Below are 144,179 nucleotides of genomic sequence, written 5' to 3'. Positions count from 1 at the left end.
AATGATAATAAACATGATAGTAGTTCTGTGGATATCAGTTTTAATGGTAGATACTGAGAATAGGATATTGTTGATTTTGGAAACCAAGGATGGTTTGCTTTCCTAAGAGTAACCAATAAACTTTTAAGTAAATGAAAATCTGAATCACATATATAGTATTCACCTATCAGATGAAAGAACACTTTATTATTTTAGGTATTCTACAGATGCAGTCCAAATCTTATGAGAAGCATCTCATTTTTGCAAACCACAACCTGAATTTTAAAATATGAATGCCACAAAGATAGAGTGACTAGAGAAGTTGTTTTAGTTTTGTAAGTTTCTGTTAGATTTGATAAGTAGTTTCCTATGTTTATGGGATTTTTTTAAAAAAAATTACATTTTTAGCTTCAGGGCAGATGACAATAACTTAACTGGCTTGCCTACTGAGTGACTTCTACTTTCATCTCTTTGGCCAGGACAGTGTCAGATATTTCTTTCTAGCTCCAAGGGTAGCATGGAGGTTAATGTTTTTAATTGTAATACTTTGCCATACAGAATAAAACTGAAGTTGTGAATTAATAAGGAGGGAGAAGATGGTTATTGGGCAAACAATCATGTATGTTTGCTGTGATATCTTTTAATAATCAATTATAATTTTTAATAACAGTAATAGCAAGCAATGATAACACTTATCAGAAATGCTTTATTGTTTATTAAACCATTCAGGCTGCACAGCAGATTACTGAAGAAGGAATTATTATTGACCCCTTTTATGGATGAGGAAACTAGACTGACAGAATGATTAAGTAACTTGCTTTATGTCACAGTGTTATATATGCTATGGTCATGCCAGGTTTTGAATCTAGCAGCCTGGTTCCAGATTGTGATCTTAGTTATTCTACTAAAAATATTTAAAGGTATGTGAATATATGTCTTAAAGCCCATGCAGGTATATTTGTATGTTTTAAGGCTAAATATTAAGCCTTAGCTAGTATTGAGAGTACAAAGCTCATTGGAAAGAGCCATTATATGTTTTTGTTTAATTTTAAGGCCTTTTAAAAATAATTAATTAATTAACTACTAACTAATTAACTTAGAGTTAGTGGAGGGAAGGGGAGAGGGAAAGAAAATCTTAAGCAGATGCTGTGCTCATATAGAGTGATTGAGCCAACACAGTGATTGAGTCATGACTTTGAGGTCATGACGTGAGCCAAAATCAAGAGTTGGATACTTAACTGACTGAGCCATCCAGGCACCCCTAATCTTAACTCTTATAAAATCCCTTTTATAAACTATTTTAAAGAACAAAATTTTCAGTGAAATGATTAATAGAATTAAAGCTCACATGGACTGGAATAGAATTGGTGCTACACAAGATGCAGTATGGAAATACAAGATGGATAGCATGAAAGCACGTCCTTCTCTTACCCCATTATGAGTCTCTAGTCTCCCTTCCCAGAGGCAGTTATTCTCTTGTCAGAGACTCTTATTATCCACCAGTTCCCAAAGTTGCTTTTTTCCTTTCAGTAACTGACCATCTAAATTTTACCAGGCCACATGGAAGCTTGATTCTGCACTGCTCTTTCTAGCCTTACTAGCTTGTAGCTGCGCATGGACATTTGACTAAACCCCTGCCAAAGGGAAATTAGTAATGTGATGTGATATGTGTAAGTTCCAAATTATGTTTTTCTTTTTTTTTAAAGGAACATGATTTACTTTCTGTTTTTATTTCCCTCCATGGACTATGATGTGACTGAAGTGGTGGCGATCTACCTCAGTTATGCAGAATAAATGGAATTGTCCCTGGTTTAAAGCAGAATTTACCAATCTGCTATCTACAGCCAACTCTGGACTATTATTGAAGAGAGACATGAATTTTCCTGCTGTTAAAGTTAATGCACAGACTAAATTGCTGTAACAAAAGTCACCAAACTAAAAATAACTTTTCTTTGTCTTAATACCTAAAGTTATTTCTCAGTTCATTTGACAAAGACTAATGATGTTACATAAATACATGTTTTAGCTTCATAAATATCTTTAAATTTTGCCTTAAATTTCCAGCAGGAAACTCCATTGATCAAATTTCTCACATGTCAACACTCTTCATCAAGAAGTTTATTTTAACATGTTCTTTTCTTAAAGATAACATATGAAGAAGAAAAATTAATAAATTTGATTTTGCCTTTCTGGATGAAAGTTTACCTTCAGTATTTTAGAGTTGGGTGTTATAATGTGGACTATTCATATGGATTGAGCCCTGCTTTTTAAATCTTTGTACATGGTACGATCTAAGGTTCTTGTATTTTCTAAGAGAGTAAACCCGCTTTGTGGTGTGAGTGCGTTTGTGTGTGTGTGTGTGTGTGTGTGTGTGTGTGTGACTTTTTGTAGATGCTTAAGTGACCAAGACCAGACAAATGCTTCCTGCACTGAAAACCCTTTTTTATCTTTTAATCAGTTTTATGAATATAGTTCTGGAGATTTTTTTTTGTTTTTTAGTTCAAATGAGTCTCAAACCAGCAAATTGACAAAGTTTGAAGTGGTTAGACCCACATTTGTTACAGAGCTCATGTCCAAGTCTGTTGCTCCCATTTTCTATTATTTCCCACCTTTTCTGCTGAGAGAATTCAGGCATTTCCTCTCTCATCTCTGAGATCCTGCTTAAATTCCATGGGAAAGCAGGAGGAATTAAAAGACATGGATCAAAATATGTTCAATGTCTTTTTATGCACCATTTTATTTTTTTCATCTCTATTTCCTTAAACTTTTCATTACATGAGTTAGTGTTTGTTTTTGTAGTGGTTGCAATTGCTATTCATATATAGCCAAACACCTTGTAGAAAAGAAAAATGTGGTTCAAGGTCAATGTAGGATTATAAAAACTCATTAGAGAAACCACAATGAAAATAAGAATCTAAAGGCACATGGCTGTTCCATCCTAGTACAGAAGATGAACATCTCTTTTTGTTTCTTACTAAGTACAGTGAGTTTGTTGCTTATAATTTGCTAAAATCAGTTGGCAAGGATGGTAGAGAAAGTAAAATTCAACTCTTTTATTTTTTTAATCGTTTCTATGAGTTCTTATTTAGGAGGGGGTAAAGTATGTATATTTGATGGGCATAACAGTGAATATTATAAAGCTCCAGAATGTGATATATAGAACTGCATCCTTTTTCACATCCACTGTTGGTAATAGAATATATAAAGTTGAGGGAGGGAAGTCAGTCACATTAAAGCTTCTATAGCAGATGTCAGTCCCAGATTTTGAAGAGTTACTGTAAACATGTTTAAGAAAGGACATTTTTAAAATTAACATATAATGTATTATTTGTTTCAGAGGTACAGGTCTGTGGTTGGTCAGTCTTACACAATTCACAGCACTCCCCATAGCACATAACATCCCCAATGTCCATCACCTAACCACTCTATCCCTATCACCCCCCTCCCCTCCAGGAACCCTCAGTTTGTTTCCTGAGATTGAGAGTCTCTTATGGTTTCTCTCCCTCTCTGGTTTCATCTTGTTTCATTTTTAAAAAGATCTCAACAGTTTCTCTTCATATATTTTGACTTCAAGTATGGAAATTTCTGGGTGAGCTTTGTTTAATGACCTTTTTCCCTCTTATTACCATGGCGGGGCCATGAACCCATTATTCATGAATTTAGCCACTATCTGGTTGCACGAAAGTCAGGAGGCCGACATCTTTACCCAGAGGTTTAATTTTATAGAGTAGGGAGTTGCTGACCTGACACTTTCTCTGCCATCTATACTGCTCTGCCTCTCTACCCTGTGGTGACTGTCACCACTGTCCACTGTGCCTCCCAGCACCTCTTAGAGATTTTAAGTGAGTTTTAACAGAGCCATTTGCTTATAACTCAAAAGTTAGCAATAGTGTTCTTTAGGAGTGAACATTTTAAAGTAGCGCTCTATAGTTTTGGTGTTTTAAAATAATTTTCTATAGATTTGTCAGTATTTATCTCTTAGCAATATTGATATACATTCATCTCTCTCCCCCCATCTCCCCTCCATACCCTCAGCTCTTGCATACCATTCCCTTCGCTTCTGTAATTTATCTGTCCTTCATCTGTAGCTATAGTGCCTTCCTTTCTCAGTATGTCTCAAGAGGGGTTGTATTGGCAGTTTGGGTGAACGATGCTTTATTTAAGTGAAGAATATTGGTTCTTGAATTTTGACATTTAGGAACCCTGTCTCCCACTCACTAAATGCTATAGCATGCCAGTAGCCATTGGGAAAAGCAAAAACACCTCCTCACATTTTTAATACCTTCAGGGAGGAGTACCATCCTTTGTTGAGAATCACTGGTAGACTGTAGCTCCACAAGGACACTGGTGGGGTATGTGTATTTCTGGTAATCAATTACTATTGTCTACTCTGTGGCTAGCATGTGTTGGATTTGGAAATGTATTCAAGTCATGACATGCATGCGAGCCAATTAGTGAATAAGCTGAGGCTCCAAATTTATTCATACCATAATTCTCACATGCAATAAATATATAGGTTCTTCATATTACCTGCAATTGTTCTGATTGTTTTTTTAAGAGAGATAATCCACTGGGTAACAGAGAAAGAATTTTATTCTCATTGTCTGATTTCACTGTAATTCAGCAATGTGTAACCCAAACTCTTCTTCAGACTTTCAAATTTGCTCCATTGCTAGGAAGTGCTTGAATATATAGTGAGAGGGAGAGAGGCTGATGGCATCCTCGCTGGCAGCAAAGAAAATAGAACCCTCCTATCATCCTCTTGTTTTCTAGATACTCATGCGATTTGCTCCTGGGTCTGATGCCTGTTGCACTGAAATTGATTGTTTCTAGTTGTATGGATAAACATATGGTTTTTCTCATAGAGACTAGGGCTCTGGTACTTTTGGTCTTTGGTCTTGAAGTCCCCATCAGACATAGCTTCTGTTCTCTGGGTGCAGGGTGTTTTCTTAAAACTTCCTGTCTTGGGGCCACTGATTAGTACAGTTGGTTAAGCATTCGACTCTTGATTTCAGCTCAGGTTGGGATCTCAGTGTCCTGAAATCAAGTCCCGTGTAGGGTTCTACGTTTAGCTCAGAGTCTACTTGTGATTTTCTCTCCCTCTGACCCTCCCTCCCCCTGGTGCTCTCTCTCTCAAATAAATAAATAAACTTTAAAAAATTGCTTTCTTTTCCCCATATATGCAAAGACTTGTTTTTTTACACATAAGCTATTGAAAACCAGGACTGCTTCAGCTTTACCTTTCTACCTGACTTGTAATACTATCTCAGCTCTGATGCCTGGGTGCTGAATTGGAAATGTCAGCATGGTCCCTCCTTGCTCTGGTGCCATCACCTGAATATGCTTGACCACCACTGTACTTGTCTTGGAGTTTCTAAATTATATCCCTCTCCCACATCTTACTCCCAAATTCTCTGGGCCTGCAAAAGGTTAGAATTTTCTTCCTTCTTATCCTTCTCTGGACTACCCTTATGTAAACTGAGAATTGTGCCAAACATCTGTTTTAGTCATACCAGGATTTCAAACATATTTCTTGTTGCAAAATCCTATTTTAAGCAAAACAGCTGAATATTAACTATTTCTTTCTATTTTTGTTCCTCTTATTAATTTTAATAAACACGTCCCTGAACAGATGGGCTACCTTTGGCTTTTCAGGGAAGAAACTTATATTAGGGAAATGCATATATATGCAAATGTACATATGGAAACATATATAAAGAAAAACACATTGATTTATTTTTTTACTATTAACACTATGTGTGTACATAATTGTGTATACAGTGAACAAGATCAGGTGAGATCTGTGAGTGTTATCTGTGAGTGCTATGGAACATGTGGAAATTAAATTAAATCTGACACATAGTATAGTGTGAATGTAAATAAGGAGAGAGGTGGCACAATGAGGGAGATGCATGTATACTAAATTTTTCTAACAACATGATATGATTTTAAACCGTATGAGGAGTGACTATTTATATAAAAGTATATAATGGCACAACACTATTATAGGGTCTCATTTTATTCTCTTTCCAAAATGTCACAGAAGATCTCCACAAACATGTAAAAATAAGAAAGACAAGATGTAAGGAAGACCTGTACTGCTGGTAATAGTAATTTTACTATTGTTTAAAACGTATTCTATTTTCTAAGGAACAGGGACTTTGTTGTCTGCTAGTGCTTACCACGGGAAGTGTGGAAGTAGTTGCCGAAAGGTTTGCAAGCTTTTTTTAAAAGGGAGAAAAAGTTAAAATCGGGGAAAAAAAATCCCTCCATATAACTTGTTTTCCCCTTCTACAAACTGGAAAAAGACCATCCTTATTCAGTTTTAAGAGCAGAAAGCCTCTCTAGAGCTTGTGAAGGACTGTGGTTTCTGGAGACTAGATGGAGAGTCATCACATATTGCAAAGTGTCTTCTCAGTCATTGCTTATTTTAAATTTAACAACTTTTTTTTTCCTTTTACTTGATTTGTACTAATCCTGTTGAATAATGTTTATTTTTAGCTTTTGATTTAGATGTGAAATTGTGATTCAGGAAATAGGATTTTTCTCAAGAATTTTCTACACATATGTTTTTTATGTATCTGCTTGTAATGTAAAGTAATATATATTTTCAGAACTGTTTCCACATCCCAAATTTTCCCTCATTAACTCATAAAGTTTAGGTGGACCATTTTAAGAAGATGTGATAGGCAGAATAATTAAAGGTAATTTGGTTCATTAAGTACCAATAGAGTTGAAACATATTTTTAAAAAGAAATAACATTTAATAATAAATCTATAGCTTCATTAGTCTTGACCATTATTTCTTAATCTTGGGCACAGTCATGCCAGAGGGCTAACACTAAGCACAATAAAGGTCTTTTTTTCATTTATAATACTATCAAAATTAGAATGCAATATGTCAATTATTAATTGTAGACAAAATGAATTCTCTTTTGAGTAATAGTGGTGTTTCTGTTGTTGGTACTTTATTATTGCTTCTAGGATTTCATTTCCATTTTTTTTTCTTTTAGATTTTAGATCTTGATTTCCTTTACCTATGCATTTTGTTTAACTTTTATCCATGTCTACTAAACTGATTTAACTAAATCCACATGGCTTTTAAGAGTCTGCTTTCTCTTTTCAGATGGTTATTTCCTTAGTGCTATTTCTTGCTTTTTCAATCCTTTGATTCTCACTGGAATCATGCTTAATCCATCCTCCTCACCCCTAGCTTTCCTGGCAAACTATGCCCTGTTTCTTAGGGATAAAATAAACCATAGGATCATATTAATTGCCAACATTTACCTCTGGATGAATGACAAAATGCTACTTTTAAAACTCAGATTTGCCAAATGTTCAATATAAAATCACAAACAGTTGGAAAGGAAATCGTCTTTAGAGAGTTCTGTACATGTCTGTCCATTATTTATAGAGTCCGATAATGTTTTACTTAAATGTCTGCATTGTATTAATGCATTAGTAAAAACTAAGCTATAAACTTTAATTCTCATGAGATAGAAATATAGAATGGCACGGTAATAAAACAGAAAGGAAATACAATGACCTGGATGTCTAAATGCTTCTCTCCCATCAGAATCAATGATCGTTTCCAAGAATTAATTTCTTTCTAATTGTTTTTTCTCACATATTAGATTGGCATTGTCTTGGTCTTCCACGCACAGACTGGAAATGGCCAACCGTCACAATTCCAATAAACTTCAATTCCAGTGTTCTATACTGAGCAGTAAGATCCTAATATGATCTACCATGACTCACCAATCAGTGGAGGACAAATGAAGGTGTTTTAGTATGGTTCTGACTTGGATTTTCTTTAATGAAAAAATAATATCAAATACTGAAAACACATTCATGCACGCACACACACACAACTTGTCTTTCCCAGGTTCACAACTTAATTTTTGGACTTAGGGAAATATTGAGAGTTAAACCATTACCTAACATACCTAGTTTTAAGTACTAACAGACTAACAGATAAATTGATTAGCCCAACCAAAAACAAGAAAAAAACAACAGCTAAGGAGGAATGTAGGAACCAAGTCAGGTTCTGATTCCTATTCTGTTATCAATTGCTCCAGCATGTAATTTAGCCAGGTATGTTACATCATCTCCCTTCATCTCTTTTTACATATTTGAAATGAGTTTGCATTAGATAATTTCTGTTATTAATATCTCTAATTTTGTAAAACATGTTATCAAATGTTTGAAGGAGTTTTTATGAAATATCTTCTCTTTTGGAGAAAGGTGCATGTTTCAGTTTGTATTTCATACTCCAGTTTAATTTAGTATTCATATTAATGAAATAATTTTATACTTAGAAAAATATGTCTACTAGCTGGTAGCAGGGATGCAGCAATCCTGGGTGTAAGCCCAGTGAAGTCATGGCTACATTTAATATCATTTTATAAAATGAATTGGAAGTATAGACAAAATAGAAATGTATTTCAGGTAAAAGTAACAGAAGGCACAGACTAGGTAGTAACTATTGACACAAGGAGGAAGGGAGGGATGGGAAAATATGTGAAGAAGATTCACTAATTTCTTTTTTAACACACAAGTGTGTACTTTAGTAGGAATTGATATTTAAAGAGAAGTACATTTCTGGTTTAAAGTTATCAACGTATCTGATGGTACCTTGAACAAAACCAGTGTGCTGATATTTAAGTTCTCTTTGAGTATTGATTTAAGTTTATGTAGAAATCCTTATCGGATTTTTTGTAGTTCTTATAATTATTGCTGTTACTCTCTTCTTCTATGAGGTGTTTCCTTTCCCTAGGGATTTTTTTTTTTTTTTGCCTTATAGAATCACTTATTTATTTTTTAAAGATTTTATTTATTTATTTATTTATAAATTTCTTCTCAGCGTAATAGCATTCATTGTTTTTGCACCACACCCAGTGCTCTATGCAATCCACGCCCTCTCTAATACCCATTACCTGGTTCCCCCAACCTCCTACCCCCCGTCCCTTCAAAACTCTCAGATTGTTTTTCAGAGTCCATAGTCTCTTATGGTTCACCTCCCCTTCCAATTTCCCTCAACTCCCTTCTCCTCTCCATAAACCCTAGGGATTATTTTGAAAATATGTTGGGAGGCTATTCATTGTTCTCAAAGTTGGAGGTGGCACTACTGGCATTTAATGGGTGATACTAGGGATGCCGATGCCTTGAATGCTCAAGAGATGTAAACAATAAATTTGTTCTTTCCTTCACAACTTTTGAACGTTTTGCACGACGTTAATGTACATGAAACAACCGTTTATAATTTTGAACTGAGAAACAAACTCCATTTTATATATAAATGTAGAACAATTTTGTATAGTGTAAAATAATTTTCCAGGAATTATGGTATTGTGAAAATTGGAAAAGGCTGTACTATGTTTGTTCCTTACCTAGAGTTACTCATCATTTTAGAAAAGCATGTGACTCTCTACAGTGCTGCTCATGATATTATGACACACCTGAGTCAGTCTGCATCTGTAACTGTCACATTCCCAGTAGTTCTATACATTCTACACATATGTGCAGGCATTCTAGTAGTGTAGCCCAAACGTTTATTTTGGAATACAGAATATTTTTAAATATGTTACTTCATATCACAATTATATTGCTTTTAAAAAAATTATGTGTGTAGATAGATTGCATTATCTATGAATTCCATTTTAAGGGAGCAAAAGTTAAATTAAATGCTTCTTATGTAAAGGGACATTGAGTTTGATAGAGTTGAAAACCACAGCCTTAAGGTATAGAAGAAGTTTGTAGCATTTTAATGGTAAAAGAAAAATTAGAATTCAGCCTACCTAGTAGATAGAGCACCATTTAGCTAGTGGATAGACCACATCAGGGTTTGAACACTTGAGTTCTAATGCCGGTTTTGACATGAGCCAGATTACTTCTGCTTATATATAAATTTTAAAAGTTGGGGTGACTTAGAGTGGAAGGAAATAAACTTTTTCTGTGTTGCTATTTTTTTTTTAAAGACTTTATGTATTTATTTGAGAGAGAGATAGAGAGTGCATCCATGAGCTGGAGGAAGGGGCAGGCAGAGAGAGAGAAGCAGACTCCTTGCTGAACAGGCAGTCCAATGGGGGGCTCAATCCCAGGACCCCGGAATCATGACTTGATGCTTAAATAACTGAGCCACCCAGGGTGCCCCTATCTTGCTCTTAAACCAAGATAAGTAACTAGAAAATATAGGGAAATGGAATTTCCCTAAATTAGCAAGTGGATGAATCCTCAAATAATTAGAGATGTGCAAAAATGGAATTGAAATACATTTAAGATATATCAAGCTATGTCTGGTTAACCATTTGCTGTGGCTGGTATGTTGGGAGGGAAAGACATTCAATAAAAGCTTCTCAATCAGAGACACACATCAAAGTCATTAATGGAGCTTTTACAAATCAGAGACCATGAATGCAGTGGCATGTAGATATTTCTAGCACTTCATGTATAATTCTGGTATTCACTCCAGATGAGAAACAAAGGAGTTAGTTTACCTCTGGTATTTTCTCCAGCAATAGGTTTTTTTTTTTTTCTTTTCTTACTACTGTGTAGAGAGTTATCTCCAAACTTAGTGATCTTATTTTAGAGACAGATTAATCAATCTGTTTAATTAACCAAATAACTCACCAACTGGTATTTAATTCATATGTCTCATGCAATTGCCAGATGTAGTAGAATCTTAGAAGATTGAGAATGATTTTAGAAGACTAGAAGATTTAGAATATTTTTCTACTCTGGGTTAAAAGTCAGAATTCACTGATTTAGCCAAGACTCCAAAAGAAATATTGAAGTTTATGGAGTTTCTTTATTCCACCTTGCTCTTCAGTTTCACCATTTATTCTATAAACTGGTCTTTCAGATAATTGTAGCCATTCCTGATCAGCTCAACTCACAATGAAGTCATTCTCTGTATTTCCGTGGTACAAAGTCTCTTGAAGCTGTTGCTTACTCTTTATTAACAGCTCCTAGTCTTATTTTAGATTTTTTTTTTTTAAGTGAACTGAAGCTACTCATGTATTACTAGCTTGTGGGCACCATCATGGTCACATTAACAATATTACCTGAATCTTATTAGCCCTTGTTTGTGTAATAATAGCTCCATCCCCATTTCAGATAAGCTCATTGACAGCAGAAAAGTAATACTATTTTTCTCACTTTCTTGTCCCTTGGTAGCTCAGTGTTTTGTGTATCTCAGGACCTTGCATGATAGGGCGATCTAAGTTCTGAATGCTGAATCCAGAGACCAGTTTGAGTTTCAGGCCTGTTCTCAAGGAGTTCTGTACTACAGACAAATTATTCACGTAATTGTTTTACATGTAAGAAACTGTACTTGAAGGCACTTTATAACTGTGAGGGGGAAATTGTTAAGCTATTGCCTATATTATTTATATGACAGTATGAGAAGCTATCTCTGGAATTTTTTTGTTTGTTTCTGTTTAGCTTCTTACATTGTCAAAGGATATCTCCAGAGGAGATTTGCTCAGGTATCAAATCTCCACTATTTATCATCAGCATGAAATCTTCTTTCACTGAGTGCGAGAAGGGCAATTTTAAATTCTGTGTGAATTATGTTTACTTAGCAAGGCTTTACCTTTTTTTTTTCCCCCTGGTTGTTTGCCCCATGTCTCTCTATGATGCACTTAGGGGGCTTGCATTAAGCTTATGATGCCCGGCATGATTGATTGTGTTTCCAGTGGTTGGACACTTTGCTGGGAGCCGTGGTTATGTCTTGGAAAATCACACTAATTGAATTTGAAGACACTGATGTGCATTCTCAAGTAAGAGCCTGGCTCTTGGGGGTTTCATCTAGGTCAGGCCTTATAAATTAAGTGATGATTTTTTTTCCTTAAGTCAGTAAATAAAATTCATCAGTAGCCTCACATTGCCTTCACACTTCTGCAGCTCAGCCAACTTATGAGTCAAGCAGCATTTTTATCCCCTTTAAAGCTAATGTTTTGTGGTAGTTGGCAATCCATTTATTAAAGGCAGAAGATGGGAACACAGAGTAATTTGAGAACAATTTCTGAGATCACTGAAAAACTAGAGAAAAATAATCTTTAAATGTATACCTTAGAAATTGTTGGGGAACATATGTTTGCTATAATTTCTCTAGTACAGAAAATAATGTCAAATTTCTAAAAGCCTCAGGTCAAAAGCAGTTATAAAATGGCAAAGTGATATTGTCTTTTAAATTTTATTTATTTATTCATCCGTATATTTGAAAATATTTATCAAACATCTACTCTGTGCCAGACACAGGAACTATATGGTATACTAGGAAACTCTTAAGACACTGAAACCAGCAAACCCGCATCTGAATTCTGTTTGCCACTTATTAGGTAAGCGATAATACATAAGGAAAATAGCCTTTAAAGCCTCAGAGTTCTTGTTTGTTTGGGTTGAGTTTTGTTTTTTTGTTTTTTCTCTTCAGTAGGGGTTGAGGAAAAGAAAGCACATACTGAGAATCAGTCCACAGGAAGGGTAACAAAAGTAGGGTAAGAAGTTCATATTTACATGTATGCCTCCTTCATGGTATTATTGGGACAGTTTTTGAGAGCGATGACAATTAAACATATGGTGCCTGGGTTACTATAGGTGTTTGACATGTTAGTCATTTTCACTAGTGAGAGATAAAGCTGAAAAATGTGGATTGTTCTCAGACCACAGAAGATATTGAATGCTGTGGGACTGCTGTATTATTAATTGCTGTTTACTAGTACAGGGTCTAACTCAGCACTTGTGGGTACTTAATCATTTCTTTGTAACAAATGACAATGAATAAATAGGCAATAAAAAGTTAAAGTTATTGAAGATAAAAGAAATACGTTGAGGATGCTTTAGACAGCGATTTTGCATTAGCTAGAATGTTGGTCCAGGTCATCTTTATAGGAAGGAAAAAATATTTGCAGCCAGAGAATAAGGACAGATACCACTTGAGTGTAAAGTGTGGTTTATTGGGGAAGAAGACATAAGCAAAGAGTCAGCAAGACTCCCAAGCTCTCATCCCATAGAGAGGAATGCTTGGCTGGAGTATACCTACATACCCAGTGGATCCTGCTGCAGGAGAGGACCCCTATAATCCTGATTTATACTTCTGTCGAGAAGCCAAGGGAGGGGGCAGAGAACATCTGACCCACTCTGAGGTAAAGGGAGGTTTCTAGTCAGGAAAAGTTGAGCTTTGAGCTTTGGGGACTCATACAACAATTGTCTAGGTTAATGTGCATACTATCACCAGTATTCATGAGAGACCCCAAAGAAATAGAAGGCTTCTCGACACCTAAGGGAGAGAGGAAGTCACAGGGATTGTCTAGTGAATAGAGAATTGTTTCTCTTTGATGTCATCCTTTGTGCTTTGAATCTACTACAGTGTCCTTGTTGCTGCTGGACCCAGCAGCAAACCTAAGACTTTCTAAGAAGAAGTCTTAGGTTTGGTTTTTCTTAATTGTTTTATTCATAATTTTGTGAAAAGCCTTAATTACTGTAAAGAACTGCTGTTTATGGGAGAATTTCTTAATGCATTCTGAGTTTAGATTCAGTTTAGGAAGGAGTTCTTAGGAAGTCACAAAGTAAGAATGGACAGAGTCAAACGGATGTTGAGAAAACATCTGCAAGAAGGCTGCTAATGTTGGTAATCCATATTTTGAAAAACGATGTCTGTGCTAAGATAGAAAGAACAGACTGATGGATTTGCCTAGGGCTGGGGTACCTGCCAATATTAGGAGTGTATAGTAGTGTCATGGAGGACAGAGGGTTAGGATTATACATAAACTTATTGGGTTTGTTTTAGGTTTATCTTTCTTGAATTAGGCTAATTTTCTCATTAGTTGCTGCACTGAACTGGAGGGGTAGGGGAGGGAAGAAGATACAAAACATGGATTGGATGCTAATGAGTTTCCCCTGCAGGTTGGATTTGTCCTGGGAGCTACATTGTCAGTGAAAGCCCAAGGAAATCAGTGATATTTCTACATTTCCACATAATAGATTCAGTATAATCTTGGACATAATTTGTTTCTCTTGGCTAACTAAAGCTAAGCAAAACCCAAATTTCTACTGTCAGACACTTTTTCTCTTAATTATAAGTACTTGTATGGAAAGATAATTTGTGTGGGTTTAATTTATTTACATATATTTACATTTGGCTCATTAAAATGTTCCTTCTAAGAGTTGTTTGCAACTGTTTGAGCATTTTAAGTCCTTTTGGAAAATGAAAACACTCTTTTTGCCAAATAAGAATAAATTTAGAAACCCCAAAGTTTGGGTTGTAGTTTGACTAGCTTCTAAATATGGGAAAATATTTTATGCTGTCCACCAGTACATAGCCAACAAATAAAAACAGAGCACCAAATTGAGCAGTGAATCTCTTTTCTCTGCATGTACCCCCACCACACCTTAATGAAATCGGTAGACTCAAGATAATTGTGCCACCACAACACAAAAACTTGCCAGAAAAATGCAAGATGGAAATAAATTTCAGTTTCATAATTGTGAAAATCTAGTCACCTGTCAAACATTTGTTAAATACCTACTTTGTACAAGTCATGGTATTTGGTCTAAGCACCCAGAACTTGTGTGAAACATGATCCTTGCTCTCAGAAAACTTACTATCAACTAAAACGTTAAGGAGTTAGTTACTATGTCTCTGATACAAATCTATCATTCCTAAACCTTCCTGTGTTTTTTTGTTTGTTTGTTTTTTCCTATCATGACCTATTAGAAGTTGTTATTTATTGAACCCTTACTTATCCTTAGGCTGTATACCTAGTGTTTATATGCACCAAAATCATATGGCCACCATTTATGGTAGATGTTATTATACCCATTTAAGATGTAGAAGAAAGAGATTTTGAGAACTTGATTAACTTTTCAAAGCCTGTCTGAATTGAAGTCTTAACTACTATCATTGCCCTCTTTCAAGTAGTTGAATAAATCAATATATCCTTGGGCGTGAAGCCTCGGTGATTGAGGATTATACAGGATAATTATTCATATCTTATCTAGAAAATAGTGGTATTTTATTTTTAAAAAACTACAACAGATTGCCCCAGCAAATCATATAGAAAATGGGTCATTAGTTAATAGAATGGAAACACTGGGCTCTTGAAACCAAGTATTTGGAGGAAAGAATAAAGTTGAACTGCTTTGTTTGCAGTATCTTAATAAAAATACCCAGTCTGATGTCACTGAATGATTTCATACTACATCCAAAGAGGTTTCAGCTGATTGAGTTAAATTAATGTGTTTTTAAAAAATTTTGGCCATTTGATAATGGCCAGCTAAGAAATCCAAATAATTAAAATAATTTTGCTTTTATCTGAACTCTCATATAACTAAAATACTGCCTTGGCTCACTGAAGGGTGAACATTATGATCTGGAAAAATAAAACTCAATTCTGTTAAACTCATTATTTGCCTTTTGCCTGAAACAGGATTGGGCAGAGAAGCTGATTGCTTTCACCCACATTGTTGGATTCTGGATCAAGGATGATTTAGGCTTTAGAAGTTAGATCTCCAGACACAGTATTTGAAATGGGCTCTAGGGAATGAGAAGAAGCTGTCACTTTCCACTAGGATGAAAGAAATAGTGTTTGGAGACATTGTTCTTTAAGAGACTCAAAGAATTTTGGCTGCCCCAGAGGGTTTTAGTCTTTGCTGTTTCATCCATTTGTCTTCCTAGTAATGATATTTATTGACATAAATGCATACTCCTATCCAAGGAATATCTATAATCTGCAGTTGTGTTGATATTTCTTTGATTTCACTGGAGTTTCCCATTATGTTTTAAACTTTGGTGCATACTGTTGTAGAAGAAAAACAGATTACATATCAGTCTTATTAGCTGTGACTATTCCAGAAGAAATTAACTCTAACATTGTTGAGTTACTCAAAAGAAAGTTTCTTTAATAATAAAGCAAACAGATACCTGCCTGGTTAACATGCATCAGTGGTGTGGAGTCATTCTATCACTTAATCGTTGTGGTTTTTTTCAAGAGAGGAATGATCAAAATTTCAAATGAAACTTCACAAATTTCAGTAAAAGCTAAAAAAGTGGAATCTCTGCAGAAATTAAGACTTTCCATTAACCTCAACTTAACAACGCATCCTGTCTACCAGCAGTAATAAGAAATATGTATCATTTTACCATAAATACAACAAAATGAATTATTTATTACAACACATACTACATGGAAATGTCCCTTTCTTTATCAATCAGAATCTTACTAGTTAAATAACAAAATAACAAAGTGCTCACATTACTTTTCCATTATGGATATGTAGGATATTCTGTCTTTGTGATCATTCAGGGATCCAGACAAATGGAGTAGTTACCTTCTTAAAATTGCTGATCCCTATGCCAGAATGAAAAAAGAGAACTCTAACAGGTCTTGCAGTAGTGAATAAATTCTTGAGAGTTAAGAGTAAATTCTAGAGTAGATTTTAAGCAGGTCTAGTCTTTTTCTCTCTCTCACTAGCAGACTCCCCGCTGAGCAGGGAGCCAGATGCAGGGCTGGATCCCAGGACCATTGGATCATGACCTGAGCCTAAGGCAGACGCTTAACTGAATGAGCCACCCAGATGCACAATTTTAGTCTCTTTTAAGACCAAGTCTCTTTAAGACGGAGCTGATGGTCTTCCCCCCCCTTTTTTCCCTCCCTTCCTTCCCTTCTTCTTTCCTCCCCCTCCTCCAAACTGTCCACTCAGAAATGTGTTTAGCTTTTTTCTGTTTGATTCTAGTAAGAAACATGTGCCAATAACCAATGCATGGTTCTCTTTGTAATATCTGTTTACTTTTCTTTCCCAACTAAACTGTAGGATGCTTGAGCCTATGAGATTTTGGTGGAGAAGCACATTTTTATCATTTTTTCCAGAGGGCATTTTGTAGAACTGCCAGAATTTTTAAAATACAACCTTAATTCATTCAAACTGTTAATTCATTTAGGCCTTTAAAAAAGGTCTGCAATGACCAGTCTCTTGGTTTGATCCTTACCACTGGCTGAGATTTGACTGGTCTTGTCATTCAACATGTTTTATAAATTTTCATTTACTTTTACAGTTGCTTTTCCCAATGCCACAAACCTATGATTGTGGACCTGGCCTAATCTTTTTCAATCCTGGTTCAGACTGGTCATTTTTCTTATTATTTTTGTAACACTCTTCAAATGCTGCCAGTGGTAGCTACCACAGCCTATTAATGTTCAGCTTTTCCTATAAAGCTACAAGTTCATTGGGTACACTATCTTCATTTCAAGTCACTATAAGTGATGATGTACTTTATGCTATAATTTTGGATAACATGAACTACCATCTTTCTACCCTTTGATATCACTCTTTCCACACCACCTAGTCATAACCAATGCCATTTTTAGAGTTTATTAAAGTAGCGCTGTACTTCTAGGAGAAATTTTTTTTTTATCAGTACCAAAGACTAAGGTATTGTGCTTTAAGAATCAACTTCCAAATCTTAGTGCTTTAAACAGCAGAGAGTTCTCTCTCTCATAGTACATGTTCATCGTAAGTCAACTGGGGGAATTTTCCCATTTAGTGAAGAGGGTCACCAACTCAAACACTGCTGATCTCTGTACAAACTGAAGGAACAACCAAAGACAAAACAAAACAAAACAACCAAACTGCTCTTGAGGGCCACCAACAGTTATTTGCTGAGCCCAGGAAAGACATTCATTCACTGATCAGAAAAAAAAAGCATTTGATCCCAGAGAAAATTTTACATGTCCAAAGAATGGAGAAAACAAATCTTTGTAGAACATTCTAACGACATTCACACCCTCTTCTCTCATATCTTATATCCAGTTCCTCAACAAATACTGTTGCATTTTAATTTTAAAAATATCCAAAATTTGAGTATTTTTCATCTCTTCTGTCACTACTATCTTGGTCCTATATTATTTCAATAGCTTCCTGATCTTCTCTCTGAAGCATGTTATATAATTTCCCTGGCTAATGAAAATGGCTTCAATTTAATTGTATGAATTTTGAGTGTTTCTTAGATGCAAGGCATTATTTCAGCTACTGGCAGGAAGATTATTATTAGATAAAGGAGAGAAGAAGGCAAAGGTATAAAAGATGAAGAAAAAAAGTCCCTAACCACTAAGATTTTATAATTATATATAGAAAGTATATGGATGAAGAGAAAATATAGAATCTAAAAGAACACTGGGGAGTTACTTATTAGGTATGTAATGCAAAGTTGTGAATGAATTTCAGAGTTTAAAGAGTTTAAAGTTTTTCATTATTTTGCCCACCTTTCTTATTAAATAGGTGAAGAACTCAAGGTTCAAAGCATAAAGTTGTCATAAAGTAGATGGGTTCTACTATGAGGTATGCTGGGATGATGGTAATGGGCCAGTGGAAAGGGAAAAAAATAAGGTCAAGGAGTGACCTGGGTGGGAAGAAATGAAACAATTCCTAGTTTTTGTGTGGGAAATACCAGCAGGGAAATAGGGAATTGAGACAGGCTTACTTCAGGTTAGAGACAATATACAAGGAAGTCAAATGTGGTAGAAAGGGTGTGCCATCAGGAGGTGCAGTTGCCCATGAATCCTTACAGGGAACTGTGTGCTATTATTATGTCAGTATTGGTCAGTCCATAAGAGCGCCAACTTAGAGAATTAGGGGTACAGGCATGTATTTTAAAAAGGTCTGTTTTGTGGAGTAAAGACAGGGCAGGGGAGGAGCAAGGCAGGGATTTAATGCTTGAGCTAAGCTCACTAAGATTCCATAGTTATTAAGGCCTTTGAGCCTAGAACTCTCAATCACACTGGAAACCAAGCTTAGGATGGAAAGGCCTCCAGTCCTCTCTGTTTCCGACAGTCCTTAAGTACTAGCTGCCTGGGTCATAATTGGACCAAGTCTATAAGTTGAAGAAAAGAGTTGAAGTTTTGGAAAGGCAGTGACCGACTCAGTGATTTGTCCCAGATTCTATGAAGAGATGGTAGGATCAGAGCTTAATTGCCTGGCTATATTTCATGTTGGCATTTTCTATTATGTAGCATACTTTTAAAAGACATTAAAAAAGAGAGAGACAACCAAAGAAGAGGAGAAGGCAAACTAGGAATGATTAATTTGCTTAACTCTTTCGTGACACTTTCAAATAGCCTAAATAGGAGGGAATGGTGTTCCCATGGGTTTCCGCGTTTTGCTCCAGGCAGGTCACATCACACAGATGCTGATTTGCTCAGGCACGGCCAGAGCCCGACTCTCTTGTCTGCCAAGACAGCACACCCACCTACTGTGCTGCCTCTCCCAATTTTAATTAAATGTACATATGTTCTTGTTTTGTTTTTGTCCTTTTTCTGTCTGAACTCATCATTTCCCTGTTTGGGCTCTATTTATTATTCTGAAATGTCCTTAGAGTAGGATAGCTTTAGAACACTCCATTATGAGCTTTGGACTCAAATACATAGGTTTGATTTCAAACCCACTTGAGCAAAGTGTTTAGGATTTTGGATCCGTTTTTCTCAGGAGAGAGAATAATACTGTGAGGTACTGAGGAGTACCGCAGAGAGGAAGGGACTCTCATGTTTAGGTGGCAGGGGCACCTGGGCAACATTTTCCTTTTCCTTTTCCACATCTTTATTCATGGTGAGGAAAGAGTGGGTGCATTTTCTCATTTTTGGTTGGAAAAAGAGAACTTAATCTGCAAAATCCTCTCCTGCCTTTTGCTAGATTTGATTTGGTCTGTTCTTAGTGTGCAGGTTTTCATCTGTTTACCGGGTCAAAAAAAGCTCCACAGTCTGTACCCCTGCAGTGAAGAAATGGGGAAGGGGGTGTCAGGGCATGTCAAGGAGAAAACCACTGATCAGTTACTGTGGACCTGGTGAGGAACATGGATCCAGGGGGAAAGAGTAGAAAGACTATCTTGTCCTTGGGCCCAAGCTGGACTATATGACATCTCCACCAATCATTTTGTATTTGAATGTGTCTATTTGACTCCTGTATCTGTGCTGTCGAACCCCAGCACACACCAACCCAATGATTGGCTCTTAAAGATAAAGTTTATGCAAAGTACTTAGATTATGGAATATGTGCTTTCCTTGTGGTTGTGTATTACTTCCTAATTAATGTTAGTGCTTTTGACGTTGGTTAGAAATTGCAAAGAGAAAGCAGAAATAGTGCATTAAAACCTTGGTTAGATACCACCTGCTATGCCAATTACTATTTAGATATTATCTCTGAATCATTTGCTTTTTCTTCTTTTGGGTAAATAGGGCTGGTCATGACTGTCCCAGAGTGTAAGCTAACTAGTAAGCAAAAACCAGCTGGTGAATGGGAGCAATACTGATTCAGTTATCCTCTAAGTAGACCTATGATTCTTAAATCTGGAATTGTACTAATTAAGGACTTGGGTTACAAATTAAAGAAAATAACACAAGCTAACTTTACAAAAGTGGCATTTTTTAGGAAGTTCTTGGAATATCTCAAGGAATTCAAGGAAAAGTTAGAGAACCAGAATTCAGGAAGGAAGGAGCCCTGGGAACAACAGCAAAAGGAATAGGTGAATGTTGGTTCTAAACTCTGTCACCATGTACTTCCTCTCCCCTCCAAGTCGGCTCACCAGTGCGCATTTGTCATAACTTGAATATCATGTTTCTGGCATGAGTCAGTAGAGATGGAGTTACTGGCAGCTGGACCCTGTGGTTTACCTGTTATGCAGACACCTCAAAAGTCGTTGCACAAACATCTTTAAAAAGACAGAGAGACAGAGATGATATGAAAATAACCTGTTAAAATTGTTATGAAGGAAATTATTAGTGCATTCTTTATGTGGCTCAATTTGTCTTGTATGAAGATGCCAGTGGCAAATTCCTCTTAATGCTTAGATTGAAAAAAAAAAAATTTCTTATCATTAAATAGATTGCTTTTCTGGTGGACAGCGTTATGTATCATATCTTGTATCTTTCTTTGCCTTTGTTTCTACAAAGCTTAGAAAGTGCTAGCTTTGGCAGCGCATACTCTACAAAGTTCAGAAAGAAATCTTATTCTCTCCTTTTTTTTTTTTTAGGTCTCCTGTATCAGAATTTTTGATGTTTGCCTACCGTTACTGTTTTCTGACGCTTGTTTTGTTTTTCTGGTGCTAAATGATTCTGCTGTTATTATCATCCTTGTTTAAAGTGTTTCAAATGTGTTTTGGAGCAGATGTTATTTAAACAAGTAGAAATCATTCAAAAAGCTTTGAGAAATTAATATACTGCAGATCTATGGGTATGCTAAATAAATCAGTTGTATTTATTTAACTTGATCTCTTTGTAACCTATATAAAGCCAACTAAATTTGAACCAATCCTACCCAAGCGGCAAATTAGTAATAGAGAGCTCGTGTGCTTAGAGGCCCAAATATCATTGCATTTCTCTATTCTCTAGTCTTCCCTCCAGTCCCTTATGTATTTTTTGGTTCTGTTAATGGAGATGGCAATTGAATCTTAAATGTTATTCTCCATTTTGTTCTGGGGATTGAAATGTAGTATGCTGGTCAACAGAATGAAGTATATACTTAGTCTGATACAAATTCAACTCCTGGTTTTGATATTTGCTGGCTGTTCTTGGGTCATTTACCCACATTACAGTTTACATCCCTATAAATAGGAGATGTTAATATTCACCTGATCAAGCAGTCATGTAGATTCAAATAAAATCTTTCATATAACACTTAGCATGACATAAATCAGATGCTAAGTAAATGGTAACCATCATATTACCATGGTAGTGTTTTATGTACTTGTATTTAGAATTCCTTGCTGTATGTTCCCATGGCACCCTGTACTTTACTTATCTTAGAAAATATTTTTCATATGTGTTTATAATAGTTACCACGTGTTCATCTTCTCAGATAAGTGTAAACTCCAAGAGGGAAGGGGTCATGAAGGCTGTGTATTATCTCTGTTTTATCACCACTACATAGCATGATGCCTGTAGCACAGTAGGACTCAACAACAACTCAACAACTCAACAGGTGTTTATTGATTTGAGTTACATTTCTCTGTTACTTTCTCTACTCTGTACCCGATAAATCCATGGTCTCATCTTACCTGAGGGTAGTTCTTAGAGCTTTTTCTCCCTTCAGGCTTCTGCTTCTCTTCCTCTCTTTGTGTGCTGTAACTGCAATCCTTTGTTTTGAAATTCTTGGTTATTGTTATAAATTTTAGAATAAGGAGGCCCACAGGAAGTCCTGTCATTTCAGTGAGAAAGAACCGACCTTCTGCAGTGCCACTAGAAAGGGAGTCCTCCCAAAGAAATCAACAAACAGAAACATTTATCTTGAGTGCTCACTTCCTGTCACTTTAAAATTTTTTTCCAACTGCAGCCCAAGAGGAAAAACATTCTGTCTATAGGCTGAGTCAGGGCTGCTGTCTCAGCATTTTCACTTATAACCCTTTGCTGCCCACTGTCTGGGTTCCAGGAGCACATTATCATCTTAACTGCCTTTTAATGGTAATGACAGTGTCCTGCAAATTGAGAAAAGAAGAGTTTGGCTGTTAATTCCAGGGAGATCATGGGTCCGATAACTGTTAATAGTTTCAGGATGATTGCCAATAATGCAGCACCACTTGGGCTGCATTATATGCAATCTTTAGAGCTCTAAGAATCATTGAAATCCCTAAACCATTATGTTTAACTTAGACCAAGGCAACCATGATGACGAGCACAACTGGGGCTCAGTCACCAAATATCTAAATTGGGAAATAATTGTCTTTCTAGCAAAAGACTCCTCTAGAAAATAAGTCATGGTTTCTGAAGATTAGGAAATGATGGAAAAATAAATGCTACTCTTTTTTTGTTTTGTTTTTGTTGTTTTGTTTTGTTTTTAATGCTAGTTTTTAGCCATTCGTACAGAAGCAAGATGCAGAAGGGGCCTCAGCATGCTGTCTAATTAGGGGCCTTCCCATTAAGCCTCAGAAACCCCATAGTCTCTCCTACATGCAGAATGTAGAAGTTTTGGTCTCTTCCATGGATGCTATCAAGCTCAGTGCATACAAAGCATCAGTGTGAACTCCAGTGATGTTCAGATGTTCATGATGCCAACTGGCATCTTTTGATTACTTTGATACTCTTTCCTTCAGTTTAGACTAAAAGACGTTATCCCATACATGTATGAGATGAACTGTTCAAAAGGGAAATCATCTAAAAATCAAAAATTCAGATTTTCTATAGTAGTTTCTAGGATTTCTTTATCTCTACAACTGGTAGTGTGGTATAATGGAAAGGATATAGTTTTACAATTAGATACATCTGCTTAACCATTTTCTAGATGTGAGGCCTTGGTCAAGTCAGCATCTCTGAGACTAATATTTATTTTGCCATATTGTTATTTGGACTAAATAATTTATGCAAAGATCATTGGAACTTGGAAATTCAGAACAAGAAGGAAAGACGAAGAAGAAAGAATGGTGTGTGTCTTAGGACTGGAGCTTTGTTTTACAGAGACATTGGAAGTTTTGATGCACAGGAGAAGTAATAATATTTAAAAAAAAGTTCATCAGAGATGAAAAAGAAATTCCAAAGAAGCATTGTTATGGCCTTCAAGTCTCTTCATTATACTAGTAAAATGGAAGTAAAAATTTTAAATTGTTTGGAATTTTTAAAAAACTTTCTAAAATGTGTTCCTTTGACTAAGATATTGCCTTGAGGCTGGATGGTTGAGATTAGTATAAACTCTTACACAACTGTAAATGCTTTCTCCATGTTCCCAAATATTGATTGGTATATAGGACTCCAAAGCAAAGAAAAATCCATGGTACAGATATTGGTTTGATTTCATAAGATCCCAGGTTCAAGTTCTTACCTTATTCTTTCACTTTCTCACTTAAAAATCTTAAAAAAAATTATTTAACCTCTCTGATACTTTTTTTTTTTTTTTAAGAGAGAAGTGGGGGAAGGTCAGAAGAATGGGAGAAGGAGATCTTAAGCAAGCTTCATGCCCAGTGAGGAGCCCTATGGGAGGTTCGAATCTCACAACCCTGAAATCATGACCTGAGCTGAAATCAAGAATCAGCTGCTTAGCTGAGCCTCCCAGGTACCCCTGGGGAGTGTGTGTGTGTGTGTGTGTGTGTGTGTGTGTGTATTTAAATTTCTATTCCCTGTGCCCTTCCTCATTAGGGTCATGAGATATAAAGAATGTACTAGAAATGAAAGAACACAACTACATTTTGATAATTTTGTTCATATCTAGAACTGTATTTTCTTCGTTTATCCCAGAGGATTTTTCTTCATCTCTTTTATATGTATCTATAATTATGTGATACACTCTATAAAGTAATATGCACAACGATAGAATCAGGACTATTTTCTTAATTAGTTCTGTTTATAACTGCACAAGCCTATTATTAATAGTACCGAGAACAAAAAGACATTTGTTGAAAATGACCAGTAATTTTAAGATAGTTTTCCATATTAATACAAAATAAAATATGACCGAAGATTGCTAAAGATAGATGCTTTTCCAAAGGAAACAATTCAGTTGTAAAAATTTGCCAATATCACAACTTGACTCTGAACTAGGAATTGTAAACCGAGCTCTATCATCTGTCATTGGGCCTGTCTTCAGGTAGATTTCTTATATCTCCTGAGACTCAATATCCTCATCCAACAACTGAATTGTATCATAATTTACTCTAGATGTCACAATTAAGAGGCAGCCCATAATTAACATGTTAGAGCAAAAAGCAGAGGAGAACCAGAGTTGTTGGCCCAAAGCAGAAGAAACAGGTCAACAGGTAAATGACAATCTACTGTAGAAGGAGGCCCAGAGATGAATGTGCTATTTCCTCTAATTTTCGAAGTACTGTGATTCTAGAAAAGGGGAACAAAATAGTAAATATAAATTAATTGATTTTCCTGATCTGGAAGCTCATTTGATGACAACATACAATAGATATGAATGAAATATATCAGTAAGAGCTAAATGGCTGCCAAAAAAAAAAAAAATCATGAAGATCAAAGAGTAGTTTAGTTACAGTTATTCTTTGTCTCTGATGGAAAAACTTCATTAGAGATGGCTTCCCAGAGTGAATAATTCCCAACTTTGGGTCCACCTATTTAAATGTAATTCTCATCCTAAAATACCCTCACAGAAACATTCAGAATGGTCATAGCCAAGTTGACACCTAAAATGACTGTTATAGGTTGGGTGGGAGATATGTCAACCAACTTCATGGTTGTTGTTGTTTGTTCATTATATATTGCACATGCAACATGTAATTTAATATAATCCATAATGTATAGCATATAACATCCAATGCACTGATCTCATTTTTATCTACCTACATCTATTTATCTGTATCATTTTTTATTCCTTTTCACTAATAATTGGTTAAACTCTAGCCAAATATTCTGGTCTATTTGGATCCTATTCGGACAAAAAGGGTTGTCTTGGGAATGTGTCCTTAATCTTTTTTAGAAAATATGTATCTGCTATGTATTAAAATGATTTTTTTCTTTATGTGGAGACTCTATCTATCTATCTATCTGAAGGTTTTCTGTCATTTCTTTATCGGGACAGGGAGTGTGTCATCCATTCATACAGACCCCTGTGCTGGCCCTTATGTCTAGATGGTACACACACCCTTTATATGAAAATTTAAATACAGGTATTATGACATAGTAGGCTGTAGACTTCAGTTGTCTGTTTTCAAATCTTAACCTTAACCAGTGCTGTCCTGAAGGCTGGCTTGCATTGTCTTGTGGGTGTCTCTCCCTAACACTGCACTCAGAGACCCATGTTTGATGGTAGCTTGAAATCAGCCTTGGTGGGAGTATTTACAGCACAGAAATTGGCAAATACTACAAAGCAGGGATTTTCCTCCCTCTAGGAAGCCAGTTGTTAAACATTCACTGTACTTTTCTGGCCTTAACATGTGTACATGATGTGATCTGAGGCAAGTAACTGTTCTTTTTTTTTTTTAAAGCATTTTTTAAATTTAAATTCAATTAATTAACATATAATATATTACTGGTTTCAGAGATACAGACGTCTGATTCATCAGTCTAATATAATACCCAATGCTCATTACATCATAAGCCCTCCTTAATGTCCATCGCCTGGTTACCCCATTCCTCCACCCCCTTCCCCTCCAGCAACCCTCAATTTGTTTCTTATGATTAAGATAATTTTTTTTAATGCTGGAAATAAAGAAGGTATAATTCTTTTTTAGCTGCTGCTTTTTTAAATTAAGAAAATGTATAATAAATGTACTATGGTGCCTTGACAAAAAGGGCTCAATAAATGTTTTCTTTTATAATTGTAAAGAATTTTAATATCTGTATTTAGTTATTTAAACTTAACACTTTAAATACAAATGCTCGATCACTATATGCATTTTGTTTCTATTGCCTGTCTCTGATTTCCTGCTTTCTGGACCCGAACAATGCTGGAGTTTTAAGATATTCATGTTTTTCAATAGATTCTTTTCTATATAACCAAAATACAATGCTGAAAATCAGGAAAATACCATTTATTAATTACTGCAATCAGATCTCCTGCTCGAGTTTTACCTATTGTCCCAATAGGGTTCTTTATAACAAAACAAAAACCCTTATTGTGTTTAGTTGTCCTGATATTTAGTGTCATCAAATGTGGAACACTTTCTTAGAATTTCCTTAATTTTTGTGATCTGGTTAATTTTAAGGATTATAGGTTGGTGGTATTGTAGAATATGTCACAATTTGGGTTTATGATGCATCCTCATGAAAGAGATTCAGAATGTGTGTCTTTGGCAAGAATATCATAGAAATAATGCCATATTCTTCTCATCCCATCATGTAGGACACAATTTTTTTATTTGTCCCATTATATGTGGTGTTCATTTGATTACTAGATTAAGGTGGGATATGAAAGACTTTTCCACTGTAATATACTCATTTGCCCTTTGCAATTAGGTGTTTGTGAAGAATTACTTTGAGGCTATATAAAATTCTGGTCCTCACCAGAATTTTAATATATGCATTTATGGTTTATAGCAGTATGGGTTTATGAAATACTATTTCATTTAATGGCTCATAATTTATAATTGTTACTTTTATCAATGCTCAAATTGTCCCAGATTTGTTTAGTAGGAGCCTCTTCCTTCTAGGTTCTGTATCCTTTTGACTTTTCCTCATCATTCTTTGAATACTTCCTTATTTTCTAACATGAAAATGGTATTTCAGAGTCATCTTATATTTGTCTGTCCCCATCCTGAAACCAACTGTTTTTCTAGGGTTCCATGGCTTCTTATTTTGTAGAATGACTTTTAGAAACTAAGATATGGAGAATAGGTATGTTTCTTTTGGGGAGGGGAGTAATTCCTGTTTAGCCCTCTCAGTAGACAGAACTAGAGAGTATTACATCTACACTTAAAAATTTTATATATCTAGCTATAAAAATACTTACTTATGTGTTCTTCTATATATCTCTATCTCTGTGTATTTTAATCCATACAGTAACTCTAATATCTGCAACTTAAATCCAACAGCGCAAGGTTTATACTAGTTTCTCTCTTCTTTGACAGTGAGAAGATTGGTTCCTATTATCCTCATAGAGTTACTTGATGCATTCTTCATTTTGGTTACATATTCATTTACCCAAACTGCCATTGTCACTGCTTTGTCCACTTCACTGTGCATCTATCTAGATGTCCTCCTTACCCTGCTTGGGCTTTGATACTCTGCACCAGCTCCCCACAGCACCTCTCCACTCAAATGTGCACTCTCTTCACTTCAGATGGGACCTGAATACCAGGTCATTTTCACCATGGTCCCTTGAGTGGATAATCATCCTGACTGGTCTCTGACACCCCACCTTAGGATGCCCTCCTGCATCCATGCCCTAGTTCCTCTTCTTGGTTCTGGGCCATTTTCTTGCCCAGATGCCATAGCCATCCCTCTTGAGTTCCAGCACACCATCGCAGGCTACTATGACCTCCCTCCTACCACACGGATACCTGCCTTGCTCGTTCCACCAAATGGCTTTTAGACTAAATTGTTCAGGATGGGGAGAGAAGGGGAGGGAGCGAAGGGAGAGAACAGAATGAAAGGGAAAGGAGAAAAGAAGGGGGAACAGATACAATAAATCTTAAGAAAATGTGTAAAAGAATTGATAATGTGAAGATGGTAATAGTCCTTGATTTCAAATTATCTGGAGTTTTGTTTTTAATTGTGTTGCTTTTCTTGGAGTTGAGGGAATTGGCATCATGGATAAAGTAAGACCTGTGACAGAAATTAAGGTCTGTATTCTAAATATTTACTGATGTAGGTAGTATACCAATCCCGTCCCAAAAGATGTGAAAGTCAGTAATTTGTTGGATAAGGTATTTTCAGAAAACAGTTTTCCTTGGTCACAGTAAGTAGTAGTACTTGAATCAGTCAGTATTCTGGGAACAAAGCTAGATCTAATATCTCAATCTCACAGATAGAGTTGGGTAAGATTCTGTTCCCCTTGGAGCTGAGTTTACGGATGCCCTGGCTGAGGCAAAGTCTGTAGTGCTCTTATACTTACAGTTTGTAGTTGAAACTAGGTCAGATTTAGCCCAGCTCAAATTTTTGATAGCTCTAGGAGGGACAGTACTGGTACTAAATGACTTATAGCCCCTGACCACAGCTAATCCAGCAGGAGATTAGCCTTTGGCTTTCAACAAGTCAATTAGATTATCTTTTCCAGGAATTTGAATCTCAGGCACAGTTACTTTGCTTATTCTTTTCAGGGCATTCAGTGAGCTGGGGCTGACACAGTAGTGGTGGCTCAAGAAGGACATCAGAAAAAGCTGGTCTACAGGGAAAAAGAATAAAGCAGAGAAAAGCAGGAAAAAGAAAGGGAGGGAGGGAGGGAGGGAGAGATGGGAAGAGGGAGGGGAGAAGAAGGGGAAGAGAAGAGAAGAGAGGAGAAGAGAGCATACAGCCCCAGAGAGTTGTTACTTTGATTCTGGCTAACTTTGCTTTCCTAGTTTTCGCCCTCTTCCTAAGGTTTATTGAGATGCAATATCCTGACATCTCTTTCTTCTCCATTGCACTTAGCTGATGTGATCAATGTGTCTCACTTCATGCAACTGGATGATTCTTAACCAAGAAAACCAACTTCCCAGCTAGCTCAGTCGGTAGAGCATGAGACTCTTAACCAAGAAACTCCTCTTAGGTATGGGTGAGACTTGATCCATGCTTGAATGGAGAACACATACACGGGGCTCAAACAGCACCCTGACTTGTAGAACTTCCATTTTTTTCTCTTTTAAGCATGGAGAATTATTCCAAGAGAAGTGGGAGAAGGTTCGAGGGCTGCTGGAGTGAGCAGGGATGACCAATCCTTCTTCCTCTACCATGCCTGAAGCTCTGTTTCCTATTTTATTTTTGCCTCCGAAGACAAGTGTTCTACCAATGAAGACTTTTAAAATCTTACTGTGTTTGGTATTTTTGTAAATATTATTTAGTCTCTTATGTTTACCTTACTGCATTTCAAAAGCTTTAACAAAAAAATTCTATAAAAATTGTTATGAAACAATGATTTAATAATATTAAGCTTATATACTTCTTTTAAGCTGCTCTTGACTGTCCATATAACAAATGCATATTAATAGAAAAAACATAGGAGGATAAAAGCAAAGGTGAAATAGTGTATGTTCATCTTCATGTACTTTCTGTGCCTAACATCCAGGATTACCACAACATCCTAAGCTTGATTGGTCCTTGTTTATTAAATATTTTCTCAATTCCACAAACTTGTTTTCTCAGAAACAAATGAAACTGTATTTCCTTGTCAGATCTAACATTTTACCGGTTTCCCAGATATTCACTAATTAATTATATGTATTTCAGTAATATTGGGAGCATGATCCTCATTTGGTTACATACATTATCCCAGCTATTTAACTAATTATGGTAAAGTACCAGACTGTGAGTGAAATAAGACAAGAGTAATACCAACAGCATTGCAAAAATTTTCTATGCTGTAGTGCATAAGATATCTCATTTTCACTTTAATAAATCACAATTTCAGCAACATGGTGAATTTAATGTTCAGGGAAAGACTAGACCAGGTTTTAAAAATCATCTCCTGATATCATTTAATGGGAAGAGGAAAATGATTATTCTGTAAAAGTGTTTATGTGAATCGGACATATTAGTTGAGGGAGGATATTCCTTCATATGATGTGTAAAGCAGTTTTCAATATAATAACCTGAAAAACAAATAAGCAAAAAATCTTAAATGTGATTACATTTCAGGAAAATATTAGGCATTTATTCATTCTCATCAAGAAATTTTTACTGAATGCATGCTGTTTACAGAGCTGTGTGCTCCCCTCCAGGGTCATAGACTTGATAGAAATAATGTTATTGGTTGCTAACTTCATCTCATTTCTGGAGGACACAGAAAAATAAGACAGTGAGCTCGGAAAACTTATGCTATATTAGGATAAGAAATGAGTCATGTTTCCAGCTGGAATGAGTAGTTAAACTACACATATACTTAAAACCAGAGTAACAGCATAAGACTCTCTATGCTAAGTGCCTGCCTATCACAATAGAAGAGGAGCATTCAGGGACTTCAAAGAGGGGGATGTTCACTTAACTATTACATAGTTGGGAAAGACTTTATGAGGGAGAAGAATCTCCAGCTAGGCCTTATAAGAATTGTACATTGAGTGGAAGGAAGTAGTGTGCATATTCCTAAGAATATTTGTCCCATGAGAATCCATGGTTAGAAGAGTCTTAATTGGATACCTTGATATGATTAGTCATGTGATACATAATAGGCAATATGAGCCACATGAGACAGCCTCTGAAAAGGGAATACAAATTTCCCCAGGAACAGCATTTTGGAGTGCATGGATGTGCACAACCAAGGCCACAGTTGGGAGACAGCATGCTGCCTGGACTGCCCTTACACATCTCCTGAACATAGATGGCATCACTTTTGGAAAGCGCCTCTCACCCTCACAGCTGATTTAGAAATCTGTGTTTTCAAACTCTATCTTCACACTTTTATCAATCAATCTATCTATCCGTTTGTTTATTTTTACTGAAATATAGTTGACATTCAGTATTATATTAGTTTCAGGTGTACAGCATAGTGATTCAACAATTCTATACATTACTCAGTGCTCACTGTGGTAAGTGGAGTCATCATCTGTGACCACACAAAGTTATGACGGTATTATTGACTATATCCCTATTCTGTGATTTTCATTCTTTTGTCTTATTTTTTACCTGGAAGTTTGTACCTCTTAAGCTCCTTCACCCATTTCACCTACCCCCTCCCGGTTCCCCTCTATATGTTATGGTATATAAAATAATGATTTGGTACATGTATAAACTGAAACTGCCACGTTCTCTGTAGTTATAGGTCTGATTTCTGCTTTTTGCTTATTTGTTCATTTGTTTTTTGGATTCCACATGTAATTGAAATCACATGGTATTTGTCTTCTTCTCGCTGACTTATTTCACCCAACGTAATACCCTCTAGGTCCATCCATATTGTTGTGAGTGGCAAGATCTCATTCTTTTTTTGTGACTGAGTAATAGTCTATTGTATATTCACACTTCTGATAAGTACATGCTGCCATGTCCACTTCTAAGCCTCTGCTCAGTGTCAGGTATTTTATGCTTTATACTGGGAATACAAAGATGTGTAAGACAGATCAGCCTCCATGGACATTTTATCTTATTAGATTGTATGCTCCTTGAGAACAAGTCATATATAATTTTGCTTTGTATCTCATCATCTAGCACAGTGATTGGCACATAACAGATGTTTAATAAATATGTAAATAAATACAAATATTAATAAATAAAAACTATAGGAAATCTATGAGTGCCAGAGTTTGAATTAAACTCCAGTATTGGGGCACCTGGGTGGCTCAGTTGTTAAGTGTCTGCCTTTGGCTTAGGTCATCTTCCCAGGGTCCTGGGATTGAGCCTTGCATTAGGCTCCCTGCTCAGCGGGAAGTCTGCTTCTCCCTCTCCCACTCCCCCTGACTGTGTTTTTTCTCTTGATGTGTCTCTTTCTGACAAATAAATAAAAAAAAATTGAAAAAAAAAAAAACAACTTGGTACTTCGAAGGTACACAACTTGGCAAATCAGTTAACTCTTCTTTTTCATCCAGCTCTATTAAGATATAATTAACATATAACATTGTGTATGTTTATGATATATAAAATAATGATTTGGTACATGTATAAATTGCAAAATATTATTGTAATAAGGTTGGTGTCATCTCAAAGAATTACAATTCAGTTAACCTTTTTGAACTTTGGTTTCTTTGTAAAGATCTTACAGAATTGATTAGATAGTATATATATAAATATACTATTAATATTAATTAATATTATGGATTAATATATTAATACGATAGTACACTAATTCAATAAAAATAATACTTAGTACAGCACTAGAAAGTAACCACTCAGTAAATGTTCCTTCTTATCCTAGATATTAAATAAGACACAATCTGATTTTATTTGTTCCATGATCTTCTAAATTTCCTCAATGGATTTTTAAAAACCTCATTCTCGATGCCATAATCAACATCTATTATATGCTCCACTTAATTTTTTTAATCAGAAGGACAACTGAAATGATAAGTCTTTATGAGTTGTACCAAGTGAATTATTCATGAAAAACTATATTTAACCCTTTTCATCATTTCCCAACAGAGGTCAAGTGAAGCCTATTGCTTGTCTATGAATTCACATCTCTGAGAAAGACCATCTTATTCTCTAGAGTAGACTCTTCGATAGCAGAATCAAGGAACGCAAAGTAATTTATAGTAACTAAGGTTATGGAAAATGGGGAAGTTTGTTTTCTAATCATTTCTATCCTGACACTGTGTTGGCACAGTGAATTGTAATAGGCATTTGGTGGTACTATGTGCTGATCATCTTTTGTTGGGTACAGATACATCTCAAAGAACCAATACTTTTTCATCAAGCTGTCTAAAAAATTGGTGTTACATACTAGAAAAAATAAAATCTATGTATGTTTATCATGGCTGAATTGATACTTTGAATTTTAACTGTGACATTGGGTTTGGGTCGAAAATGCCAAGATAAAGTGTTCTTTGTTAGCCTAGGCCAAAGCAAACTTCTTAGGATGAAAGCCTAAAAGGTTTTCACTCACTGACTCAGCCCAAATCCAGACTTCACCATTGGCCAGGCATCACTGAAGACAGGAAGCAGCAGAGAGGAGATTGCCCATGTGAAGAAGGAAGATCGATTTGCTACTATTTGCTAGGTTTTTCATTCACTAGGAAACATGCATCTGTTTCTTTGTCTTTTTCTTTGTTTGTTTAAGATTTTATTTGAGAGAGAGAGAGATCAAGCAGGAGAGCAGGAGAAGGGGCAGAGGAAGAGGGAGAAGCAGACTCCCCATTGAGCAGAAATCCTGATGCAGGGCTTGATCCCAACACCCTGAGATCATGACCTGAGCTGAAGGCAGATGCTAACCACCTTAAGGCACCCAGGCACCCTGAATCTGTTTCTTTGGATCTGACTTTTCTTCTTCTTAAAGGAGAATTAAAGTATAATTCAGGGAAGGGTATATTTCCCTTCCTTATAGGTCTAAAAATGAGAGATTATGCAAACCATAACTGAAATATCAGATTATGAATTATTTTTGTTTTCTTTCAAAAAGCTAGATAATAAATATTTTAGGCTTTGCTGGCCATCTTGTCCCTATCACAGCTAGACAATCCTCTGGTTGTGGCATGAAAACAGACATAGAGAATAGGTAACCAAAGGGGCATGATTGTATTCCAGTCAAATGTTACTTCTAAAAATAAGACAATGGCTGGATTTGTCCCACAGGCTATAATTTTCTAATCCCTATTTTAAATAATTGTCCATATTTTCCCAAGTTTCTATAATAAGCACGTATTAGTTCTATAAATACACATACATATACATACACACACAACAACAAATCATAAAATAAAAATTTTCTAAATTAAATTGCTCTAAATTTTTTTTTTTTTAATCTTTAGTACCATTGAGTGTTTTTTTCCTACCCGTTCCATAGGAGATCATTGGTTATTTGAGTCATCCTTAGCAGAATTCTTGGTAAATTGTTTGCCTTGGTAATTTGTTGTGGTTCTTTGGATAAAGAGGAGAAACCTCCCTTTTCAGGATTACTTCTGATGGGTTTTATTCTCTTCTCTGTATTACTCAAAAGGAATATGTGAGCAGCGGTTGAAAGAATATCCCAATTATAATGTGTTTAGAGCATCTGCAGAGTTGGTCCTGGAGGCTTGAGCAAGGGAAACCACAGCTGTGAAGCTTTGCTCCTACTCCTAGCACAGATGCCAAAGCAGATGGAAGGGCAGGGATCGTCTGCAGAAAGGCTCCAAATCTACCACGCGAGTAGAGAGTGAAAGGCATTGCGGACGTTGCTGAAATGGCTAGATTGATAGGCTCCGCACTCCCAGGAGCAGCAGAGGGGACAAACTCTCCCCACTCCGTGCCTCACACAGAAACATGATGGATGGTTTGCATGTAGTTGTCTTCAATCCCTTTATAGCTTGAGATCCCTTGTTCCGACAGGCACTCATTTGTTGCCCTGCCTGGAAATTGTTCTGATGCTGTGTGTGTTTCAAGTGCTTAGGAAAACATTTCTATTAAGGTCACATGCTAAAATACAAGGCTATACTGAATAGCATGAAGGAAAGAGTACATTTAGTGCTGCTAATCTGCAAAGGAAAATATTACATATGCTGTCCCTGGAGAATAATAACACTTTGCATGTTGCTGTGCTGAATTTACTGCAGGACTATGAGTGTTAAAACAGCAGCCGTGTAAATGGGCCATGAGGTGGTAAAAGGTTGACAGGATGATTATGCTTGAGGGTCCACTGTTATGTATGTCCATTGGACACTAGCTTGGAAGAGTTTCAGAGACGCTAATTAATTCTGCCCCACAGTGAGGGGGTGGTAACCGGCTAGCTCAGTGGGAGGCTGTGCTGGAGAGCTCTGTCTTAGGTCAGAGGACCAGGAAAACACTTCAGGGTATGTCTAAGTTGATCCTCTAGAGAAAAGCTCTTTAATCTTACTTAAGGTTACAAAGTCTTTGGCCTCATGCAAAACATTTCATCTTGTGCAATTTGCAGCTGTTCTTATTTTTTGAATAAAGTAACGGGATGAATCAAGCAACTCAAAAAGACCAGTAGAATCTTATTCTTCTAAAATGCTGATTATAGCTTAGGAATATTAATTTCCAGGCTCTTCTAATCACCGAATCTCTTTCTTGTACATATTTCAATTCCCCTATTGTATTTCTTAACAGCTTCAGTCATAGACCTCATTGGAATGTTTTTCCCCCTGAAATTTCTAAACAGGGATAGCCCTGATTCCTGAGGAAAGTAGTAGAAAAACTAATTTTTTATGAGAAATAGTGCCATCCACAAACTAAAGAACACTTAAGAATAGGAAGCAGTGTAGCTTTTCACTAAGTGAGTTTTTCTATTGAAATTTTTATTCTAGATTTAAAAAATATATGTAATTTTCTTATATCACTTAATAAAGATAGCTAATATTTATTGGGTATTTACTTTGTCCTGGCATTGTGCTGAGCACTCTGTATAAACTGATTCCTTTTTGACTCTTAGGAATAAATATGAGGATTAGGGGATAAAACTTATGTAAGACATATTTATATAATTGAAGTAGAGTATTATGGTATGTTTTGCAGTGTTGTGACAAAAAACAGTGAATATAGTTGGGATAAAATGATAGTAATATGCTTTTATTTGAGCACCTACAGTGGTAGGGTTTTATGAATTGTTGGTGCTTATGTCTTTCCATTTTATCTATTTATGTCTTTGAGACATAATTAATAGGTGTGGGTGGGGAGGAAGGTGAGAATGGAAAGACAAAGTAAAGAGGACAGGGAGGGAAGAAGGACTGGGTACCAAATTATTGACACAAAAAGAATTTCTGAGAAATGAGTGATGCATATCCGATAGAACATAATAATTTATAGATAATGACTAACAGCACAGTAGGACAAAGGATTTTATAGCTTTAAAATGTCTTACTAAATTAACCTTCACAAACAAATTTCCATTATGTACCCTTTGACTGATTAATATCTTGTCTTCAGCTATTTGAAAAAAGTTGAAATTCTTTATTTAAAACTTAACTAAATTGACTGAAATTATGATATTATCTTTCCTATAACATGGATGTTTAAATTTGGTATAGTCTGAAGAGTGAAATTTTGGTTTAATAACTGGCATTGGACTGATTTAGTCTATAAATTTGGCCTAGTCACATAAGCATATTGTGACATAATTATTTTATTTGTAAATTGTGGGGTAGGTTAATAATATCTTCCTTAACAGCTTTCATAGTAACATCATTAGAATTTAAAAATAAAAACTCTCTCAAACAAGCTATTCCCAGGAATTATTTTAAGTTTCTTCGGAAAATATTCTTACCCACTGAGACTTCAAGAAAACAATTCTGTTTTCAAAACATTACAGGAATTTGTGAAGTATAGTTTATTGTATCAGATGATCGCAACAAAAAAATTTTAGACTAAAAAATTGCTTGTGATACAACATCAAACAAATAAAATCAGACTACAACTGTAATAAGCACTATGATTCCCTCCCAAACATTCAGCGGCTGTTTCCTTTTCCAGAGCACTCAGCCTCCTCTGGGAACTTATCTAGGTTAATGATGGAGCATGCAAACTAGATTAAACCAATCATTGGGTTCCATATCAAGACTTTTCATGGAAATTCTGTTACACAAACGATCTTTCTCCTTCCAGTATGGTGTGATGTGTAGATGTAAAGCTTAGAAATGCTGTGGTCATGTTGCCATTATAAAGGAAGTTAACAAGGCAATCAAACTGACACACAGCAGAAGAATGAAACCAAGTAAGTCACAGAGCCAGGACTCGAATCTAACATAATTTGAGATTATGCTTCCTTTAGGTCTTTACAGTTACATAAAATAAGCTTGCTTTGAAATGAGATCTATCTGAAAGTGAAAAGAGAAGACAATTCAGTATTTCTAAAAGCAGTCTCTTCCATCTACAGCTTGAAATTCACATTGACTGAAAGACTGTTGATTTAGAGCTTGGAGATTTGGAAAAGCCAAATACTCCAAATGAAGTTAACCCAGCACTAGCAGTTGTAGAGAGATTGAAGATAAAGTAGAATGTAAGACAGGGGCTCTTATAAAATCCTCTTTGAAGTAGTTTCTTTTAAATCTTCTTTGCTTGATAAAAGTAACAATCACTCCTATTGTGGAGATTAAGCTGCAATTCAATTTAGGGATGAGAAGAAAATAAGCCATTTATCCTATGATTTAAAATTGTTTTAAGGTGAACTTCTGTTCTGCCATGCGGAAATAATGTGTATTGGTCTAGCTCTTCTCATATAAACAGCTATATAAAGCTGGACAAACTATGTGGAGCTTGTTTCAGGCAATTTACTGTATACAGTGGAGATCTATGAATTCTCAGAAAAGGGTAATCTTCATGATTTCCCAGGATTTTATCCTGGATGCATTTTTAGGCCACAGTGCAGGAAAGTCGAGCCCATGTGCATTTTGGTGGTCTTGCTTAACTGAGAAGTTAGGAGATCTGAGTTTGGGGCTGTAGAAAGAGCTCAATTTGGTGTGGGCAGAGTCTCATAGAGGTGAGAAGAACACAGAGAAAGAGCTCCAAAATTGTTGTAGCAGTAGCATTAATTCTTTGGATGAATACTAAGATCATAAATACAGGTAAAAATTTTTATAAAGCATGGCAGAGGAGAACTAGTGGAAATATTAGCTGAACAGAAATTCCAGAGGTCTCTAGTACTGAAAAATGTAAGAGGTCTAATTAGCCAGGTTGGGGAAACCTTTGAGACTCCTGAAAAGGTATGTATTATGAGTAGAACTACTCTAGTTCTAGAGTGTGGTGACACTAACCCCTTCTCAACCAATTTTAAAACACAAGTACATCTACTAGTAAATTAACTGTCCTCATGTACAAAACTCAACACTTTAAAAAAAGAAGACAATAAATATCCATCAATGTACCATTCACAAAGTTCAGAATACAATAAAAATCACTAGACCTGCTTAAAATGAGACTCAAGAAATATGATCTAAATCAAGAAAAGCAAATAAAATAGAATAACAGAAATGTTAATGTTGGCAAAAATGAACTTTAAAACAGTCATCTTAAATATTTTAAGTATTAAAGGAAAAATGGACATAATGAACAGATGGGTAATTTCAGAGAAATTACACTGGATAATTATGGAAAATTAAATTAAAATTCTAGAACTGAAAAGTACAGTATCTGAATTGAATTCTTCATGGATGAGCTTAATAGCAGATTGGATACTGCAGGGAAAAAAAAGATCAATAAACATAAAGAAAGGGGAACAGAAACTCATGCAGACCAAAAAAGAAGTTTGTAAAAATGAACTAAGCCTCAGTGATTTGCAAAACAAAAACTAAAAACAACACAAAGTTAATTTAATATATATGCAGTTGAAATTTAAGAAATAGAGAAGAAATTAGAGAAGGAAAATTTTGAAGAAAGGGCTAAAATTTTTTCAGGTTTTATGATAAATGTTAACCCTCCAAACCAAGTAATATAAGGAATATCAAGCAGATAAACAAAAAGAAACCCACATCTAGATCATTAAATTGTTGAAAATCAAATATTGCAAGAAAAATTTAAAACCATCATAGAAAAAAAATAAATTATATATAGGAGAACACTGATAAGTAATTACATTGATTTATTAGAAAATCAATGCAAGGTTCAAGACAATGGGAAGGCCATCTCTAACTTGACAAAACAAAAACCAAATTTGTCAACCTAGATAACGTCTTCAACAAGGAAGACAAATTAAAGACTTTTTCAAATGTATAAAAGTTATATGAACTTTTCACTAACAAAGTTATACCCTAAGAAGTGTAAAGTTAATTTCTGGGGGCTGAAGGGAAATGATAGCATATGGAGACTTAGATCCATACATAGGAATGAAGTGTCAGAAATAGTAATGTGCAGGTAAATATATTTTATTGCTGCTTAACTTAAAAAAGACAATTGGCTGTCTGAAATAAAAACAAAGAATTCTGGGATTTCTAGCATATGTAGAAATATACAACAATATTACCAAATGTGGGAATGTAAGAGAAAACAAAACATATAATGTTTTGAAAATGTGGCTTCCGTCTTGAGTTTCTCAGGTCTGCATCCTTTTAATTTTCATTTGGCAAATTTTCTACATTATTTCTTCAAATACTTTCTTTTGTCATCATTTACTATTCTTTTATGCCTCCAATTATACATCGGTTAGGTAGCTTGAGACTTCCCGCATGTTATTGATGCTCTGTTCATTGTTTTTTTTCAATATTTCATTTTTTTCCTTTGTAGATTAAATTTGGATTATTTCTTTCACTAGGTCCTCAAATTAACTAATCTCTTTCTTTACCAGTCTCTGATCTGTAAATCACATCTAATGTATTTTTCTCATTAGTTATGTTTTTCATCTGTGGAAGGTCTATTTGGGACTCTTAGATTTTCTGTTTCTCTCCTCATGTTCATATTTATATTTAGTTTATTTATAATAGATTTTTAAATAACTGGGTGTTAATTTTACCATGTGTGGCATTTCTAGGAGTGTTTAAGTTGTTTGATTTATCTCCTGATTTTGATTCATATTTTTCCATTTCTTCACATACCTAGTGATTTTTACTGAGTACTAGATGTTATGAACCATCCATTATTGGGTGTTGGATGTTGAGCTATGCCTTTAAGTGCTGTTGAGTTTGTTTGGGATTGTAGTTAATTATATGGAATTAGTTTGACCTTTTTTTTTTTTTAGTTTGACCTTTTTGAAACCTGGTTTTAAGTTTGTTCGGACAAGTGCATGGGAGATTTTATTTTAAGGTTAATTTGGGCTCACTTTTAATACCATTATACTCTGAGGGCTCTACCCAATGTCCTCTGTATTAGGAAGTCTTTTCACTTTGGTCGATATAAACACAAAGTATTTTCAGACCTTGGTGAGCTCAAGGAATCATTCTGCTTATTCATCCTTGTTGGTTCTTCCCCTGTTTTAGTGTAATGCCACAGGACTTATAACTGGCAACCTGTAACTTGTGTATCATATTGGATGAATATCTTTATATATTAACTCATTATATTTTAAAAGTCCTTATGGGACATTGTGGAGAGACTATGATGTAACTTAAAGAGACTCCAGTTCTTATAACTTTGGGGTCATAAAATTCATAACACAGAATTATTACAAATTTAAGCTATTAATTGATTTATGTTTGTTTTAAATGTGCAATGTAACAATTTACTCCTAACTATATTATGTTTTTATAATTTAAAACCAATGTCCACTTGGGTGACCATAACATTTATCAGTCAAAATGAATACTCTCATGAGTTCATGACACACTGTTTGAAATTATGTCAAACAGTGGCATAAAATTGATAAGGCTGTATATAAACTAAATCCTATGGTCACTATAGTGACCATGGTCATGAAAGTTACAATAGCTAGTTATCAATATTTACTACTATCAATATTTTCTATATCAACATAGAATATGTATGAATATATATATATGCTAAATATATGTACACATACAAATAAATGTATTCTAAGATGACTATATACACACACTCTTTATATATATATGTATATATATATATATATATATATACACACACAAGTATACAAACCATATAGGCTATATATATACACACATAAATACATTAATACAGTGGGTTCTCATTACTGTGTGCGTAGTCTTAGAAATAGACTTTCCCTCTTACAGTGAAATAGTGCAACTTAAGGTATCTATTGAGAAGATTTGAAAAAGAATCATTTTTCTTACATTCCTTTCTGTTAAACTGTCCTTCAGTATTGGACTCCTAATCTCTTTCTTAATATTATGGTTGACTTTATAGTTTGGATGCAATGGCCAGGGATTTGGGTATGGCTGAATCTTTCTCCATAGAGTTATTACTTTTCTGATATTACCATTTGATCTGAAGTTCAAGGGCTGTGAATAATTTGTCCTTCTATCCCCTCTGTCTTAAAATATAGTTAAAAAAATTCAAAATGGCTTAAGCCAAAAAAAGAAAAAATCCTTGAAATCTTATAGAATCTAAGAACAACTAATCCATTAGGAATCTGGGAGGTTCTTCTCTGTTCCCATTCCCTGTCTCTGATTCTCACTGCATATCAGCTTCATTCTGCCTAAATTTGCTTTCTTTAATGTTTTGTGTGTACAGCCACCCCCCATTTAGTAAGTTTTGCCCCTATTCATGAGTCCAGCCAAGACTGGCATATTTTGTTTTTCTTAATAGCAATTCCAAATTTTTAAGAGAAGAATAGGTTTAGCTAAATTTGATTCCAATTTGATGTACTGGTTTTATAAATGATAAACACAAGGACACTCAGAAAAAGGGGTCACTGTGAGCTGGACAGCCACCCCCAAAGGAACTTTTCAACTGCAGGCCAAACTAAGAAACAAAGCTATATTCTCATAAATACAGATTTTTAAAATTTAGCAAGGGGTGATAATACTGTACATGATATTTTTAAAATTATTTTATTTAGAGCTTAATATATGCTATTATAATTTTTGTATACTTAACCTTTTAAAAATAAACAATAAAATATAGTCACACATATTAGAGTCAATGACAAAAGGAGCACTAAAATCAAATAGTACCTCACTGAAGGATCCTTGGGGATAAGAATAGCAATCACTGTGCATGAAGAAGAAATTCAGGACCTTGAAAATTGCATTACTATAGCAAAAAAAAAAAAAAAAAAGAATAGATAGAAGGTAAATCTAGTAGACAGAGGAATGTGAAAGAATAAAAAGAGCAGAGAGAAATGTGTCACTACCAACAGCAGCCAACTGCGTTTTTTAAAGTTTAAATCATGATGCGCAACTGACAGAGATACTTTGATTACATTTGATACAAATGCCATTTATATTGCCTGGTTACTAAGAAAATTCTTTGGGGAATGTGGCTGAATAAATGTTTTGGCGTGGTAGGATTTTCAAATAAATTAGCACAGGATTCTTATTTCAAAATGGAATAATAATAATAACCTTGGTGGTGTGAATGTTTCTACATTTATGTGGATATAGTTTGCAAGTGACCCCTGGGAAAAAAGCCCGTGTGCCTAAGAAATAGCAGTTAGACACTAGTGTAAGCATATAGATTGACTACTGAGCATTTATATTGCATTGTCCAATGAAGAAAGTAGAGTTAAGAAATTTCATCAGTAAGCCTATGAATTTGAGATTCATAGGTACGAATTGGAAAAAAAAATGACTACAGGATGCGGTAGGGAGCTTTGTATCAGGCAACCACTGAATTTCTTTTATTCCATGAGGCACAAACATATTTCAGAATTTTCTATAGAAAACTCCCTCTGAGATGAATTGAGAAAGTAGTTTAAATAAGAGAACCAACAACATAAAAATGAAGGTTAAGGGAAAAGGATAAGGTCCCAGAAATGGCCTATAGAGCGGGAGTCATAGGCCAATAAGTTGCTCCGTGCCACTGGATACATAATCACGCTATTAAGTATAAATTAATTTACATGATCATATTAGCCTTACAAAGTCATGTGGTATTCATTGGAATATAAACCTCTTTAACTTACTATTTAAGACAAAATAATGATATTGTGTGTGTGTGTGTGTATATATATATATATGTAGGAGACATGGCATGTATACCTTTTTTCCTTTAACCAGTAGTTCTATTTAAAAAAACAAAAACAAAAACAAAAAACCTTTAATTTTGAAAGCATCACAAGCTTAAAGAAAATTTTAAGTGTAGCACAAAGCACTTTTTTCTTCCAAACCATTGGAAAGTAACTTGCCAACTGAATGCTCTAATCACTCCTGTTTCCTACAAATAAGAAATTCTCCTGCATAAACGCAACACAGGCATAGAAATCAGATAATCAAAACTGATATAATACCACCATCTAATCCTCATACGCCACTCAAGTTTTGGCAGTTGTCCCAATAGTGTTTTTTTGTTTGTTTGTTTTTGTTTTTAATAGCAAAATGACCCACTCTGGGGTCTTCTGTTGCAGAAGTTGTTGTGTCATTTTAGTGTTCTTTATTTTGGAAGAGTTCCTCAGTCTTTCCTTGATTTCATAGACTTAAAACTTTTTGGCTTGACTGTTGTTTCCTCATGATTAGACCCAGAATATGCAACTTTTGTAGGACTATCTCAGAAGAGATGCCACATTCTAATGCACCCTACCAGGTGGTGCATACTTTCAGTTAATAAATATCTGGTAGGAAACAATTCTGAGACTATGAAAATATCCTCTTTTTCATCAGATTTCCATATAATTAATTAATTATATTTTCATGGATTTCCTGGGTTCCTGTTTTATTCAATAGGTTACAATCTGTTGCTTTGTTATTTACTGTCGATTCTCAATCTTTGTGATTAGTTCTGTGTTCCATATAGTTGCCATGAACACTGAATTGCAAATATTCAAGCATTTCCCCTAAGGAAAATACAGGCTAGGCTCCTGTGAGCCTCTGGTTAGAACATTTTAATTCACTGATCAATAAATAATCTGTGTGTGTGTGTGTGTGTGTGCGTGCGTTTGTTTAAAGGGAACTTAGTTAATATATTTTTTTGGCTCATTAACATTGAACTCACCCCCAACAGTGCTATAACTCATGCCTTACCAAAACTTATCTAACACTATTTTCTTCTTAAAGGCCCTTTTCAGCTTTCTTGTGTCAGGGAACCCTAGCCAGCACTTCAGGACTATGCTTGGGGATCATTTTAAATAGTATATTCATCAACAAAAAGCATAAAATTGAGAATCATTAAACATTAAAACACAGCATTAAATACACTGTGAAAGGATACTTTTTTATAGTATGAGAGCTCAAACAAGAACGTGGGATGTTATGTCTGACCTCAACTCGGAACATACACGTCAAACAACACAAAATTTTTGCTGTTCTTTGTATTCTTGTGAGTGACTGTGAAAATGCAATGAATATAGTTTTGGGGATTACAGATAAATTTTAGGGAGCAGGCAGATTTGCAAATATGGGATCTGTGAATAATGAAGATTGACTATATTTTGATACTAACAAAGGGACATTTAACAGTGGGATGCCCATTGAAGTTGGCTTCAAAGCCCTTTTGACATGCCCTCATTGTTCTTTGAGCACCTCTTTGCTTTCTGGCATAAAAAGATTTAAGAAGTCCATGTTATCTCATACAGCTCTGAAATTTGCCATATACCCATTGATACTTACTTCTTTTGTTGGAAAATGCTATTAGGAAATCAAGACCTAGGATCCAGTTTTGTTCATTGTTAGTGTTTACTGCTGTTCCCAGCCCTTCTCACAGGACAGTTCTAGGAAAGAAAGATAGGTAGGTAGTGTTTAAGTATAGTGTAGGTAATAGCGTTTTACCCAAGGAGATCAAGTCTAGGAACACTGAAATTATATATGATTGTGAAGAGAGTTAGGGTGGAGGGAAAGTATGAAAGCCAAATACAATGTTCTTAATAAATATGAGGAACTAATAAGAAGCTTAACAGTTGATAGCACTGAAGAATGATAAGCTAATAAACCCTGATTTCAGGGCACCTGGGTGGCTCAGTGGGTTAAAGCCTCTGCCTTCGGCTCAGGTCATGATCCCAGGGTCCTGGAATCGAGCCCCGCATCAGGCTCTCTGCTCAGCGGGGAGCCTGCTTCCTCCTCTCTCTCTGCCTGCCTCTCAGCCTGCTTGTGATCTCTGTCAAATAAATAAATAAAAATCTTTAAAAAAAAAACCAAAAACAAACAATAAAACCCCTGATTTCATGAACTCCAAATAAGGAAGGTAGATTGGCTTGAATTTGGTTTAGAATCAGAAAGCCGAAAGTACAAGATTTTGATTACTATGGTGAAGTAATAATTTTTAAGTAAAATTTTAGAGGTCAACATTCTAGGGAAAGTAGGGCAATCCATTGTGTCAGACTTCATAGATCTTAAATCTCTCCCACCTGTACCCTCCACTCCCAAGCTTACTTCATAGTCTCAGACACTGATCAGCTCCATCCACTTCCTAGCTTACAAGAGGGAGGAGGGTGAAGGGCATACTACTCTAATTAAGACAACTTTCTTTAAGTTGGAAATACACACACTACTATTTAAATGTCATGAAGTCAGAATTGACTCACATTGAAATTTAGTTTCCATTCCAGGTAAGCATGTGCCAAAATAAAACATCAATATATCTCTTTCTTTAGAAGGAAAAAAAATCCCAAGAGATAATCAGCAGCATGTATCATAGATGGGGGTTTATATAAGATGGAGGAAAACAAATAGCTTAAAAATGTAAAGGGGAGCTAGGAGCATATGGAACAAGTCCTTTTGGCCCCATGTAAGGCAGAATGGATACAGCTCTCCTATTAGGAATTCTTTCTTCTTTCATGTGTTTTGTATTCTGCTTTGCTTTGTTTTGTTTTACAGTTTGTTTGCATCTATGATTTGCTATCTTCATTAATGTTTTGCTTGGTTCTGTGTGTCTGTATCTATCCATCTCTTTCATTGAAAATGAGCTTTTAGGCAGAGAACAGAACCTTAGTGGTTGCTGTTCTTTAGGAAAACTGTATTAGAGTAGCTGTTAAGGAACCAGATCCCAAAGAGAAACTGTTCTGTGTTCAAATACTGGTTCTGTCACTTGCCAGCTATATTACTTTGGTGACTTACTTAAACTCTCTAAAGAGTATCTTCCTCATCTGTGATAATACATGTAAAGTTCTTAATATGTTACCAGGAAGGTAAATTAATATTAGCTTTTATTTTTGGTAACCACTACCAAAGTACATATAGTAAATGCCTTTTTAATATTTACTTAATTTGACGGAAAGCTTCACTGTTGTTTTCAAATGAAACAGAGATTGCAAAAGCAGGAACCCCATTGCCATTTGACTAGAAATGTTATTAAAAAATTAACTTCACAGCTCAGGAACCCAGACTTACTATCAACAGTTTGTACGTTATTTCTGCTGCTAAGCCACTGACCTGCAGATGCTTGATTATTACTAGATTCTCTTTTCCAGTTAACTTATTTCACACTGAGATGAAGCAGCGGGCAGGAGTGTAATGCATAATTTCAAGGAATTTAAGATGAGAGAAGGGAACACCATATTCACATCATGGACCAGTGGTCAGACAGTTACTTACATGCTTGTCCCAATGCACAATGCATGTGGTCGTCTTCTAATCTGGTAGATTTTCCACCCCAAGTTATATAGTAAGCATGATCAGGGTGCAGAGAATTAACAGGAATAACTACAGTCATCAGCAGTTGGGGTGAGGTGGAACACAGCAGCATTTTTTTTTTAAATTTTAATTTCCTTTGGGAAAGTTTGATTTTCACACTGTAATCTCAAATGTAAATGGCTCAGATCTCCCATTCATAGCTAGATGGATCAGATCATAAAGAGTTTGTCTTTACCCATTTCCTTTTCTTAATCACACTTCCTACATTAGGGACTTTGTTGCTGGGTGCTTGCGTGTTTGGCTGGGGCAGAAAACTAAACACAACTGAGGGGATTTACAAGGAAATCTATAACTGTCAAATGCAAAAACAAGAGTAAACACTCAAAGCAGTAACAAAAAGTTCAAAAGCAGAAGCTATAAACCAGAAAATGAAACAGAAAAAGATGCTAGATCCCAAAATATTAACTGTGAATAAGTTACAACCTCAGCTCCAGGATAACTGGTATTCTAAGGAAGGACTTGAAATTCTTGTTCAAAAAATAGCAATTGAATGAATTAATTAAATTAATGGAATCCAGATTACATATTGCTTGAAACCATCTCTCTCTTTTTTCAAAATTACGTTAGTTTTTAATGTGTTTTTAGTTTTTAATGTGAGATTACTGAAACCTATTATAGACTGGGTAAATTGCAAGTCTGTTTTGAGATTCAGTTGCACTTAATCTTAGTCATTGTTCCTCATTTGAGTTTACTTCATGGTTGTTAAGAGGATGAAATGGATGATTTAGGTGAAGCACATTGCATGGTACCTGGTACATGGCAAATCCACAGAAAGTGTTTACTTATAGTTCATCTAGGGTTTACGCGTGTCTATTTCAGTTAAGTGGAGAGGAATTTTTTTTTTTAAAGAAGTGAAAGAAATGACTTCTCTCAGGCCAGCATTTAGATGAACAAGAGCCATGTTGTTTCTTTCTTTCTTTCTTTCTTTTTTTTTAAGATTTTGTTTATTTATTTGACAGAAATTACAAGCAGGCAGAGGCAGGCAGAGAGAGGAGGAAGCAGGCTCCCTGCTAAGCAGAGAGCCCGATGTAGGGCTCGATCCCAGGACTTTGGGATCATGACCTGAGCCAAAGGGAGAGGCCTTAAACCACTGAGCCACCTAGGTGCCCCGAGCCACGTAGTTTCTTATGATCATCTGGTAACTAGGAGGTTTATACCCCAAATATTTCTAGTTTGCCTTTTGTACTAGAGTAATTATGTAGCCTGGAAATCTGCTATGTAAATGAAACCACTTACCTTCCAAATAGCCAGCATCTTCAGATCATTCCATAAGAGTGATATGTTGAACAATGCTCATGATTCCAATTTTAGTAATTGTAGAGCTTTTAATAGAAAGATAATTGAAAATACTGCCTAATATTACTGTAATCAAGATTTCAAACAGAAGTAGAACATAAAGTGAGAAAAAAGACCTACTTATAAGAGAGACAACTAAAATCATGTATACCCTTGGTAACTAAAATTAGCTTCTCATCTGTACTTTGTTCTGTTTTTATAGCTCCCTGGAAGTCTTAACACTGATTGTCTGCCTCATCCCACTGAGCAGACTTCTGGATCTATAATTTTTCAAGTAGTCTTTTCTATAAAGAAAGAGAACACACAACATGGTCTGGTAAGATTAATGGACAGTTTGCAGTGATGCCTGGGACTCAAGGTTCCTTATCAAGTACTCTGTTGTCTCCTTTTTTCCTTGGTAAAGTCACTTTTGATATCTTCCATATCCTGTAAATAGGGAAAGGGCCATTTTTCTTAGAATCCTTGTCAACAATGAATATAAAGATAGCCTAGATGGATCTAATATGGTACTTACAGCTCTTTGGAAAACACCTATTAAATGCATTCATGTCAATATTTTATAAAATGAAATTTAGAAATGTCACAAGAGTTTCAAATGTTTCCCACAAAATGTAAAACCAGAAATTGTTACATTATATAAAAGTGGGATTTGAGTACCTGAGACTAATTTTCCAGGTCATGCAAATATCCACCGTCTTACTTCTTCTGATTAAAAAAGCTATACCAAACCTATGATAGGGGCACAGATTTGAGACTCAGATTGACCAGGTTTCCAGTCAGACCCACATAGCCCTAGGACTTGGGCTTATTATTTAATCTGAAAGTCATTGTTCCACATTTGTCAAATGGGCAGTTTTAATTATATCCCATGATTTGGGGGAAGTTTAAATGATGTGATTTATGTAAGGCACATCATAAAGTACCTCATAAATGGCAGATGCATAACAAATATATGGTTATTAGAAGTTATTCTTTGGGGCACCTGGGTGGCTCAGTCGGTTAATTGTCCAACTGTTGGTTTTGGCTTGTTTAGTTGTAGGGTTGAGCCCCACATGGGACTCTACACTCATCATGGAGTCTGCTGGAGATTCCTTCTCTCCCTCTGCCTCTGTCCCTTGCCCCGCTTGTGCTTGCTCTCTCAAAACAAATAAATAAAATCTTTAAAAAAAAGAAAAATTTCACTCATCTATTAGTACTCCAATAATCTAATGGAAGCAGCCAAGTAAAACAGAAGGTGCGGATAACTTGCCATTCCATAAAGAAAATGTTAAAAGTTACAGCACCCAATTCTTTCATTTTTTCCATTTTTAAAATTTTTAACCTGTTAATGGTTATATATACATTTATATATGTATTATATTCTTTTATATGTAATATATATTTAATATTATTTCTACATTAAATAGAAACCTATGTTAAATATATGTGTATATATACGTAAACTTGGGTGCTATTGGCAATTTCAGTGAGCAAACTTGAGATTTTCACATTTCAACCATCAGTACCCACCACTCATAATGCATTCTAACAATTTTGTTTCAAGAAAATAGTATTTGTTTTGCCACTATTAACTTGTGACCTCATCTTTGACAGCCACTACCTCAAAATCATGTTTAAAGTCATCAGGGATCAGAAGGCAAACTAAGTCATTTGAATTCATTTTTCAAATTGCTTCTTTTCCAGGCTTCCCAAAGATACTCATAATTGTTGAGTTAATTAGCCCAAAATTCTAATATTCATTAATAGTCTAGGTATTAAGTTCTCTTCCCAATCGAAATGATGAAATCAGTAGGGTTTTTTTTTTTTCATTTATTAATCTGTTTGTCTTCACTGGAAAGCTATTAATTTTGGTCTAATGAAAATTTAAAGCACAAACCAATATTTATTGAGCTACTCTAAGCTCACCATTGGGTAAATTTACATGCCTTATTTCATTTAAGTTCAAATTAACTATTGTATTCCCACTTTTCTGATAATGATATTTAGAGGTGGCAGTGTTGGCATCACGCAAGCCCCTCTTGTGGGGCCAGCAGTTGAAGCCAGATGTTTCGACCACAGTCTCTTCTTTTAAATACTACCCCCCCCCCAGAACAAAATATCCATATGGAGCCTAATGAGAACTGTCTTAAGACTATCTTCTTTGCCCTCATGTTTTTACATTAATGTTTCTTCAAGATTATTATATCAACCGGATTTCTCCCACCCATTTACCCTTACCACCTCATAGTCAATTGAAGATCCTTCACCATCTCAAATTTGAGTAGTTTCTCTGCCCTGGGGTAGAAACCACAGCATGTCTCAATAACAACAAGCAGTATCTTGTATGAAAAATGGTATAGAGAACTGCTAATATTTGTTGTGGAGAAAAGGAAAATAACTCAGAGACATAGGAAAGCTGACCTTTAATATTTTAAAAGGGCTGTCATGTAGAACATAGGCAGCAGAACTGGAAACTATGGGAGGAAAATAAAAGGACAAGATTTTAGTTTAACCCAAGGAATAACTTTTTAAAAAGAAATATACTAGTTTTATCTAAATCAGAAATGAGCAATCTTGGGAAGCAGTGAGCTCCCTGCAGATCAAGTCATATTCTGGAAGGCAGTAAGGCAAGGCAGTTACAGAAGATGGTCCAGTGACAGGTGGGACTAGAGAAGATGCCCAATATAAGCCTGTGGCTAGTTATGTCTGTTTCTTCCTGATTATCAAGGTTCTATGGAAGAGCAGAGGGGGTTACAGGACATCCAAAATCCCAGATGAGAGAGGACAACACAGGATGAAAAAACATAAAGAACAGAATAGAGAGTATGAAGTCAAACTTTGTTGACTTGACAATTACACTTGATGATGGGCTGTTTCTCTTTCCCTGCTCATGAATCATCAGAATCGGGGAATATTTTGTCATATTTTGTTACCGGTGAACAATTCTCCATAGAGGTATGATAATTAAGCCTGTGATAGGCCCAGCCTTTCTTTGTTTGGCTTACAAAGCTTTCCCTTTGTGGGTTTTCCTTAACATGGCTGATTTCCTTAAGAACTTGGCTTTCTAGTAAGGTATCTAAAATTGAACTAATTTAAGGCTTTCTCAGCCAATAGTTGGCAACTAATTTTCTCCTTCACTTAGTAATAAAGGGCCACAAAATTTGTATCTTAAGAAATTTCTTAGGTTCTTTTCCTAATTACTAAACTTATCTGGAGCAGTATTATTTTTAGTTTGACAATATTCATTACATTTCCCTGTTCAGCTTTGTTCTTATTTTTCAGCAGAAACGTCATTAAACTTAATGCTAAGGAGAGATTTTATACTGGCATGTAGTGATATTGACATGCTGGAAAGTTTATAGATTTAGTGATCAGAAATGCATCAAAAATCTGGATCTGGAAATAGGTTTTGTGAATATAACTTAGCATTGTATAATATTCCCAAGAAGCTTTCTTTACAAAAAAATCAGAGGCCTGGTTATAGTTTAAATTTTACAAACTAAAATTGCTAATACCATTCAGTATTTTCATTTTTTTCTAATAGTTTCATATTGGCCTGCTGGCTCCAAATACATGCATTGACCTAATAATTTAAATCTAGTGGAAAGAATGATCATATAAAAGCCTTAATTTCTACCAAGCACAAGTTAATAGAGAATAAGAAGTGTAAAGAGAGGCACCAGGTGGTTCATAGGAACTTCAGGTAAAACAAATGAGATCTTATTAGACTTACAGATACAATTTGTGTGTGTGTGTCAAGGGATAACAGTAGTGTTGATTTGAGTGGCTTATTAAACAGGCATGTTTAGCTCAGCAATATTTCTCATCACTTGGCTTTTTAATCTGCCAAGAAATGGGTAGGTACCATTTGCACTTGTGAACTGTGTGTAATTATAGTGATTCAGATTTCAGCTTATAATGCACTCTCCATCACAGGCTGCTCTCTTGGTCTTTTCTTTCTTTCTTTCTTTCTTTCTTTCTTTCTTTCTCTTTTTTAAGATTTTATTTATTTATTTGACAGACAGAGATCACAAGTAGGCAGAGAAGCTGGCAGAAAGAGAGAGGGAAGCAGGCTATCTGCCGAGCAGAGAGCCTGGTGCGGGGCTCGATTCCAGGACCCTGGGATCATGACCTGAGCCGAAGGCAGAGGCTTTAACCCACTGAGCCACCCAGGCGCCCCTTTTTTGTTTCTCCAAGTGAAGAGAGACCAAAGAGAATTTTGCCCTGACCCTAGCTTAAGAGTAGAACATATATATCTGTAAAAATATTTAGTATGTACCTCTATAAAGATTTTTACCTGAATTTTCTCTAGGCTTTATGCTTTTGGTGACAAGAAGGTAAGTTGTGAAGGCCCATCCAAAATAGATGAAGATAGGGGTGCCTGGGTGGCTCAGGTGGTTGAGTGTTGGACTTCTGATTTCAACTCAGGTCATGATCTCAGGGTCGGAAGATTGAACCCCACACCCGGCTCTATGCTAGGTGCAGAGCCTGCTTAAGATACTATTTCCCCCTCTCTCTATGCCCCTACCCCACTCAAAAAAATAGATGAAGACAGTTCACTTCTTCCAAATTATTTTTATACTGATAGGTGAAGCACAACAGAAACAAATCTTGACATCTTGGGACTGTCTAAGGAAATGGAAGAGAGGTTATGTGTGTCTGATCATGCTGCACATTCCTGTTAGGTGTCTCTCTCTACTCTCAGCCCCTTAACCACTCAGCAACTTAAACCACATCTCTGTATTTATTTCCAGGTACCCTAAAATTGGTGGTTAGTATAGGAGAGAACTGTAGATCTCAATACAGTAAGCCTTCCAGTCTTTATAGCCGAGTTAACAGATGTTAAGCAAACTATCAATACTGTAGCTAGGGCTCCTGACTCAGCCCAGTGGTCCATTTATTATAATACTTTATCTGGTCTTGATCAGTAATCTAGTCACTTTTATATTGCCCTGTCTTATCCCTCTCTTCCTCAGGGCTGCTCTAATCTCTGCTAATATGGTAAGGACTTTAGAAGTTAGTGTTTGTTGCTTTGAATTCTAGGGTCATTTATATGAAAAAGAAACGCGATTTAAGGCATCTTAATTCAAAGGAATGCACCCCTTCTAGTGGATTTTCAAAAACCGCGATAGACCAACTAGAGAAATTCTTGTGTATGGGGATTTTGTTTTGGGGGAAGGGTGGAATTCTTGCCCCAGATCCTGATACTCCTTTTCAAGTGAACACAGCTTTTTATGTGTTACTCAACTTGCTTCTCTCTGCCCCTTACTTATCATCCACCTGGAGTGGTGGAATGACTGATAGGTAAATTTGGAGAAGGAGTTAGGCATGCTCCGATTAGTTCCATTCCTTTTGTGTTGGGAGACAGCAGCCTGTAGTGAACAAGATTTTACCTGGAAAATGGATATACATGTCCTTGTCCAACATTATGTGTAAATGAAAGAAGTCTACCTAAGCTTTCTTGCTAAACGTTGTCCTTCAGAGTATTTATTTTCTGTAATAAAATTGATGTTTTCAGTTTCATTTGCTACTGCTTATTGGTTTGATAGGTAAAGAACTGATACTACATTATAGTTTCTAATTAGGTTTTTTGTTACTCACAAATATATTTATTCTAATATATTTCCTGTTTATGTTGTTATGTGAATTTCTTCATTGTATCATTCTCCAGTTTTTCTCTTTAGGCTGTCTTTTAAAAGTACTTTGATAGGAATATATTCTGACTGGGCAAAGAATATGGAGTAGTTCTATTTGACTTTAGGATGCACTTGTAGGAATATATTCTCTCATATAAAATATTGAATACAAATGTGTGGGGAGAGGGAGAAGAAGTGGACGCTCTAAGGAAGAGATGGTTACTTAGTAATAATGCATGAATCAAGTGGACAGAAATGACCCAGGATGTTGGTATGAGGTGGCTAAAATACTATAGACTGACATGAAGGTGTTAATCCAGCTGTACTATAGAGAATGTTAAACATTGATCTGTTAACCCATTCTCACCCTTCCATCTGGTAGAAGCCCTTTATGAAAAATCTTATGGAAATCCCATATATAAGTGAGCAGCCATGCTTTTGGAGTATGAGGTAATGGATTCCTTGTTCTCCTGACTTCCTCATTTCTCCATTTTGCCTCTCTGATGTAGCCAATAATGCAACAAAGAAGAGTTTTAGGAATACAGAGAACTCAGAAATAGCCCACTGTAGTAGAAGGACCATGCTTGCTTATAAATTAGTTCCTGAATAATCAGTTGTGCAATCATTTAGCACCCAAACAGTGGTTTTTGTGGATTGCTATCCTTGGGCTTGACGTACTACATTAGATTTGACTCTTTTTGGAATACCCAATTCTGAGCTTAATACTATTGGTGACTCCCATTTCATTATTATTGAGTTGAGAGTTTCAATATAAAAAATTTGGTCATATATACCATGAAGGTTCTTAGGAAGAAAGATCTGGCCTTTGAACAAATATTACTAGCATTTTATAAAATAGTCGAAGTTTAGGAAGGTAACTTTCTGGCTAAGACTTATTCAGCTACCACCCATCTTTTCTTGTTAGTTGCCACTATTCTACCCCACTTCCCAAAAACGTAAATGAAAAATTTGAAAGAACTATAACTTTATTGAAATACGAAGCCTTTGGACTTCTCGTCTTTCTTTAAAAAAAAAATCTCAACGGGCTCATTGCTAGCCTTAGAATCATTGACACTTCATAATGAAAATGTCTAAATATAAAGATTCCGGCTATTGGAGACTTACATTTTAAAGGAAATTCTACTTTTTACACACTGTAACTATATTTGGCCAAGCGAAAGAAAAATTGTTTCACTGAAAGCATTTAGTGACAATGTTGTGATAGGAACCAAATTGTCTCCAGTTGACACTGTGGATAGAAAAAGAACTTTGTTGCAAAACACTTGGCGCAGTGTTTGCAAAATGGATAGTTGGTGGATAGTTTTGTTCTCTTTCTGTTATACTAATGGATAAAGGCATTCTGATAAGTCACTGTAGTTCTCTTGGGTTCATGCCAGAATGGAATTCCAGGGCTGTACTCTTTCTGAAAGGAGAGCAGATTCTTATGGACACCATTACAATGTACTTTTTTTTTTTTTTTTGAGAGAATGAGTGAGCATGAGTAGTGTGGGGTTTGGGGATGGGGCAGAGGGAGAGAAACAATCCCAGGCAGGCTCTATGCTCAACACTGAGCCTGACTGAGGTCTTGATCCCAGGACTCTGAGATCATGACCTTAGCTGAAATCAAGAATCAGACACTCAACCAACTGAGCCACCAAGGTGCCCCAAAATACTTCTTGTAGGAAAACTGCCTTGCTTCTGGAATATATAATGTAGTTCCCATTCTCTGCATTTTGGCTCATTACAATGATCTTCCCAATTTTAGTAAAGCCTATCATGGAAACTCCTTTGGGTTTTTTTCTCTCCTGATATCTACCTCTCTGCTTCTTTCCACCCCCCTTTTCTGGTAATCCCCAGCACATTCTTTGGAGCCAGTCAGCCAGCTTTGAGGTTAAATTTTATTTTGGTCACATATAAAAATGGGTCAGGAAAAATGAGTTCATTTGTATAATCTCTCTGCTTCATCATATGGAATACGGAGATAGTATACATCCTATAGGGTTAGAAATAATTGCAATAATCCATGTCGAATATCTAACACATGGAATAATGTGTAGAAGTATCTGGCACATTTTCTTCACACCCCCCCCATCAGCTTAGTTCCCTGTAGAATCTGAGGCAGCTAGTAATTAGGAAAAGCTAGGAGTTTCCACGTCAGTAATTCAATGCTTTCAAGAATATATAACTATTTCAGGGGTGCCTGGGTGGCTTAGTCGGTTGAACATTCAACTCTTGGTTTCGGCTTGGGTCATGATCTCACTGTCAAGAGATTGAGCCCCACATTGGGCTCTGAGCTCAGCATGGAGTCAGCTTCAGATTCTCTTCCCCTCTCCCTCCCACTCACTCTCTCTCTCACTCTAAAATAAATTAATGGAATCTTAAAAAAAAAAAAAAGAACCATATAGTTATTTCATATGGTTATAGGTACCTAATCAGCATGTAGAGCAAAAATTATGGTTAGATTAGTCCAGTATATCTTTGCAACTACCAGTGGAAGTTCTTTAATCAATATAGGTGTTACGCTGAACTACTAAACAGGCAGCCAAGCTTTGGTCCCATCACTAGACCCTAGAACTGTGATAAATGACAGATCCTAAACAATAATGTCCATCTTCCCTGGCACTTTGAAATGAAACAGTCTCATTCTAGAAAATATTCTTAAGGCACAAGTTTGTGGCTACAGAGTTCACAGTTGCAGAGATGACACTGGGGGTGTCTGTAATATAGAGGTGTGGGCTTAAAAGTCTCCTCAAGCTTCCTTTTTGGATAAAAGCATTCAGGATTATTCTAACTGCATGAATTCCAGACTCATCTTTTCCAAATAGCATACCTGTAGAACTTAAAAGGGCATGGTACTGGTTACCATTTCATACTGTTCAACCCACAAAGAGCAAAAAACAAGATAAAAAACAGTTGAAGTGTTTCCCAGATGGGTTCCCAAATCCTTATAATTTCTGTTAAATTGGTAATTCTCAAATTTCTGAGTAAATAAAAAGCATACAGAACTTTTAAAATGCAGATTCCTGAGTCCCATCCCTAGAGAGCCTGATTCTTTAGCGCTGGAGTGTAGCTTAGGAACTACGTTTTTACGGTGCATTTTAGGCAATCCTCCTATAAGTAGTCCTTGGACTTTACTGTAAAACTTTGCCCTACACCCTGCCTTATAAATAAGTTATACAGCTGCTTCTTGGGGGCTGCTAAGCAGTAGAGTCTAGTGAGATAGTTGCAATTTCTCATGCCGAGAGAAAGAAATCCAATTAAGAAATGTAAATTCTTCTTCATGCTGAGTGAATACGAGGCAATAAAAATATGAATTTCTTTATGTTGCATGGAAGCTTCTGGGAGCCCATAAAGGCTGAGCAATCCTTGCCGAGCAGCTGGACTGTCTTCATCTTCTCTGGCTTTTATGGGAGAAGATGAGACACTTTTGGCACTTTTCTGAAAACAATCTCTTCATGAGAGTTTCTGTAAAGGCTGTGAGGCTCTTTCTTTAATGCTTGAAATCCGTAATTAACTATTTAGAATGAGGAGGGTGTTAAAGTATGTAATGAGTGCCATCTTTTCTTAGGATGATTATCTGATTTCTAATCGCCACTCTCCTCCCTGTGGTATGCTCGTGCAGAGAAGCTAGTGGTTGGCGGCAAGGAAAAGGTAGTTCAGTATCATTGGAGGGAACTAATTAGTGCTCCAACAAAGAAAGAGCAGCTCTAACCAATACTCTTGCTCCAACACAGTTGTATGACCCTGACACGGGCCATAGGACAGGGTTGAAGCCTGTGAGCTAGTGCCAAAAATGGCAGAAAGGAAAAAGAAAGATGAAAAAGTAAGTGGAACTTTGGCAAGAGAGATTCAATCACCTTGATGTGCCCATGGCAGCAGAGTTGAGTAAGAGGAGCTGTTTTTATTATATGGAGGATTCCTTTCATTTGGTTTTCTGAGAGGATTCTATATGATCCTGGCTGAATCCTACCTACCACTTCAAATACTGTCTTCTTTTCCATTTTGCCGTTACATGGAGTGAACTTGTTCAGATAATCTTTTCAAGTGGATTCCTTGTTATGTTTTCTTCCTTGTGCACCTTGTGCGTTTGTAAATTCAGTCTCTAACTCAAAGAAAATCCACATCAGTTGTACTCTGTATCAGTAAATACATGTTGTTCAAGACAGGTCCCTCAGGTGCCTAAGCAGCGTCTTCTGTATCCCTTCTCTCTGTTTTTCATTATGCTCCTGATTCTTGATTTAAACGATGTTATTTTGGGAAAACTAATATGCACTAGGATTAACAGCAATTCCCTTTGTAAACCAGCCTGTTAAAAAATGCATTTCCAGGAGCTCAGTATAACCTGCACTAGCAAGTCTGAGCTTTTGCTTCCTGCGTGGAGAGAATTCTAGACTCCTATATTCAAGGATTGCTTTATTAGCTACAGAAGAAACGGCCAAATGTAGAGATTCCCTGAACAATTGTAAATTAATCATTGAATTTAGAATACCATTTTCAAATGATTTTCAATCAATGAACAGACTTAGTAAGTACAAAGACAACTCAATTCTGGTGTGTATCATAGCCATTTAAAGATATTCATAGGTTTAAAATTTAATGTTTTCTTTTCATTTACAGTGAATTTATTGTTGGCAGAAAATTCATGAGCGTCCAGCCTTGGAGAATTAAGTCTTCTATGCCTTACATAATGGATCTAGCAGAAGTGGTTAGCTATTTGGGATTCACTAGTGCTGCTCTGCCAGGCCACATTAGACATGATTGGGGAGCACCACTAGAAGCGTGTATATAGTAAACTTTGCAAAGCATGTCAAACCATCTTGTGTCAAGACCTGGTTTAAGGAAGGAGAGCTAAGAATTTGGCTAAAAATCCTTACAACAATGTAAGGATTGGATACCTCAGTACTTTACTTCAACCATACTGTCTCACCTCTTTTGTCCCTTAGGTTAAGGTCCATCTTCTAGCTTATGACTCTATGTACCACTAGTCTTTGACATATCACTAATTCTTGTAAGCATCCAAGGGCACATTCTTACTGTTGTGCCCTTTCCTGGAGGAGGAATCTTACAATGTAAAAGTAGGAAGATACCACTCAATCTGAGGTCCAGAGTGGTGCTGTTGCTTGCCTAAAGTCACATTCCTAGTTTGTGAAAGGGTAGAGACTTAAATTCAGATCTTTGGAAGAGAAAGTAAGGTAAAGTTCAGCCAGGGTTGTAATGTGTAACACATACCTGGCTTGTTGGATTCATATTAGATACTTGAAGCTTCTGTTGATTTCTTGTGGAAAGGAAGGAGGAAGTTATTTATAGAGCACATGGATTCTGAATCACACAAACTTGGGCTCAAATTCTGCCCCATTACTTAGTAGCTGACTGATTTGAGGGAAACCACTTAAAGCTTGATTATCATCTGTTATAAAAGGGGAATAATAATATTTTATATATTATAATTATAATATAATAAAATTATAATAATAATTTATAAGGATTTTGAATGTCATTTACAAAGAGGTTGTCTAAGGTAGACTTACTTAGTGCTCATCTGTAAGCCTACTCTCTCCTGACCATGCATATCATTGATCTTTTCTATTGGCAACATCACTGTGTTTGTCAGTATATATTTCCCTGTCCACTCTAATGATTGTCCCAAGACAATTCCTATTATAACACACCAAAATTCCCAGCTGGGGGATCACTTTAGCCAATACAGTTAGAAAGAGAAAGAAAAATGCCATTACATATTTGCAAAGTAGGATTTAAAATGAGATAATTGAAAGTCAGCTTGTTTATCTTTAGGGGACAATTGGTGATTCTTTTTTCTTCCCAAGTAATGGATTGTTATATATTTAATTGCTATTTTGAGAAAGGTATTCCTCCAAATGGGCATTAGGGAAAGAGGACAGATTTTAATTAAACCATTTAGCACATACTGAATAACCCCACCAGGAGGCATGATAAAGGTATGCTTAATTGGCTTAGAAGGATGGTTGTAATGTAAGAACTTCAAACACAAAGTTAACTGCAGAGATAATTCTACATCTATCTCCTAATCAACAGCAAGGTAAATTATTGAAAATTTTAAAAGCAAGGCAAGAAGATTAAAAAAAAATAGCTAACTTTTACCCAATTTGTCCCCAAAGTTTCTCTAGGGTATGCAGGTATGTTCCCTTTATGGATAAGTCCACATAAGGAGGGGGCTGCTTTATTTATTCCTCAGGCATGTCCCCACTTCCCCTACACACAGTACTTTGTATAGTATGTCTGATAGTGTTTCTCAATCTCTCATTCCTTTCATTCTTTCCTCTATCAAATCTCCTAATTAAGCCTTTTCTAAATGTCAGTGCCAGCATGTAGGCACCTAAAAACAGGATGGCAGTCTGGGTTGTATCTCTCATGCACCTATTTATTGTCTTCAGACAATATAATAGGACAGAAGATGAAGTGGACTGGTCCAAGAATGAGGCAGTCTTAGGACGAATTGCAGGACAGACAGACAGATAAAAAAAAAATAGCTATCTGAAGTCAACTAAATCCTGAGATCTGAAAACCCAAAGGCCATAGGAGTTCAAGAAAAAGAGCAATACGATTGAGGAGGCAGGCGAAAACCAATTCTGCTGCATTTAACCAGTACATAGAAAATGCCCATTATATGCCAGGATTTGTGATAGATCGTAATACCTTTGGGGAAATGTTAGAAGATAGAGGTAAAATATGCCTATCCTGGTTCTTCTAAGAGATATTACTGACTGCCAAAGGAGACATGTACATGAACAGATGATATAAAAACATAATGGAAAGTCCTATGATAGAGGTTTGTATATGGTGTTAGGGAGGCATAACATGACCACATATCCCACTGTTCTTTGATTTTTATTGATTGTTATTTTGGGAATACAGAACCTTTATAACATCATTCTTTCATTTTACTTGAGCTTTCTAACAAGAGTGTTCTAAAGGTGGGCCTTAATAGGGCAGAACTTCTGAGGTCTGAATATTGTCATTTTGAGTTCTCTTTTCCATATATTTTAGCTTTAATTTACAGCTTTCCTTTTTATTGTTTCCTTCAGTTTTCATTTCCTTTTAATTTTCAGTTTATATATCTATTACTCAGTTATCTTCTTTTATCAACTCCTATATTCATTATTTCCACAAATTTTTTTTTTAAAGATTTTGTTTATTTGCCAGAGAGAGAGAGAGTACACACAAGCAGGCAGAGAGGCAGGCAGAGGCAGCGAGAGAAGCAGGCTCCCTGCCGAGGAAGGAGCCTGATGCTGAACTTGATCCCAGGACCCTGGAATCATGACCCGAGCCGAAGGCAGCGGCTTAACCAAGATTTTATTTCTGTATTTGACAGAGAGAGATCACACGTAGGCAGAGAGGCAGGCAGAGAGAGAGAGAGAGGGAAGCAGGCCCCCCGCTGAGCAGAGAGCCCGATGCGGGACTCGATCCCAGGACCCCGAGATCATGACCTGAGCCGAAGGCAGTGGCCTAATCCACTGAGCCACCCAGGCACCCCTACAATTTTTTTTTTTTTAAAGATTTCTTTTTCTTGCTTGTATTCATAATATTTTCCCTAATCTCCTCAAGGTTCATACTGATTTTAAATTCCAGTGTTCAGATGGTTCATTCAGTTTGTCTTTTCTCCGTGGGCCTTGTACTCCTTTTATATTTGGCCATTTTCCCTTGTGCTCATTTTATTGGGATGGTAGCTATTCTGTCTGGTAATATGTACTATGTGAGGCTTAAGGCCTTCCCCTCCTGTGTGCATGGCTGGTGAATTTAGGAGGAGAGGAGGGGCTCAGTCCCTGTGCAGAGAATTTAGTAGGAGTCCAGAGTCTCTCTTTCCTGACCTTCCATCAGTGGTTGGGATTTGTCTTTAATAACTTGGGAAGACACAGCATTGAGAGAAGGTCATGTATCTAGCTTGTTATCTGCCTTCTTGGAATGTAGAGGAAAAGAGACAGAGAAAAGGGATGACCAAGTGTGGCAGGTCTGTTCACATGAATAGGACTTTTTAACTGCCCTGGTATTGCCTAGACAATTTGATGGCCTGGCCTGGACTAACATTGTGAGTGAACTTGGAAGCAAATTCTTACCCAGCCAGACTTCCAGATAAGAATGTGTGCTGACTGACACCCTGACTGCAGCCTTGTGAGATCCTACACAGAAGACCCAGTAAAGTTGCATTAGGACTTGACCCACACAAACCGTGAGATAATAAATGTATGCTGTTTTATAAGTCTCTGAGTTGGTGGTAATTTGTTACACAGAGACAGGTAACTGATACAGCATTCTTCCCAGAGGGGATGGCAGGTAAGGGAGAAGAGATGTGTAAAAGCATGGCTGTCTTGTAAATGTTTGAGTAGCTTGTTATAGATAAACCACAGAGGGCAAGGTGAGGGAGTAGGAGACCAGAATAATTGCGAACCCACTCTATGCTGATCAGCGTGTCAACTGTTTCTCAGGTATCTCTCTATCTCCTCTAAAACCCGGGGAGTTTAGTACCATTGTTGCCTTTTTACAAATTGGGAACTTGGCTTAGAGTACATCTGACTTACCATCATGCTGCAGCCCATGCAAACAGGCTAATGCTGTGCCAACGTGCTGATCTCACCGAGCAGCAGGGTGAGACGTGGTGGGGCTGGCTGCAAACAGCTTCTTCCATTTACCTGAGTGGGCCAGAAAAAATTGCATTAATTTCTGTGTGCTTTTATGTGAGAAGTCTGAGAAGTATTTAGAGTGGCTAACCAATGTGTCTGAGGTTACCCATCTCACAAGTATGCAAGAGGTCTTTCCAACCCAGGCATTTGGCTCCAGACTTTGTGCTCTTTACATTCTATTATACCATCTCATGCAAAAGGTGAACTTTCTAATAGGAGGAGGTCAGTTTTTTGGGGGAACTTCTAAGGTATTTTTGATATAATAATCAAATTAGTACCATAAGCTAGGTTTTGAATTCAGTATATCTATTATCTCAGTTAATCTTCACAGCAGATCTGAGAGATAAGAAATAAAGTATCTCAATTTTAAAGGCGAGGTCATGAATTTAGAGGGAGATTAAATAAGTTACATAAGATTTCAGAGTTATTAAGTAGTAGGAGAGTATTTAAATTCATGTCTGTCTATGGGGTGCCTGGGTGGCTCTGTCGGTTAAGCATCTGGCTCTTGATTTCAGTTCAGGTAATCTCAGGCTCTGCACTCAGTAGGGAGTCTGCTTGAGATTCTCTCTCCCGCTCCCTTTGCCCCTACCCCTGCCTGCGTGCTCTCTCTCAAATAAATAAATAAATCTTAAAAAAAAAACAAACCATAAAATAGTCTCATGTCTGTCTAACCCTAAAGAGAGTAAGCTTAACTATAAAATAAAATGATCTGGAAATGGCCAAAGTCTGAATGAAGTATGGAAACCTGCTCTACTAGTTGTTTCTATGCCATGTATCCAATTGTACATACAGTGTTTCTAAATCAAAATTTGAAAATAACAGTTCCTTTTCATAAGGCACAATGAAGTGAAATGAGATCATATCCTGGCCATCTATTACTTTTTGTATACTTAGATGTCTTTACAAAGTGCTGAAGATACCAGGATTAGCTTAAAGAGAGAGAACTGCAAAAATCGCTTGTGGAAGAAAAGTGCTTATGTGTTCATAAAGGCTGTAGAAGATTACTTGGTGGGGATGGAGGTGGGGAGGTTTAGGCTACTTGATGGGGATGGAGGTGGGGGAGGTTTAGGCACTTGGGGCAACAAAGTTAATTTTAAATTTAGTAATGGGACTGAAATAATAAACCAAGTGAAAAGGAAAATTGAGACTGATAAAATATCTTTCATTGGTGTCTTAAAACAACCTAATAAATAATGTGATAACAACTGAGGCTCCATGACTACTAGTTATGACTTTTTGACTTTGAGTCAATTACCTTTTTCCTATGTACCCCAGTCTACAATTAAGAAAATGGGAATAACAGTACCTAACTCATACAGTTTTTGTGAGGATTAAATGTTATATATACATGTATATACCTTAACACTCCTTTTTTTTTTTAATGATTTTATTTATTTGGTAGACAGAGATCACAAGTAGGCAGAGAGGCAGGCAGAGAGAGAGGAGAAAGCAGGCTCCCCACTGAGCAGAGAGCCCGATGTGGGGCTCGATCTGAGGACTCTGGAATCATGACCTGAGCCGAAGGCAGGGGCTTTAACCCACTGAGCCTCCCAGACGCCCCTTCCTTAACACTTCTGAAATGGACATGTTTTACTCAATATCTAAAAGGTGCTTCTGTTTTATTTAATTTTAAGAAACACAAAACTGTTTTGTAGGTATTTTGAGTGGTTTAGATATTTAATTCTCCCATGGATTCCTGGGATTGTGTATCTGGAGTACAATATTTTGGAATGTTTAGTTTTTGGAATAGTTGTGCAACACCTGTGTTGACCCCTCTGCCCTCTCCCACACCCACCCACTCCACCAGTGCAATCCATTCAAGGGAGAGTGATATGCAGGTCACAGTCAGCATTAACCTGCTGAAAATGCACTGTCTAATACAACATATTTCTCTACTAGTAGCAATTAAATTTTGTGATAGAGAGAAACAACTAAATAAAGAATCTTTCTTCATCTAAAAAGATTTACCAGCTTTCTTAAATAAATGATGATGCTCTAAATATGTCCACTGTGGCAAATATTCAGATCCCAGTGTGGTTGGCTTTAAACTTTGAGAGAACAAAAGTACCCATTAGAGGGTGCTGATTTTATGAGGAAATATAAATTACATCTATATTAACTAGACCACATTTATTTTCATAGTTCCTTTGTAAAACATGAAAACAAATCTTAGGCTTATTTTAAAATGATAGAGACTAAAAGAGGTCAAACGATTTGTTTAGTTAATAAAATGAGATAGTAAAAATTCAGGGAAGAGAAATCAGACCACTAAACCTACTGAAGAGAAAGTCTTCCTTGTCCATTTTTGTGTGGAAGATAAATATTTAACCATTTTCAGGGTCAATTGCTTGTTCTGCTTGAATAAGAGACAGCAAAATCAGGAAACTGTGACTTAAAAATGAAAGAAGGTAGGCATAATTTTGCTTGTATATACTGTAAATACAGTAATAAAATGGAAACTAGAATGGAGATGTAAAAAGACTGAAGGAACTGCAGTGATAAAATAAATTATTAATAGAAAATACCTTATGCTCAACTCATTAATAGTATTCAGATCTGTGACCTACTTAGAAAGAAATATGTTTTCTCTTTTAACGTTCAGAACTTGCTGAACAGACTAAGATGGGCAAGTCTAACTAGCAGTAGATTTCCTTTAGTAAATCATTTAGGTTGCCTGTTGTGCCTGCACTCAGAGGCACGTGAAGAATACATTCATAATATATGCTCGTTAGGGATCCTTCTAGAAGCCCCTGATTTTCCTACCACTAAGTTTATATGCCTTCACCATCTGTAGTTCTCAAATTCAAGAAGCCATGCTAATGTTAACAAAGTGCCTGGCTTGGCAGATCAATCTGAGAGGGAGCCTGGAGAATTGCCTACTTTGGAAAGGTAATTTAAAACTAAATCCACCTCTAAAAGTGAGTGTCCCCTTTGGGTTTACAGGTTTCACAAGAGGGGAGCCCTACATGTTGGAAGTATTTCCTTTTGTTTGCCAACAGCAGGGAAGACTTAGGCCAAAACCCAAAAGGATACAACTTAGACAAGAATGAGCATATGGTTCTGGAAGTTTTAATCACTAAGAAAGGAAAATACAGTTGTAGTTAGTGGATAAACAGCTCTGTTTTATAAAAACCTCAGATAAGTATAAACTTGGTTTTAAAATCATCTGGTTAAAAAAAATTAGCGATTTAAAGGAAAAAATCAGTTTTATATGCTAAAAACAAAACTGTAAAAAAAAAAAAATAAAGGAAAGAAAGAAAGAAAAGAAAAAGAAAAAACTACCCAAAGAGAAATGAGACTAACAGGAAAATTCAAGCAATGGAACAATTTGGTGCACTTATCTCCTATAAAATAGGTTACCTGAAGTAATTTATCAGCATCTGTGGTGGAGTAAAAAGGTAGGAGTTCAGGAACCAAGTCTAAAAATGGTTTGGCACAGTCATTGCTAATAATATTAAAAGTTCTTAAGCTGTAAGGAAACAATTATTTGCATAATTTTGGGGCATCAGATAGTTTACATTATATTAGAATTTTCATGCTTAAATTGGCAACTTCTAGGTGATGATTTTTCCTACTTCCAACATAAGATTTCAAGTCTCTATTTTAAATAAGGGTAAAATTGCCCCTACAAGAAGAGATAAAATGTTTCCAGTTCTCATAGTGTTGTCATCCTACTGCCTGACTATACATGTTCGTTTGGAGTCTCAGTCAATCTATTATCCACATGTAAAGAGTTAAAGATTCAATAACAGAATCTGCAGTATTCCTGAATCCACTGGTCAGCTGAACTTCTGAAAGTTTGATATATGTTTGTTTGACAAAAAATTAACAAATTTAGAACGTCATTAAGCAAATATGGAAAGAACACCTACCCTGAACTAGCAGGCACTGCTCATCATGTGAATTTATAAACTTAAGCTTTCTTAAATATTTACTATCTCAGTATTTCTGGTCATGCCTCAGCTGTCGTAGCTTACTCTCTCTCTCTCTCCCTTGCTTCCTCACTTTCTTATTGCTTCTTTCCTTGCCAAATATATTTTAAGTTGCTTTTATATGCAAGGCATTAGATGAATGAAACGTGAACTTGGTCCTCTTAGAGCTCACAGAAAGTGGCAATTGATATATAAACACCAGAGTATGATGCAAAAATCTGAAAGTTTGACTCACAAACTAAAATATTAACTACATACTATAAAAAGAAAGAGGTATGTCAGTTATACTCTTTTTAAATTAAACACTGTGTTAAATGTTCTGGGTTGAAAGATGCCAAATGAATAATTATGGCAATACTACCCACAAAGATCACATATGCAGTAGAGAAGAGAAGGTGTGAACACGGATGCTTAATAGGGAGTATGTATAAAAAAAAATTTCTCCAGTGTATTGTGTTAGCTTCCTATTAATGCTGTAACAATTGACCATAAAGGTACTGTATTGAAACCATATATGTTTATTATCTTAAAGTCCCTAGTCCAGAATTTTGGCATGGGTTTCCCCAAGATCAAGGCACTGTCAGGGCCGTGTTCTCTTCTGGAGGCTATAGAGTCTAATCTGTTTCCTTTTCTCATCTAGCTTCTACCTACTACCCACATTCCTTGATTGGTGGCTCCCTTTTACTCTCTTCAAAGCCATCAACACTGTATCCCTTTCAGCAATCATGTCTCCCTCTGACTTTCTTCTTCTGCTTTTGTCTTTCACTTTTGAGGATTCTCGGAATTATTTGTGGTCCATCTGGATAATCCAAAGTAACCTCCCTTATCCATTTGCAATCAAAATTGCTCTTTGCTGTGGAACCAAAAATATTCACAGGTTCCATAAAGTTAACATATAGACATCTCTGATATCACAGTGCTGTCAAAATGCAATAGAAATTCTGTTTAAGTAAGATAGTATACATAAAATGCCTTGAAAAAGATAAAGGATGATGCTGATGTAAGGTGTTGAATAGCAGGTTGCAGTGCTACAGTTTGTCTGTGCAGGCATATGGAGTTTGGTCATGGTTCTCTTTTCTCCTCTATTCCTTCTGGGTCTCCAGTTCCTATGTTTGACTTACTTCTTCACATCAGTTTTTTATTTTGATATAGAAAGGTGGTACTTTGATAATTGAAAGTCACTTTTTGTCTCCTGTGTATGGAAAATGGGACCATCAAATATTTTTCTCCGTACTGGGCCTGCTAATCCTGATATGTTCCCTTATTTGATAGGTCCTAGAATCACTTTGGATAGAAACTTAACCCTCTTTCCAGCTGTAATTCAGACAAATGAAGACTTGTCTGATGGGCTAAGAGAGAGGATGCATGACTGACATTCCGAATCCAAGTTCAAAGGAGGGCAGGGCCTGTTTAAGTTTTCTCCCTATTCCCTAACTCCCATGGACAAAATCACCATAATTAGAATTATTTTTTCTCACCTGTTGATCCATCTTGAGAAATAAATTGAGAAGGTAAAAGCTTTTTTTAGAAAGAGAAGCTCCTGGTTGTAACATAGACTATATTTTAACCCTCTGTGATAGGTCTTAAGTTGCTTGTACATAGAAAGATGCACTGTAAGGAGCTGACGCATGTGGGAGGGGCCATACAAACATTGCTGGAATACTATCACCCTTTGTACTCATCCAGGGTTGAAAGAAATATATTATTAATGTTTCATATGTATAAATTATACATATATATGGATATATGTATATTATATATAGTATATAATATATAATACAATATATTATTTATTAAAATGTTAATTATTATTAATTAATATATAATATATTATATGCAATGTATTATATATATATTCCTAAAGACCAAGCAGCTGTCCAGTGAGTGGTAAATGGAGAGTGTCACATTTATTTAGTGAAGATAAGCGAAAGAAACAGAGTTTTTGAGCTTTGGGCTGCCTAGAGCCAAGCTTTCAGAAGTAGCAGTTACAACAACTCATTGGGTGGATTGGAAAGGACTAGTGGTACACAGAAAATTATTAAACTGCTTCCAACTGCACGCTATTACAATGTCATGGTTGATGCCCTTGTATATGTGACTTGTGTATCAGTGTGAGATTGATGATTCCATTCATAAATGTATGTCTTTCTCTCCACTGAGACTGGAATGGAGTTTTGCATGTAATAAGCACTCCTTTAAACTTTACTCATTAACTGAACATAAGGCTGTTTGCTTGAGTTGTTTCAGACCAGGGTAAACTCCCAGGACAGCTGTAATAAAACCTTTCAACCACAACAGAATCCAAATAGAACCAACCTTCAGAGATAGGGGAAGATGATCCTATTCGTATAGTGGTTGTAAAGTTAGATTAACCTTAGATAAAGTCCAATTTTGTGTATCAGTCAGGGTGGAAACTTAGTGTAGGAGAAAGAACAATGGCTTTGGTCTCAGAAAATGTGAGTTAAATTTCCAGTTTCACTAATTCTTAGAACTGTGACCTTGAACAAGTTTCTTTCTTTTTGTCTCTGAACTTCGGTTTTCTGAGTAAATGAGCAGGATATTTGGGTGACATCAGTGAAAAAGAGCACCGTAAAGGGCCATGTGCAATCACATTTGAGAAATCCTGGATATGCTTAAACCAGAAAAGAAGGATTTGTAAAGTTTGAATTATCCCAGTTATGTCTGTAAGGATCATATATGCCAAAGACCACTCATTGTGATCATATTCCTTTTCTGTTTATGGCATTGGGGAACTTGGATCACAGGATTCAAAGAGTTTAACAATGTAGTCACCTGACTGCAAACATAGTATTTGTTCAGCACCCCCTTAAAGAGGTTATGATGTGATTGTTATCACAGACTGGGCTGCACTGAGCTTTTACCAAAATCTGGGAGGCCTCTCTGTTGGAAAAGGGCTCCTGACTCCCCGAGCAGGTCGTTCAGGTAGAAGTATGCTGTACAGTGCTGGCATATTTGAATAGATTCTGCATTCATGGTGGGCATTTGTACGTAACTCCTGATATATGTTAGTGATCAATTATGCTTAAATTCAACACTCTTAGATAAAAAGATACTCTGAAACTGCTCGGCTGTTACCCCTATATTGTTGAAAATGATCTTGGTAGAATGCAAAGGCTCTTTAACTTGTAAAATATATCATTATACTTTGCTTTGAATAATGTGCAAGTTAATGTCCCTCCCATCCCAATCATAACAATCCCTCAGCCAACTGTAAAAGATCCTTTAATGATTATTTTCCCCGCTTAATGCCTTTTTTCATCTGTGGTTAGACAGTGGAGCTGGAGTGCCTTGCTTGTGCACTATCACTTGTTTTAGAGGTTCTTGGATTCTTGAGTTAAAAATAAAAGGCATTTGCAAAAAAATATTGAAATGTAAATGGATGTATTAACATAACACAAACCAATAAATTGAAAGTGCAATGCAGTGCAGTAAAATTTTAAATTCAAAAGGTCTTATCTCATGAAAAACTTAAGCTCTTCCAAATTTTCACTGTATATAAAAATGCACAATTAACAAGGAACTCACTGTACTAATGCTTTTAACGTATTCATTTTAGGCTTATAGTTTCCAGTTTGTACTTCTTTTGGAGTTTCAACATATAAACACCACAACAAATCATTTAACATTATATTTTTAAGTTTCCTAAGTGATTTGGACACCCAAGTTTTTTTTTTTTCCTCAAAGGAATTTCTTAGTATGGTAATTAGGCAATGGTTCAATTCATTCCAAATGTCTAGTAAAATTTCTCCTAAGTATTAATTATATTTTAATAAAAGCTTCCAAGTGAATCAAAATTTCAATGTTTTAAAGGGTTATAATTGTCCAGGTCTTATAAAGAGAAGCTAGGTTAAAGAGGGCAGACTTGCTGAGAAATGGAATTCTGTCCTCATTCTCCTTCTTACCTAGGTTTATGCTAGAGAAAGGGTAGGAATGACAAGACCACCAGGGCTGGTGCCTGGCAACGGTTTGTATTAGTGGGCACCTGCTGTGTTGCTCATGGTCTTTGATCCTTTTCTTTTCTTCCCAGAACTTAACATTACTAGATATCCTGGTATCATGCTGCCCTCACCCTGTTCAGTAATCAAACTCTTAAGTTCTTTAATTTCAGGGATGTTCCCTATTCTCTAAGTGTCTACAACAGTACATTCTAAAACATACCAGGCTCTGAGCTGCATGGCATTTGAGTAAATATGTGTGTATATATGTATGTACACATATATATGTATGCATTTTGTGAAAATTTAGTCTGGCCTTTGTCCCAGATTCCTGGGATAGAGCTTCTAAGCCCTTGGAGTTTCCTGAATGACAGGAGTGTCCTTGGTGTTCGTGATGGGCCACTGGGATGACTACTCAGAGTTTACACCTAAAAAATGATTTAGGGTAGACTCTTAAAAAGCTTATGCTACCATGCTGACTCAGGACAGGGCCAGGCCATGCCAGGAAAGACCACATGTGATTAGAGGGTAGGGCTTTGAACCACATGCTATCAACCCAACTTCTAGGGAGAAGAGAGGGGCTAGAGATTGAGTTCAATCATGTGGCCCGTGACTCAATCAGTTGTGCCTACATAAGGAAATTTCAATAAAATCTGTGGACATTGAGGCTTGGTTGGTGAACATATTGATGTACTGGGAGGGTGGCACGTCCTGAAGGTCAGGACCTTCCTAGACTCCTTATGGGTCACTTTTTTTGGCTGGTCCTGATTTGTATCCTTTATAATAAAACTGTTTTCACAATTATGGTACTTTCCTGAGTTCTTTGTGTCATTCTGGTAAAGTGTCAAGCGTGAAGGAATCATGAAAGTCTCCAAATATGTAGCCAAGTTGGTCAGAAGTGTGGGTGGCCTGAGGACTTCTGAACTCACAGCTGGTATCTGAAATGAAAGCAGTCTTGTTGGGGACTGTACCTTAATCCATGAAACTTACACTGATTTTGGATACTTAGTGCCAGAATTGAATTATGTATTATAGCTTGTATGTGTGTGTGTGTGTGTGTGTATAAACATATATGAATATTACTATCTTAGAGTCTCTAATGGTGGCAGTACAGACTTTGAATTCTTAACTTTAACTTTTGAAATAAATTTTAAACCTTTACCATGAAGTTTTTATATTGCCTTGCTCAACACCAGCACAGAATCAATCCAGAGCTGGCACTTTTAATCCCCTCAGGGAACTATTCTGGGTTTTGGGGAAGACTTTTAAAAGGTATTACTACTTGGGGTACCTGGGTAGTGCAGTTAGTTGGACATCTGACTCTAAGTTTTGGCTCAGGGAGTAATCTCAGATTGTGAAATTATGCCCCATATCATCCAGCTCTGTGCTCAGAATGGAATTGGCTTGAGATTCTCTTTTCCTCTCCCTCTGCCCCTTCCACTCATATACACATATATATATATACTCTCTGTCTCTAAAATTAATTAATTAATTAATTAATTAATATCTTTTCTGCTCTAAGCTTCATGTGAGTACTAGATGGAGGGAGACTGCATTCACAGGAAGATGACTGTGAGTAAACTTTGGGGAAAGACAGGAAGGGTTCACTCATAATTTTTTATTCTATTTCTGGTGTCCTCTTCCATTTTGTGACTTAGATTTCTTGTTTTCCCTTATTTTCTCCATATTGTTTCCTTTTTAGAAGAATGGACATTATGTACTCATTTCCATTAAAAAATAAATAACTAATGGAACTTCCAGTGTTTTCCTCTGTCAGGGCAAAACTCTTCATAATTCCTAGACTAATATGTCAGAAAGGCCCCAGTCCTAACTCTGATCCTATGAAACTGGTGCTTATGACATAAACGGACCAAACGAGCTTGCCTCTTCTGAAACTTGTCTCCTTTGTTCTTTTAATAAAAGTAGTAAAGCAGTTTATTTAGACACTCTTTTAAATACTTACTTCATAAGTATTAATCCTTTATATCTTAAACCATGAGGTAGGTATTATTTTTATCCTCATTGTATAAATGATTATATGGGACATGTGAGTTAAAAAATTTTGCTCCAGGGTCTCCTGTGTGGCTCAGTGGGTTAAAGCCTCTGCCTTCGGCTCGGGTCATGATCCTAGGGTCCTGGGATCCAGCCCCCACGCTGGGCTCTCTGCTCAGCTAGGAGCCTGCCTCTCCTTCTCTCTTTGCCTGCCTCTCTGCCTACTTGGGATCTCTGTCTGTGAAATAAATAAATAAATAAAATCTTAAAGGTTTGTTTTTTTTTTTGCTCCAGATCACACAGCTAGTAAGTGGCAGAGCCAAGATTCCAACCAACCCAGTTTGAGTCTGGAGCTCATATTCATAAGCACTGATTTATACTTCCTCACATGACATGCTTTATCATGTGTGGGGGATCATGCTCTTGCTCTGTCCTAGGATGAATAGTTTATTAAATATGTAAGAACATTCCTCCTTTTTCCACAGACTTCTCACAGTATTCTCACATGTATTCTTCTTCTACCATGTTGAATTCTTTGCTACTTCCCAATTACCCAGTACTTTCTCCAACTTCCCACTTGCTTTTTTGCTCTGCTTGGAGAGCCCTTTACAATTTTTCCACATCACTTACTCATCCCTCAACTCAGCCTGTGAGCATTCCCTGATGCTCAGTCTAGGGAGAAGCCATTTCTCTGTCTCTCTCAGTATCTGCATCCTTATACTGTGGTCCTCATTATAGTGTATGATGACCCTTTAGTTCTCCTTTTTTTTTTTTTTTTTTTTCTCAGAAGACAGAAGTGTACTTGCTGGAAGTCTTTTGTCTTACACATCTCTATCTCTGGGCCTAGTACAAATTCTGTAACATACTAGCCATTTACTAAAAGTTTATAAAATAAATGAATAAATTAATACAACCAGATAAAAACATTGCAGAATTTCTGAAACCTAAGTTGGTGGCCAACGATTTTCAATTCATCCTATCCTCAGGGTTCAATGGAATTCTCCAAGGATGGTGACAAAGAAACTGTACTTATAGTGGTTTGACTTGATGTGTATAAATTTATGCCATTGCACCTGAAAGTTTATTCTAATCTCAGACAATGGATTGAGGTGCAGAGAAAGAAAAAGTAGATAATAAACCCACCTCCTTATGTATCCTTTCTCAACTTCATGTAACCTCCAAGAGTTCAAAATTCCCTGAGTGAAACAGTTGCAATATTCAGAGTTTTAGTATTTCAAATGCACACACACATGCTTTTTCCCCCAGTGCCACACATACTACAGGTATATATCCATAGTATATGTGCCGTGTATACTATGATTTAGTATACACATATATCTTCTTTCTACTCTGTGTCTCATGTGAGTAATTTTAATGAATTAACGAACTTCTGCATGTCGCTGTGTGAAATGTGACAGTGTATACCTTCACTTTAAATTGCTTTTTAAATATCATAACAAAAATATGATAAACTGTCCCTTTTAAAGCTTTATGTTTCTTTCAGTTTTTTTAAAAAAAATTATTTTCTTTTTAAAACTTTTGAAAAGTTATTATTGAAATATAATTGATACATAATGTTAAGCTGGTTTCAGGTGTATAAAACTATGGTGATGGTGATTCAATAATTCATACATCACTTGGTGCTCAGAGTTTTATGTTTTTTTTCCCAAAGCCTTATATTCTTTATATGATCAGTTTAACAGCTGTTATTGAGAGGGTTCTTCTTTTTTTCTTTTTGACTTCATCTTTGATTTGGAAATTCAGTGAAAAAGCCAAAGGAATGGGTGTATCCATTATTGCAAAAGTACAATTTCATTTATGAAAATACTTAAGGTTTATCTCTGTCTGCATATCTTGAGATCTCTCAGGATGTAGGATTCTGTTGCAGAATGAAAGACTTTGCTGTATGTCATGGGCTGACATTCTAATAATGAAAGAAAATCCAACTAACATTAAATGATTTAATGTAACTGCAGGGCAATGGGCAGGAAAAGCTAACTTGATGGGTTCTGCCTCAGCATCTCTTCTGTGCTGAATCTTACCACTTTTCTCCTGAAGGGTGATTGTAGCAGCTTACTAAGTATTCTTCCTCGGCATGAATTCCTAAAGAATGCCTAAAACCAGAAGCTCATACTTCATGGAGCTCAAAACTTGGCTGACCTCTGTAAGGTACAGTCACTCAAGCTATTAGTCATTCAAATTATTCTCACCTGACATGGCAGGAAAGCACCTGCTGTCATCCTGAAGAAAGGCCCAAGTTTTCTCTGGGACACTATCATGTGGCTAGTGATTCACATTCCTCTAGGTATCTCTGTGGTTGATCATTGTTTCTGTTCTTTTATACCTGCTTCATTAGGGTTCAATTCAGATTTTGTGTAAATACACGTATGTCAAGAGGGATCTTACTTTCCTCTAAATGTGTGTTTGGTTTTAGACACTACTCATTCAGATAGTTGTTCTTTATTTGCCAAACAACATTGTGATCTACAAACTCATTCCTTTTATTTTAAAGGAAACACATGGTGGTTTGCAAAGTTAAGGGGACAATTATTTTTGCAAAATATGTAGCTAGAATTTGCAGAGAACACTTTTGAAGAATACACACTTTCTTAAATGCTGGTGTTACTTAGAGCTGTGTAGTAGAAACCTAAAAATAACAGTAGCTAATGTTACAGATAGTCAATTGATCAAGTGCAAATGGGAACATGAACAAAATGATGGCAGAGACACTAAAAATTATGTATAAAAGCTGAGATAATAAGGAAGCGATGATTGGAATACAAATTGGAACCATATGGATCATTGAAGCAGATTCATGAATAATGCAGAGCCAAGGTGATGAAAAAGTGATTTAAACAGGGTGATGATGGAGATAATTTTGTTATCCTACCTTGGCTAGGGATTAAAATTAATACTTGAATTTAACTATATATTTTCAAGTTTCTGACTTATATGTATCTACAAATATGGGTTATGTATATGAATCTACAACATAGTTTGCTAGACAACTGAAATTGTTATACTGCCCCTACCTAAAATGTGCCCTCAAACTACCTACAGCTTCCTTTGGAACAACTGCCTGAATTTTTCTAGGATGTTTATTATTTTGCCCATAATGACTTGTTGCTCCAGTGAACCCTAATTTATTGTGTAGTAACTGTCTGGTAAACTGCTTAATATTCCTCCCAAAATATAGTTTCAACCACTCTCAATGAAGCTTTCCAGTTTGACTATCAAGTAAAGGAAAAGGTGCCTTTAAGGTATTGTTAACTTAGAATGGGAGGATACAGGTGACAAATACAGCTGAATATCTAATGCTCAGATGGAACCAACCAGGAAGAATTAGGGAATGCATCAAAGCCCATTCCTGTCTGGGAATTAGGCTAGTTTACACAACATCATGAATCTGGCTCTATATATCAACTGTTGCCAACTACATGGGTCCCCAGTTCATTTTGATCTCATACAACCATAGAATCATTGACTAATAAAATTTTCTAGTGGTTTAGCTTTTCTAGTTCCAAACCCTCTCTGCCTCCCTGTCTCTCCTCCCCCTCTCTCTTTTCTGTCTCTCTTTCTCTCTGACTCTCTCTCTCTCTCAGTTTGTCTTGAACCTTAGTGTGCATCCTATCCCAAGCTGACTTTCTTTTACCAGTGGCTCATCTGACTGTAGCTTGCATTATCGGATCTACTCTAGTTCAGCTTTCCACACAGGCCTCTTTTGGCCTATTGGCTCTCATTCCTCTTTGCTGAACCTCTTACCTATCCTCACCTTTCCTTCAGGGCTGCTAATTTATCCCTAGGTCCTGTCCTCATCTACCCTAATAGTAAAGCTCAACAGAAACCTAGCTTTTCTTTTTTATTTGTTTAATCATACTAAATTTTTGTTTCAAGTAAAGGAAATGAAAAATATATACAAATAGTGTTTTAGAGCACTGATAGAGCATACATAGAAGCACAAAAGTAACTTATAAGGGAAAAATAATTTTAATGTCACTTCTTGTAGCACTTTTGCTTTATTTTTGAGATGTTTAAAGAAATTCTCAACTAATTTAATAATCTCAAATTATATCCAATGAGATATAAAAAAATGTGTGCTAAAATGAAATTTGTTTGACTGAAAAATGAAGTAATTTTCTGAAATTGTTCTTCTATTAAGTACCAGTATCCTGTACAAAAAAAAGGAAAGAAAGAACTTATGTGTAAATTGTAGTCTATGTTTTAGTGTTTTGGATACAGAAGACTGATTTTAAGCACATACAAAACATGTATTGACCATATCACAAACTTCTTTCCTTTTAGTCTCTACTGAAGCTTCTCTCTACAATCACCTGATCAAATGTCAGAATAACTGACTCACCATTTTGTCTAAATCCAGTTCTTTAAATTGGTATTTATAAAATTAAATTTCATTACAACTTGCAACCCAATGAAAAAGACTTGAGACAAATACTTCAGATACCTCTTCAAGAACTCCCAACGGTCTTAATGTTAATGCTTTGTTAAAGGCAAAAGCAGCCTTAGCTTGACAATGGCCAGCTCTCTGGGAGCCTTTAAGTCTTCTTTAACATGTGAAAAGCCTTTTGGAAACTTACTTTCTTCCACCCTCCCCTCCCCCATTTTAAAGCACACAATCAATCAGTCCTCACAGTCCCAGTGCAGCCCCCTTTCTCTTGTTCTGCCCACTGGTCCTGTCCCCATGCTTTAATAAAAAAACACCTTTTTTGCACTAAAAAAATATAAATAAATAAACGTGTTTATCTAGTCGGATTCCTGTTGATTAACTTTGACTGTCTGTCTGTACTTTACTGTCATTTGGCACAAGCCCATAATTGCACAATTGTCTGTGTTTTTGCCGCTTGGATTATGGAGAGGTCATTTCTACCATTCAGTGAGGAAGAACAAGATCTGATGACCAAACTCTAAAACTCCTTTGAGAGGTGGAGTAGGAATTGACTATGCAATTTCCATGAACTTCTTTGATGAGATCAGAGATAATTATCATTTGTGTCATTAAGAGAAAAAAAAAATAAAGCTAAAGTTTTAGACTAGACAGAAGCCATAACTACCAAAATTATATTCTTTAAAAAACGTTAATAGTAAATGTTTTATTGCAGTTTCTTTAGAAATTGAAAGACACCTTTTTTATGGTTTTTATATCCATCTCTATAATGTCTCAAGCTTAATATATCATAAAAATATAGCCATGTGAAACAATAACATTTTATAATTCTTATTTAGTATACATTCAGATGGAGAAAGATTAGCCTTTTTCTGTAATTACCGTTTCTTCATAGGCAGTTATTGATGAATGATAATTATCACTTTAGTTTTCTACTTGAATTGGTATTATCACATTAGGTAGCCCATGTTCTAAGTCAACCATCCAAGAAGCCAACTTAATGTCAGCTGCAAAACTATCTGATTGAAACGCATGGAGTTCTAAAAGCCATTAACTTTTATGTGCAGAGTGAAAAGTTTGCTCCATTGGCACATAATTTCATTTTTATAGTCAGAAGATAACAATAACATGAAAACATTATAACCAATGGAAATATGCCTTATGAAGAATGTAGAGTAGAAGAAAACAGATTAGTTATTCTGAGAAAAGTGGCTCTGAAAAGAAAGCAAGAACAAAAATGAATCTACCCTAAGCATTTGGGTGACTACAACACTTGAGAATAATAAATATGATATAATCTTCACTAAAAAGGTAAAATGGACATTCAGTTTTTCTCAACCATGCACTTAAAAGTTCTGTCTGCTGGCATCCCTTCATAGGAAATGGAAAAAAAATAGAACTTTAAAAAGAGAACCGCTTACTTCTTGAACCATGGGTGGAACACAAATTATGTGAATCAACACTGACAGTGGTGTCTAAATTAATAGTTAGCAAAGTAGTCCCTGTTCTACATTGATCATTGCAATTATCTGTACTAGATCATTTGCTCATATTACAGGTTCTCTCTATACCATTAGGGATATTCTACTTCTCAAGCTGTCTTCAGAAAATTAGCTTCCTATAGCAAAGCCCTTCACAATGATTATTTTTTTTCTTTGGTCCAGATTTCCTATTCGTGAAAAAAACCTACTGCTGAAAAATATTATTACTCCTCAACATTGTTTTTATATTATGATTTTAATATAAAATCACTGCTAGGCAATTTTTTTTTAAATATTTTATTTATTTATTTGACAGAGAGAGAAATCATAAGGCGGAGAGGCAGGCAGAGAGAGAAGGGGAAGCAGGCTCCCTGCTGAGCAGAGAACCCGATGCGGGGCTGGATCCCAGGACCCTGAGATCATGACCTGAGCTGAAGGCAGAGGCTTAACCCACTGAGCCACCCAGGTATCCCCGCTAGACAAATTTTTACCTCTTTGGTACTTTTAAACAGAACTTAATTGTCAGAAACTTACTTCTAAGCTTATTGATATAAATTATCTGATTCCAGTTTTTGGGTGCTAATGGTTACATATCTTTAAAAAACGTATAGTGATTGTTTTTTGTTTATCACTAATTCTTTCATATATATTATCCCATTTGATCTCCTGAGCAGCCATTAATGTCAGCTTTATTATTTATAGATGAACAATGGAGGTGTGCAAAGAGTACAAGATTTGTTCAATTTTACCTAATTTGTAAGTAGTTTAATCCTAAGGCATTGATTTGGCACATACTATACAGTAGATAATGTTTTGTCCCACTAGGATATTAAAAACAATTTTTTAAAGTACTTACACTCATGGGACTAACCTTAAATGTGCAGACAGCCAGGTAGGATCGCAAATATGTACAACATGAAGTATTCAAAATACAAAAGTAGTATTAAAAAAAGAAGCCATTGTGTTGTCTGCAAGGGTCATGGAACACTTTATAGAGGGGTTGGTGATCGAATAACGTTTTGATTGGTGAGTGAGTTTTCCAGTTAGAAAATTGAAGAGATGAAGAGTTCAAAGTACGTTTTGTAACCTACAACATAATATACTCTTTACAGCATTTCCAGCACATGATGTTGTACTAGCTTCCTGTTGCTGGTATAAAAAATTATCCCACATTAGTGGCTAAAACAAGGCAACTTTATTATCTTACAGTTCCATGTGTTAGACGTCTGATAGGGGTCTTACAGGGCTAAAATCAACATGTTATCCTGAAGGTAAGAGGAAAGTCTCTGTTTTCTTGCTTTTTCCAGCTTCTAGAGGGGACTCAAATTCCTTGGTTCATGGCTGCATTCTTCTGTCTTTAAAGCCAGCAACAGTGAATTGATTCTTCATGTCACATCCTTTGGCCCTGCTTTACCCAACATTACTTCTCTTTTGATGACCACAGGCAGGAAAGTTTTTCTACTTCTAAAGGGTCATGTGATTCGATTGGGCTGATCTGAAGAATCGAGGAAAATCTCCCCATTTCAAGGTTCCTAATCTTAATATCTGTCATGTAAGTCCATTTTGTCAGGTAAGGTAATATATTAACAGGTTCTAGGGATTAGGATTTCAAGCGGACATATTATTTTGCCTCCTGCACATATCATCAGTAATCTTAAATTAGTTCTTGGCTCAAGTGGATTTAAACAGACTTCCTTATCCATAAGAACTAAGTTATTATACCAATGATGCCACATTTTCTGCCAATGACATGTCCATGAGGGGAGAGAGACTCACATTTTTATGCCCTTTCCTATTATTTTAGAGGTGCCATTTTATGCAACTTGGAAATATGCAACTTGGAAAAGCTCAAAGGGATGATAAAAGGATTTGACCATTCTATATAGGTTCATTGACTTAGATAATAAATGTATTTCTTATATACCATGTTATTAAATATCCAGGATTTTAAGATCAGTCTTGTCTCCTTACTATACATATTCTCTATGAACGAATTTATTCAAACCCATGTTATTATATGATGATAACTAAAAAATCTTTAACTTAGACCTTTCTCATCAGTTCAAATGACTATTGATTCCCTATAGGACTCTACACACCACACGCTGACCTATTATCTATATTCTTACCCTTCTCATACTCCCCCCCTCTTTCTATTCTGTGTCTGATATTAGTGAAGAGAAAAGCCAGCCAATCAATTGCCTGAACAAAAATCCTGGAAGTTATCCTGTTCCATTTCACAACCAAAAACGTACCAAGTGCTCGCGAGTCTATGGACTAAATATTTATCAAATCTGGTCATATGCTTCCATATCCAACAGTGTGTCTTCAACTCATCTCCCCTTTTTTGATGTACAGTAAATTACTAATTGGCCTCCTTGTCTCAAGCATTACTTCTCCCTATTCGAGTATCCAGATTGCAGCCAGAGGGTTTGTTTTTAAAAGAGAAAACTCATAATGTTGCTGTGCTGCTTCAACACCTTTTAATGGCTTATATTATCTCGGGATAAATGGCCACTTCTCAAATCATTGTGAATAATTTTAAATTCCCTGAGCACTCTGTACTCTCTCTCACCTTTAGTCTTTGCTCATATTGTCCTTCTTTACTCTCTTATCCTCTTTTTTTCTCCTGCTCCAAACATGTCTTCAGATCATTTTGTTGTTTATTATAAAAATCTAAATCATTGCCTCCTCTAGGAAGCTCTCCCTCCTCCCCAAGGCTAGGTGAGCTACTCTTGTATCCACTCTCATTCAACAGTGCTGCTTCTACTGTTGTAGTAAATCACACAGTGCTATAACTCAGACTAGTCAGAAAGTCCTTTCAGATCAGAGAAGCATCCTGCTTTTTACTGACTCTTCAACAGATGGCATTATGTCTGATACATTGAATGTACTGATTATTTTATATTGAAAAGTGAATTCGTTTTTAGATCTCTTTCAAAATTAAAAAATGTCTATTAATTTGGATTTATTATACATATGGTGCAAGCTTAGAATAAGAGTGATATAGAAGAAAGTGCATTGGATTAAAAATGTGATGAAAGAACATTTATTGAGACTTATCATATTCTAAGACTTTGCACTAGATGTTTTAAAGATAATATACTCTTAATCATTTCTGCAACAATTTTTTAAGTGGTTTATTAGAGAAGTTATAAATAAAAAAGCTATATGGTATATGAAAATTCAGAGTTGAGTCATCTGGGAAAAGCTTGCTGATTATGGAGACATAAAGTTTGACCTTGAATGTTGTGTATTCACAGCCATGGGCTTGACTTTAACCTTTAGGGGCTCAAAAAGGACTTTTTACTAAGGTTTCAATTTGACCAGATTCAGGGATGATGACTCATATTAACAAAGTTCTCAAGAATATAATCTATAAATTTATTAATTTCTCAAAGTAATCAAACTACTATGGGAAGTCACTACTATGGGATAGTTTTCCAAGTTAAACTATTACAGAAGTTTGTTTGGTAACTACTAGAAAAGGGAAGATTGGTTGTAAGTTTTAAATGCTCAAAACATCAGACTTCCAGGATCTGCTATTGTGTGTGTTTATTTGTCCAGAGGATCAAACCTTCAGGTCAGCCTAACAAGATATTTTTTTCCCTGGGCCGTACATGAATGGTCATGGCCAACAATTGTCTAAGTCTCTTCTTGTTCCATGCCTTTGCAATGATCGACCCAGAATCAAAGGATTGCTTCCTTTTTCGGATGTGATTGGTAACTCTGGTTCGGCCTTTATGAGTTCATTTATCTCAGCTGTGATCCATTTTTTTTTTTCATATTGTAATTTGAAGAAGGCACATTTGTTTATGTTTGTAATAACTTCTGTGGACACTACATTATCCCATTGTATCCTGTAACTTTTCACATTTAAACTGTAGGAGTTAACAAAAAACTCTGTATTTAGGTAGAGGATTTATGCTCAAGAATTTAAGTGACTTTTCTTATGGCATAGGTGGTATTTAAAGAGAGTTTCATCTGACTCCAGAGCCTTTACCCTTTCAAGTCTTGCTTTTCAGTCATAGCTCCATTTCTGTGTAAATGTTTGCCAACAGGCAGATCACCAACTTCTCTCTGTCTCACTTTGTTTATCATAAGGATGAGATGTTGCTCTAGACATTTCAAAAGTCTCTTCCAGGTTTTTTTTTTTTTTAATTAAGAGAAAGCATTATCATTATCATTTCCCTGCTTCCCTCACCAGGAGACAGGAAGTCTATGTTTTACCAAACAAGGCAGGGATGCTATGCTATGAACTAATTCTCACTCCGGCTGCCCAGATACTGGTATATGTTGTATAAAGTCTTGTTTTATTTTGTTTAAAGATTTATTTTATTCACTTTAGAGAGGAAGAGAGAGACCGAGAGTGTGTGAGTGGAGGGAGGGGCAGAGGAAGAGGAAGCTGAGGAGAAGCAGACTCCTCCTTGAGTGAGGAGCCCTACATAAGCCTCCATCTCATGACCCATGAGATCATGACCTGAGCTGAAATCAAGAGTTGGCTACATAACCAATTGAGCGACCCAGGTGTCCCAATAAAGTCTTGTTTTTTAATATTATGAGCTATCATCCTTTTTGCTTCTTTATGTTAATTTAATGACAAGCTTGTTGGTCCCACTTCTTTATTATTATTATTATTATTATTTTATTAACATATAATGTATTATTTGTCCCATGGGTACAGGTCTGTGAATCTTTAGGCTTACACATTTCACAGCACTCACCATAGCGCATACTCTCCCCAATGTCCACAACCCAACCACGCTATCCCTACCCCCCACCCCTAGCAACCCTCAGTTTGTTTTGTAAGATTAAGAGTCTCTCATGGTTTGTCTCCCTCCTGATCCCCTCTAGTTTCATTTTTTCCTTCCCTACTCCCAACAACCCCACCCGCCTCTCAAATTTCTCATATCAGAGAGATCATATGATAATTGTCTTTCTCTGATTGACTTATTTCGCTTAGCATAATACCCTCTGCTTCCATCCATGTCATTGCAAATAGCAAGATTTCATTTCTTTTGATGGCAGCATAGTATTCCATTACACACACACACACCCACACCCACACACACATCTTTCTTATCCATTCATCTGTTGATGGACATCTAGGTTCTTTCCATTGTTTGGCTATTATTGACATTGCTGCTATAAATATTCGGGTGTGTGTGCCCCTTTGGGTCACTACATTTGTATCTTTGGGGTAAGTACCCAGTAGTGAGATTCCTGGGGTCATAAGGTAGCTCTATTTTCAACTTTTTGAGGAACCTCCATGCTGTTTTCCAGAATGGCTGCGCCAGCTTGCATTCCCACCAACAGTGTAAGAGGGTTCCCTTTTTCCACATTTTTGCCAACATCTGTCATTTCTGAACTTGTTAATTTTAGCCATTCTGACTGGTGTGAGGTGGTTTCTCATTGTTGTTTTGATTTGTATTTCCCTGATGCCAAGTGATGTGGAGCACTTTTTCATATGTCTCTTGGCCATCTGGATGTCTTCTTTGCAGAAATGTCTGTTCATATCTTCTGCCCATTTCTTGATTGGATTATTTGTTCTCTGGGTGTTGAGTTTGATAAGTTCTTTATAGATTTTGGATACTAACCCTTTATCTGATATGTCGTTTGCAAATATCATCTCCTTTTCTGGCAGTTGTCTTTTGGTTTTATTGACTGTTTCCTTGGCTGTGCAAGAGCTTTTGATCTTGATGAAGTCCCAATAGTTCATTTTTGCCCTTGCTTCCCTTGCTTTTGGCGATGTTTCTAGGAAGAAGTTGCCGAGGCTGAGATTGTTGCCTGTGTTCTTCTCAAGGATTTTGATGGATTTCTGTCTCATATTGAGTCTATTTTTGTATGTGGTGTAAGAAATGGTCCAGTTTAATTCTTCTGCTTGTGGCTGTCCATTTTTCCCAACACCATTTGTTGAAGAGACTGACATTTTTTCCCTTGGACATTCTTTCCTGCTTTGTTGAAGATTAGTTGCAAGTTGGTTGGTCCCACTTCTTATAAAGGAGAGAGATTAGGGTTTGAATAGCTCCTTTTAGCTGCTTTTTAATTATCTCAGATTTTACCTTTTTTTTTTTTAATACCAAGAAATGGTTGTAACTTATTTAAGAGAAAGATAATTCTGTGATGCACATTATAACTATAGTAGATCAAAGTCCTCATTTTTTCCCCCTCTGTGCAGGTGTAGAATTTCTGTGGTGCAGGAGGATCCACTATGGGTAGTAATAAAGGGAAAATAAAATTACACTGGTTTCACACATTTGCTTTGCAACATCTGTTTAGGTAGAAGGCATTTTGCCTTTCCATTTATTGAGGATTTGGTCATGACAAGCCATGTCTGTCTATTTCCTTGGTCATAATGATAGCTTTGAGTCCAGAGGGATTGGAGTAGCCTAAATAAATTGCACTGATGCCAGTAAATAGTGACTTTGTATCAGTGGCAGAGTGAGCATCTGCTTTTCCTAGAATTTTACAGCCAAGTGTGATATCTGGGGACGGGGGTAGAATTGGACTGACAGCTTAGTTTTTCTGCTACCGTGAATTTACTGAAGTTAGCTGTGAAAATAGCCCAACTTAATCAATTAGGCCAGTTTGTCATATCATTGTTTCCTATGACATTGGCTTTTCTTTGACACCTGAGAACCTGAGTCAGTGCTTCCTTCCCCTCACCCCCCACACACTCAGGTAAGAGATTACCATCTTTTTACAAAGATCTCTTTAATACAAATTTGGTGCCCCCTTTAGAGTTCTATACTGACCAAGAGACCAGATAGATCTTTTGCTAATAATCCTTAAATCTGTAGCATACAGCCAACATTTTTTCTCTTTCAGGAAGAATGAAAGGGAGGAAAGTAGGAAGGATTTTTGTTACTGGTTAATGAAAAGCCACATTACTGTTTCACAGCAGGAACCACCATAGACCATAAAAAGAAAAAAAAAAGGAAGAAAAGAAAAGAAAAGAAAGAAAGAAAGAAAGAAAGAAAGAAAGAGAGAGAGAAAGAAAGAAAGAAAGAATTACAAAGTCACTACACTCCTAGCATCCAACCCATTATTTGGTAAATTGTTTTGAGATTAAGGTGGGTAAGCCAGTTATAAAGAAACTCTCTCCGTGATTCCTAGGTTCTAAATGATCCATCAGTATCTAAAATCCATTACAAAATAGGATATATGTGTTCATCTTGAGATGTAAGAACAACATAGAAAAATTTAGGGTAGCATTGCATTTTTTTCATGTTTGAAAATGAAGAAAATGTGGGTCGAGGGAAGTGGTGCTTATTTTAGTTGAATTGTTGGCATAAATTCAGTAGCAAATTTTGGCAAAGTAATCTAAAGATGTAGATTTTGGACTCGTCCTTCCTCAAACCTAATTGGAAATTTTGTTTATCCCCAGTAGATCTTCAGACCAGAGCCTGGAAATCATCTGATTCTTTGTAGAAATAAATTCTGACCTCATTGCTTCCCAACCAAGGAGTAACCATTATCTTTAACACAACTGGAAAGCTGATTACTTTATTTTCTTAAAACAGAGTGGACACTTGACTCAGATGACTTTATTTTATTGTAGATTCAGTTTCCCAGATGCCTTACTGATGAAGAGGCAAAGGCATTCATTGGGGTTTGCGTGCTTTTCATAGATATATTATCTTGAGTCATTTACCAAGCATAATATATCACACTCTGGGTCTTTGAAATTTATTATCTCAGATACTCTAAGTCAAGAACTGTTTATTCAGCTGAATTTCTCTAAAACATAGAACATTCTGTTTGGTATAGTATGAACAGTAATCACATCAGGCAAAACAAAAAGAGGAGAACGAGTAACTGAGAATCCCTTGTCTTAAGAACAAATCTAGCAATGGAGATGTATGACATATCAAAAAGAGATGAAAGTTTTGATTAATCTGGTCAATTCCATCAGCCAAAATTTTATATCTTAGATGTTTATATTTTCCAATACAATGTTATACCTACTCTAGAGGACATTATTTATTTATTTGTTCAGGAAGTCTTTTCTAAATTTATTGCGTATCTATGAAACAAATATAGTTACTGTCTAAGAAAATTAATGCAGCTGGCTTCATTCTAAAAGTTGTAACAATAAAAAGTCTTCAGAAGAGGAGCAGTCAAGGAGTAGGTAAGCTAAAAAAGAATGGTAGAAGTGTAATACTACCAAAGAGACAGAAAATATGAATGGGGAAAGGTTGTTTGGAAATAGCTGCTTTTCCATACTGTCACAAAATATGCAATCTGTACTTTAAATAAAGCTTTGTGTTTCTTGTAATTTGCATATCTCTACACCTCAACTTTTCTACTGAGAAGCTAGTATTTTGTAAAGAACTTTATTGTTGATATGGGGGCTTTTGATATACTCATCTCATATCCGCTGATTGTATTTACTCTTAAATAACAGTTTTATTGTTGTCATTGACCCAAAGAGGAATATATTTTTAACAGGAGGTGCAAAGAAAAGTAGAGGAGAGGCGAAAAGTTTATTACATACTCACCATTTGTAGAAAGTCATTTCAAGTAGATGGAAAACATTACCATGGACTCTTTCATTCAATAATGGAAAGATCTCCATGGTGAAGAGCTTATGTGAAGGAGGGATTTAAATTAGCTAACTATTTAAAAAGCAATACCTGTATGTCACTTTGTTCAAGAATCTTTTTTTCAGCCAAGTAAATGTTCATTACACCAACCCTAATTCTCTCATATTCTCTTTATTGTATACTCTCTATGTGAGTCATACGTTGATAAAACATGCAAGGCAGTAGGAGTCCTAAAGTTTTAGAACAACAGGCAAAAAGACATCAGGAGGGCATGATCCATTTGGTTAGTACCTTATGTCAACCACAGAAAATGACAGAGCCAAAAATTTTTCATTTCTTGAGGCTGTGAAGTTATTGCGTATTTCATGTCACTGAATAGATAACGTAAGAGGACAGGAGGAAATTTACTCATTTTCACAATGTCCCTTGAAAATAATTCATTGAGTTGGACTCTTTTGAAAACATGCACATATTCTGTATATGATTTTACCAGACAGATTTAGCATCTTAATGGGATAACAAAAGCTATCATGTGGGAAATATACACATTGCTCCTACCAGAGGGTGCAGAGGTGCTGGTGACTACTGAGGGAGGAACAGAGGGATGTGCCCTGAGGAAGTCTCTGTCTTGTCTCCTAACACATTGAGGTCTTTTGCACGTATGAACAAGTACTGGAAGACAAGCATGAGGGAGGGCAGACTGGATGTGGCTGGCATCTTATAAGATTTATGAACTGCTAAATTTAGAAATGTCATTTTGTTATTGCCAGTGTACTGCTGGTGTCTTTGTATGAGTCACTAAGAAAAAAATAGCAATCACCTCCTTTGCAAGAGCTGGTATGAGTAACACAAAATGGGTTCAATTAATCATTTTAACCACTGAATTCACTCTGGATAAACAAAGTGTGGATCAGATGATATGCCCTAGAAAGGTAGTCATCCTTACAAAATGCTACTCTCTGCAGCTATGCTCTTCTCATTATCATATTGCAAATAGTTTTCTGAAAGAAAAAACTGTTCAAGCAAAATATTAAACAGCATTCATTTGTCATTTTCCTGCAGGGACTAGGCAGCAACCTGCTGTGGCTGAAAATATGTGGTCATTATGAAGCTGGTATTGAATTGTTTGTTTATCTTTAGAAGGGGAGAAAGGTTTCAATGATGCTACTTTTTGATTGGTAATTTCAGGCACTTCAGCTTTCTAGAGGCGTATCCTTTGTCCAGAATTGATATTAATAGATGCATGTGTAAACGTACTGTTTGTGTATGTGTTTTTTTTTTAATGTTCATATAATTTTCTGTGCCACAAGCTCTTTCTGACTTGAGGGGTAATGATGAATTTCATGTCCTTGTTAGTGGATAGTGTTCTATATCACATTGAGCTGGGCTGCTTGTTTTTTTGGCCACCTGAAACATTTACTATCAATGGATTGAGACAGGATGTCTAAGATACCTTGCTCATTGAGTACAATTTGGCTTCAGCTAGTGGATCAGAAAGAGAGAGTTAGATGTTTACATGTACCTTGATATCTCTTTCGTTGTGCCATAAGGAGCAGATGATTTTTTTAAATGCCAAGAAATCTTGGTTTGGTTTCTTCTCTTTCTCTATCTCCTTCTGCTTCTCCTCTTTTTTCCTTTTATCCTCCTTCTCTTTTTCCCCAAATTCTTCTTGCTCTTAGTCTTCTCTACACTGATTCTGTATCCACAGGATTAACCAGTATCCAAAGAAGATAATGGGCTACACACATCTACTCACATCCTTGAGACAGGTAAGAACCTAATTCACTTATAAGTAAGTTCATGTACTGTCCTTGTAGAACCCATTTTGTTTTTAACAAATTTACCAAATCTTTGACTTTACCATTTATACCTGTTTCCTTTTCTTATGTCCTCAGAGAACATAAGAAACTTGTCACCATTTTCTGTAATATTTCTTACTCAAAGACTGCAAAGTCATTCTTTTTTTTAAGATTTTACTTATTTATTTGACAGAGAGAGAGAGATCACAAGTAGTCAGAGAAACAGGAAGAGATAGAGAGAAGCAGGCTCCCCGCTAAGCAGAGAGCCCAATGTGGGGCTCGATCCCAGGACCTTGGGATCATTACCCATGCCAAAGGCAGAGGCTTAACCCACAGAGCCACCCAGGCGCTCCCCAAATCATCCATTTAACTGCTTTAATTGGGAACAGAATTCCAGCTTCATTAACTGAGCTTCTAAACTTTTACTTAATTTACAGCACTCTTGAGCTTCCCTTTGCAGTTTTCCAGACCTCCCTTAAACGTGTATATATTACTCCAAAAGGTATTGTTTGGTGCAAATAAATGGTCAATGTTAAAGTTTAAAATAAAAGGAGGCCAATTTATATTCGTCATTTCTAATATCACATATACCAGACAAAGTATGTTTAATGAAGGTGAGGAGTTTTTTTAGTCCAAATGTCTGATGGGTGCCTGGGTGGCTCACTTGGTTAAGTGTCTGCCTTCAGCTCTGGTCATGATTCTAGGGTCCTGCAACTGAGTCCTATGTCAGGCCCCTTGCTCAGTGGGGAGTCTCCCTCTGCCCCTCACCCCACTCTCGACTTGACTGCCAGTAAAGAATGCCACATTTAGGGTAGAGTAAAAACATGGCGGTCCCTGGGTGTTGCTCTATTTGTTTCATGTTTAGAAAGGAGGGCACGGGAAGCAAATTTTGGAGCAGAAAATGAGAGAAGTCTGTTTCACTGGGATTGTTGCTTATAACACTTATGCTTAGAAAATGTCCTGAACCTAGATATGTCCTGATAATATTGATTTGTGATCCTTTTCATTAAAAAAATCCTCTTTGAGAATTAGATGAGCACAGCAAAGTTCAGAGACTTTTGAGAAGTGTTAGAGCTGGATCAAAATCTCACTTGTTCAATAAACTATAAGGTTGTTCCACCAGGCAGAAAGGAGACAATTGCAGGTTTTATTACTGTCTGAATGAAGGGGCTTTAATTGCTCAGATATACTGCTATGCTTCTTTGCCTCATTAAGTGTATTAACAGTCTGATTCTGCAGTGGGAGGAAAAAAAAATCAAATGGGATAAAACCATGAGTTAAATAATTAGTATATAGCAATATACATACAGAGCAATTGATCTTTTCTGACCTGATCTTTTCCCTAATTTTTTTTCTTTGTATGTGTGATTTGACTTTGTGAAGAAACTTTACATGTTGTCTCCCAAAAATATTGCTGACCACCCAACACTAGTAAGCTTTAATGATTGACACGTAATAGCTTTAGCAGCCACCATTCATTCAGTTCCTACTATGTGCCAGATACCTTAATATACCTTCTATAATTCCTTAATGTAATTTCTCCAGCATTGGAATGTATTAGGTACTTACTCTGTTTTGTGCTCTGGGGTAAAGAGACGAACACCATGGCTTCAGCATTCTTATCTCTCTTACTGTTACGGAAACAGAAAGGCAGAGAAGGTGAGATTTGCTGAAGTCCCACAGCTCTTTGGTGACAAAATTAGTTTGGAACTCAAATCTCAAAAGCTGGAATTCCTCCCAGTACATCTCCATTTCTCTTCTTTACTTGTCAAATTTACCTTGCTTCTTGAAAGAATGCATGTAGAAGAACGAGAGTTCCTCAGTCGTGACATTGCCTCCAAGACAGGGTCCCTAAGTTGCAATGACACAATTAAATCATTTTGGATTTTTTTTTTTCTATCAGAGAAGCCCAGAGAGGTCATTAAAGAGGGGGGAAAAAAAAGCATATATAGGCTACAACTGAGGCTTCTGGAATTTTAATGACTAGTCTAGTCTATTATGAGCACGATGTCATCACAGCCTGTAAGAAGTTAACACAATCATTATAATATTGTTGCAGTTATTAGTTTTAAAATAAAATGCAAAGTCCCAGCTCTTTAAAATATGACTAATGCATTTCACTTTATTAGGCTCTTATACCATGTTCATGTATTTCTCTCTCTCTCTCTTTTTCCTTGGGCATTTTATGTGAGCCACAAAATTACAGGCCTGTGTCTTATTGTACTTTATGGTTGGGTAAGTTAGGTCAGGGTGATAACCCATGGGAATATTAATAATCCTTGTTTTAACAAGCCTAAATTTATACCATTGTCAGAAGTTAATTGCTCTGTTATACTCCTGGTGCTCAGGATTACTGAGTATTAAGGGGTAGTGGTAGGGAACAAAGGTTTCCCATTCTTGCAAAAACTACCTTCTCAAGATTTGTGCAGCTGGCAAGGAGATAATTATTCTGGAATAGTTGACTATCTACTGTATAAAAAATGGAGGTGTTTTATGTAGGTACTGAGTAATACTTCTGAGGTCTGAAGTCATGTGGAGCACAGACAGTAAATGTTTGTTAAACTTATAAAGTGCCTGAATCTGGATGTCTTTCTGAACTGAAAAACACTCTTATTATATCCTAAAACTACCTCAATGGTTCTTTGACAGAACAGCTATAACCAGTTGACAAGATTTATCTTCTGGAAAACTTTCTTTCCTTTGGGAGGGAAGGAAGCAGCAAATCCTTTCATTTTGAGTCTCTCCATGATCTCCTGGAAGCTACCTGAATTTGAACTTACTTGCCAGACCAAGAATATGAGTTAGAGTCAGGAGGACCCTATTTCAGGTCTCTATTTCCTTAGTCAATCATTAGGTTATAAGAAATAGGTCAGGTCCCTATTTCCTCAGTCCATCAGGTTATAAGAAAAGACCAAGGCTCCAATGACTTTAATTTCTTCATCTGAAAAATGGAAGTAATTAATTGTACCTTTCAGTATCTTACACATTTTTAAAGGTATTATTAAAGTATAGTTGACATACAATATTGTATTAGTTTCAGGTGTACCACATAGCAATCTGACAATTCAAGTATATACATTATGCAATTCTCACTGTGATAAGTGTGAAAAATGAGAATAATTAAATCTACCTTTCTGGATCTTTAGGTAAATTATTTGAAGTGGTATTTGTGAAAGTTTCTAGGATATCATACTTAATAAAACTATGGCACCCATATAGAATATGTGCTAATGTGATTCCCTGGACCCTGCTTCTCTAGATTGTAGCCATAATTCTTTCCTCCCTAAGCTTTAGTAGGACTTCAGAATCCTCATCTTAGAGCTCTGGACATGAAATGCCACACGATTGGAGCTTTAAAACCTATTGGCCATCCCTGACCTAAATCATAGTGTGTTCAATATAAAAATATATATAAAAATATTAAAAAATATATAAAATATATAAAAATATTGTTTATTTCCCTTACCTTTTCCCTATTATTGCCTTTCTTCTTACTTTCCATAGTATCTTTCACCATGTTATGTATGTACATTTTTAATTACTCAGTAATTTATTAAAATGTGTTGCTCCTTTATTATGCATTGGGATGTATGATAAATACTATGGGTATCACCATGGCTCAAGGGGAGTGGTAGAGCAGCAGGTGTTTAGGAGGTGTAGCCAAGCTGCTTGACTCACGCCCTATCTTTACCATTTTTCTAGCAAGCAAGAAAATTGCTTGAACTCTCTAGGCCTTAGTTTGGAATGCACAACATATTATAGGGATGTATAATGTAGAATATACATTAATGTAGAAAGCACAGTGAAGATAATAAGAGTTCAGTCTCTAAGGGCACCTGGATGGCGCAGTCAGCTAAGCATCTGACTCTTGGTTTCAGCTCAGGTTATGATCTCAGGGTCATGCCATGGAGCTCTGTGGGGCTCTGCAGTTTGCAGGGAGTCTGCTTGGGATTCTCTCTCCCTCTCCCTCTGGCCAACCCCCTGAGCCCGTTCTCCTCTCTGTCTTTCTTTCTCAAATATATAAATGGTCTTTTTTTTTTTTTTAATTTTTTTAAGAGCTCAATCTCTAGATCTTGGTTTTGGATTCAAATCTTGACTCTGCTATTTAATTGCTTTGTGAACTTTGGCACATTGTTAGGTAATCTCTCTGTGCCTCTGTTATCTATAAAATAGGTTATATAAAAATTAAATGAATTAAAACATGAATTATATTTAGAAAAGTGTCTAGCACATATAGGTGTTCAATAACTGTTGTTCTTGTTACTATTATTATCTCTCTTATTTAGATTACATAGGAAATTCATGCAAATGATAAATGCTTAGTCTATGTGATGTGTACTTCTCTTCAAATAATTGACATATACTTAAAAACAAGTCAGTAGGGACACCTGGGTGGCTCAGTCATTAAGCATCTGTCTTTGGCTTAGGTCATGATCCAGGGTCCTGGGGTTGAGCCCTGCATTTGGCTTCCTGTTCAGTGGGGAGCCTGCTTCTTTCTATCCTACTCCCCCCTGCTTGTGTTTCCCACCCCGTTTGTCAAATAAATAAATTAAATCTTTAAAAAAGAAACAAGTTAGTAAAGGATGAATACTGCATGCATACTGCACACAATAAAATTTGTGAGTTTAGTGCTAGGGACTATCATTTCTTAAAAACAATAGCAAAATTGAAAGAACTGGAAATGAGAATAGATAAGAAAAATACGTGGACTATCCATACAAGGAAGTATTATGTGGTGATGAAAATGAACAACGTATTGATACATGTAATAATATGGATGACTTTTAGAAACATGATATTGAATAAAAGAAGCCAGATACAAAAGAGCATGTAAGATTCTTTTTATTTTATTTTATTTTATTTTATTTTATTTATTTGACAGAGATCACAAGTAAGCAGAGAGGCAGGTGGTGGGGGGAATTAAAAAGAGAGATTCTTTTTAAACGCTATTATCAATAGACAAAACTATTTGATGATGTCTTTAGTGACATTAAGTAGTGACTATGAAAATACACAAGAGGGGCCTCTGGGATACTGTTTGTGTTCTACTTATCTGGGTCATGTTTTAAAAATTGTGTTACTTTGTGAAATTTGAACAGACCAACAGTTTTATATGAGTATAATTTATATGTTTTATTTCCGTAAAAAAGTACTTAAAAATGAGAAAGAGGTAAAATGGAAAAGTTGTTAATTACAACAAAAATGTAACCAACAATAAGATTTTGGAAATAAAATAGTCTAGGGCATTGGTTTTCAAAGTCTGAGACAGAGTTCAGAGTCTATATCTTTGACTGGCTTTTGATATACCTCAAATGATAATGTATTTGATAAGTGTTTGGGATTTAATGTAAATATAAAGGTTTTATTTTTCTACAACAAAATTAGATACTCTTTTAAAATTTTATTTAAATTGTACAAAATCAGAATTTTAGGAATGATAGTCCATCTCCTAGTGGCATTAAAATATATTAAGGCCTGCCCTTTTTGGGGCAGGCAAATACAGTGAAAAGTCTTAGAAAAATACTTCAAAATAATAACCATTGAAATTGACATTAAATCCCCCTCTGAACATATTTTACACTTAGCCAAAATACACATAAGGCCTGTGCTTAATTTAAAGAGAATGTCAGTCATCTGGTAGTATCTTTTAGAAGGCTGAAGACTTGGTCAGTGATTTGTTACCTATTTATATATCCTGTAAAAGGTTCAAGAAATACATTGGGATTCTAACCTAAGCTTTTACTGTCTAAATAAATTGGATGTATAATCATCAGCTGGGATACTTGTATAAATCACTACTTTGATTGACATGTGCACAGGTTGGGTACCCCAGGAATGAAACTCTGAAACAGAGTTTAGCTTGCAGGATGTTTACTAATGAGTGCTCTTGCAATCAGTACCTGTGGAATTGAGGAGGGAAAGGATGATTAGGTGGAGAAATAAGCTGAGTCATGATGCAGGCTCAATGACAACTGCAGTTGGTAACATGGGAGGTTTGGGAATTAGGATTGCCCTCAGAGTTGTTTCAAGTTAGACCAATGGTCTGACCTTTTAATTCCTCATAGATTAGTTTTGGATGCAGGCTACCTAGAGAAGGACCAACCCCTTCACCAAGAAGGCTGTTTGCAACTGAGTTAATCCTTAAAAGGGCTGACTGCTGAAGACTGATCATTGTCAGCACTCCCAGCTGCTGAGGGGACCGGTGGGGGACAAGTTCTCCAATGAAAGAGAATTTGAGCAACCTATCAGTGTCCACCATGGTCCATCTCTTGTCTGCTTGCATTGCCTTCATAAAAATTCCAGAAGCTGAAATCTCCTGGATTCTGGTAGATATATCTTCATAGGGAAAACCTGAAAGGTTAGTAGGAGGCTACAGCTATTGCTACTGTAGCCAATCAGGAGTGTAGTGGAAGCAGATGCTATTCATCATCTCTTTCTTCTACCATCCATATTATATTCCATTTACTCTCCCCTAGCATCTCTGCTGGAGCTGAGCCCCTGGTCACCAGACCTTCTGAGGCTAGGGTGGTTGCTCTTGCCCATTTACTCTTAGGCAAAGGAGCACAGAAGTAACCAACTGGATCACTAATGTGTCAAACATATTCTTTCCATTCTTATTGTGTAGAACACCGCCCCCCACCTCCCAGCCACCCTGATCATTATGGTCTATTATCCCTGCCAGGGCAATGCCTGCTTTTTTCACCTACTGACCCCAGATGGCCAGCACAACTTATAATTCAGTGGGAACTCTGTTGTCTTTGCTGGCAGAAACGTTTCCCTTTTGGGAACCAAAATTCTAAACTTACAGAGCCCAGAATTGCATATAAAGGAATACAAATCCCCAAGTGTGTTACTGGGAGTGATATAAATGAGACCATGGGTGCTTCCAGATCTTGGTTTCTAGGCCCACATATTCCATCTGGGGACACAGCTACATATAAAATGTTGGTGACTCAGTGGATAAACTGTAGTCTTGGATTGTATTTTGTTTTCATGAAGTATTACTTCTAAGCTGGTACCCCAGTTCTGATGTTTTACCAGTTTCTGGATGGTACTATATGTTCCTTGATGAGTTCACCCCATGGTCATGAGCTTGGCTTTGTACAGCCTTTGCTGTTAACTGGGCTCCCTGCTCAGTCATTATGGTATATAGGTTCTGGAACCCAACATTTCTTAAATTTTTACGTAGTGGGACTGGTTGGGGCTCTATAGACAGAAAAGGCAGACCCTTATCTAAAAGATATGTCTTGTCCTATCAAAAATAAATTGCTTTGTCCTTCCAAATTATTTGCTGTGAAGAGAAAGGAGTACTTATTTCAGAATGCATCATATTCCTATAGGAAGAGAGTGATGGGAAAGAGGAAACTGGTTTAGAGCAGTGTAGATACTCTGAGCTACAGGAGTTAAAGGAAAGAGATGTGAAACAAAAGATATAAAATAGGCAGAAACTAGATGCTGACTTCCCTTACTTCACACTTTTATGTAGAAGTAACCATGCTTTTAATAATATACATATATATATTGCCATGTAAATATATATATACAAGTTATGTAACTAGATTTCTCCTGACCTAAATATAGTTGCTTGGTTTCAATGGCAAAAGAGGTTATTATATTTTGATAATAACTCAACCACTATGCATTTAAGTAGATCAATAACCAAGGAGGATTTAAGAGTTCAAGGGCTTAGGAATGAAGTGTTCCTTCCTTTCAAAATCATCCCAGTTCATTGATGGTGCCAAAATACTGTTTTCTTTCAGATATTTAGAAATCAAAATGAATAAAATTGGCATTTTCAATGATTTACCCAGACCACAAATACCCATATTATGAAAAGGGTCTAGAAGAAAAACTTGTATAGCAATCTGTAATCACTGATTGGGAGTAGTTCTGGTACTTCCTATTAAATAGAGATTGCTTCAACTCTGCGTGCTTTGAAATATTTAGATTTTAAATTACTAATATGTAAATTTTTTGTCATGTAATTAGAAGGAATGAATACTGAAAAATGCTTGTCTGCGTCGTGTGGACTTCTCAAGATTGTTGAAACACTATAGAACTTAAATTATTAGAGCTGTAGGATTTCAAAGGGCTTTTGCAAAAAAACAAAAACAAAAACAAAAAACAAAAAACACAACAACCCTGAGTAGTAGATCATGAAGCAACAATAAACAATATCCCACAAGATGCTACATTTGCCAAATGGACTGGTAAAAGGGGAAAAAATGGGAAGAAAGAAGATAGAAATAGATACGAAGGTAGATCCAGTGGTCAGCACTTAAAAGAGAAAATAAAATACTTGACTGAAAATTTGTAACTTGTGATATATATATTTGCAAACCCTCAGCTTTAACTTATATCTTAAACTTTATACAGCTTATATGCAATAGGTTAATGCTATTTTAAGTCAATCAGAGCTTTTATTTGTCAATTGAGTAATTATATAGAACCCTTCTACAATTGTGCAATATGCAATATGTTGTAGATAGAATTTTGGTTACTAGTTTACTCCTTGATCAGCCAAAAAGAAAGTATACCTCAAAGGAAATTTCATCCTAGCAAAAGAAATTCCATTCTGATCTATTAATCCATACATTATCATAATTGCAATTAGCACAATGCTCTTAAATATCATTCCTAGAACTTTTAAGTAGATTTAAATTATTTTATCCCTGTAGAAAATATAGTTTGGAGTTAACCCAAAAAGGCATTAAATTAGCTGGAAATTCATATTCATTAAAGGCCCAATGCATTCCAGTTATATATTCTTTTTTTTTTTTCTTTCACCCAACCCAATGTTTATTAATCATATGATCAGGGATAGTTACTTTAATACCAAACCACTTAGGCAATCCAACCCTGTACATTACCCACTTCCTCCTTAACTCTACTTCCTCTGCTTACTAAAGCATTTAAATGACAGACATGGCTATCAAATACTAATTCCTTTTCTTAGTACTGGGTTCACTAAGTGAAACCAATATTAAGTGAAGAAATGGCTCAACATTTAATTATTAGAAATTGCTATCAATTACTAAACATTACTACAAATTACCTGCCAAATGGACAAGTGCTGTTTCTGGTAATAACAATTTCAATGAGTAATTTTACTGATTTATTTTTTAGACTACCCTTTGGGCACAATTGGCTCTTCTTTGGGCAGTCTCAGCAGAATGCTAAATGGCCAAATGAACTAAGAGGCCCAAATTCTGCCTCTAATTTGGAGGAGCATAATTGAGAAAAAGGGGTGCATCTTGTAGAAGTAGTTTTTGGGTTCTTCTCTCCAAGGAAATTGTTGCATTGGTTTAAATATAAAATGATAGATATCCCTTTTCATAATCTTTCATGGCTTTAGTAAGCTTAGTACATGTTCAGTAAAGGCAGCCTGGCATAGTGGAAAGAGTTAGAAAGAAATTGGGAGCCATGGTGCTAGTCACAATTCTTTACACTATGAAGTATTGAATGTAAGAAGTGTAAGGTACTTCCCTTCTCTGAACTCTACTTCCATCTGTACAAGGAAGAGTGTAATATTAACTCTTTTGTTACTATCTCTAGTGGCTCTTTATTAGCCTATATTAACTGCATTATCAGGGAAGAACTTACCACGTGGTAGCCTTCAGAATATACAGGTTTTTATTCAACCAAGAACCCCAGCCTCCAAGGTCACCCCAAATCCTGAAATTTAGTTGTAGTGATCTCTTTTGTGTCATGTGCCCTTCCCCAAATAGATTACTATACTTAAGAGAGATGGAATGTGCTGATGAGTTCTCATTAGATCGTGCAACAGACCATTTGTCCAGTGAGAAGTGTTGGGGTGACCACCTCACCTGCAGCATAGGCTAAAAATAGAAAACCTGTAAGTCCCTTGGGAAAACAGAAGCCCTGCTGTGAGGTAAATGGGGACTGAATGCTGGGCCAACAAAATAATAGATACACCTTGCAAGAGAGTGGGTAGATATTCATTACTTTATTCTCCACTTAATCTCTTAAGGAGAATATAATACAAAAATAGTCAAGGCTGTCATGTCCCTGTCTTCATTCGGCTTACAGTAAATGGATAAGAGGTATATTAAAATGAAATATTATACAGCTATATAATTATATCTGAGACCTTTTCCATATCTCTCATTCTTTGACATTTCACATTGTGTTCTTTTCACCATTTAACAAAATCCCATCTCACTTGCCTGTGGCATTATTTCTGATTTTTCATAGATCGTTGGCCTTTGGGCTATGCTAGCTTGTACTACTCTTTTCAAATTCTGGGTGGAGTCATTTGCCCTGAAGCTGCCCTTTATTATACGTGATTTAGCATACTCAGAGAAAATGATATTGATTCTCAAAGTTTTCAGCCTGGCACCTTTTGGAACAATTTGGGAGCCAAATAATTGTTATTATCTTAGAAACCGAACAACTAAATTCTTTCTTATTCTCAGAAATTGACATAGTGAACTTAGCTATTTTCTGAAATTATTAACAGAGCTTATTGGCTTTCTTTGGGAAAAGGTGAACCATACAGGTTGCCTTATTTTGTTTTTCTAGGAAGGACTTGGAGTTCTCTTGAACATAAGCTTTGGAGTTTCACCCAGTGTCTTTGGTGCATGAAGTGTGGCTAATTATTTTTGTAATTTTGTAATATTTGTAATTTTGTGAATTTTCATGAAGGAAAATATGTGTTTGAGTTATTTTGCTCTTCACCTTTTCTAACAAGCATGACTAGATTATAATCTTTCCTTTTCAATCAACACAAATCACCAAGCAGATTATTTGAATTTCCAGAAGTAGGCTGCAAAAGATTCTATAAAACAGCATCATCTTCTTGGTCAGAATAAGATCATGGAGATGAACAATACCTCTGATTACACAGTAGAATTTGGGTACCAATATTTCCAATTTTTGATGAGGCAGTGGAAGCTTAGTGAAAGATGGAACAAAATGATAATTTGGCTGATACAGAACAACCTTTTAGTTGGTACTTGGCATGTAAAGATTGGCAGATGTATTTGGAACTGAGAATTAATAGAAATAATAAAAATTATCCAAACTTTATGAAAATCCTTCAAAGAAGATGTTTAAGCCAAGACTGGCATGGATTCTTTCTGTAGTAAGAGGATTCATAGTTGGCACACAGGTACCTTTTTGAGGATTTGCAACACACATATCCTCTGATCAGACAAATTTCAAAAGGCATCCTTCTTTTGATTAGATAAATCACTTCAAGAATGTCAGTCCCACTTACTGCCTTCGGCTGAGTGAGTAAAAGTATGGCATGTGGATTTGGATCTTGGTTTCTATACTTAATTATTACCTTTTAGTGATCTTGGGCTAATTCCTCTGACAGGCTGCACTTTTTTATTTTTAATGTAAAATGATTATATCTCTACTTGTTTCACAAATTGGACACATTAAAGAGATAACATAAGCAAATTATTTAGCACATGGCCAAGTATTTAGTGAATATTGGCTCTAATTTTGTGTTGTTATTAGTAGCAATAAGAGTAGTAGTAGTAGTAATAGTAAGTAGTACTACAATTATTATTGCTCTATCTTAGTCTCTCAGATCCTATATCAAATATTTTTGCCTTTCTGTTGTCCTAATGCCAACTTTATGAATAGTTATCTTAGTAATTTTTATGGAGAAGGTAGGAGGATTAAAGTGAGGCCAATGCTGTAGTTAGTAAAGAAAGAAATGAACAACCAGCAGAGACTCATATTAGTTGGGGTAAAAGATGTTTGGTCATTTCTGTTTAACGTCTACAAAGTGGTTTTGGTTTTGGCTTAATCCATCATGGTCAGAGTGGCCTTGTCTTATGTAGGCATTCTGTGAAATTGTTTATGTTCAACAGAGTTGAACATATGTTCTGTGAGTTCTAGGCCAGTTCCTGGCAGCAACAAAGAGGCCTCTCTGATAGTACCAGGTCTGCCTTTGGGTGAGAGAGGTTGCTTTTCTCTTTCTCACTGTGCTGAACACATTTTTAAGAAACACTGAAAATTAAAATCACTTCCAAGCTGTGACCAGAATAGTGAAGAGTATAACAAATCTATATTATGAACAACATATTAAAGAACTGAGATTATTTAACACCAAGATTTAAGGATTTTAGCCACAAGAAGTGGGATGGTTGAGTGTGACTGATAGCTATTTCAAAACATGTGAAGGTCAGTTCTGTATATGAGGTAAGTCTGAGGCCACTATTAAGATGGATAGAAGTTTCTCAAAATAAGAAAGCCCTTATTTATTTTCAAACTGTTCAACTTATAAAGCAGCTGAGTGAATGGATATTTTCCATGGTGGGCTTTGCTCTCATTAGACATGTCCATATAGAGTCTATATAAGCTGCCAGGGCCATTGTGGTAAAGTAGTCCTGTGTCAGTAATTGAACTGGATGACACTATGTGTCTTAAATATTTGCCTCCAGAAATAAGTAAGCTGAAATACAGAGATAAGCTCCTGGACAATGGAGGCCCAAACTCAGATTTTTTTTTTTTCCCTATTCCTTTAAAACAAAAAATTGTCTTCTTCTTTCAACTTCCAATATCCTCAATTTTCCATCTGCCTTTCTCTGAGTAGACATACATGATGAATTATATTCAAGGAGTTTTAATTCTTCTGGTATAACAAATGCGCTGACATTTCCTTTTCCAAAGATGACACTGAAAACTCATGCTTGTCCAAGTTTCATTTACTTACTGAAGGGCAAGCCAGAAACTGTCCAAGGAATTAAAACTGCCATAACCATTTGATTAAGCTGTCAGTAGGCTTTCCAGGAACTTTGTGGTTAGTTTAACTAGGTGAGTAACATTTTCCCTGCCCTTCCCTTTGAGTGTCTGGAAACAGGTGCCCTTTTGACACATTTCTTTATCAGCCATTTTAAGATTTCCAGGATGGCAACAAATCACAATGAAGAGCTTAAGGGGAAAATCTGAAAGTCATCTTCTCAAGAGCTAATTTTAAATAACTGTGGGATTTAAATATCTCTCTTACACTCTAAGTCTTAAAATAAACATTAGTTCAAGTATCTAGAGGATGCTCCTGAGATCTGTTGTCAATAACTCTATCCCTACTGTTGAACAGGGACTTGACGATGAGGAAGTGGGAGCAACTCGGGCACAGCTGGTTAATGGAGGGCTTAGTAAATCTGACCTTCTCTATACTGTTCTCTTTGCTTTGGCCTCTGTCACAATTTCCATTTGCATTTAACTCTTTTCTTTCCTATTCTACCCATATTTGTGTTTCTCCCATTTTTGTACATGGGACAACTGAGGCAAGAATTGACAATCATGAGGGTATCATGTTCTATTATTAAATGATATTCCATAACGATCTTTTGAGTTCTCTTAGTCATCAACCACACCCCTGAGAGAAGATTAGGTGTGACCAATTATATACACAAATGACACTCATAAAGCTCTCTATCTGAATGGAGTCTCTTTCCTATTGATGCCCATCTCCTCATTGTACCTTGCATAATGCTTAGGAAATAAGAGGCACTTTATAAGTGCTAGTTAAGTACATGTGGGGATTTGCTGCATAAAGAATGTTTTCAGTCTTCTGTTTTTATTTGTAGTTATTTGTAAGACTATTTGAATAGCTACATGTGCTTTTCTTTAGACATCTCTAATTTTTGTTTTCCTCCCAGTATGAAATTTACAAATACTGCATTAATAATGATACCATGACTACTCTTCTAATAATAAAGTCCAAATGTCTCATGCTATCTGGAGAAGTAAAATGTTTGCTGGTCTGTAAAGCAGCAGACTGGGAATCATTACTAGGGAACATCAAGAAACCTGAAATCAAACTGCTTAATTTTCACCAGCCATAAAATTAAATGACAATATTTTCTGTATTCCTCAGGGCCAGTAAGAAGGGCAGCTAACCAAATAATAAAACACTTGGCACTTTCTATTTAAATGTGAAATTCCCCAAATCAAGCTCTTTTGTGATTATCCAAGCAGGCAGCTGTGGAGTAATGATTAAGAGTGAAGACTTGGGGTTGGACCACCAGGGTTCGGATGGCATGTGACCTCAGACTTCTCCCTGTGCCTCCACTTCTGCTGATGTATAATGTAAAATTTTACCAATTTCACAGAGTCTCTGTGGGGATTAAATGATAGCATATTAAAAAGCACTTAGAACAATACCTGGTTTGTATCATAAACTACTTAGAATAAGACCTGCTACACGGTAGATGTTCAATTAATGTCAGTGATCATATATAAAAAAAATTTTTTAAAAATCCACTTTTCACTATATAAAATGAACCCTCTTTAGAATAGCTTCAGAAATATGACACCCCAGCAATAAAGTAGCAGGACTGAGCTTTTAATTCAGTTCTCACTGAAGACTCCTAGAAACATCAAACATCATGCTCAAAACTAACATATTTATTAGAGAAGTTGTGACTACCATAATTAGATCCCCAGTGTCTATTCTTGCAGGGAAAAAAAAATAGATTAGGCCTATCCAAAAAAGATGACTCAGCGTGGAAACCGTGAAGGGAAAAGAAGAGAGACCAACTGCAGTAAATGGAAGGAAGTACACTGCAACTTTGACAAGAGAGCATAACGAGTGGCCAAAGACAGAATCGAGTAGAGAGAAGTTATTCTGGGCTCTAGGAAGAATCAAACTCTGACTGATGAGGATACGCATCAGTTCGAAGTGAAATGAATGTACTTTAGGATAATACTTGAGAAGAATCAAATTCAAGCTCCTAAGAAAATTACACCTTTTTAAAAACTGAAGCTTGAGATTTATCCTGTTCTCTCCTTTAGCCTGACAACAGGAAGCAAGATTTAGAAGGACATCTCACTTATATATCCTCTCACCAAGTCGATTATATTGAACTTTGGTAAGGGAAAGAGATGAGAAGTTCAGTACTAATACCAAACATTGGTAGAGAATAGCAGAGAAGGAAAAGGAGAAAGAAAGTGACACATATTTTGAAAGTAAGGAGAGGGAGACAAGGAAAGAGGGAGAAGGGGAGGAGATACAAGAATGAAGGGAATGAAATAGATTAAAAAAGAAAAAGACTTTCTTAGTAGCATAGACAATGAGTCTGATGATGAAGGGGAGAATGACAGAGAGAACATGAAAAAAAGAAATTAAGTCTAAATGTTCCACCTGTGCAATTGTACCCAATTGATCTGTCAGATTTAAAAAGCTGAGGAAAGTGTGCATGAAGGATTCACCAGGGGGTATGTATTGAGTCTGTGGTGATTCACAGCCTCAGTGGGATATCAGGGATTTGAGCTGGTTGGAGGCCTCATCTCTTAGATTAGGCATAAAGAAACATGGTCATTAAAAGTCCCATGGTATCTAGGTTAACACAAGGAGATAAATTTCTACTTTGAGCAGATTCCAACAAAGAAATCATGTTGATGTCCTGCATGATGTGTGTGAATAAGCTTGATTTTCAAGCCATGGAAAAGTATCTCTTTCTATTTTCTTGACTGAGCAGTGCTTTTTTTTTTCTCTTTGATGTTTTATTACTGATAAAGACAAAAATTCACAGCAACAAGTTGCACTTGTAAATAATTATCTTCAAAAACTCTTTTTGTAAAACAAAACAAAACACATACACACACACACACACAAAAAACAACAAAATTTCTTTTTGTAATATTCAGCTCTAGTTCCTTCAGAAAGCTACTAAAACTAGAGTGCCCATTGCCCTCTTCAAGGTTTTTGTTAGAAATTAGATAAGCTTGCTTTTTCACTAGGTAAAAACTATTTTTAACAAACTCTGATTCTAGAATTTTAAAACAATAGAAAACTTAAATCATATGTTCATATTAGACGATGAGATTTGATTGATAATATGTAGATTTTCTTAAATTGGTTTCTAATAACTTGGCAGGCTCTTCCAATCAGAAATGCGATCATTCATTTATTCACAATTCAAGATGTAGTGCATTGTGTTAGGCCTTCAAACTGAGAGAAAAGACCATTTAGGAGCTCTGCCCTCTGGAAGAATTGAGTATCACAGATGTTTATAGGAATAATTGCTATGCTTTTTCCTTTTTTTTGATCCCTACTCTTATTGTGCTTTTATTTTTAGTAATATAAGGGAAACTTCAGAAAAAGCAATTGTGTGTAAAGTAATACAATGTTTCCAAAGATGTGGCAGAGTGCAAGGGAGTTCTTTAAAGAACACAAATGACAAGAAATAATATGTACAGAGTTAAGAGATGTTTTACTTTTGGAAATATCAATAATCAGCAGAGACCTACAGGCTGGATTTTATTGGCCCATATGCTGATCACAGTGGGGAGAAAATCTGGAGCTACAAGTCCAAATAAGTACTCATAATTGAAAATTAATGACAACTTAAATAATAGTTATAAAATTTTTGAGAAGAAGGTAAAGTGCTTTTTTGAGGGAAATTTATAGCCTTAAAATGCTTATTGGAATAAAAGAAAGGCTAAAAATTAATGAATTAACTGTTGAAATTAAGAAATTTAAAAAATGATTAAAAACAAAGACAAAGAAGTATAAGAAATGAAACAATAAAGTTAGGAGCCAGAATCAGTGGAGACAATATAGTAGGGTGTCATCAAAGGTAAATGTTATTTTTTAGTGAAGACTAATAAAAAGGATAAACCTTGAACAAGATTTATAAAGTGAAAAAGAAAAAGAAAGACCAAATGAACTGATATTAGGAATTAAAAAGAAGATGAATGAGATGAGTACAACTGACTTTGTGTCAATAAATTTGAAAACTTCAGTGAAACGGACAAATTTCTGGAAAAGTATGAACTACCCAAAAGGACTCAACTTTACAACTAGAGCACATGGAGATATATATATATATATATATATATATATATATGTATATATATATATATGGATATATAAGATTCTTTCAGTTCTTACTTTAATCCTGTGGTAAAAATACATGCAAATACATGCAATGCTTGTCAGATCTTGTGTTGATACCTTTCTTAATTTTTTTTTTTTTTATCTGAAGCTCACTCTGTAGTAAATTACTCAGGGAGTGTTCACAGGAACAGCATTTCTTGAGTTCTTGAGCTGAAAACAATTTGTGCTCTTTATACTTAAAAGTCACTATTGCTGGTTATAAAATTTGGGGCCATATTTTCTTTTCTGAGTATCTTAAGTATCTCACTTAATTTTCTTCTAACATGGGATGTTACTATTAAAATCTGATGATAATCTATTTTTTCTTTTTCTTAAATTCTCTTTTTTTTTATGTCCAAAAGAGGTTTCTTTTAAGGTTAAGTAATTTTTCAATGTCAATTGTTGTGACTCAGTATTTCAGTACACTTTTAATGTGCAATTTCAATTTTTTGACATAAAATTCACCTAATATAAAATTCATCATTTTAATCATTTTAAAGCATAAAGCCCAGTGATTTTTAGTGAACTCACTAAGTGGTATTATCATCTAATTCCAGAGCATTTTCATCACCTCCTAAATAAAAGTGGTATTTATTAAGCAGTTTCCCCTCTTTCCCATTAGCCCCTGGCCCCTACTAATCTGCTCTCTATCTCTATGCATTTGACTAATCTTCACATTTCATATACATGGACTCACACAATACATGGACTTTCATGTCTGGGTTCTTTCATTTAGCATACTGTTTCAAGGTTTATACATATTGCAGCAGTGTATCAATACTTCCTTCTTTTTATGGCTGAATCATATTTCATATTCTGTTACATGTATATACAACATTTTGTATAGCCTTTTATCAGTTGATAAGCATTTGGACCATCTCTATTTTTTGGATATTATAAATAATGCTGTTAGCAGTATTTTTCGTACAAGTTTTTGTTTTAACCCCTGTTTTTTGATTCTTTTAGGTATATACTTAGGAGTGGAATGGTGGATCATATATTAATCCTATGTTAAATTTTGAGCAATTTCCAAAATGTTTTTCATAGCAGTAGTAGTATTTTACATTCCTACTAACAATGTATGAGGGTTTCAATTTTTCCATATCCTCACCATCACCTATTTCCTTCCTCTTTTATTATTATGGCATCTACTGGGGTTGTGAAGTGATATCTTAGTGGGGTTTCAATTTGCTTTTGCCCATGGCTAATGATATTGAAATTCTTTCCGTATTTTTTTGGCCATTTTTTATACCCTCTTTGAAAAAAAATGTCTAAGATTTTTGTCTATTTTAAAATCTGGTTTTCTTTTTTTCTTATTGAATTGTAAGAGTTCTTTACATATTCTGGATTTCTACAAATATTGTCTCCCATCCTGAGGGCTGGATTTCATCATTTTGGTAGTTCTTTGATGCATGAAAGTTTTTAGTTCCCTGAAAGTCCAAATATTCTATTTTTTTCTTTAGTTGCTTGTGTCCTAGTGTCATATCTAAGAATGAATTGCCAAATCCAAAGTCATGAATGGTTACCCAGAATTTTTAATGTTAGCTCTTATCCTGAGTTTATTTTTGCATATGATGTGAGGTAGATAAACTAATTTATTCTTGTGCATATGGATATCCAGTTTTCCCAGAATTATTGGTTGAAAATTTTATTCTTTCTAGATGGCATAATCTTAGAAACATTGTCAAAAATCAGTTAACCATAGATGCCAATTTTCTTTATTTCTTTCTTTCGCTCTCTTTTTTAAGATTTTTTTTTTCTTTAATTTGAGAGAGAACTAAAGAGCACAAGCAGGGGGAGAGGCAGAAGGAGAAGTAGACTTCCTGTTGAGCAGGGAACCAGATGCAGGGCTCAATTCTGGGCCTCCAGGATCATGACCTGAGCCAAAGGCAGATGGTTAACTGACTGAGCCGCGCAGGCACCCTTTCACAGATGCCAATTTTCATACCTATTCCATTGATCTGTATATCTATCCTTATGCTAATAGCACACTTTTGATCACTATTGATATATAGTAAATTTCAATTCACAAAATATGAATACCCCAGCTTTGTTCTTTCTCAAGAGTGTTTTGCTAGTATGTGTCCATTGTGATTATGTATGAATTTTAGGATCTGGTTCATTTTAACAAGAGGTGATTGCAATTTGGTGTGAAATGCATGAACTGGCACATTAATTTGGAGAGATAGCTATCTTAACAATATTAAGCGTTCCAATTCACAACCAACGTGTGATGCCTTTTTATTTATCTAGGGATTTTAAAATTTCTTTCAGTGATGTTTGGTAGTTCCAGTCTACAGATCTTAAAACTTCTTGGTTAAATTTATTTCCAAGTATTTTACTATTTTTAATGGCATTGTGTATGTGTCCACAAACATGTATTTCTATGTGTGTGTGTGTGTGTGTGTGTGTGTGTGTGTGTGTATAACCACTGGCCTCATGAATGAGTTAGAAAGTTTTTCATCCTCTTCTAATTATTGAAAGAATTTGAGAAAGATTGGTATTAATTCTTTCCTTGGGAGAATTCACCAGTGAAAGCATATTGTCCAGGGCTTTTATTTCTTTCTTTATTTTTTTAATTGAAAGAGTAGTTTTATTTTATTCTATATTTTATTTCTCAGTGTTCCAGAGTTCATTGTTTATGCATCACACCCAGTGCTCCATGCAATACGTGCCCTTCATAATACCCACCACCAGACTTACCCAACACCCTCCTTCAAATCCTCAGTTTGTTTCTCAGAGTCCACAGTCTCTCATGGATTGTCTCGCCCTCCAATTTCCTCCAACTTACTTCTCTCCATCTCCCAATGTCTTCCGTGTTATTCTTTATACTCCACAAGTAAGTGAAACCATATGAAACTTGACTCTCTCTGCTTGACTTTATTTCACTCAGCATAATTTCTTCCAGTCCCGTCCATGTTGATACAAAAGTTGGATATTCATCCTTTCTACTGGAGGCATAATACTCCATTGTATATATGGACCTTATCTTTTTTATCCATTCATCCATTGAAGGGCATCTTGGTTCTTTCTACAGTTTGGCAACTGTGGCGATTGCCACTATCAACTTTGGGGTACACATGGCCCTTCTTTTCACGACATCAGTATCTTTGGGGTAAATACCCAGTAGTGCAATTACAGGGTCATAGGGAAGCTCTATTTTTAATTTCTTAAGGAATCTCCACACTGTTTTCCAAAGTGGCTGCACCAACTTGCATTCCCACCAACAGTGTAAGAGGGTTCCCATTTCTCCACACCCTCTCCAACAGATGTTGTTTACTGTCTTATTAATTTTGGCCATTCTAACTGGTGTAAGGTGGTATCTCAATATGGTTTTGGTTTTCTTTTTTGGAAGTGTTTGGTTACTGATTTAATCTCTTTACTGTTTACTAATTCTATTCATATTTTCTATATCTTCTTAAGTCAGTTTTGATACTTTGTGTGTTTCTACTAATTTGACCATTTCATTTAGGTAGTTTAATTTGTTGTGATACATTCAAAATATCCTCTTATAATGTATTTTATTTCTGTCATAATTACTTCATATTCACTCTGATGAAACAATCAACTTCTATTTTTTTATTTTTTTAAAAGATTGATTTATTTATTTTAGAGAGAGAGAGGGCGAGAGAGAGAGAACAAGCGCTCATGAGTGAGCTTGGGAGGGGCAGAGAGAGAGGGACACAAGCAGACTCCCCACTGAGCAGCAAGCCTGATGTGCTGCTGGATCCCAAGACCCTGAGAACATGAGCTGAGCTGAAACCCGGAGTCAGATGCTCAACTGACTGGGTGATCCAGGCACCTAAGAATCAACTTTTATTTTTATTTTTATTTTAATCTTTTCTTTTCTCTTTTTCCTTTATTTCTGCTCTAATTTTTATTATTTCTTTCTTTCTGCTTGCATTTGGTCTAGTTGTTTCCTTTTTTAAAGAAAGATTTTATTTATTTATTTGAGAGAGAGGGAGAGAGTATACCAGCAGGGGCAGGGACAGAGTCAGAGGGAGAAGCAGACTCCCTGCTGAGCCTGGAGTCCAATGTTGGGCTCAATCCCAGGACCCTGAGATTATGATCTGAGCTGTAGGCAGACACTTAATGAACTGAGCCACTTGGACACCCCTAGTTTGCTTTTTTTTTTTTTTTTAAGTTTTTTTGTTTATTTATTTGACAGAGAGATAGGCAGTGAGAGAAGGAACACAAGCAGGGAAAGAGGGAAGGAAGAAGCAGACTTCTTGCTGAGTAGGGAGCCCAACAGAGGGCTCGATCCCAGGACCCTGTGATCATGACCTGAGCCAAAGACAGACGCTTAACAACTGAGCCACCTGGGTACCCCTAGTTTGCTCTTTTTCCATTTAGTTCTTTGAAGTAGAAGTTTAGGTTAAATGATTTCAGATCCTTTTTTTTTTTTCTATTTAATATATGTTTGCAGATATAAATACATTTCCCCGAGTACTGCTTTCACTTCACCTCATAAGCTTTGATATGTTGTGATCATTTTAATTCATTTCAATGTATTTTCTAATTTTCATTTTGATATCTTCTTTGACCTATTGGTTGTTTAAGAACATGTTTAATTTCCACCTATTTGTGACTTTTGAAATTTCCTTCTGTTATTGATAACTAATTTCATTTCATTGTTGTTAGAGAAGATACTTGGTGTGATTGCAAATTTGTTAAATTGATTGGGACATGTTTTGTGGACTAACGTATGGTCTGTCCCAAGACTGTTTTTGTGCAGTTAAGAAGAATGTGTATTATGCTGTTGAGTATAGTGTTCTACAGGTATGTATTAGGTCTAATTTTTTTTATAGTTGTCACATCCTAGTTTTCCTTGTCTATCTTTTGTCTAGCTATTTTATTTTATAACTATTATTATTCTTGAACTATTTTCCCTTTCAATTCTGTAAGTTTTTGCTTTGTATATTTTGCAGCTCTGTTATTGCATATGTGTTTATAATTATTATGTATTCTTGATAGATTGATACTTTTATCATTGTATAATATCCTTCTTTGTCTCCTATAATAGTTTTTGGATAGAAGCCTACATTGATTTAACATCTGTTATATGTATAGCTACTCCAGCTTAGTATATCCACTCTAGTTCACTTTCTGTTATTTTCATGAAATGTGTTTTTTCATCCTCTAACATTTAACAGATTTGTCATTGAATTTGAAGTGAGTATTTTATAGACACCATATTGTTGGATTTTTAAAATTCTTCCTATTAATCTTTACCTTTTAATTGTAGAGTTAACTCATTTACACTTAATGTAATTACTGGTAAGGAGGAAGTTTTGCAATTCTGCTATTTGCTTTCTATATGTCTTGCATTTGTTTTTTTGTTCCATAATTATTCCTTTACTGCTTTCTTTTCAGTTAGATAATTATGTTTTAGTTAACATTTTTATTCTTTTTCTTATCTTGTGCTAAATGATTTTTAGTTATTTTCTTAGTGGTTTCTGTAAAGATTACAGATACCATCCTAATTTGTAGCAATATTTTTTAAATTAGCAACATCTTATCTTCCATAGTGTACATTAATTCTATAATTTGTTGTCACAAATTACATCTTTATACTTTTTGTGCCATAAACATAGACTTATAAATATTATTTAATTTATTTCTTTAAAATCATGAAGGCAAAAAGGCTTAAAATAAAAATTATATTAATGTTACAATGTTGTATTTACCCAGGCACTAATCTTTAATTGGTGTTCTTATTTCTTTGTGTTGATTTAAGTTACTGCATACTGTACTTTTATTTCAATCTTAAGAGTTCCTTTTTGCATTTCTTGTAGGGCAAGTCTCCTGGTAATAAACTTTCAGTTTCTGTTTGGTAGAATACCTCAGTTTCCCCTTCATTCTTGAAAGATAGTTTTGCCAGATATATAATTCTTGGTTGATAATTTTTCCCCCTAATACTTTGAATATGCCTTCCCATAGCTGCTATGGTTTTAATGAAAAGTTAGCTGTTAATATTATAGAGGATTTCTACTATTTTCAGGACTTTCCTTTGTGTTTACTTTCAACAGTTTATTAGAACGTCTCAATGTTGATCCCTTTGGGTTTATTCAGCTTAACATTCATGAGCTTGTTGAGTATGCAGATTCATGTCTTTCATCAAATTTGGGAAGTTTGGTAAATATTTCTTCTAATATTCTATCTGTTACTTTTTCCTCTTCTTTTTCAGGAACTAACATTATGGGTATGTTAACATATTTAATGATGTCCCATAGGTGTCTTAGTTTCTGTCTTCAGTCTCTTCATCTTCATTTTACTTTATTCTATTTCCTTTCTAATCCTCTGATTTTGTAATTTCATTTGACTTTAAGTTAGCTGATATTTTCTTACACCTTCTCAAATATGCTGTGGAAGCCCTCTAATGAATTTTTTATTATAGTTATACTCTTTAATCATATAATTTCTATTTTGTTCCTTTTTTATAATTTCTATCTCTTCATTGATATTCTATTTAGTGAGACATTATATTCATTATTTCCTTTAGTTCTTTGTCCACACTTTTCTTTAGCATTGTGAATATATCTGAAATTGACTTAGAAGCTTTGTGAGTTCAGTGTCTGGGCTTCTTCAGGGACAATTTCTTTCCATCCCACCCCCCCCCCCCCCGGGCATAGGTCATCCATTCATGTTTCTTTGCCTCGTAATTTTTGTATTGAAAATTAGACTTTTAATACTGTGCACCCTTCAGGATTAGATTCTCCTGCTCCTCAAGGAATTTTGTTTTGCTTGTAGTTTTTCATATATTTGTTTAGTTGCTTTTTCTACCCTAATTTTGTAAAGTCTATATTCTTTGTTGTAGGTGGCCCTTGAAATTCCTATTTCATTATTATAATATTTAACTTATAATTTGGCACTGATTTCCTTAAACACCTAAGAATTAAAAAAAAATACAAATATTTGCAGATGTGCTTTAGTTGTGTGTTGGAGTACCCCTTCCACACCTAGGCAGATAGTTTTCAACTTTGCCTCATACTTCATTTCTACTTTTGCAGAGCTTGAAGTTCAGGCAAAGAAAAGAGCCTGGGACCTCATGGGCCTTTTCTGAGCATGTATGTGGCCAATCCTGGGCATATTGTGGTCTTCTGGGAGTATGTAGAAGCTTTTCAAAGCCCTTATTTCCAAAAGCATCTCATTTCCTACCTTTATTCTCTAGCTTTTAGATTACTCTATTATTTGTCCCAAATATCATCTCTTGCCCCAGGTGGGCAAATGGCTAATGCATTTGCCTTTGAATGTTTTTGACAAACACAGTCAAAAGTAGCCACCTCAGACTTCAGAGAGGTGAGAATTAAGTGAAATTAAGGCTGAGGCTTTAAGCTGACTATTCACATAACCATAAGACATTTCAAAACAAAGAGCCAAAATTCTTTGAGAGTAAGGTTTATTTATAAGGTTTATTCTCCTCCCTCTAGTACTAGGAAACTATAATCTCTACTGAAAATGGAGGCTGCTGTCTTCAAGGCTGCCTTCACGGCTGCACAGCTGGGGAGAGAGTGATGGGGCCAGTGCAAATTAAAACTCCACTAATCTTTTTTCTGAGACTCAGCTGTTTCCTTTTTTTCTTGATTAAATATTTGCCTGGTTGCTGGAAACCCTTGATTAGTTTCCAGAGTTCCAATAAAGATGCTTCTGACAATCCTAACCAATTTATTTACTTCTTTGAGGAAGGATAGGTTTTTTGGAGTTTCCTACTCAGTCATTTTCACTGATGTCACCTCAATTTTTTTCTAATTGTTCAAGAAAGTTACTTGAATTATAGTTGAGCTGGCATTATTCTATTCCTTTGTTTTGGTGTTTTTCCTCAGAAACTGCTATTACCATTTTGGATTCTCTTTTTTACAATCTTTTTTTTTTTTTTAAAGATTTTATTTATTTATTTGACAGAGAGAGATCACAAGTAGTCAGAGAGGCAGGCAGAGAGAGAGAGAGGAGGAAACAGGCTCCCTGCTGAGCAGAGAGCCCGATGTGGGACTCGATCCCAGGACCCTGAGATCATGACCTGAGCCGAAGGCAGCGGCTTAACCCACTGAGCCACCCAGGCGCCCTCTTTTTTACAATCTTAAGCAACTGTCACTTATCTCAAATTCTTCCATTTCCTTTTTCTCAATTATTTTTATTTTTGAGATTTTATTTTTTTCACCATTTATTTCACTTACAGCTCTATTGTGTTGTATTTATTTGTTCTTGCATTTCCCTCTTGCTTGGTTTTAATATGGGAAATGTTGTTTCTTTCTTTCTCTTTTTTAAATGTTATTTCTTCATTTCTGATTTTATCAAGATATCTGTCATCTCATTTTAGAATTTTTATAATCTGAATTTATCCTCTTTCATGTTTGGTACCATTTTCTTAATGTCCTTTTGCTATTCTGCAATGAGCTCTGAATGTTTAATTTTGAGAGACTACTCTTCACATCTTCTCACAAACCCCTGCACTTGCCCAATTTTGCTGTCCATAAACTTCCCAATTTTAGTTGCCCTACGTGAATTGATCTGTTGTGATTTTAATAAATACCCATTGGCTATGTGTATTTCTGTTGTTCTCAGATCTGTCAGATTCTCTATTGCTTTCTTTGTTTTCTCTCACAAAGACACTTATACTAGGTGGGACTTCTGTCTATTGTTGCTTTTTGTTTGTTTGTTTCATTCACACTCTCTTGGGGCTCATAGGGATACCTATTACCTAATTTCACTATAAAGGTTGTTCATAGGATTTGGACTATTCTATTTAGTTGCTGGGTCTGCGTTTATCTGCTAATGGAGGGATATTTAAAAACCGTAATATGACTGCATCAATTTTCCAGAATCCCCTTTTATTCTTGGGTCTTATGTTTATTCTTATACTTCAAGGAATTCATCTTTACTGTTATTGGTGAAGTAAAAAATAGCAAAGTTGTTGACATGTACATTAATGTGGATATCATCACTTTCATACCATTAACACCAAGGTTTATGTGCAATACTTATTTCTGTATTCCATGACAAATCAATCTTGATATCACTTGTTACTTATTTATTTGTTCTTATGTGTTGAAAACAGCTTCCTCAAAGGGGCAAGCACAACTTAAAAAGATTTTGGGGACTAAAGTTTTCAAAGTAATGTGTTGACTCTGATTAATATACTAATGCTTTTAAAATATGAAAATAAAATTCCCTGCTTTAAGTAGAAGCTTATAAAGTTTGGAGTAGTGACACATTTTTAAGTTACTATTTATTCATACACATTAATATTCATCTGCACAAAATTTTTTAGGGTTCAAAAGAAATCTTTTTTTAAAAATTCACCTTCTTAAAGAGAATGTCATGGCTTGATTGTCTAGTTTTTCTGCTACCTCCTTGAACTTGCCCCTTTAGTTATATAGCCCATTTTATGGAAGATGTACTCTAGACTCAGGAAAGTTACTGAGCATTGACAGAAAAAATTGCATGGTTTCCACTTCACTAAACTCAGAGATGAAAGTTAAATTTTGTTTTTGTGTTCTAGTCATGTATAAACTTACTATCACAGAACACACTCTGCCCAAATATTTTTATGCTTTTCTGGTAATGGCACTGGAAATTTTCTCTCTTGAATAGTAAAATATTTCAGAGTCCCTGTAGAGGGAAGGTTCCAAACCTCTAAGAACCATTTTAGAGAAAAAAGATATAAATTTAAACAGTTTTATTAATACCAGGGAATGAATGGGTTTTGAACATTATTATTTAAATGCTTGAGAAAGTGTTTCCTGAGATAATTAACTATTTTAAATACATATATCCCTGCTTTGATCAGGTACTTATAAATCCTTGGAAGCATGTAACTATGCTTTTTTGGTAGTGGATTAACTATCAAGCAAATTACTTGATATATTTTTATGTGCTGTAGAGACCACTGTAGTGTCTCTGGGCAGCAGTACTAAAAACAGAAAATATGCAGAAATGGAGATTTGTTAGAAACTCATATATGCTTCTTGCATTATCAGGTTTTAAAATAGTGCTCCAGGAATACTATTTCCTATACTCTGCAATATGCAATCTGTGATGACATTTGCTAAATTTTTGTTGTTATTTTTATTGCAAAAAAAGTATATATTCATTTATTCCTCTTTATATTATTATGTGTGAGACATGAGAGCCTTTAGAGTCAGACAGATTGTTACCACTTGTGCTGTTTTATGCTCACTAAACCTTTTTTTTTTCTCTCCTAAAAAATGAGGATTAAAATAAAGGTAAAGAAAAAAAGCACAACACAAGGTCAAGAATAAACTATATGTTTAAAAACATTAGTTTATTCTATATTTCCCCTGGATAATAAAATACTTATAACTAACCAATTTCTGCATTGTAATATCTCTGTACTATAATCCGCAATATCTCCCCAAAGAGTAGTCAAGTCTTAGTTTTTCTGAAGACAAATATATACAATTTTTAGACACTTGATCATAATCAGAACCCTCCTTTTTTTTTTTTTTAACAATACATCATTTAGTGTTTTCATAGGCATATTGACTTTCAAGTTAATCAAAGAAGGGACAATTTTGTCAGATATCTTGGTAGGGTACAATATAGCTTAATTATCAGATTATTAATTATATATTAATATAATATTAATATTACATAATATATAATATATAATATTATATTATATAATAAATTAATATTTATATATATTAATTAAATTATTAATTTCCATATCACAAATTAATCCATCAGAGACAAATTTTTTATTTTGGTAAGGAAAGAGAAGGAATTGTTTTCACGGATGTTTAAAAAGTAATATTTGAGAATGTACTGTTCTGTTCTAAGGAATATGTAAACATTGTGAATCTATAAGTATATTTTTCACCAAATTCTTGACATTTTTAGCTACTGTTTATTCCAATATCTTCTCCTTCAGTTTCTCTCTCCTCTTTCTCAGGAACCACAATTACATGTGTATTATAGCTTTTGTCATTATTCCACCTGACTCTGAGGTTCTGACACCTTTTCCCATTCTATTTTCTATTTGTTCTTCAGATTTGATTATTTCTATTCATTTGTCTTCAAGTTCTGTATTGCTTCTGTAATCTTCATTCTTCTATAGATTCCACCAAGTGAGTTTTTTAAGTTCTAAATTAAATTAAATTACTTTTTTTGGTTCTAAAACTTCTTTTTGATTCTGTTTTATGATTTTTATTGTCTGATAAGATCTGACTTTCCATGGACATGAGTATATTTTACTTTAGTTTGACTGAGTAGTATAATATCTGCTTTAAAATGTTTACCTACTAATTCCAATATATGAGTTATCTCACTGTCAGTCTAGGTTTTTGATTTTTAGTTTTGAGACTGGGTCGCATTTTCCTGGTTCTTTGTGTTTTGACTAATTTTGGATTGAATCCTAGACATTGTGAATATTATGTTTTGGAGATTCCAGGTTGTGTTATATTCTTCAGAAGTATATTAGTTTTTCTCCTTCCCTGCAGTGGGTGGCAACTCAAATCTCAGTTCAGTTCTGTTCTTGAGTTGCTTTGAGTCTTTTCTGTGCATACATAATTTGGGGGCTAGCCAGAATATTCTGTGCACAAATTGTATAGGAAATTTGCCACTTTCCCTAGCTTTCTTGTTTCTGGGACTCTCTAATTTTCAAAGGCCAAAGTTACAACTGTTTCATCTTCTGGTCCCTCAGTCCAGAAATCTTTGGGATTTCTATCAGCGCATATATGCCTTTTATAGTGCTGATTTTGGCCTTTTTTCAGGATAAAATCTGGAGACATTACGCTGATATAAGTCAGTCACAAAAGGATAAATACTACATGATACAGTTTATTTAAAATTTTTTTTTATTGACATATAATGTCTTATTTGCCCCAGGGGTACAGGTCTGTGAATTGTCAGGCTCACACACTTCACAGCACTCACCATTTCACATACCCTCCCCAATCATGATTCAGTTTATATAAGTTATCTACATTAGTCAAAGTCATGGGAGTCAGGAATAGAATTGTTGTGAGGGGCTAAGGGAAGGGGAAGATGAGGAGATCCTGATGAGTGGGCTTAAAATTTCAGTTATACAGGATGAAAACTTCTAGAGATCTGCTGTACAACATTGTGCCTATAGATAACAATACTGAATTATATACTTAAAAGCTTGCTAAGAGTATAGATTTCATTATAAATGTTCTTACCCACTCTTAAAATAAAAACAGGGACACCTGGGTGGTACAGTTGGTTAAATATCTGACTCTTGGTTTCAGCTCAGGTCGTGAGCTCAGGGTTGCCAGACCAAGCCCTGCGTTTGGCTCTGAGCTCAGTGCAGATTCTGCTTGGGTTTCTCTCACTTTCTCCCTCTACCCTTTCCCCCGCCCCCTTTCTCTCTCTCAAAAATAAATAAATCTTTTTTTTTTTTAAATGAGAAATTAGAAGCAACTACGTATAGGCACTATAAGACCATGTGATTGTTATTGAGGGATGGAATCGAATACTTACTGAATAGATAGTTACTGAAAGCTAAAATGAAATGTGAGCCAGACATTTAACCAAGGTAGGTACTAGAATATTGCAACAGTAGAGATGTTGTCATAAAGCTAGGGAACAAAAACACTCTGCCATGGAAGCTGCAAGAAGGTTAGGTAGGTATTTTAAAAAATCCTTTTCTAAGCACCATCTAGTCCCTGGGCTTCTTTACGTCAATGAACCTGAGTTTATTTTGTAGGGATTGCCAACCTAAGCTATGGTCAATAAATCTAATGTCAAGTGCATGTGGAATCGAAAGGGTCAACTTAGAGTACTTGCTGGCACAATTGGTAGAGCATGTGACTCTTGATCTGAGTCATGAGTTCAAGCTCCCTATTGGGCATGGAACTTACCTAAAAAAAAAAAGGGGTTAACTTGCTTACTCTGTACCACCTATATAGGCAGCCATAAAAACTTAGTTTTGGTGTTTAAAAAAGTGTCACTTTCCTATAAGTTCTTTTTGTATTTTGTAAACATGAAAAAAATAGGTAAACACTTTGAAACAAAAAAATCTGTTCTTATGTTTTTAGAAAAGGATTATCATAAAACTATTTAGCGTTTTAGGGTAGTGTAGACAAATCTGACCCCATCATGTTTGTGGAAGTTTCTCTCTCTCTCTCTCTCTCTCTATATATATATATATATATATATATTCTTAGAATATATGCAAAATATGTTTTTTTATAATTTTAAATGCTTGAGAAATCAAAAGAAGAATAATACTCAGTGACTCATAAAAATTATATGAAATTCAAATTTCAGTTTCTATAAATAAAATGTTATTGAAATATAGCCGCAGTCATTAATTTATATATTACCTATGGCTGCTTTTGTGCTATGTATGTCAGCAAAGTTGAGTAATTATGATAGAAACTATATAACTCACAAAATATGTACTATCTGGCTCTTTACGGAAATAGTTTGCCTGTCCTGTCTTAAGGTAGTAAAGCCATGTCACAGGGAAGCACTTGAAATGCTCATCCTAAGGAAGTATATTTAGTACCTGAAAATAAACCAACAAAATAAATATACAAGTAAAAAAGAGTGTTCTAGGATTTTGATAGGAATTGAATTGATCTACAGAGCAATTAAAGAGAATTGCCAACTTAACAATATTGAATCTTCAATCCATGAAGATGTAGGATGTCTTGCCATTTATTTAGCTTATTTCCCTTAGCAAAGGTTTAAAATTTTTGCATGTTTACTTCTTGCATTTTTTTTGTTAAATTTATTCCTAAGCATTTTATTCTTTTTGATGCTCTCACAAATGAAATTCCTAATTTAATGTTCAGATTATTTATTGCTAGTTTATAAGTATACAGTTGTTTCTTAAAAAATCATTTTGAATCCTGCAAACTTGCTGTACTGGTTTATTAATTAATATTTTGTGTTTGTGGATTCCTTAGGATTTTCTCCATATACTGATATCTATAGATAAAAATAGTTTTACTTTTTCCTTTTCAATCTTGATGACTTTTATCTTTTCTTGCCTAATTGCCCCAGCTAGAAACTTCAGTATTATATTTGGTAGAAGAGTTGAGACTAGTTATCCTTATCTTGTACCTGAATTTAAGGCAAAACATTTAGTTTTGACCATTAAGTATTATGATTCCCATAGTTTTTTGTTGTTGTTGTTGTTTTTTAAGAGTTTATTTATTTATTTACTTATCAGAGAGAGAGAGAGAGAGAACAGCAGGCAGAGGATGAAGCAAGCTGGGATCGTGATCTGAACCAAAGGCAGATGCTTAACTGACTGAGCCACCCAGGAGTACCCCCCATAGGTTTTTTTTGTAGAAGCCCTTTATCAGGTTAGAAAAATTATCTTCTGTTCCAAATTTTGTAAGAGGTTTCTTGTTATTGTTTTGTTTGTTAAGTCTTGAATGGGTTAGATTGTCAAATGCTTTTTTCTGTATCTATTAAGATAATCATGTAGTTTTTGTCCTATATATTATGATACGTTAGATTAATTGATTTGGGGATGTTAAACCAAACTTCCATTTCTGAAATGAAGTCCACTTACTTGGTCATAGATTATACTTTAAAAAAATACATATATTTTGGATTCAGTTGTCTAATATGCTTTTGAAAGTTTTTTGAATCTATGTTCATGAGGAATATTGGTGTGTAATTTTCTTTTTTTGTGATGTCTTTGCTTGGCTTTGGCTACAGGGTGGTACTGTCTCATAGAATGACTAGGGATTTTAAGGGTCATTTTGGTGAGGCTTGATTATGGGAGCTGGACTACCGTAAGACTGAATAAGGAAGATTTTATTGACCAGGGAGAACTTTCAGGATAGAATTTCCTTCCTTCCTCCCTCACTTCCTCTCTTTCTTCTTTCCTTCCTCTCTTCCTTATTATAACCTTCCAACACAATTATGAAATTGGCACAGATAAACATCTAAGACACAGATGTTACTAATTGGATCCAAATAGGTCATCTAGAATTATGATTTCTTTCTTCCTTCTTTCCTCCCTTTCATTATCCTTTGTTTCTTCCCTTAGTTCTTTTTTTCCTTCCTTCCTTTCTGCACTGAGGCATAGATTAGCAATAATAAAATAGGATATTATATATAGATACACTATTATTCCTTATATATGAAAGCAAAACTACATAGACTCTTGTCATTATCCTCATATACCCTAGGCCAAAATTCTCACCATTACTCCAAACGCACTCTTTTACATATCTCTACTTCTTTCTGAAATGCTCATCTCCCTGCTCTCCATTTATTAGCTCTTAGTCATCCTTTGTGAATGAGCCATGGAAGTTTGCAAACTGTCCTGTAATCTTACCAGGGTTAGAGCAAACTCTGGATGTAGTTAGAAGGAAGAGTGACTGATCTTGCTCTTGAAAAAGCAGCTAAAGAGAGATGGTTGAAAAACCTAAATAAGGGAATTGAGTTTGTAGATTTCATCCAGGGGTGAAATTAAGATAAAACATAAAATAAAAAATCAACTTTGGGGGCACCTGGGTGGCTCGGTGGATTAAGTCACTGCCTTCCGTTCAGGTCATGATCTCAGTGTCCTGGGATAGAGCCCCACATCGGGCTCTCTGCTCAGCAGGGAGCCTGCTTCCTTCTCTCTCTGCCTGAATCTCTGCCTACTTGTGATCTCTCTCTCTGTGTCAAATAAATAAATAAAATCTTTAAAAAAAAATCAACTTTGCGTCTCTATATTTTTAGGGGAGCATTTACATTCATCATGGGCTGTGACAGTGAACTTGGGTGATGGTGATGGAAAGTATCTAAAGGTAAATAATCAAATCTGCTTAAAATATAGAATCACTTGACATGTGGGTATTAACCAGTTACTATAACCAACTCTTCATGCCTGCTAATTGACATGTGAATACAACACAAATTATAAAATAAGGACTAATATCTGAAGACATAAATGTTGCTAATTGAATCCAAATCAGCTCATCACTGTTGGCAATAAGTACAACTTTAAATCCTTGAAGTTAATTACAAAGGATAAAGGAGAGAATTAGATATTGCTTAGAAAAAGAGTAGTTATGAAATCCAGATACCTAAGTCTATTAAGGATGTGTTTGCTTAAGAAGATAATTTAATTGATAATTACTAACCTTAAGTAGATGAAGCTAATATTGAGGGCTAAATATTTATCACATATATGAGAAGGTTTCTATTTTGACAACGTCCATTCTATACAAAGCAATACATAATTTATTGTTAAAATTATGTCAGATTTCTGAATTGCATATTCATAAAACACACTTAACACAAAATGTCATAAAACTAAATTGCACCATTTCTTAAGTAAAGATGGTTTGTTACTAATTGCTTCAGAAGAGATATAAAGATAAACAAAGATAATATAATTTAGTTTTTAATTTAATTTATTTTAAAACTGCCGTATATAGGGACTCCTGGGTGGCTCAGTCAGTTAAGCTGCTGCCTTCAGCTCAGGTCATGATCCCAGGGTCCTGGGATTGACTCCCGCATCTGGCTCCTTGCTCAGCAGACAGCCTGCTTTTCTCCCTGCCTCTGCCTGCCACTCTGCCTGCTTGTGTGCTCTCTCTCTGACAAATGAGTAGTTAGAGTCAATCACCCAGCCCAAAAAATAAAAAACAAAAAGCAAAAAACTGCCATATATAAATTGCTATTAACATGCTTCCTTTTTTTTTGGTTTTGCTAAAGTTTTACAGTCATATAACTGATCTCTACAGAGAGAGTAAAGTAATTAACATTGATGAAATTCATTTCTACCTATTCTCCTAGAATATTGATAAAAGCAAGTGACATTTTGACTACTTTTGTACAGATCTGTTTGGGTTTTACACAATTTTGGTGAACCACCATTTGTGAATTACAGGTACAGAATATGGAGTGGAGTCCTGATTAGAGGAGCAAATATTCCCATCATATATTATTAAAAACTATTCTAATTCTCTTTCTGACTCAGAATATTGCTACTAATAGTCACAAGCATGGCTTTGGATTGAGGTAAATTTGGTTGGTGAGAAAGTGTAGAAGAGAATAATATTAGCAGGGGTCTAAGAGAAGATTGCAATATTCAAAACAAGGCTACTAGGATCCCTGTACCTCAGCCCACCAATTGGCAGAGAGAAAATCATTGCTATTAGGATGTGTTACATATATAACTTTTGTCTTCTGAGCACTGTGGACTTAATTCAGTAAATCCCTTTAAGTTCCATTAATTATATGTAGCATTAGTCAGTATTTAGTGGTGAACTTGGCATAGAGCTAAACATGGGAATTTATAGAATGGGTTTTTCATTTTCATTATAAAAAGTGAAGATTTGGCTTTCCTGGACATTCTTGCATTTATCTAAAAAATGCAGATGTAAATGTTTTAGGTACTAGTTTTTTGTTCCAATAATATTAGGGACAAAAATTAGTTTCATGTCTTACAAATATTCTTTAAAAAAAACAAACTTGAAATCTTACAGATTCTCTTGAAAGGGTCATATGTAACATTTATTTTTGTCTACCATTTTAGAACCTAAAGGGAGTTAAAGACTTAATGAAAAATAAGGCAGAGTGAAACCTTAATTATCTCAACAATCCTAGATATACTATTGTTTGGAAGTATTACTGGAGTGCAAAGCTGATGTAATAACTATCAGATATCTATAAAAGGAAACCCTACACCTGTTTAAAAATCAGAATGCCAGTAAAATGTCTGTAAGTGCATAAACTATTTCATTTTTCAGTCGACAAAACAGAGATATTATTTGCCACCCACATATCTCTGAGGAATGACGTGAGGAAAGTGCTTTGTACTTTTCTCATATTTAGCCTTCATTCTAATCATCTTATTAACCTGCTTCTTAGTCATTACAAAGACATCCCCGACAAAACGACATACCATTTCATAACATGTTCCTTTAGCTGTCATTCTGCATCTCTTTGCTCCCAGAAAGAATTTATGCCCAGGCTGGGTGCTTGGCATTTAGTTTAAATGGACTTTTATTTTGCTTTCTGCTACCAAGTATTAGAGTCATTTTAGCTATTTTATTCATATATACCCTGGGTCAGGAATCCATTAATGAAACAGTTTTTCTCTAAGAACTTAAAATCACTTATAAAAGTCATTTATAAAATGCATATATTCAGGATCTTTACTTTGAGCCAAAAGAAAAACATCAGTCAGTAACCATAGCTATAATACATAAATTATATATACTAAATTTACTATTCATGTGCTACCTAAGCAGAAATTTAGGTACGATGAAGAACACTTATTTTTTTTACCCTACTAGATTTTTTAATGACTAATGTGCATTGTACATTAATTTTAATTTTGGACTATATAGAAAAACAGTTTAGTGCTATTTCAGATTTTGGAGTAAAAGAAAATTTTGCTTTAACTCTAGATACTATTACCCATTACTGATTTAGCAGAAAACACCAGATGTTCCAAAAGATACAATTTCTTTTCTTTTGAGATACATGGGCTAAAATTCCCAAGTTTCTTTGCAGTTAGGTTTCACCGTATCACGGGGTTCTAACCAAAGAAATAGGAGTAAAAGTTATGTGCACCATTTTTGACCCTAAGTCCTTCTGTTACAATAAGAAATATGTATTTGATTTTTGTCCACTGTTCCTGACAGAGGTCCTAAATGCCTTGGAATTTCCCAAGGGATAGGATGAAATAAGAGCATCTTTTATTTTAGCGAGGCAACTATTGGTGAGCCTCTAGATAACTTAAGGATGGGTGCTGGTTGTCAGAAAGATCAAGTCATGATTAGAAGAGCTGAAACATTCAGCCCCACCCACTGAGAGGGGCCAGAGATTGAGTTAATCATCAATGGTCAATGATTTAATCAATCATGCCTACTTACTATTATTTTATTTTTTAAAGAGAGAGTGCCCTCATGTTTGTAGGAGTTAAGGGACAGAGGGAGAGAATCAAGCAGGCTCCACACCCAACACAGAGCCCCACATGAGACTCAGTCTTATCACCCTGAGATCATGACCTGAGCCAAAATCAAGAGTCAGATCTTAACCAACTGAGCCACCCAAGTGTCCCAATCATGCCTACTTATTAAAACCTCCATAAAAATCTTTAAATGGTGGGATACAGTGAGCCTCCCGGTTGTTGAACACATCAAGTACTGAGAGGGTGACATGCCTGGAGATGGCATAGAAGTTCTGTGTCACTTCCCCATACCTTGCTCTATGCATCTCTTTTATCTGGCTGTTTCTGGGTTGTGTCCTTTGGAGTAAACTGATAATGGTAAAGTGTTTCTATGGGTTCCATGAGCCATTCTAGCAGATTATCAAACCTGAGGAGAAGATAATGGGAACCTCTGATTTATATAGCTGGTTCATCAGAAGTGCACTTGGCAATCTGGGACTTGCAACTGGCATCAGAAGTGGGAGGTGTCTTGTGGGAATAAGCCCTTAATCTGTATGTATTAACTCTGCACAGTTAGTGTCAGAATTGAATTGAATTGTAGGATACTCAGACTGAATATCTGGAAAATTAGAGAATTTTCTGGTGTTGGGAAAGAAAAACACACATTTGGTGTCAGATGTGTTGTGAATGAAACAGTTCAGAGACTTTAAGAGGAGGGGTACCCACTGACTAGCATCTTTTCTTTTCTACTGGCTTAAATATCAAGTCTCTAAGAGATGCTAAAACCACAAGATAGAAGGGGTCTGGCTCCCTGGACTACTACATGCAGGAAAGTTACCTTCCAGTTAGGGAAAGTCATGTTATATGGTAATGTGATTATGACATAAACTTCCGGTTTGTTTGAGTCACTAGTCATACTTGGGTCTAATGGTACTTCAGCCTCATCTACCCTAAAACAACAGTGTAACATTTCTTCTTTCTTTAACTGAACATTGAAACATTGAATAATAAAAGTAAACTTGGCAGTGACATTTGCTTGTTAATATTACCATTATTTCAGTAAACACAGAACTTATTATAACAATTATTGCTACTGATAACCCAACAAAAGCATGAATCACCATGATAGTTAACATAAAGGTATTCAATTTAAGTATTGAGTTAGCAACATTCTTATAATGTGAACAGGAGAATATTCATTATTTGATTCTCCTTACTCTAAAAACAGAAATCAAGTGTAAAGTGTATGATTACATGTAAGTCTTTGAAAGAAGCAAGATTTTTATCTGAAGTCCCTGAAATAAGCAAATGGCCACACATTTGCCTTAAGTGAACTAAAAAGAACTAAAAAGAAAACTAAACAGAACTAAAAAGCTAAAAAAGTTTGGTGGGAGATCTCAGTGTATGCTAACAATTTCAGCCTTAGCTTGGAATGATAAAAGTGGAAAAGGGGAATCATGTTTTTATCATGTTCAGTGAATCTCCTGAGGAAAACATAAGAAAGCTAAAATTTTTATTTTTTTTAATTTTTTTATTTATTATTTTTAAAGAGTCTATTTATTTGTCAGACAGAGATCACGAGTAGGCAGAGAGAGAGAGAGAGAGAGAGAGGAGGAAGCAGGCTCTCTGCCGAGCAGAGAGCCCGATCTGGGGCTCAATCCCAGGACTCTGGGATCATGACCCGAGCTGAAAGCAGAGGCTTTGACCCACTGAGCCACCCGGGCGCCCCTAAAATTTTTATTTTAATCTTTTTTTAAACATTAGTTCCTGATCTTATACTTAGTAACATATCTACAATGAAAAACAAAAGCAAAAATGGGACTTCTGGAATAGAAACAAGTACCAAGGTCAGAATGATTCTTGAGGGACTCTGCCAAGACTGACAAACTTGAGATTCAGTTTTGATAGAGATGCAGTTTGAAGATTGTGGGACATAATAAATCCTTTGACCAAGCCAGGAAAATGAACCGTAGAATCCCACATAAATCTGGGACCCTCAAAGTGCCATGCTTTCTAAGCAAATGTTAACAGAAGGGAACTTGAATTTTCCAAGCTGGTCCATCATAGAAGGAAAAAAAAATCTTTATGGAGAAACTGTAAACAAAGATAGTTATTCACAATGTTGTATGACTTGAATTGATTCAAAGTGTTTGGTTATAAAATCTCAAGCAAATAGCTTTATTTAAAGCCTTGCTACCAGGCAACTAACTGGCAGAAGAAAACACAAACCATTTTTGGGGAAATAAAACTTTTCCACAGACTAACTCAACAGGTAAAATCCAATGAATATGAATTCACAGCAAAATAAAAGCATATACATACATACATACAATAGATTCTCATTATTCATGGTATTTATGTTGTATTAAGTTGCTGCAAACACTGAATTAACAAATACTGAACCATTGTTCTTAGGGGATATTTGTGTTAGGTTCCTGTCCTCTAGTCACAATGTTTTCATCAACCAATCAATACATCAGTATTTTAATAGATACCATATTTAGTACATATTGTTGATTCATTGACATTGAACTCATGGCCAACCAGACTATAAATTATGGCTGAATGAAGCTAATCTAACACACATATTCTTTCCATTGGCACACCGAAGTCTTCTTGTGTTCAAGAATGCTAAACAGCACTTCAGTACTACACTTGGGAGTCATCTTAAACTGTGAAGTCTCTTCTCTCTCACACACACACACAAGCATAAAAATGTGAAAAACTTGGCGTTGAACAGATTGCAAAATACTTGTTTAGAGTAGGAGAGCTGTAAGAAAAAGACAAAAGTAACACCTCCATTGACCTCAGTTGGGAATGTGTTGGGTGACTCAAAATTTTGTGGACTGTGCGCTTGTCCATGTATAAGCACAAAAGTGCTATGAGTATTGATTTTAATGTTATAAATACATTTTAGTGAGTAAATAAATTCACAATTATGGATCCATGAATGATGAGAACTGTACCATACAAGGAGGCAAAGGCTCATGAACCCAAGCCAACAGGAAAACAAAGCAGAATCACACATGCAAATGCTTCTTGCATAGGGATTACAAAAAGAATACAAAATGATATTTTTATAATAAAAATAATTACGGGTGCCTGTGTGGCTCAGTGAGTTAAAACCTCTCCTTTCGGCTCTACTCATGATCTCAGGGTCCTGGGATCGAGCCCCACATCATGCTCTCTGCTCAGCAGGGAGCCTGCTTCACCCTCTCTCTGCCTGCCTCTCTGCCTACTTGTGATCTCTGTCTGTCAAATAAATAAATAAAATCTTAAAAAAAAATAAAAAGCCACTGAATGAGTATAGGCTAAAAAGTGATAAATATGACCAAGCACATATACTGAAGAACCAAATGGTTCTTAATAGAAATAATAGAAATGAGCCATATGAAGATTAAAAAATAAAGGGCATATTAAATATATTGGCAGAGTAGTCGAAGTTGAAAAGAGCATTGAGTAAACTGGAATTGGAATCTGAGGTGATTGTCCAAAATATAGCCAGAGAAAAAAAAAGAAGAAATATGGAAGAAGAGTTAAAACACCAAGACTATAGAGTGAGAAAGATGAACACTTACCTAATCAGAGGGTATAATAGAAATAAGATTTGAGGAGGTAATGACTGATAATTTTTTTTCCAGGATTGATATAAGACGCCAACCTCAGACCCAGAAAGCCCAATATATTTATAGTAAATAAAAAGAAATCCATATCTAGACAAAGAGCAGTGAACTAATAGAAATTGAAAGAAAGACAAAGAGAAGGTCATAAAACCAACCAAAGAGGAAAAAAGGAGAGACAGTTTAATTAGGAGATCTATTTAGGTTTCATCTAATAAAATAGTATCTTTTTTAAAAGATTTTATTTATTTATTTGAGAGAGAGAGAATGAGAGAAAGAGAACAGGAGAGGGGAGAGGTCAGAGGGAGAAGCAGACTCTTCACCGAGCAGGGAGCCCAGTGTGGGACTCGATCCTGGGACTCTACGATCATGACCTGATCATGATCCTAGAGTCCTGAGCTGAAGGCAGTTGCTTAACCAACTGCCACCCAGGCACCCCATAAAATGGTATCTTAAATGTGTTGTGGAAAGGTTACCTTCAAACTTGTATCTTAAAAATGAGAACAACAACAAAAAAAAGTGAGAGCAGAGCAAAGACCTTTTTTTTTTTTTTAGAATATTAAAGCTTATAGCTTCTAATAGATTTTTAGTAACAAAAATTGTGAAAAGTCATGATCTCAGTCATGACTTTGAGTCAATGATCTCAGATCTCAATAATCTGAGTCAATGATCTCAGATTAAATTTCTGAGATGCAAAGAGAAATAGTGAACATCAAATTGCTAAATACATTGGTAAAGCTAAATAAACATTGACTATTTAAGATCGCAGTAATAATATTTTCCTAATTATTGTTTAATTATGTATGAATAACAAATTAAAATACCTAACAATAGTCAAAATAAAATTTGATGTAGCTATACTGTTTTAGACAAAGAATTTAAGTCAAAACTCAATACTAGATAAGCGCAACACTAATTTCCCTAGAATTATATAAATATTCAAAATCGAATTCATGTTCTAACATAACTTTAGAATATATAGAAGATTATTGTAAAATAAATGGACAGTTCCACCATTTTAAGCAGAGATTTTAGTATGCCATATTCACTAATTGGTGAATCGAACTGACAAATGGATGATAGGTCTGTGGGTGTTCATTTAACAACTCTTCTTTATTGCAAGCAGAAATTTAAAACTGTATTTACTAAAAATATCTATGAAACATTAGTATATGTACCTCACTACATTCAAAAGCAGGTTACAAACTTAATGCAAATGCAGTGACAGGTTGACCTTATACTCTTCCTTTTGTTTGGAGCACTACCATTTCCTCTTCTGCTAAGCTAGATTATACTTGTGTCTGCATTCTTGGTTTCCTCAGGAAGGCCTTTGTGGGTCCTTGGACTTGGACCTGTGTACTTGTTTTCATTATACCCTGTAATCCATAATCCTTCAAATGATAACACTCCTTGTGATTATTTGTGTATCATTTTTATCCTTGATAAGCCAAATGCATGAGGCCATGCACATACCATTCTTATTAATATTCGATTTCTGGTCTTAGCACAGCGCTAGCCTTACTTTATTGATGGATTAGTAATTGCAGATAGAAATGAAAGAAGAAAAGAGAAAATGGGAGAGAGATGCTTTATGTGATAGTTTGACTTTGGTGTGTTGGGACTCGAGATAATATGCTGGTATTACTTTGAGCCCTGTGGGGATTCCAGCACATCAAGAGAGACGGGAATTGTCCCAAAGAGAATGATATCTGATGCTCCTGAGGAGGCCAGAACGAGAGAGAAAACAAGTGATGCCTGCTATATAATAATGGGACTTATTCAAGAACAACTATGAGACCCCAACTGGAGATTCCCAGAAATGATTAGATCGGAGAAGGCTGCTTTGCAGGGGCTGGTGGCCCCAAAATACATACCAAGAAAGTATACAAAATAGTAAAAATAAAGGCTATTATGGTCTTTGTGATCTAAATTTTGAAACCCAGGCTGGTGTGGCAAAGCAACCACACAGTGTGATATAAATGACAGTGGTCTTCGATGCTCCCAGGACACAAGCTATTTGATGCCAAGTTTACCATGAAAGTTTTTGTTTACGGACAAGAGAAAATAGATATCAGATACACAGGAATGAAGTTCAAAACTGACTTTGTCATCAGGAGTTAGAAAGTAAGTCCACAAACAACAGCAACAAAAATGCTGAACTTAATCTGAAACACAGAAACTACAGAAGATGGGGAGAGACACATCTGCTCCAGAAGGGATTTTCAGTGAGTAGCAAGAAAGAGAAAAAAAAAAAGCTTTACCCTGAAGACTTTTAAGGCTGGCAGAGAATAAACACAGCCATTACCCAAGTTCACAGCTGTAACCTTGGGGAGCTGAACTGGAACATGGAACAGTTGCCACCTGCGCAGCTGAAGAAAGACTAATAGCAGGAACTTAACATCAGATCGGTGATTTCTTGGCTGCGGAAAAGGTAGCATCTTTCATAAAGCAAGCTGTTTTCCTGCTTTTAGTGACTCCAATTCTACTGAAGATTGTTGTTTTATAATGGAGAAAAACCCTTGCTGGCGACATTGGCTATATACTGATATGTCATAAAAGACTCTAACAGATGCTCCTGCCCAGTCCCCCCTGTGACAGAACATTCATTGTGGGTAATATTTGCAGTGCATTCTGCCCATGAGAGCCTACCAGTGATGCATTTTTCCCAAACAAGTATTTTGTGCCAAATACCCAGCATATCTCTGAAGATTTTTAACCCTATACCTTTCACAAAATCAAATTCATACTCAATAGTGTACTGAGTAGGGAACAAAAAGGGGAAAACAAACTGTATGCCCCTTTTTCTTGGCAAAAAAAAAAAAATCAGACTGCAATAGAGTGATGAGATTTTTCCCAATATTATTATGTTTTTTAAAATTCTGAACTTGAAAGGTTATTTCCTTGTGGTTAGGTTTTTATTATATATTTTTGGCAAGAAAACTACCAAGCTAACTGTCTTTTATTGCATTGCATGGTTAAGTTATCTCACTATTACTGATGCTACCTACTATCATTGGTTTAGGTGGTGATTACCAGATACATTTCTCTTTGTTATTAGTAAGCAAGAGTCAAGGTGACAGGAAAGGATTTAAGGCCTCTTGCACATTTGAAGAACTGAATATGAATGGTGAGACTATAAATTAGGAAACTGTTACAATAATCCACTTAAGAAATTATCAGTGTTTTGAAAGAGTAGTGGCAAGGTGGGGTAAGGTAGAGAAGAGGGATTCCAGAGATGTGGAACTGGCTGAATCAATAGGACCTGGAAACTGATTAGATACATGGGATGGAGAGATTTAAGGAATGTGAAAAAGAATCTTAGTTGAATCCTAGGTTTAGGATTGCAGGATACTGGATTTTTCTTTCAACCTGCTAAGTATGAGATTGCCTGTGGATTTCAAATATGGATATCAGATAGACATTTGGAAGTAAAAGAAGGTAAAATTGAAGAGGTGTGATTGTATATAAAGCATTTGTTCTACTTCATTTTATTTCCTCATGGATCCCATCTCTTGCTAATGAGTAAGAATCATGAGAAAAATAATCAGTAATACATAACAATGATTAAATCTATATCTGCAGTTCACATATGCATATCTTTTTAAAAAATCCGTATTAAATAGCCGGAAAAGGAGATTTTACTTCTTTTTCTTGATGGCCCATTGAAACAGCTCTGATGATCATAGAAGATACCTTTATAATGGAAACACACTTTGAGTACCTGATAGTTTGAGTGTTGGGCTATGTTTCTACCACTCAAGTCATTATCTTCTTAGATAAATTTTCTCTATAGGGGGCGCCTGGGTGGCTTAGTGGGTTAAAGCCTCTGCCTTGGGCTCAGGTCACGATCTCAGGGTCCTGGGATCGAGCCCCGCATTGGGCTTTCTGCTCAGCAGGGAGCCTGCTTCCCCCTCTCTCTCTGCCTACCTCCCTGCCTACTTGTGATCTCTCTCTGTCAAATAAATAAATAAAATCTTAAAAAAATTTTTTTTTCTCTATAGATGTCCATTACACCTCACATATATGGAAGAATATGCTGTTCTTACTGATATCTATACTTAAAGAGTTAAAAAAAAATTGTCTGTTGTCTTGTCTGTTATTCTGTAGATGTCTCATATGACTAATACTAGTAAAGTGGCAAAACTTCCAAAACACATGCTTCATTTTACTTAAACAAAGCTTGGAAAACACAATTAAGCAAGGTGTTTGTTTTCTGATAACGCTGTCAGTTTAAACAAGGGGTTAATTATTGTAAACTCTGGGAATTAAACTGCTGCCCAATCCATGAGCTACTAAAACCCAGTGCTTGAGTGTTCAGGAACGTGAAATTGAATAGGGGCCTTTATGTCCTCCTTGTACTATTTTCATACCAACCATATTATTCCAGTGCCCAGTGATTTAATGTTCAGCTGATTTTGGAATTAGGAGTTCTGTGATCTTTAATGAATTTATCCTCTCACTGAAGCTCAGATTCAGGAATTCTACTTCTACGCTTCTCCTATATTGCTGAACATACTTGATCAATGGTTCCTTGGAGGCAGGCATAGAAGAAAGAAGGCTAAGAAGAAAAGCAGACCTCATCACAAGGTCATTTTTTGAGAGAAAAGTCTTCCAGAAAGCCTTGATTAAATGCTAGCTAACCATTCCTGAAATGTCTTTTCCTGATTAGGATATCTAACTGTCTCAAACATGCAGGTTAAACTAATACAGAAACAGTTTTATCATACTGTATATGTTGAACTATTTTAGAGTAACTTATAGACCACTTAATGCTATCTTATTCAATTATCATTACAATTTCTTGAAGTAGGCAGTATATTCATATTTTCAAGATAAAGAAACTGAGGCTCAGAAAGTCTGAAAAATCTAACTAAGCCCATGCAACCAGTAAATGAAAGAAAAAATTTAAATCTAGGTCTGGACTCTTCTAACTCTTCTGGTTGTCTTCAGTATTCTGTCTGGAGTAATTCATTTAACTGGATCAAAAGGATGCTGGTATATATTTTTGGAAACATACTTAATAGTCAGCTATCCTCAGACATCTGCAATAAGACAGCTTTGTTGGCAGAGTAATAATAACATGCTCAACTCTCCGTCAACAGTTAATTTCTTATTCTTGTGCGTTATCATTAATGTTTGCGTGAATTTTATGTTCTACACTAGACTGTGCATCACAATCATAGGGGGAGATACAAAAAATAGATGCCTCTCTCTCAACGCTAGGTATTCTATTCCGATAAGACCCTTTTTCCTTATGCTAAAGTATATTACACTTGCTTTAATATGCAAATTCTTAAAGTCCTCAGTAATTAAATTATTTAATTTCCAATTTTGAGCCATAATTTCTTAGATTTGAGCAATATTTGTTCTTCAAGAAGATAACTGTATTTAGCTTATGACTTAGACTGTATCTTAAAATTTCCTATTTTTTTTTTTAGCTAGAAAATCTCCAGTGGTAGGTTGTGCTTGCTTCTTGTAATCCTCTGTGCATGGTCCTACCTAGGAGCCTATAATATATATCCAATACTGGTTAAGTCAAAGGTAGATTAAGACTTAATAGTAGAGGGTTTTGAAACTTAATTGGCTATTGATACGGATTTTGTAATTTGTTTCCATGTTCAAGCAGCTATCTTAGGGCAGTAGCCTTATGTTAGAGTCTGTAGATGTAATATATAACACATATATAATATATTGTATATATATCATAATATATAATATATGCATATTTATTAGTGTTATGAGAAGGGAGAAAGAATGAAAATCAAAAGGAGATTGCAGCTATCAATAATTTCATGGTTATATGAGCTGAGGTTGACAAAAAAAACCACCATCTGGTAGGAGGAGATGTAGGTTGGTTAGTAAATTCAGAGAAATGCAGTGGCCTATGTAATGTGCTTGTCAAGGCATGATTTCTTTTGGCATGAACATGATTTATAAATGCCAGTTTCATTCATCAGTATTATCAGATCATAATTAATATTTTATTAATATTCACCCAAGTAGCACCTTGTTCCTCAAGAAAGTTAGAAAAGTAACTTCTTTTTCCCATAATCCCATAATCCCAGCATAGCCAGCAAATTATGTCCTTGTTGTAAAATAATAATAATAAATGAGAGACTCATGTGAGGAAAAAAGGAGGAATAAGGAAGCCAAGGTAAGAGGTTGGCTTAACTAAGTTTTCATCATTTTGGTTCAGATGTAAAAATAAATGCTTGAAAATCTGACAGCTTCCCTCAGCTCTGCTATTAGCTGCTCCATTTCCCTGCCAGACTGTTTTTCTAAGCTGGCAGATGCTGTGTCTCAGGCACAAGTTTCCTACTGCAAAAAGCATCAGAAGATACAAAACTAGGTAGCTCTTGGCTCCTGACTGAACAGGACTTTCATTTTGCTTGTTTGCAGAGTTAGGCAAACTGAACAGAAATGAGAGATATACTAGATTGGATATAGGGGGATATATTAGTGGTCTATAAATCACTTCTCCCTTCATAAAGCCAGTATGTTACATAGAAATGAGCTGTGGACAGTGGTCATGTAGAAAAAAACCTTTTCAAATTACCCCAGTAAGAAAGTCAAGCAGTTGATCTTTCTCAATGGAATATAATTCTGGCTGAAAGAAATGAAGGCCCATTTTTTGCCTCAATACTTCTGTGCTAAGCAGAAAGACACCATCCCAATTTAGTGGAGTATGCAGAACTAAATTGGTAAGAGTTACTTCTTGGGCTCTGCTTCCATTTTATCTGCCACTGAATCACTTAATTGTAGAAAGTTTATTTTGTACTTAATCAGATTTTAGTTCGTAGATTATTGGGCTTTAAACTTTTAAGAGTTCTTATTTTCTCTCCTTATTAAAAACATTGGCATGATACCAGTACACTGCATAAAAGGGCCACAGCAGAACTCACTGGCAAGTTTTATTTGAAGCAAGTGTTAGGCATAATAAAATGCTCCCACAAGCTTAGAAAAGTTTAAACAACATACAGAACAAGTTTATTGTAGCAAGCTTTCTAGATTCAAGCTATGGTAACCATCCAGCTACAGGCATTCTCTCCACCTTTAGAGCATCGTAAATTTGATGGGAAAAAAATATTTAATTGACTACAGTTCAGTCACCATATGAATAGAGAAGATGGGTGTTTCCTCTTTCCTGTCTGCCATCATGGAATGATTTATTGAATGTTCCAATACATAGCATTAAACAAATTTGAAGGATTTTATAAATGTTTACTGACAGTTCTCTGTTTCCATTCAGGTACAATATACTCAGTTACATCTCTTTTAATCCTACTTACTGTGACAAGCAGATTTCTGACTGGCTATTATCCTTAATGATGCTGTCCTTGCCATCACCACCACAATGCAAAGCCTGTGGCTAAGATGATAGAGGTACCGCCTGTGAAATGTAAGTCAATACAGTACATTTTGATTTGTTAGATGTGCTGTTTTGGTCTTTTGACAGTTGTTCCGGGAGTAAATAACATCTGCCATACAATTGGCTGGCAAAACTCATTTGTAGTATAATTAAACAACCATCATTTTCTTGGAGTGTAAACACCAAGATAAATAGTCCATGAATTAGCAAGTGTGACATCATCTGATGGCTCATAGATAAAGAGGCACCAATATAGGCTTCATATATATGCAGAGTGCCTTTACCAAGGCAGCTAACAAAAGCAAAAGCAGAAGCTGTGCCTGTAATTTGAAAACTGGAGGCAAAAGTATTTGGATAGCTTTAGCCATCTTACATTTGCCATAGTGTAAGCCCTTTTCTTTATCTAGCATTGTGGCAGGTCCAGAAGACCCCTTTACTTTAAACTACATTAATGATTTAGTGACTTAAGAATGATCACAAAGAAAGTTTCATCCTTCCCTTTGGGCATTTTATTTTCTGGAATTGTTGCCTTCCCTTCTCTGTTAATGGCTAAGGGTAGAATTGAAGCCAAAAGTTGACCCAAGTTGGTTATTAACCAGAGGTATTTGTTTTCTCCCCAGCTGTCTAGTACAGTAATTTGAGTCATGTAAAAGGCTATTGAAGAAGGAAAAAAAAATGTGGAAATTTATACTTGAATTTTGCACTCTTTCCCAAATGGCTGAGAGAATTGCATTAAGTAGCTGGTCATTGATGGGTCTGTGATCAAAGGAGCGAGACTGATACAAAGCGAAGGTCAAGCAAAGCTTTATTTCGCGTCAGCCCCGAAAATCAAACCGACCAATTAGGGCCGCCTCTTACAGAAAGGATGACCACCCCCAGCCTCACAGACTAACTTTTATAGAGCAAAGGTCATGTGGTTGAGCCTGGCCACACACAGGTGGCCAATGAGATTGCAACACACAGAGAAAGCAGCACAGTCATGCTAGGTCACACACCGGTGGCCAACTGAATTACAATTCACCCCATAGTAGCTATTTGAACTAGCCTATCCCTTTAAATTCACGGTCAGAATTGGCGCCCAAACGGCGTCCAAAAGGCAGGGCCCACACTTCTTGGTAGCTAGGGAGACAGTATTTGCGCTCCACTAATTGGATGTCTCCCCCTGGCCCAACTCATCCCTGCGTTAGGGCTCTGTTATCTCTACCTGACCTGACCCGCCCTTGTATTTGGGCTCTGTTATCAGGGACTGGTCGACCATATTTTACTACATAAACAACAAAAATGGCTGTTCAACCAAGATGGAGCCACTCTGGCTAAACAGGCCCTTACAATCATTTTCATGCCAGTTTTCAAATTATGGTCAATTCTGGGTTTTTTTGTTTGTTTTTGTTTGTGTTTTATAACTCTACAGTGGAGCTGTGCTAACCATTTTCATCTCCCTTTCTCCTTTGGATCCCTGACTTTTGACAACTCATTGGGTCATAAAACACTGCTTATAGAAAGAGGAATAAAATGGTGAAAAGTTTTCAATATAAGGTGAGAGGGAACAGTGAAGTCAATTGTGAGTGAATATTTCATATCCATATTATCACTATACATGATTACTGAGCTCCCTTTAAATTCAGATGTATTAATATTGTTTAAAAAACCAAACTCAAGGGTGCCTGGGTGGCTCAGTAGGTTAAAGCCTCTGCCTTCCGCTCAGGTCATGATCCCGGGGTCCTGGGATTGAGTCCCACATCGGGCTCTCTGCTCAGCGAGGAGCCTGCTTCACCCTCTCTCTGCCTGCCTCTCTGCCTACTTGTGATCTCTGTCTGTCAAATAAATAAATAAAATCTTAAACAAACAAGCAAACAAAACTCAACTGAGTAAATTTAAAGCTATAACTGGCTTGATTCAAGATTCAGGAATTGGGCAATATCTCATCTAGCAAATAGAAGAGAGCTTCAAGGAGTTATACAAAATGGGAGGTTTTAAAGGCAGAGAGGGGGTGGGACAGGAAATCATAGACAAAAGAAAGGTTTATTTCCAACAAGGTCACCTTCCTTTTCTGGAAGGGCCAGGCTCTGTTGCACAGATGACCTTATTAGTGCTGATTAGGTAATTCCATGAGACTGGTTAAAGGTTACATTTCTGGAAGTGACTGAAACTGCAATTAAGTCTTGGTTTGCTATCTTGGGGACATACCCTCCATTTTGGGCCTATTGTTCCCTTTTTAACAACTTTTTATCACTAAGTATTTCACAAGTAAGAATGGGGACTTAACTATTTTGTTCATAGAATAATCTAGAATATAGTCAGTAGTCAATAAATACATGTTGAATGAAAAAATGAACAAAATAATTTACTTTAAGTTGCTTTTTTGGAGACCGTTTTCTTTACCAATACATTAAAGTTGAGATCTATGAACTTTCATGATTGTTAGTAATTAAATAAAACTATTTTATTTCCATTGTTTTACTTTTGATTTCTTTCATTGCTGCTGCTACTGCTATTCCAGAATAGGCTGCCCTGTTCTGCAATAACCAACAACCTTAAAGCTTCACTGGCCTCATAGAATAAAGTTTGTTTTCTGTTGATGGTACATATATAATGTGAACCACTGGGAGGTTTGCTCCACACAGTTTTTTTAAAAATGCTGATAATAACAGCACCATCTATAACTGCACTCTTTGGAGCTTGACAACTCACTTCACTTTTGCAAAGGAGGAGTAAGTGAGCTAGAGGGACATGCATCAGCTCTTTAATGCTTTGGCGTGAAAATGACACAGGTGACTTCTACTCACAGCCCATTGATCAAAAACTAGTAATGTAGTCCTGCCTAATTTTCAAGGATGGGGAAAGTGGTGGGAGGAACAGATGGGATGTCACTCTCTCTGATATGCTAAGCAAGTTATTTGCCTTCTGGAACCTGGTTGGAAAACACAGTTGATATTGTCTAACTAAAGCTGGAAGTCTGAGACCAGGAATTTACATTCCAAAATAATTTAACCCACTTCAAAAGATCTTACAGAAGAAATATTAAAGTATGATATACACTAAGGAGAGTTTATTAGGAGAGGCAAGATTGGTATAGTATTTGAAACTGATCAGTATTATCCACCAATAAATAGACTAACAGAGAACAATCATATAATCATACCACAATCTTATAAAAAGCATCTGACAAAGGTTTACATTTTCATGATATGAATTCTCATGAAACTAGAATTAGAAGGCAAGTTCCTCAACCTCAGAAAGAATATCTGCAAAACTTCATAGCTAACATCATACTTAATAATTAATTATTAAATAGTTTTTTCCCCAAGATTGGAATAAAAGCTAAATGTGCCCTCTTTTTCCATTGTACTAGAGATCACAACCAGCAGATGAAAGCAATAAAAAAATATAAATACATCCCTACATATATACATACATAAATGCTGGAAAGGGATAAGTAAAATAGTTTTATTCACAGATTACATGATTGCTTATCTGAAAAATCCTAAGTGTGCCAAAAAGTAATACTAAAACTAATACTTCAGCTTAACAAGGTCATCAGATACAAGGTAAATATATGAAAGTCATTTGCATTTATGTATGCTAACAGCAAATGATTAGAACATGAAATTTTTAAAAGTACATCTCAAGCAAAATATATAGGAATAAAGTTAATAAAAGATCTACAAAACCTATACAATGAAAACTACAAAAGAATGCTGAAGTGAAATTAAAGATCGAATATTCATGAATAAGAAGACTCCAGTTTATGAAGATTTCTTTATCCCAACATTGATCTGTAGATTCAATGCAATTGGAGTCAAAACCCCAATATGGTTTTGAAAGTTGTTTCTAAAATTCATATGGAAATGTAAAAGACCTGAATATACAAAACAAACTTGAAAAAAAGTAAAGGAGAAAAATATCAACTGCCTAAATTTCAAATCTAAGTATTAAGCAACAATAATCAGGCCTGTCTGGTATAGACTTATGACCAAACAAATCAACAGAATAGGACAAAGATTCTACACATAGGCAAGACACCAGAGTAATCTTTTTTTTTTTTTTAAGATTTTATTTATTTATTTGACAGAGAGAAATCACAAGTAGTCGGAGAGGCAGGCAGAGAGAGAGAGGGAAGCAGGCTCCCTGCTGAGCAGAGAGCCCGATGCGGGACTCGATCCCAGGACCCTGAGATCATGACCTGAGCCGAAGGCAGCGGCTTAACCCACTGAGCCACCCAGGCGCCCGACACCAGAGTAATCTAATAGGGAAAAGAGAAGAGTTGAACAACTAGTGCTGGAACAACTGGGTATCTAAATGTAAAAGGTAAAACTGTAAGTTTTAAAAAAAATTTTAATTAAATTTTTAATTTTAATTTTTAAATTAAAATAATTTTAATTTTTAAAGATTTTATTTATTTATTTGACAGATAGATATCACAAGTAGGCAGAGAGGCAGGCAGAGAGAGAGGAGGAAGCAGGCTCCCTGCCGAGCAGAGAGCCTGATGCGGGGCTCGATCCCATGACCCTGGGATCATGACTTGAGCTGAAGGCAGAGGCTTTAACCCACTGAGCCACCCAGGTGCCCCAATAATTTTAATTTTTAAATTAAAGTAATTAATTTTTAGTTTTCTTAAAAATTTTTTTTAATGTGTTATGTTAGTCACCATAGAATACATCAGTAGTTTTTGATGCAGTGTTCCAAAATTCGTTGTTTATGTACAACACCCAGTGTTCCATGCAATACATGCCCTCCTTAATACCCACCACCAGGCTCACCCATTCTCCCACCGCACTCCCCTTTAAGACCCTGTTTGTTTCTCAGAGTCCACAGACTCTCATGTTCATCTCCCACTCCGATTTCCCCCAATTCACTTTTCCTTTCCTTCTCCTAATGTCCTCCATGTTATTCCTCATGGCCCACAAGTAAGTGAAATCATATGATAACTGACTGCCTCTGCTTGACTTATTTCACTTAGCATAATCTCCTCTAGTCCCATACATGTTGACGGAAAAGTTGGGTATTCATCCTTTCTGTTGTCTGAGTAATATTCCATTGTCTATATGGACCACATCTTCTTTATCCATTCATCTGCTGAAGGGCATCTCAGCTCTTTCCACTGTTTGGCTATTGTGGACATTGCTTCTATGAACAATGGGGTACACATGGCCCTTCTTTTCACTGTCTCTGTACTTTTGGGGTAAATAACCAAGTTGTGCAACTGTCAGGTCATAGGGTAGCTCTATTTTTAATTTTTTGAGGAATCCCCACATTGTTTTCCAAAGAAACTACACCAACTTGCATTCCCACCAACATTATAAGAAGGTTCCCCTTTCTCCACATCCTCTCCAACATTTGTTTTTTCCTGCCTTGTTAATTTTGGCATTCTAACTGGTGTAAGGTTGTTTCGATTTGAATTTCCTTGATGGCTAATGATGATGAACATTTTTTCATGTGTCTGCTAGGCATTTGTATGTCTTCATTGGAGAAGTGTCTGTTCATGGCTTCTGCCCATTTTTTGACATGATTATCTGTTTTTTGAGTGTTGAGTTTGAGGAGTTCTTTATTGATTTTGGATATCAACCCTTTGTCTGTAGTGTCATTTGCGAATATCTTCTCCCATTCCATGAGTTGCCTCTTTGTTTTATTGACTGTTTCCTTTGCTGTGCAGAAGCTTTTTATCTTGATGAAGTCCCAAAAGTTTATTTTTGCTTATGTTTCCTTTGCCTTTAGGGATGTGTCTTGAAAGAATTTGCTGTGGCCAATGTCAAAGAGGTTACCGCCTATGTTATCCTCTAGGATTTTGATGGATTCCTGTCTTTCATCCATTTTGAGTCTGTCTTTCTGTATGGTATAAGAGAATGGTTGAGTTTCATTTTTCTATACATAGCTGTCCAATTTTCCCAGCACCATTTATTGAAGAGATGGTCTTTTTTCCACTGGATATTTTTTCCTGCTTTGTCAAAGATTATTTGATCATATTGTTGAGAGTCCATTCTGGCCTCTCTATTCTGCTCCATTGGTCTATGTGTCTGTAAAGCTATAAAGTTTCTAAAAGAAAACATAGGAGAACATTTTTATGAAGTTGGAGTATGTAAAGACTTTTTGGAGGACATAAAAATTACTAATTATAAAATATTGATAAACTTAGCTCTATTAAAAATTAAAAGTTTAATCATCAAAAATGTTAAAACAATGAAAAGGCAAGACACAGACTTGGAGAAAAATTTGTGTGTGTGTGTGTGTGTGTGTGTTTGTGTGTGTGTATTTTCCCAACATATATGGATCTGTAACCACAATATAAAAAGAATTTTTATAAATCAGTGATAAGTCAAACAATGCCAAATAATTTTATAAGAAACTCTATGAAAGAAGGTATACAAATTACAGTAAGTTAATGAAAACGTCTTCCATATAAAGAGTTATTAAGGACAATGCAATTTACTTTCCACCATGAGACACTAATTAATAGCAATTAGAGCAATTAAAATTCAATAAATGCCTCTGATGGTGTAAAATGATGGGGACTCTCATATATTGCTGGTGGGAGTATATAATAGATCAGTCACTTTGGACAATTTGTTGGCAATTTCTCAAGATAAATACACACTAAGACTGAGTCACATTGTGGTTTTTACCCAGGAGGAAGGAATACATACGTGCCCAAAAAGACTTGTGTAAAAAGTATTTATAACAATTTTAAACAGAATAGCCTCTAGGGAAGCAAAAACAACTTTTCCCCCCTCTATCTTCCTAGATTCTCCCACTGGGCCCTGCAAATTAGACTGTGAAGAGACAGATGAATAAGAGAAAATAGAATTTTTTAATTAAGGTATCACATATCACATGAAGAAAACCTCAATGACGAGTAACTGAAAGGGGTGGTTAAAAATTGGGGTTTGTATACAATCTTAACAAAGAACATTAAGTATATAGAGAAGTGACAAGACAAAGGAAGAGGTGTTTTAGACTTCCAAGGGTGGCAATCTGAGAGGTAAATTATGAGAGAAAGGTTTTTGCAAGTTTATTTTGTTGGGTGCTGAGTTTCCATTTTCTTCATGGCCATAAAACTTCCTCAGAAAAGGGGATTTATTGCAATCCTCATTTCTCAAAAGTTGCTGCTTTTAGTTGAAATAGGGAGTCTCTGTGGAGGCTTTGGTATGCCTCCATTCATTCTCATTTGCCTCTGGCTCATCTGCCTCTGCCTCTGGCTTATGCCAAAGTGGTATATTTTGGGGTAGCATATTTTAATTTCCTATAAGATCAAACTGGAAACAATCAAATGTCCACAAATAGGAGAATACTTACTCAGCAGTGAATAAAGAATGGACTGCTAACACACTCAGCAACATGGATGAATTCCAAAAATATTACAGTTGAGTGAAAGAAACTGGATAGGATAGAGTGCATTTTCTGTGGTTCCAATTATATGAGTTTCAAAAATGGGTAAAACTAATTTACAGTGATTGGAATCAGAATAGTGACTGCCTATGTGTTACAAGATTGACTAGAAGGCATCATGAGGGAAATTTCATGTGTCCTATATTTTGATTGGGAGTTAGTTACAAGAGGGAATATATTCATTAAAACTCATTGAGCAGCTAAAACTTACACATTGCACTATATATAAATTTTACTTCAATAAAGAGGCCAGTATATGATATATATGTACATATTAAATACTGTTTGAATTGGTTCTTATTTTCCTCTTAAGAAAGTATAATGGAGGTGGGTCGCTCAGTGGGTTAAGCCTCTGCCTTCAGCTCAGGTCATGATCTCAGGATCCTGGGATTGAGCCCCACTTGGGGCTCTCTGTTTAGTGGGGAGCCTGCTTCCTCCTCTCTCTCTCTCTGCCTGCCTCTCTGCCTACTTGTGATCTCTGTCTGTCAAATAAATAAATAAAATATTAAGAAAAAAAGAAAGTATAATGGAGTGAATGTTTTGCTGACAAAAAGGAAAACCAGACTAAGCCAAAAAAACAAACAAAATCCCCAGAACTGCCCTTGGTATTTTGTGAGGTTAATGCCCAAATACTATTAAAACAACAATAATAACAACATGGCAGTAAAGAAAAATAATATTATGTCATAATCTTGCTTGTGCAGCTGTCAGCATGGAAACCATTTATTATATATAAGAACCTTTGGGTACCCATTTCAGAAACAGTTGTTGAAAATTAGAATTATTAAGATTTTAGAACTAATGAAAAAACTCAGCTGTGTTTTAAAAAAATTATAATTTCTCAAATGGGAAGAAAGATTCTCCTTTCCAAAGCAAATGTGATCATATTTATTCTACCCATGATAAAGGCAGTGAGGCATTTATATTGGGGGATATCCAAAATATCTATGATTTTACTTTTCCAGCCAAAACTCTTCTGTTTTTCTGGCATGTATTAATCAATATGCAAAACATTTTGAAATTTTAAATATTATTCCACATCACACTCATTTATTCTACTTTAAAAAGATTTGGAGTCCCCATATTTCTAGCATAATGATATTTTTAATGACTGAACATAAAGCATTTCTTCCCTTATAGAATATATTAGTAGAAGTGTATATTATTTGGAGAAATGAAAGAAGTAGTATAAACTAACCAAAACTAAGACCAAAACCAAAAGAAAGCAAAACAAAACAAAATAAGCACCAAGAATTTCTGGTCATTATATAAGTAATTTAATATTGATATGTGGATATACACTGGCTAATAAATTGATAAAAGCCGTTGGTAATCTGAAAGATGAAAATAACTGTCAAAGAACATTCTGAATTGTTTGCCATGTGGTTCAGTCATTTTTGTATCATCTTTGATTGAGCACATTAGGTTTATTACTGTAGTATAACAGAAGATCTATGAACTTTATGTTAAGTCCAAATCTGCTTCATTTAGCGTTTTTGTGATCTTAAGGTTTATATGTATTTCTGAGCCTTTGTTTTCTCGTCCATATATTAATTAGGGATAATAAAATAATTTACCTCATGGATTTAATGTAAGAATAAAATGAAATCATGAATGTAACAGTACCAAGCAAAGTGCAGTCACTTATGTCCTAAAAAATCAGATGAGTTTCCCATCATAGAGCTTGCAAGGGGGTGAGAGGTAAAGATGGATAACAAACAAAAGAGCTAATTAGTAAATGATTTATTTAGCCAGCTATTACCTTGAAAATCAGGTGTGAGGCTCTATGAGAATGATCTAAACAAGTTTTGAGTTGAGGAAAAGAAAAATGGGCAGTATTAGAATCTTAAGTACAGATAGTTAGAAAGGGTAGGCCTGTGTGACTCACTGGAGAAAATGGTTAAATACTGGTGAATATACAGGAATAGAACATTGCAGAATGGGCCAAAACTAGAAGGGACAAGGTTGAGGCAAGACAACCTTGACTTCTTTCACAATTTTGCCTACAATTGACTGTGTAACCTGTGTCAGAAAACAAAAGATTTCTGTCCCTACTACTGTACAATGCAGATGAAAGTTATGATAGCCAAACCAGTGACATATATTGCTCTTCACTGATCTAGTTTATAGATTTTGGAAATAGATACAGTCTTTGTAAGCATGCGAAAGTT

This window comes from Mustela erminea, chromosome 12, assembly GCF_009829155.1.
Source record: "Mustela erminea isolate mMusErm1 chromosome 12, mMusErm1.Pri, whole genome shotgun sequence".
NCBI lineage: Eukaryota > Metazoa > Chordata > Mammalia > Carnivora > Mustelidae > Mustela > Mustela erminea.
This window is presented reverse-complemented; position numbering follows the sequence as displayed.